Source organism: Schistocerca nitens, chromosome 1 (genome assembly GCF_023898315.1).
Source record: "Schistocerca nitens isolate TAMUIC-IGC-003100 chromosome 1, iqSchNite1.1, whole genome shotgun sequence".
NCBI lineage: Eukaryota > Metazoa > Arthropoda > Insecta > Orthoptera > Acrididae > Schistocerca > Schistocerca nitens.
In genome coordinates, this window is record NC_064614.1 from 1124769276 (window position 1) to 1124912731 (window position 143456).

The following is a 143456-nucleotide window of genomic DNA, read 5'->3' on the forward strand; positions in this document are numbered from 1 at the left end:
AAGAGGTGTAACATATGCATGGAAATTATATCTATGGCTCAGGAGTCAATCCACACGGTGATATTGATATGTCACAGAGAGCTGCACCGTCATGGCGTCTTTGTGATTAAATTACAGAAATTGCCGGAATCCATGATTAGTCCAAGATGAAGCCACTATCTCAATTAATTAAATTCGTCGCCAACCGAATTTCAGTTGCTTCTTTCACGACTGAGTCCCAGAAAAATGAAGTCGAGGCTAATTTTTCGATATTATCGTACACCATAGAGTGGGCAGTGTTAATACAGTGCTCCACTACCACAGATTTATTAGGTTGTAAGAGATAGGTGTACCTGCGCCGTTCTGTGCATCTCTCCTGGACTGAACGTGTAGTTTGTCCAATGTACCAGGAATGCTGCAGTCTTTGGTTGAGGGCGAAAAATCACTTTCACTTTGTGTTTACTGAGGATCCATTCTATTTTTGACGAAAGGCTTCCCACGACTGGCAGGAGAAACATGGATTTATAGCTTTCCGTGTATGATAATGTCGAAGCATTAGCCTTGACTTCAGCTTTATGGGACTCAATAGTGAAAGAAGCAATTGCAATTCGGTTGGCAACCAATTCTGAATAGAGACAGCGGCTCCAACTTGGACAAATCATAGAATCTGGAAATTTCTGTAATTAAATCACAAAGACGTCGCGACGATGCAGAGCTCCGTGACACACCAATATCACTGTGTGGATCGACTGTGCAGCCATAGATTTAATTTCCATGCATATGTTACACCTCTTTGCCGTCTATCAATGTCACTGGCGCCTTGTGTATCTTTGGCCACATACGCAGCGGTTTGGTCCTCCAGTTTAAAAGGACAGAGCTAGTGCTGGAGTGTTAGTCACCTCGGCTCACTCTGAAGATGGCTGGACGGTATTCAGCCGAAATACTAGAAGAAGAAGCTGAACTTATGCGGCTGCACTCCCGAAATTTTATGGAAAAGGCACGTTTATTTGCATATGCAATTAAAGAGGTGCTGTGGCTGTGCTTCTTTCCAAGACATACTTTAGCTGAAGCACCTGCATTAGGCCATATTGGATTTCGTCAGGCACGAAATTGGTGTGTTTTAGAAGATAATCGTATTATAACTAATGTCCTTGAGAATCTCTCGAAAAGGTACAATTTATTGATATTAAATATCAGTGGTGTCTGTCACTGTAGTGTAGTAGGTAATATCATCAGTACTGGACAAAGACAGCAAACTGTAAGTGTGATTGCTTTGGTTCATGCGATATCATCTGTAAAAACTTTATTATTCACCTTCATGCTCTTGAGGGCATCTGGGACTTGTTAATAATTTACAAATTAAACATGAACACATGGAAATGTGAGTGAATATTGAAAAGAACTTTCTTGTCTGGTACAAAAAACTACAATTTATCATCAGAACAAGGAACTGGAAAAGCCTGGGGCTTGTGAGAGAGAATCAAACCGTGACTTAGAGTCACTGTCAGGTGAATGTAAATGTATAAAAGCAAATTTACAGGTTGGTTATTTTAGCAGATTTCTTTTCAAAACAAGAAAACACATTCAACTGAAGCACTTATTCAGACGAAATATATTCTGATAGCAGTGCATATATATTTCTCTTGGCGTTACAATTACTTGCAAAAGCAAAGGAAGAAGTTCAGTTTTCTGGTAATGAATAAAAGTTTTTCACGCAATTTAGAAAATACTGCACACGACCGGCACGTTTATTTAATTGTGAGGGAGCTTCTCCTGAACTACTTTCTACAATACATACTGCTATGTAAAGAACTAGTATATAGAATGAGATTTTCACTCTGCAGCAGAGTGTGCGCTGATATGAAACTTCTTGGCAGATTAAAATTGTGTGCGGACCGAGACTCGAACTCGGGAGTCCTGAGTTCGAGTCTCGGTCCGGCACACAGTTTTAATTTGACACGAAGTTTCAACTGGTATATACACACCTGGAAATGGAAAAAAGAACACATTGACACCGGTGTGTCAGACCCACCGTACTTGGTCCGGACACTGCGAGAGGGCTGTACAAGCAATGATCACACGCACGGCACAGCGGACACACCAGGAACCGCAGTGTTGGCCGTCGAATGGCGCTAGCTGCGCAGCATTTGTGCACCGCCGCCGTCAGTGTCAGCCAGTTTGCCGTGGCATACAGAGCTCCATCGCAGTCTTTAACACTGGTAGCATGCCGCGACAGCATGGACGTGAACCGTATGTGCAGTTGATGGACTTTGAGCGAGGGCGTATAGTGGGCATGCGGGAGGCCGGGTGGATGTACCGCCGAATTGCTCAACACGTGCGGCGTGAGGTCTCCACAGTACATCGATGTTGTCGCCAGTGGTCGGCGGAAGGTGCACGTGCCCGTCAACCTGGGAGCGGACCGCAGCGACGCACGGATGCACGCCAAGACCGTAGGATCCTACGCAGTGCCGTAGGGGACCGCACCGCCACTTCCCAGCAATTTAGGGACACTGTTGCTCCTGGGGTATCGGCGAGGACCATTCGCAACCGTCTCCATGAAGCTGGGCTACGGTCCCGCACACCGTTAGGCCGTCTTCCGCTCACGCCCCAACATCGTGCAGCCCGCCTCCAGTGGTGTCGCGACAGGCGTGAATGGAGGGACGAATGGAGACGTGTCGTCTTCAGCGATGAGAGTCGCTTCTGCCTTGGTGCCAATGATGGTCGTATGCGTGTTTGGCGCCGTGCAGGGGAGCGCCACAATCAGGATTGCATACGACCGAGGCACACAGGGCCAACACCCGGCATCATGGTGTGGGGAGCGATCTCCTACACTGGCCGTACACCACTGGTGATCGTCGAGGGGACACTGAATAGTGCACGGTACATCCAAACCGTCATCGAACCCATCGTTCTACCATTCCTAGACCGGCAAGGGAACGTGCTGTTCCAACAGGACAATGCACGTCCGCATGTATCCCGTGCCACCCAACGTGCTCTAGAAGGTGTAAGTCAACTACCCTGGCCAGCAAGATCTCCGGATCTGTCCCCCATTGAGCATGTTTGGGACTGGATGAAGCGTCGTCTCACGCGGTCTGCACGTCCAGCACAAACGCTGGTCCAACTGAGGCCCCAGGTGGAAATGGCATGGCAAGCCGTTCCACAGGACTACATCCAGCATCTCTACGATCGTCTCCATGGGAGAATAGCAGCCTGCATTGCTGGGAAAGGTGGATATACACTGTACTAGTGCCGACATTGTGCATGCTCTGTTGCCTGTGTCTATGTGCCTGTGGTTCTGTCAGTGTGATCATGTGCCATATCTGACCCCAGGAATGTGTCAATAAAGCACAATTCACGGTGTTCTTATTTCAATTTCCAGGAGTGTAGTTGACTGGTTCTCACTTTCAAAGAAAAAAAAATACAGCAATAGTCTTAATTTTACGCACAAGCTAAACTGCTTTTCATATAAGCAGCCCACAGTATTTCATTGATATTATAGTCATACAAAGAAATTCTGGCCATATGTAAGGGCTGTTAATGACACCAAAGTTAGTGTCCTGTCCCTAGTGCATGAGATAGGAACTGAAATGAAGGGCATTAAAAAGAAACCTGAAACGCTTTGGTTTCCGTTTTCCAATGTTCCTTTACAAAGGAAAACACAGGAGAATTACACCAGTTTAGTCCTTGTACTACTGAAACAATGATTTTAATAAGTTGAGAATCGTTAAAACTGAACAAAGCTCCAGGCCTCAATGGAATCCCTGTCTGATTCTATACTGAATTTGGAGGTCGAGTAGCCCCTCTGTTAACTATAATCTATCGTAGATCCCTTGAACAAAAAACTGTGCCCCATTCTTGGAAAAAGGCACAGGTCACACCTGTCTACACAAAGGTGGTGGTGGTGGTGGTGGTGGTTAGTGTTTAACGTCCCGTCGACAACGAGGTCATTAGAGACGGAGCGCAAGCTCGGGTTAGGGAAGGATTGGGAAGGAAATCGGCCGTGCTCTTTCAAAGGAACCATCCCGGCATTTGCCTGAAACGATTTAGGGAAATCACGGAAAACCTAAATCAGGATGGCTGGAGACGGGATTGAACTGTCGTCCTCCCAAATGCGAGTCCAGTGTGCTAACCACTGCGCCACCTTGCTCGGTCTCTACACAAAGGGTAGTAGAAGTGATCCACAAAACTACTGTCCAGTATCCTTGACATCGATTTGTTGTAGAATCCTAGAATGTATTCTGAGCTCAAACGTCATGAGGCATCATAAACAGAATGAACTCCTCAATGCCAACCAGCATGCATTTCAAAAATATCGAAGTCCAACTTCCAATTTTGTCACATGACATGCGGAAAGCTTTGGATCAAGGCAGCCAGGTAGATGCAGTGTTTCTTGATTTCTGAAAAGCATTGTACTCCGTACTACACCTACACTTATTGTAAAAGTCTGATCATGAGGTCTCAAGTGAAATTCGTGACTAGATTGAGGATTTTTTGGTAGGGAAGATACAGCATGTTATCTTGGATGTAGAGTCATGGTCAGAAGTAGATGTAACTTCGGGTGTGTTCCAGGGAAGTGTGTTGGGACCCTTTCTGTTTGTGTTGTGTATTAATGACATTGCAGACAATATTGATAGTAAAATAAGGCTTTTTGCATATGATGCAGTTACCTCTCTATCTGAGAGAAGCTGCGTAAATATTCAATCAGAATTTGATAAGGTTTCAAAGTAGTGTAGAGATTGGAAACTTGTTCCAAATGTTCAGAAATGTAAAATTTTGCACTTCACAAAACGGAATAATTGAGTATCCTATGACTGCAGTATCAATAAGTCACTGCTGGAATTGGCCAACTAATACGAATGCCGGGTGGAACACTTTGTACAGATAAGAAATGAAATGATCACATAGGTTTAGTTGTGGGTAATGTGTGTGTGGTAGAATTCGGTTTATTGGTAGAATACTGGGAAAGTCCAATCAGTCTACAAAAGAGATTGCTTAAAAATCACTTGTGCAATCCAGCCTAGAATATTGGTCAAGTGTCTGGGACCTGTATCAGATAGTACTAACAGGGGACAGTAAATGTATACAGAGAAGGACAGCACAAATGGTCTCAGATTTGTTTAATCCATGGCAGGGTGTCACAAAGTTACCGAAGGAACTGAACTGCAGACTGTTGGATACAGACATAAACTATCCTGAGAAAGTATATTAACAAAGTTTCAAGAAACAGATTTAAATGATAATTCTAGGTATGTACTACAAACTCCTATCTATCGCTCACATAGGGATCGTGAGGATAAGATTAGAATAATTACTGCTCGCACAGAGGCATTCAAACAATTATTCTTCCCGCCCTCCATATGGGAATGGAACAGGAAGAAAGCCTAATAACTGGTACAATGGGACATACCCTCTGCCATGTACGTCACAGTGGTTTGCAGAGTGTGGTTCTAGATGTAGACTTATTTAGCATTGGGGGGGGGGGCTTCTTAAGTACTTCTCGTACTATATATAGCTACATAAACACACATTTTTGTCGAGGGACATAACCTACTGTACCCACATAATATATTATTTTCAACATTCTATGTGCATGAGTCGTGGGAATTGAACATTGACGGGCTGTGTACTTCCCAACAGCCTTGAAAGTCACAATTGCATTTTTAAATAGAGCATCTGAGGTGAATAATAGTTTCCCAAAGCCATGGGAGGATATTTCCCAATATTTCCATTGACTACCTTGATAAACACAAAAAAGGAACAAGCAGTGTCAGCATGATATCTGTTGGTTTTATTTTGATCATAGATAGCAGACACATTTTGAGGAATCAGAATTTCTCTCTGAGTGATTTGCACTTCGCTCAGTACTTGTACTCTGACTGTATTAATCTCCGATAGTGGAGCTATCGTCTCTGATTGGTAAATGGAACTTCTCTGTCTAAGGGCCAGTTTACAATCTCAGGATAAATCCATGGCTAGCTAACCAAGGAATAGGATAATCGCTGGTGAACTTGGCGTGCGCGTTGTACGTCCCCATTTTATTCCTTGGTTAGTTATTCCTGGAACAGCGTTCATGTCGAGTAAAGTTGGCAACAACTGAAGAGCACTCTGGGTATTTTCGCGTACGTCACTTCATATTTACGTGAGGCCCACGAGAAAGACAGGCCGAGGCACATACGTCACAAAGGTAGTTCTGAGCTCGTTTGCTCACATAACTCAGCAGACAAAATGCGTTTCTAAACCTGTTAACTCGCAACTGGGAGTGTATGTGATAACGAGAATTGCATCTTACACTGGAATCTGGTATTATGAAGTCTTACTGATTACTAATTGTACAACAAAATTTAAGATCAATTCTCAACATAAATGGTATAACGGCTTGATTGTATCATTTAGTCTCTTCTGTGTAACAGTCCTCATTTCATGCAAAATGTGGTGCCTTATGCAAGTGATGATTATTGTGACAGGATTTTAATTTTACTGTACTTTAGTACAGTTGCAATAAATTATTAGTAGGCCTATGCACTTTCTGTTGTTGTACGACTAATAACAGAAACATTCCAGAATAATGGATTCCAGTAGAAGATGCAATTCTCGTTTGCACATACATACCCAGTTACGAGTTAACAGGTGTAGAAACGCAGTTATACTGTTGAGTTGAGCGAGGGAGCGAGCGAGCTCGGCCTACCTTCGTGACGTACGCGCCATGGCCTGTCTTTCTCATAGGCCTCGATATTTTCGTAGTCGTCGTCTGCAGAAATAGCGTGTCAAACATGAGTTATAAACGTTCCAGATCGCAAAACGTCTCGCTTGAGGATACCTTGAAGCTGGTAGATACTGTGAATGAGTTCGAGAGTTTAGCAGAAAACACAAAAACTGTTGCAGTCTCATTTAGTGAAAATATTAGTGCCACACATTGAGCTAAATTGGTAGGGTGCATATATGTATAACTTCCTATCTTGAATTGAGTTAAATGATCAGGTATTTGTTATTTGACCAGTAAAAGATCTTTCTAGATTTCCACATACAGAATTCGCAAAAAATATGCAACAGTTTCCATTCACAAACAACTTCACATAGATCGAATGAGCAGCAACAATTGATGTATAATTATTCTTATCATCACTATTATTATTTAAAGAAAGAGACACGTAAATATTATGCACAGAAAAGGTAGCAGAGTTTGTAGACTGATGGCCCCCCCATATGTGTAATGTACGTTCCAAAAATACACAATTTGATAAAGTTGTCACAGAAGGACGCCACAGTCAGTTAGATTAAGATGCAACATTTCTATACCATCCATCAAATGCAGCTGTAGGGCAGACGATGAATTGAAAAATTCAATTGTAAGCAGGTACATAAATAGAAGCAACTGTGAAATGCGGTCTGCTTCATGAAATAGTTGATCTTTATAGTTTCTCGAACAAACTGTGACAACATAGACATCATGGAGGTTGATTTGACTGAAAATTCAGAAAGGTGTTACTGGCTAGCTTGCTGTTGTACTTATGTCTTAGAATGATTCATTCATTACAACAGCAATGGGTGTTATACAGAAAATTCGTGCATCCACTTTTGCAATTCTTGGGCATGTATAAATCATGTTCCTGTGACGTGATGATTATTAACTGTAGTGATGGTGTATATATAAAGAATGAGATGCCAACATTTACAATACACTTCCATTATCTTTTCTATAATCTTCGGGTGGAAATGACGTAAGTCACATACCAAACTGGAGGCTGCTGTTATTGTGTCTTACCATAAATGGTTGAGAAACTGTTCCATACAGAATTTTGGACTGTGCAATTATCTCTAGCACCTGTATGTAATCTTGTGGGGGGAAGGGGAAGTAACCAGAGGCTTGGCACATTTTTTGGTAGGGAAGATACAGCATGTTATCTGGAATGTAAAGTCATCGTCAGATGTAGAATTAACTTCGGGTGTGCTCCAGGGAACCGTTCACTAAAATAGTTATTGTCCCAATGGAATATAAGAGTGAATAATATTTTCTGCTATAGATTTAGCTGAGTGAACTAGGGATATTAGTGTGCTATCAAACTTTTTGCTACAATAAACAATCACAAAAAGCCATCAATTTCAGAAAAATGGTGCTGCACACAAGTGCAATATAAGATATTTCCGTTTAAGTTACCCCCAACTCGGTACAGCTTGACATAATGGAGAACATTGAAAATAACTTGTTATTCAAGGAAATTAAAAAAATAGCTTTCCTTGCACTTTTTCCACATGCTACGACTATGCAGACAATTAGATTCCTTTTCTGTTCTTATAGTATACAAATACAGCTGTTATTTTATGATAAATATGGGTACGCTTATGTGTCTAATAGTAATAACAAAGAAACAACAGCTATGTCTTATAGCTAGGGACGCATCACTTTTTTGAGGAAAAATCTGCCTTTCCTCTTAATCTTACTGTGTTAAACTTAGCCTGAGTAAGAACAAATAGTTCACTGTCTTCAGTGAATAATGGTAGATGGGAGACAATCTCCTTGCTCTGAAGCATTATCAGTCCTGTAATCCTAATGTTTTCAATAAAATGTGTAAAGTTGTTTTGACACAGCTGTAGTATTTACAAAAAGGGGGCATTTCTAATAGAAAACAAAGTGGAACAATATTTTCTGATATTGATGATATTGTTTCGTCAAAACGTTTAGCTATGCGCAAAATCGATGTTTCGTCAAAAACAGAAAAAGATGCAAACTGCACACATCATTGGTGTGGGTTTTTTTATTTGGTTAAGTCTATTGTGGCACTATCTGCTAAATAAGACGAAATAGTCCTTTTCGCTACCTGCAGCAACTGTAACACAAACCAGCTAAACAAGACTGTTCTACGAATCGTCATCTCCTGCTAAATAAGGCGAAATAGTCCTTTTCACTACTGCAGCAATTTTAACACACACCATATAAAGAAGACTATTTTCTATGAATCGTCATTTTAATGTGCCTGATTTACAAAAATAACATGACGGAATTAACGAAGTTCTGAAATCAAATGCATATTACTATAAACGAACAGTATTATTGAGGAAAACAGATAAATAGTGTCACCTGTCCTTGATATGCTCCAATTTCTCATATACAAGACTGAAAACACGAAGCACGGCTTCCTTTCATAAGCGAAATCTCGATATAAATTTGAAATCGGCGACATCTCATTTTCTTCTCCTTCCTCGTTCTCACGAACAGTTCTGCCAAAATATTGTCATAGCTGTATGCATCTCTCACTATTCCGCCATCTTGAAAAGTTATTCCCCGGTTAAGCTCGCTAACCGGCAAGAAATCGCCGGTTATGTTATACCGAGTTTATTCTCCGGTTAGGCGTTATTCCTGTTTCTTAAAACGCGTTTCTCGCGCTATTTCCAGAATAGCGCTTAACCGGCTGCTAACCGGAGACTGTACAACCGGACCTAAGGCCATTAAGTTAAGGTCATACCTGCCAGTGAACTATTTGTTCTTACTCAGGCTAAGTTTAACACAGTAAGATTAAGAGGAAAGTAAGATTTTTTCCTTACAAAAAAGTGATGCTTCCCCAGCTATAGGAATTAGCTCTTGTAAGGTCATACCTGGGTTGAGTGTTATCTCGTTCGATCCATCGTTTGTTTGTTGAAGATGAGTTGGGACAGACATTCTCTTCTCCCTCAGGTTTTTATTTCGGTCCAGCGTATGTTTTGACGCCAGTCTTGATGTTTGGTCTACTTTCATACTCAAACTAATGAGAGAGCTTCTGCCTCCTGCAGCTCGTGAGAGTGTATTTCAACATTGGGGAAGGGACCTCCTCCCACCCCGAAAGGTCCACTGTCCATGTCTCTTGCACCACCAGCTATCAAAATAATATAAAACTTGTGATCTCGATGAACAAAATAGCTCACACATTAAATGGAATCCTTTGTTAGGATGGACATCAGATACCACAAAACACACGTGAGCGTGAGCCAGATACCATAAACGGCCTGAAGAAACAAATTTAAACAAAAATACAAAAAACACATTTTGTTCCTTACTTTCTCATTTCATACACAACATCAGTCTTCGTAGGTCACCGTCACCACACATTTCTCATTCAGTTATCTTTACTTATTCCTGCGGAACCTCCACTAGTCATCCCCAAACTTCACGAACTATTTGAGATATAGCTTACTTCGAAATATGAAATAAATATTACGGCTCTGAATTGACACTTCTGTTGTCAGTAAATGAAGAGTAATAGCAAGTCGTTGGTTGACTAGATTGCTTGTCAGGGATTTGTGTCTATTTTTTAAATAAATGTTGCTGCCTTACTTGGCAGAATATCAAAATCACTGGTTCACATCGAAGTGAAGTCTGGGAAATCAATGCTTCATTCCATATTTAACTCCTGCTGCAAGTTATTCCCGCCACTTCTTTTAAAGCATGTTTTTGTTCACCACTGACAACGACTCCTATCTGTTCATTTGCTTGAAACTTCGTATCATAGCGAAGCATTGTTCATCAGTTATCGTCCTCGTCACGAGACATATAACGTAGCATATGATGAGACTACTATACAAGAAACACCGCTCATAACGATGCAAATCCACTAAGTGATATGTCAGCCGCCAGTGCTGACAGAGCCGCAATAAACTAAGCTGTAAATACATGGCGAAAATCCGCATGATTGCTATATAAACATGTTTCCAGTGGTAGCGAGTAGGTGGTTAGAAGTATGAAACAATATTTATAGTGTTTGTAGAACATCAGAAATGGTAGGCATTCGTTCATTGCAACAAATATGTGCGTATAACACTCATAGATAGGCGGTTTCGACATAACTAAGGTGTATGTACACGCGAAACAACTTTCGAAATGTGGTGACGTATGCATAGCTCAGTGGACTAAATCTCTTGCGAATTATGGAACTTATACATGTTTTATTCGCCTTAAGTGTGTGGAACCACGGGTTCCAAGGAATGTTTGGCTATATTTGTCCATAATATTCCCCTTTGATGCATACTGGTAACTGATATTCTTCCTCTCGTTGTCGTCTTATTCTTTTATGGAGTATTATTCAGGTCTGATGACTGTAATTAGAGGTTTTTGGTAGTGTCAATTTTCAGTGGCGGTTACCAATCAGTCAATCAATCAATCTCTTTATTCATCCGTTAACAATATGCATTGTTTGGATGTTGTCAATTACAATATAGTTTCTTATCTTTAATTTGTTTCAAAAAATTGGATAATAAATACAAATATTTTATATCAGCATACATAAATAATATTACTTTTCCATATTCAGATATTCTTCAATGCTACAAAAACTATGTGTTAGTAAAAATTGTTTAAGATCTACCTTGAATTTATGAAATTCTCTGTGAAAATCATCCCTGTTACTTGTTTCATGGTTATGAACCTGATTATTTAATGTTGAAAATTCCTGGTGTGCGGCAATCTATAGCTTGTTGTTTTGAAATCTGAAAGATACTCTTTGCCTTCATGACATATTTGTACTTTATGTTGTCTATCAGAGAGATAAGAGTTGAACCATTTGAAGGCAAGTCCCCGGACCCCATAACATTCTAGTTTCATAAGCAATAAGTCATCGCTGATTAAATCAAACATTTTAGATAAATCTACGAGTATTCTGCAGCTTAATTCTTTCTTGTCCAAGACATTTATAACTATTTTCATGAACTGGAAACAGCATTAGTCAGTATTTTAGTTTTATTCAGGAAGTCAGTTAGCCTTTCACACATTACTCTTTCAATTACTTTAGAGAAACCTGACAATAATGACACTGGCCTATAATTATTTATGTCAGTTGTGCTATCCTTTTTGTGAAGTGGCTTTATTATGGAGAGTTTTAGTTTTGATGGGAACATCCCTGTCCTGAAAGAAGTATTAATAATGTCAGTTAGGTGAGTATGTGTACTGGTAGAACTAAGTTTGATACCTTGTCTGGAATTCTGTCAATACCACAAGACATTTTTTTTTTATTTTATTAATATCATTTGTAACTTCACATTCTGTTACTGGGTACAGAAACAGACTTTTAATTAAGTTCGGTGCTATATTCACATAATGTTCATTGAATATATTGGCTACCTGTTGAGCATCTTCTATGACTTTACCCTCACTTTTAATTTTTAAATTATGGGTCTTGGTTTTACATTTTCCTGTGCTATTGTTTATAAGCTTCCAAATCGATTTTGATTTATTGCTTCCCGCATTAATTTATGAATCATTGCTTAGCCTTTTTCCTGCCTGTAAAACTTTCCTATAGACCCTTCTATATTTCCTATAAATGATTTTATTGTTGTATTTATTTTAGCATGTTTGCTTAGGTTTCTAAGGGTGGTAATCTGATTTTTTAATCCCTTGTGTTACCCATGTGTTTGTCTTCTCACTGACTTTAATTCTTTTTAACAGGAATGCTACATCGTAGCAAATTTATAATCAGTGAGAAAACTGTCATACTTTTTGTCTACATCATCAGTTTGTTCTACGCACCATTGCACCCTTTGTAGGATACTATTAAATACCCTTATGTTGTTTGCATTAATAAGTCTTCTTTGTACATATTTTTCAGTGACTGTATTTCTTATTGTTCTCATTCCTTACCATCATTTTTAAAGCTATATGGTCAGAAAAGCCTGCATCTGTTACTTCAACATTGTACTCACAGCTTTGTTTGTTAGTAAATATCTGATCAAGTGTTGTTTCAGACCCATCCACATATTTGGTAATTTCCTGCACTGTAGGTTGCATGTTGTATGTGTTAAACAGATTTAATAATTGTACCTTGTTCTTATTACATTTGTTAATATTAATGTTAAAGTCACCAAGAACTATTGTGCATTTTGACTTGCCTCTCAATTAATTTAAAATATCATCTATATAATATAAGAATTGGGTAAAGTCACCAGATGGGGAACTGTAGATGCAAGCAATGATAGTTTGACAGTCTGTAAGTACTACATTAAAAATCTTTTTCTGCCCACTTCACCTTGCTAAGTTTTATATCCTTAGATTTAACGTTACTTCTAACATAGATGCGTACACCATCACATTTATAAGTTTCCCTGCAAAAGCTACTTATTAAATCAAAGTCTGGTATATTTGCTGCACGAATCTGAGTGTCCCGAAACCAGTGCTCAATGATATACAGCACAGAAACCTCCATAAGATTACAGTTTAAAATAACTTCCAGCTCACACATTTTGTTGCCTAGTCCTTGTAAATTCTGATACGGCAAAGTCAAGCCACCTACATTCGGTGCACAGCTCACATGGAGGTAGAATATTTTTATCTCCATTACAGCTCACCTTACTGTCCCCTTCGCTAAGTCAACGACCATTTAATTATCATTCCCTAGCCATGTTCACCGAACAAACGTTCCAAATAACCCTTATTGTGAATGCTGATGGAATAACAGTATGGAATATCATTCACACACACATACACACACACACACACACACACACACACACACACACACACACACACACATATATATATATATATATATATATATATATATATATATATATATATATATATATATATATATATATTAGTGGTGGGCAGGAAATCGCGTATGTTAGAAATCACAGTGACTGAGAAGTCACTGATATCACAGTAGCAACTTTACAGAATCCCACTGCGATTTTAGTCACAGTTAGCATTCGCAAGTAGTATTTCACATTCAAAGACGTGAGCCATCTATTGGTCGAATTTAGCACTGCTTTCTGCGATTTCAGTGACAAGTCGCAACTAAGAGTCGCAAGTAGCAACTAAAAAGCGCAGTTAACAGTGCCATCTGTTGGCCGAAGTTCGTACTACGTCCATCTCTGCGATACGGTATCGAGTCTAACTGCGATTTCCGTGACAAGTCGCAACTAAGAGTCGCAAGTAGCAACTAGAAAGCGCGGTTAACAGTGCCATCTGTGGGTCAAACTTCGTACTACGCCCATCTCTGCGATACACTATTGAGTCCAACTGCGATTTCCGTGACAAGTCGCAACTAAGAGTCGCAAGTAACAACTAAAAAGCGCAGTTAGCACTGCCATATGTTCAGCAAAGTTCATACTACGCTATTCGCTACCGAGTCAAACTGCGATTTCTGTGGCAAATCGCAACTAAGAGTCGCAAGTAGCAATTAAAAAGCGCAGTTAACATACTTTTCCTAGTGCCATCTTTTGACCGACGGACGTACTTCGTAATGAGAGCCTTGTGCCTCACGAGATCGATGTGCTATGTGTGCATATGAAGGGCTTTTTCAATAGTGGTACAAGTCCATTTTTGTTCATTTTGAGATACAGAGTCGTAAAGGTAAATGAGCGCTGAAAAATCTGCAGTTGAGATACCAGAAATATTCAAGCATATGGCTTCTTGCTAGAGATGAACCTTTATTTATGTTTGCTTGGATCATTAATTTCAGAAGCATTATAGACAGAAAAGTGGAGGTAATGGACTTGTACCACTATTGAAATAAGCCTTTCATATTATATGACGACATGCACATTCAGCATCAGTTATGGTTGGTCAAATACTGCTGTGACTCTGAATGTATTATGTTAATAAGAAGCAACATTGCCTTTTTCTCCTGAAAATATCAAGTAACGTAACAAATGTGTTTGATTCTGCTTCCAATACGACAGTTTTGGTTAATACTCCACATGCCTACAGGACTTTGCAATGTTAACACAGCAGAACTCAGACATCTGTATAAGTGTACTGAAATGAAAACAGTCATATGAATGCCTCACTTTTGTTCCGACACAGTTCAAGACTCGGGAGAAAAGTTTTACGCCTGGTGTTCTACATGGCAACTTCACACACAAGAACTTTTTGCCGACACTACTACCACCTACATAAGTAACCTTTTCCTGTGTTACTTTCAAGTAATGCACTTAAGCTATTCCCGATTTAACTGGAAGATCTGTACTTCCCACTTTCACATCAAAAGCCTCAAAATGCATATTGTAGACTTCGGGTTATGTTACAGGTCAGTGTCACACCAAGATTGTGGAGAAAGGGGGGGGGCGGCATGTCACTCTCCAACAAGTGTTTACCAATAAGTAAGTGGCGGAAAATTACGGGTATTGGACGGCTTAACATGTGGGAAATGAGATTTTTATTATTCACTCACTGTATTTAACATTTATTATGCCTTTAAAATCGCACAACAACTTCAATAAAACACAGTTTAATCTTTCACACACTTATTTCACAATTATTTCACTTTTAAACAGCAAATCCTCTAAGAGCTGTCTTGAATCTTCACGAATCTCTCTCAACAGCCTTGATGTGGATAGGTACGTACAGCAACCAGTAATCAGAGTCAGAACTGCGTCTGCAAAAACACAAGGATTATTAAACAATTTTTGCTGTCACTAATTACTAGCAATATAATTGACAGAGTAGATTGCTAATATTTGCTATAATGAATGTCACATTTGCAAGAACGATCTCACTGAAGTAATTAAGTCCATCGAAACGCTTAGAAACTAACCTCTCGTCTGACGAAAACGGTCTAAAGACGCAGTGGCAAATTTCTTCAGATCTGCTGACAATGATATTTTGAGTTATCACTTTACTGAGTGACTGAAATGTAGTTCAGGTACCTGTGAACATAACAATATGTTAGAATTCATTTTCTAAACACGAACTATTACGGTACTGTACGGCTACTTACATATTAATTACACTATTAATATTTTCACAGTTGTTTCTTTAATACAAAATTAAAGCCAACGGAAGAAAAACGTAAAACATACTTGCCAATGACAGGTTTGTTGCGATGCAATTTTCTGTGTTGACAGATGTAACTTTTTCATATGGTGGTAAGTCGCAGAAATCGCTGGAGTCACAGAAATCGCAGAAGTAGCAGAAGTCACAGAAATCGCAGAAGTAGCAGAAATCGCAGAAGTAGCAGAAATCGCAGAAGTCGCAGAAATCGCGGAAGTAGCAGAAATCGCAGAAATAGCAGTGGCGGAGGGATACACGACCTATGTTCCTTAACTGCGACAAATCGCAGTTAAGAGTAACAGATACTGAAAAGCAGCATTCACTGAAAACACTGATATCGGAAAATCGCAGTTTAGCCCATCACTAATATATATATATATGCAAACCGGCAAGTCGATTTCACTCAACTAATCCGATTTCATCAACCATTACCAACTCTCCTTCGTAAAAACAATATCGCAACACAAAAACCAATTACAAAATTCTTTGATAAATCCAACTTTATTCTGTAAAACTCCGAAACACCGAGAGCTGGATTTATGGCCTTCAGGCCAATAGTCACAATAAATAAATAAATAAAAAGATCACTGAATGTGCATGTCCTAGTTTGCTTGTACCTGCAAGGTTTATTTACATCTTCATTCGAAGTTGTTTGCGTTGTTGACATTTGTCAGTTGTTTCTCGCAGGGTGTCTCGTTTGGAAGCGGTGCGAAAGAATTTGTGATTTTACTATTTGTGTGAAAATTTGGTACAACAGCGACCATGCCGCGAATTATGATAAAGGGTGGTGTATGGAGGAACACTGAGGTAAATACTATTTTGGATAATAGTTTCCCGTTACCAGCTACGTTGTTTTGGAACCGAGTGATGCGAAAATCTATATTATGGTACTGACCGGTCATTACACTGCCATACAGCTACAGATTTGTATTGTGTCATTCATCACTGCAATCCCCCGATATTGAGAAATGTAATTGAGAAATGTCATTTTTTTGTTGTGTGTGTGTGTTTGCTACATTGTGTTTATTATTGGGGAGACATCTAGTAAAATATATGTTATTAATTAGATAAATTTGATTATTACTCATATATAATAAAGAAAACAACATCTATGCGTGCAGAATCCTTATTTCCTGTTATTAAAGCTACATGGAATTATATTTTAGACGTGGCGTTAAGTGGACAACTACTTAGGCCATGGGTTGTGCTTGCTTTGGTAATAACAGCAGCAAGCTCCCATTGCATTACATTTATGTGACGTGTGATCCAATTGATTTGCTAGATCATTGGCCCCACAACCCGTAATGTAATTCTATGCTGGACTACTTGTCGTGAATTTTATCTTTACCTGCAGTATGCCAGTGGCTATACAGTTTGGTGGCTTTGCCTCACACACATCAACTATCACTCCAAAATCTCTTGATAATCAAATTGGGGAGTAGTCGAAAATAATAAGTAGGCCTATAGTTGATGATGGAAAAGTTGTCATCTCAGAATCCAAATAACACCAACTCATTAAAATAGTTTGTTGTATTTAGCCAACACATAACAAGATATTTCTTATTAAAAAAAAAAAATTTCGACATGGCACTTAGCAACCAAACGACAGTGTCATCAAAAAACGTTGACCAATGAATACAATAAAATTAAAAACCATTCGGTAAACAAAGATACCCAACTTCCCACCAATCTCCCCCCGCCCCCCGCCACACACACAAAAAAACCACCTCATATACACAGTAGACATTTTTTCACAGTAAATACCACTAAAACTTGAATCAGTTAAAAAAAAATGGAAACACTTCTTTCAAAATAAACAAAAACAGACAAGAATTAATATTTTAATCCCCCCCCCCCAAATCCACCCTAACCTGTCCCCATCCCAGTAGACCCCTGAAAATACTACATCACCATCCCAATCCAGAAATAGGAGTGGTCGGTTTCCTGACCGATTAAAGTACTCGGTAGTGAAGCCACTTTATAAAAAGCGCGACAGGGATAATATTGACAATTATAGGCCTATTTCTATGCCATCGGTGTTTGCTAAAGATATCGAGAAGGTTGTATATACAAGGTTACTGGATCATTTAAATGTACATAATTTGCTGTCAGATGTTCAGTTTGGTTTTAGAAATGGTTTAACAACTGAAAATGCTGTATTCTCTTTTCTCTGTGAGGTTTTGGACGGATTAAATAAAGGTTGCGAACGCTAGGAGTTTTCTTTGATTTAACGAAGGCTTTTGACTGTGTTGACCACAAAATATTACTGCAGAAGTTGGACCATTATGGAGTAAGGGGAGTAGCTTACAAATGGTTCGCCTCTTACTTTAAGAACAGAAAGCAGAAGGTAATTCTCCGCAATATTGAGAGTGGTAGTGATGTTCAGTCACAATGGGGCACTGTTAAGTGGAGCGTTCCCCCAAGGGTCGGTACTGGGGCCACTGCTGTTTCTTATTTATATAAGTGATATGCCTTCTAGTATTACAGGTGATTCGAAAATATTTCTGTTTACTGATGACACCAGCTTGGTAGTGAAGGATCTTGTGTGTAATATTGAAAGAGTATCAAATAATGTAGTTCATGAAATAAGTTCGTGGCTTGTGGAAAATAATTTGATGTTAAATCACAGTAAGACTCAGTTTTTACAGTTTCTAACTCACAATTCAACAAGAACCGATATCTTGATCAGACAGTATGGGTATATTATAAGCAAGACGGAACAGTTCAAGTTCCTAGGCGTTCGGATAGATAGTAAGCTGTTGTGGAAAGTCCATGTCCATGATCTTGTTCAGAAACTAAATGCTGCTTTATTTTTCATTACAACAGTATCTGAAATAAGTGACACTTCAACACGAAAAGTAGTCTACTTCGCATATTTTCATATGCTTATGTCGTATGGTATTATTTTTTGGGGTAATTCTTCTGATTCGAAAAGGGTATTTTTGGCTCAAAAATGGGCTGTTTGAGCTATATGTGGTGTAAGTTCGAGAACGTCTTGTCGACCCCTATTCAATAGTCTGGGAATTCTGACATTGCCCTCACAGTAGGCCTATATATTTTCTTTAATGTCGTTTGTTGTTTGCAATATTAGCCTCTTCCCAAGAGTTCCTTGACTCTTGTGCAGAAAGGAGTGCAGTATTCTGCTGCATCCATTTTCAATAAGCTACCACAAGAACTCAAAAATCTTAGCAGTAGCCCAAACTCTTTTAAGTCTAAACTGAAGAGTTTCCTCATGGCTCACTCCTTCTATTCTGTCGAGGAGCTCCTGGAAATCTAAAAAATTAAGCAAATTCCAGTGTTACATTGTTGATTTTCTTTATTTAAACTTACTTGTCACCTGAATATTTTTTTTATATTTCATTTTATCTGTTTCTAATATCGTGTTATAATTTCATGTATTGACTTGTTCCATGACCATGGAGACTTCTCCTTAATTTGGCCCCACGGAACAATAAATAATAAAAAAAAATTAAAAAAAAAATAAATAAACTACTTAACCAAACCCATCCCAACAACCCCCACCTCTCAAATTCAACTACTAATCTTTGATCTGTACATTTTCTTAATAAGTTTTTACACATTATGAAATGCACAGCAACTGTCAGACAAACTCTGCTACCAGTAGTACTTATCTCAACGAATCCGCAGGGTAGATGAGTGCATTTTTCCCCTTCTCAAAACAGGTTTAACTGCCACCTCCCCCCACCCCCTCCCCCCCTCTCCCGTGCCCTTCTGTTATATTAGTGCAAGTCCCAGTCTTGCAACTTTTAAAGTCTGGTCTATTATTTGCCATCAAATGTTGTTACACACGTTTCCCCAAATCTGTGTAAAGTACAAAAGAATCACAAATAATATTTGACTCTATCTCATTTCGGCATAGTCCTCCAATCACCCTCATTGTTCTTTTCCTGACTGCCTTAAAAATACTCTGAACTACCTCACTCCCTAGAAAGGATGACGCGCTGCTGCCAGGTCCCCCAAAAAACATTCCCATTCATAGCTTTCTCAGATACTGATTCATCAATTTCAGCAACTTCTGGACTGTAGTCTACACTTATACTTAATGAAGTCAGAACACATTTATATACAAAATAATTAACAGTCAGTAACAAAGCACTCACTAATGTCCTCCTCTTGGGCAAAAAAACACAGTGACAAGTGATGATAAAATCCTCCAGCATAAATTTTCATATCAACTATAACTTAATTCAACCTTCAACTGTTGTGTATTAAAGTAGAATCCATAGTGTCTCATCAAACAGCATAACTTGTTTACTAGTAACAACACAACCAACAACTTTCCAGACATTGAAATGATGTACTAAAGGGTGTCCCCACATGTTACAAAAAACCTTATCACCTATTACATTTGAAATATGTCACTCATAAATGGCGACACACACTTCAGCGTCATTACATTATGAGTAAAAGCTGATGATCAACACTGAAATTTCAGGTGGGGAAAGGTCTCTTCTAAAGAGGAAATAACTTATTTTAGGTTTTATTATTGAGCTTTAAGGACCTACAGGCATAATCCGTGTCACTTCAGGCAGGGGTGGTACCATCATAGTCTTGGATGTTGTTGAATTTAGCGTATGTTAAGTAAGTAATAAACACGTATTTTTTTTTTTTTTTTCCCAGAATGAGATTTTCACTCTGCCAGGAAGTTTCACGTATTTTTTTGTTTTATCCGAAAAAATTCCTGCATTGAGATACAGGCCTCCAAAGATGACACTGCTAACACCATTTTGAAGATGTGAATTATGAAAAAAAATTAAAATGCTTTATCTCTGGAACAGTTCTAGTTATTTTGTTGGTTTTTTTATTTGAAAGATAATTGCTTTGTGCTTACAAAGAAATCCATCATTTTGACTTTCCTGTCAAAGTTTTTTCACTGTAGCGTTCTGAACTTTTTTTTATAATTTACAGAAAAAAATTTGAAAAATGCCAAACCACAGAAATTTGACTTTTTTTTCCCTGTTGATTAGTACCACATAGTTCTACAACTTTTAAGTTGGACACATTCTATTTTTAAAAAATAATTATTTTTTTTAACTTGTCTTCACTGGAGTTGTTTCTTACTAATTTCTTTGTTACAATGTTTATTTCTATTGTCTTTATTGCAGTTATTTCTTATCACTTTCTTTGTTGCAGTTATTTCTTTTCACTTTCATTGTTGCAGATATTTCTTACACTTTGTTGTAGTTTCTTGTCTGTTTGTCGTGATTGTTCATTGCAGGTTTCTGTATTGTAGTTGTTCAGTGATAATTTGTTTACTGAAGAGGCTTCTAAGAAATCTGAGCCAATCCAATGAGTTCTGTGTTTTAATGAGGGTTTTGCCAGTTGACACAGTTGCAGTGCGTTTTGTGAGGACTGTTTGAAATGTCTTCTGATTGGGGCCACAGGAGAGTGAAGTGTGCTGAGTATATGCATATCCATAAAAGAGTGATATATAAGACAAACAAAAAACCAGACATTGTTGAGGTTGGGAATAAGTGTTCTCATTTGAAGACTGTTTCAAAGTGAAGATGTTTGCAGTGACAACTTTTCATGTTCTAAATGTTTTGACAGAATAACATCAATGATAGTATCTAAACAAGGTGAAGCCTCCCATGGTGCAGATAATGCAAATTTTGCATCAATAGAGGAAGAATTAAATAACATAAATCAGTCAACTACAGAGGCAGATATTAGTCCTGTTAAGGAACTGTGGTCAGTGAAGTCGAGTCATAAGCTCTATGAATCAAGAAAGTGCAGTGAAATTGCTAAAGCTATGGATGAATACACTACAGCAAAAATGACCACACTCTTCAAAATAGAAATTCCATCTTCAGAAGAAAATTGCCAGAAAGTTTTCACAAATATCAATTCAGCTGTTGAATATTGTGCATCCTACAGTGAAAAGGTTTAAGTTTTAACTATTATTCCAGAGACATTTTCAAAGAAACCAATTTTGAACCACATTCCATCATATCAAAGTACATGGTAGACAAATCAATAAATGTAAGGTCTGTAAAAGGAGTCTTTGGAAGACCATATCCCAATTATGGTCATCCTGAAGAAGCAGCTGAAGTTGAGATAGTGCATCATTTTATCTGGAAGATAAATGGGACTGTTCTTGCCAGAGTGCCAACATAAAAGACACTATAACTGTAACAATTGAAGGTCAAAAGTTGTGAAAGCAGAGAGGTGCATGCCTCACAGTATTAAAGAAACTTTTGCAATTTATAAGAGCAACTATACAACTTTTCATATTGGAAGGTCAAAATTTTATGCACTATGACCTAAGTGGGTAGTTCCATACCCACCTAGACATGTCTGTTTATGTGTGTCCTGCGCAAATTTTGAACTTTGTGTGGTAACTTTGAAGAACTTATTGGAGCATGTGACATATGACAACTTGGTTGGGCGTGTGAAGTCATTAGTAGTCTGTGACGTAAAGTGAGAGACTTGTCTATTTCAAGAATGTGGTGACTGCCGTGGAAAGGGAGGACTGTCTTTACAGACCCTTGGCCTGGAAGACATAGCAGATAACTCTGCAGAAATTACATATGCGATATGGGAGGAAAATAAACTAATTAAGAAAAGTGTTGCCTTTGACAGTTTCATTGATGAACTTGGTAAATGGTCAGTGAAAGCAGTAACGCACCAGCACCTGAAGAAATTGCGAGAACAGCACATTGCAGAAGTGAAAAAAGTGTATACAGGCTGAAGAACTATGTTTAGTGCTACACTATGATTTTGCTGCGAACTAGTCTGTAGTACAAAGGTATCATTGGAGTAATGACCAGGTTTCAATTTTTACAGGAGTGACATATTTTCAAACCAAGATCACAAGTGCTGCTGTTAGAAGTGATGACATGCCACGTGCTTTGCTAGCAATGCACAAAACTCTTCAACTGCAAACAGGGGTGGAGAAGATCACCATTAGTTATGATGGTGCTCCTAGTCATTTTAAAAATTGTCACCAGCTGTTTGAATTCAGTAAGTCGTTTGTGCCAATTGACTAGGTATAAAGTGCTAGCGGTCTCGGGAAGAGGCATTGTGATGATGTAGGACGCCTGCTGAAACACCATGCTACAAAACATAATCTTTCCATACCAAGTACAGCTAGGATTCAGAATGCCGAAGATTTTACGAGAGTCATGAAATCTTACACATCCACAGCCTTCATTCTTTTGTCCAAAGAGGAAATAGAAGAATTCCGTGAGCAGAAGAAAGAAAAAATGTCCAAACAACCTACTCCTGTGAAAGGACATATTTTTGGACTCAAAGTGATGGGCGAAATCATATTGCACACATTTTAAAGAGGAAGAAAGAAGAAATTTCATTTGTTTGGCCAATGCCTCAGGAACTGCAGGATAATATTCAGTTTCACAACCTGAGAAGGGGGATGTTTGAGGTGTGTGTGTATGACTGTGAGTTTTGGATTCTGGAGATTATAGACACCAGTTATGAATTAAACGAAACTGTAGTGAAGATTATGCTACCACATGGACCAGCTGCCGGACACAAGTTTCCAGCTGAAGGACAGCAACAATGCCATCAGTGCTCAGTTCCTGTTCACATTGTTTTGAAGATTGTAAGTGCTCCAGTTCCTATTGGTTCAACGGAAGGGCATCACTCTGTATCAAAGGAAGATACTGAAGCAGTGGAACACAGTTTTAGTTCATAGACTGGCTAATTTCAATACAAAACAGAGTGCACAGAAGTTGTATGAATTGAAACCTTTTTAAGTCTTTGGACCTTTCACATACATTTTGGAACCATATAAAATGTTTGAAAAATGGGCCTCTTACCCATCTTTCAAAACTAAAATTGTGTTAAAGAAGGCTAGGTTTAGATTTTTTTGAGCCTGTTATGCGATAATGTGGTGATAAAACGTGACGGTTTGCCTACTTTATTTCTTCATTGATCGTCCTTGGTGTCGACTTACTGCGTTGCTACACTGGCTGGAAAATGGGGTGTGGAAGTACAGAACTGACTACTTTAGATGATGTAGCCGACAGGTGCACATTTGGGGTTAACGGAAATGTCCGATTCTGCCCGTCTGCTTTGACCAGTGACGTCACCAATATGGTGGAAATGGCCATTCACAACAACTCCCATATTGTGACTATGATGTCATTACGTAAACATGACAACACAAAAATAAATCGAAATACCATCAAATACATATTCCTCCAAAAATATAATGAAACCAACGGGACAGGTGGGGGAAATTGGAGGTTTTTGGGTGGGTACAAACTAAAAATAAACACACGCCACTAAAGCAAACGACAAAAACAATAAAATAAAACAACCACAACCTTCCCAAAATCAACTAAAAACAACATCCGCTGGAATCGAACACTTCCCGTGACCTCTGTGGGTCAACAGAAACTACCGATACCAAATCACGAAACTCAAAACTAAAACCACGTCCATAATCATCACTACCTCAAAAAACACAACAAACCAACAAAATAGGAATCGAACACTTCCTTCATTTTAACATATGCTAATTTCAATAATATCCGAGATTATGAAAGTAAGATTTTTTCCTAGCTTGCCTGAATTGATATGGACTATGCCTATATAATAAGCCTAGGAAAAACAGTTCGTTGCAGTAGTGATTGAGTCACAGCAACCAGACTCTGAACTGAGTAGTGTCCCTATTACAGTATACAGTGACAGGGGATTAACTGACGTGTTTCAAAGTATGTTGCCAACTCATGTGAAAACTGATGTCTTTCAACTAAGCATAGTCCTCAGGCTGCAATACAGATATGTCTAAATTTTCATATTCACACTTGTTGGCGTCATCAACGCACAACCAAACTGTCAGACCTCAGGCTATGCTACTGATAAGTCTGTCAGCACAACTTACTTTCCAGAAATTAATATAGATGCAAAAGAAATACTGTCATTATTCTGTTGTCTTCCTCATTTTTCATATATGGCATCACACACCATATTATCATTGCATTACAGGATGAAGCCAACATACTGTAGGTTTGCTTGACCCATAAAAGGTGCAGAATCACAAGATAAGAAACAGAGAGAGGGAAATTTTATATAGAAAAAGCATCAGCTGGTTACTCATGGTGGTCCTGTGGTTTTACTTTTACAGAAACAGAACTGGTGTGCCAATTTTTTGATCTTTTACAAATTGGTCTGTTGTTTCTATGAAGAGGAAATGAGTAAACACAAGAGAGCTACTGAAACTGTTAGTGTAGACAGTTATGTGAGAATAGACAGAAAATTAAAATGACAGTGAACAGGATGTAGATAGAAATATTAGTTGTTGACATAAGAGTATAGACTTTTCTCAATAATTTAGTCTGTCCCATATTGACAGGCTAGTTAGTAAAAATTTCTGCGAACGTATTGCAGGTTGAAGAGGGTAGTTTCCAGAAAGAGAGGCAGGGAGCTGAAATGAGTAATGTCATCTCAAGAGCACAAGGGGATTAAGAGCATGGTGGTGGGTTGTTGTAAGCGGTAATTTATGGGAGAAATTGCGTGATAGAAATAAGAAATTTTCAACATTATTTCCTCTTGTTGATTACTAAACTTATATAATAAGGATAAAGTGTTCTCTGAATCAAGTAGATCAGTTGTTGGAAATTTGTTGAAGGCAATCAGTACAAAGCTTGGGTGACAATCATAAGTGAGCCATCTGTATACTTGTAATGTTGATGGAAGCAGAAAGACAAAACACAGATATGCCACCAGATGATAACCATTCTTGATTGTGGGGTTGGAAAATAGTTGTCTACACTCCCAGGTATGATGGCGAGAGAGAGAGAGAGAGAGAGAGAGTGTTATGGTGAAAAGCTATTGCAATGGCCAAGGACATATGACACTTGGTTCCAAAACATATTTTTTTGTGTTTGTTTGACTAAGTCATCCAGGAAGAAGACATTGGGCTCATATTTGAAAGATGTTAGTCAAATCGTCCTCTAGCTATCAAAATTTAAGTTTTCCATTTGTTCCTAAATCTCTTAAGGAAAATGCTAGAGTGGTTTCTTTAAAAAAGGGCACTGCTTATTTACTTCCTCAGTCTCAATTTGTGCTCTGTCTTGAAAGGCTTTAACATCGGTGTGATGTTAAACCTTAATCTTCCTTTGTTCCAGTGCCAAGGAAGAAGGTGAGTGAGAAATGTTTCCTTCTATTGTCAGCGTAGTTGCACTTCAAATTTTCAACAAACTCAGCATGTTAATGAACTCAGACAGTGGTAACTTCAGCACCCTGTGGGCTACATTCACACTGCTATGAAGTGTGTTCAAATGTGAACAAAGTTAAATTTGTTTTTGTATAAATATGATATTGACAGAATAATAAGTGGAGATACATTTATAAATGTTAATAAAATAGTAACACGTCAGTGGGTGGACATATCTTTAGGTAATAAGCAGTACAGTTGCTGTAACTGTTCACTTTACATGTCTTAGAATGAAAGTTAATGAGTAATGGGTTATAAAAATTACATCTTCTGTAGAGCAACTTTTGAACATAATACTGGCGATAAAGCAAATATATTGTTAATGTGATCAGTAATTAGGGATAAATCGTTGAAAATTTGATGTGTTGACACATGCAAAACATGCTGTACGCTGCTTTAGAAAGTGAGCTTGTGATCCTGTAAAGCTTGTAATCCTGTAAACCATTGTTGACTACTACTTTTGGAAACTGTGTTGTTTGTAAAGCTGGGTGAGTATGTTTAACTATGTAGTAGCTTTTAACTATATTAAATGACAAATTAATATTTGCTAATCTTACATTTTTTCTTGTAGGATGAGATTCTGAAAGCAGCGGTTATGAAGTATGGGAAAAACCAGTGGTCTCGTATTGCATCACTGTTGCACAGAAAATCAGCGAAACAGTGTAAGGCTCGGTGGTATGAGTGGCTTGACCCAAGCATAAAGAAGACTGAATGGAGCCGAGAAGAAGATGAAAAGCTGTTACATTTAGCAAAGCTAATGCCCACTCAGTGGAGGACTATTGCACCAATAATTGGGAGAACAGCAGCACAATGCCTCGAAAGATATGAATATCTCTTGTAAGGAAATCTTACTTTAGTTATATGACAGTGTCAAAAAAGAATCAATTTCTCTTTACACTATTCAGTATTATTCATTATGATTTTGTCATGTTAAATAGTGACAAAACAGGAGACTTGGAATATCACCTGTTAGCTTTGTACCATGAGATCATCAGGATGACGCATACTCCTGTGTCAAGCTTATGTAGTGTCAAGCTTATGTAATATGGCGATCATGATGTCACTCATTACACATACAGACAGACACAAATAGTACAAAAAATATTGTACTGCAGAAATAATACATAACTAATGCAACAACCACAGGAATTAGGAGGGGTTTGGATGGGGACAAACTAAATATACGACAACTCCAATAATGAAGATGTACAAAAACAAATTACTGAAGCAAAAATCAAGTCCTCGGCAATGAACTGAAAACGCTGGTATTAGAAATTTCACTGGAGCTATATAGCTCATCTATGAAGGGCATGATACCAAAACACACACAAATAGCTCCAAAACCCAGTACCAGAAATTTCACCTGACCAATGTAGCACAAACGAAATCCATGATAGAAAACCACATTCATCTCAACAATTTTGGTATCTGATACTTTACATATACAACTAAAACAATGTGTGTGATACCACAAAATCAAAACTTGTCATGCAACTGTTATGGAAAACCTAACCTTAGCAGTCTACATATAACTAACTCCATCATATCTACAACCACAATCCAAATGTCATAAAACACTGCATTAACACCAGTTCCAGTATACAAGAATACACAGTTATGCACATATGTACATGCACACATACATACATACATACCATACACACAACAAATATGGACAGCAACAACAAAAAAAGAACAGAAAAATGTTCTTGCAACCAGTCAGCTGACACACAAGTCTAGCAATCTAGTGATAATAAAAATAATCTGTCATCAACACAATCTCTCAAATGGCTAACCTAGATTTCTCAAAAATGAATCTTTTCTGGCTGGAATGCCCTACATTGTACCACAGATAAAACCACATGTTCTGATCCATTATCCGAGATGCAGCAGCTGTGGTCAATGTCATACTTTCTCCACAAATGTAACACTTCACACACTCAACAATTAAACCAAAGAAGTGTAGGAATTAAGTCATGATCGTCATGTTCTCCCCTATTGCGGCGTACCAGGGCCTACTCATTAACTTTGTCATTGTATCTGTAACTAACAAAAACCAATATCATTCACATAAACAAAGCTCAAGAAATCCAATTAATCACTTACAGTACTCACAATAAATTTAAAAACATAAACATCTCACATAATGAGCACCACCGCATACCCTATCATGCTCTTTGCAAACCTAATCCCTTTCAAATATGCAGCGCCACCAAGATGTCACACACCATAACACAATTATGTCATAGGTTAAAGCAGACAAGTGGTTTCATAAATGTAGATTGATCCAAAATACACTCCTGGAAATTGAAATAAGAACACCGTGAATTCATTGTCCCAGGAAGGGGAAACTTTATTGACGCATTCCTGGGGTCAGATACATCACATGATCACACTGACAGAACCACAGGCACATAGACACAGGCAACAGAGCATGCACAATGTCGGCACTAGTACAGTGTATATCCACCTTTCGCAGCAATGCAGGCTGCTATTCTCCCATGGAGACGATCGTAGAGATGCTGGATGTAGTCCTGTGGAACGGCTTGCCATGCCATTTCCACCTGGCGCCTCAGTTGGACCAGCGTTCGTGCTGGACGTGCAGACCGCGTGAGACGACGCTTCATCCAGTCCCAAACATGCTCAATGGGGGACAGATCCGGAGATCTTGCTGGCCAGGGTAGTTGACTTACACCTTCTAGAGCACGTTGGGTGGCACAGGATACATGCGGACGTGCATTGTCCTGTTGGAACAGCAAGTTCCCTTGCCGGTCTAGGAATGGTAGAACGATGGGTTCGATGACGGTTTGGATGTACCGTGCACTATTCAGTGTCCCCTCAACGATCACCAGTGGTGTACGGCCAGTGTAAGAGATCGCTCCCCACACCATGATGCCGGGTGTTGGCCCTGTGTGCCTCGGTCGTATGCAGTCCTGATTGTGGCGCTCACCTGCACGGCGCCAAACACGCATACGACCATCATTGGCACCAAGGCAGAAGCGACTCTCATCGCTGAAGACGACACGTCTCCATTCGTCCCTCCATTCACGCCTGTCGCGACACCACTGGAGGCGGGCTGCACGATGTTGGGGCGTGAGCGGAAGATGGCCTACCGGTGTGCGGGACCGTAGCCCAGCTTCATGGAGACGGTTGCGAATGGTCCTCGCCGATACCCCAGGAGCAACAGTGTCCCTAATTTGCTGGGAAGTGGCGGTGCGGTCCCCTACGGCACTGCGTAGGATCCTACGGTCTTGGCGTGCATCTGTGCGTCGCTGCGGTCCGGTCCCAGGTCGACGGGCACGTGCACCTTCCGCCGACCACTGGCGACAACATCGATGTACTGTGGAGACCTCACGCCGCACGTGTTGAGCAATTCGGCGGTACGTCCACCCGGCCTCCCGCATGCCCACTATACGCCCTCGCTCAAAGTCCGTCAACTGCACATACGGTTCACGTCCACGCTGTTGCGGCATGCTACCAGTGTTAAAGACTGCGATGGAGCTACGTATGCCACGGCACTCTGGCTGACACTGACGGCTGCGGCGCACAAATGCTGCGCAGCTAGCGCCATTCGACGGCCAACACCGCGGTTCCTGGTGTGTCCGCTGTGCCGTGCGTGTGATCATTGCTTGTACAGCCCTCTCGCAGTGTCCGGATCAAGTATGGTGGGTCTGACACACCGGTGTCAATGTGTTCTTTTTTTCCATTTCCAGGAGTGTAGTTACATAACACCATAAAGATTGGTCAGTAGCTTCTTGACACTGAACAGAAATTTTAGTTATCATGTTATTAAATGAGATGTTCCCAATAGAGAGCTGGATATTCATTCCATAAATTAAGCTGTGAGCAATACAGATTTTTAAAAGTTTATAAAATATGCAAGCTGCTACCTAAGACAATAGCTTGATTTCTGAAGTGTGATTTTGTTTGCTCGTTTACGTTTACATATAAAGAGGTAAAAGAATAACCCATTAATGATACAGGTAGAGCAAAGTATTGAATTCTAGCTTGTGAAAGTTATTGAGAATTATTTTGTTTCCTCATCTCCATCTTAGCATAAGTGCTCAAATGGCAGATAATGGGGTAAATAGTAGAAGTAAAGGTAACAGCACACTGTATAATTGAGGCATTGAGTGGTTGATAGGCACGTACTCGAAACAGAAAACAATGCTTAACTTTCACTTGATGTCATACTTAGCTAACACACACACAATTGAACATGTGGCTAGAGTTGTTGGGGTACCTGCATGATTCTATATTGATTGTGTAGAGGAATACACACTGTTTCTGTCAGCAATTACTCACATTTCACCAGAACTAAAAAATAATTGGAGATAGGTCAACTTTCATGAAGGGCCACTAATCAGGTGTGCTAAACTATAGGCTTAGATTGATGACCACATCTCTGTAGAATTATGGAACTAGTTTTATGCTTGCATGTTAGCACTTTTCTCCTCCTTAGACCTCAACATAGATTGTTAATTCAGTGGGACTATGTTTCTTTTCTTCCTTAAGGTGTTTGACATAGTTCTGCTCGGTCACCTATTGAAAAGAATTCAGCCTTATGGAATATCAGAGCAATTGTGTGGCTGTGATTGATGACTTGCTACTTGATGTAACCTGAATGATAATGTCAGAAGCTCTAGAAGACTGTTTGCTGTTAGTGCTATTGAATGTAAGCAGGTTTCAGTGCTAGAAAATTGTAGTGGAGCGTAGGAAGACATGTAGATGTTCAACACTTGATACAGGGCCAAGCAGTTGACATTCAGCACAAAAAATGTAACATATTGTGTGTAAATAATGAAGATGTTGAGTCGCAGACAGGCACAAGAAAAAGACTGCTAAACAAGTAAACTTTCAGCCAAAAGGTTTTCTTCTAAAGTAGGTAACACACACACAAACACACACACACACACACACACACACACACAAACACACAAACACACACACACACACACACACACACACAAACACACTCTTTACGTACTTGATTATCAGTCTTTTTATTGTGCCTGTTTGTGGCTTAACATCTCCACTATATGGTAAGTAGCAGTCTATCCTTTTCATAATAGAAACAGTAACGGGTATTAAATACTTAGAAGTGTGTATCCATGGCATTTTAAAACAGAATACCCCGGAATGAGATTCATTTGAAGAGTCCAAAGAAAATCTAAGCACTTGTGAAGGAGGTAGGAGGTAGCTTAGAAAACTGTCATTTGGAGGATTATAGATGACTGTCTTGTCAGTATTGACCATCACCAGGTGCGATCATTACAGGAGATAGGGATGAGCCTAAAAAGGACAGCGTATTTCTAGCAGTTGATGCATTTTCTGGTACATCTACTACATTATGTGTTATCTAAATTGATGGTAGAAGTATGAGAGAGTTTCAGAAATGTTTCTCCAACTCTTAGGCTTGTGTGCATGTAAGAAGGCAGTTGTGTGATGCTTTCTCTGCAGAGAGAGATGGAGAACACCCTGTGGCATTGCCAGCGTGCTATCTCTCCCTGGTAGCTGGCAGTGCTGGGCTAAGAACCACACTGGGTCACTGTATCTGCTACTGACCTTCCCTAGAAAAATTTATATGCTTGGAAAGCTATCGCTGTCACTTGTTACTGCAATGCTTCACGAGTTTCCTTTATGCCGCCAATTAACGCTACAGTGGTGAAATACCCTCACCATGCTTAGTCTAACAAAAACCAGCGCTAAATATTCTACGCCCGCATCTCATGGTCGTGCGGTAGCGTTCTCGCTTCCCACGCCTGGGTTCCCGGGTTCGATTCCCGGCGGGGTCAGGGATTTTCTCTGCCTCGTGATGGCTGGGTGTTGTGTGCTGTCCTTAGGTTAGTTAGGTTTAAGTAGTTCTAAGTTCTAGGGGACTGATGACCATAGATGTTAAGTCCCATAGTGCTCAGAGCCATTTGAACCATTTTTGAGCTAAATATTCTACAAATGCCATTAAACACATACACAGAAGACATGGCCAGAATACATTATTCTTTGATGCATCATGCAGTACACTTCTTAGTGCACTTTGCGTCGTCAGCAGCCTTCTCATGTGCATGCGAATGTAGTGCAAGATGCTGCAAGAGACACACAGTAGATCAGAAAGAGGTTAACCACTAAGGTTCTGAGAGTAGATATTCCAAGAAGAGTCAGACAACACTTCATTCCTGCTATGCATACCTCATAAAATAACTTACAGTCAAAGTAATGTGAGCACACATGGCTGTTCACGAAGAGTAATTGTTCTTCTGGACCATTTGAGAGGGAAGTGCATGGGAGGATAGAAGTGGTACAAAAACTACAAGGCTATTTTGGCTTGTAGATGGCTTAAAATCAGTGTGCGATTTGCAGGGGGGGATAGGGGGGGATCCCCCCCCCCCCCTCTGCATCAGACCATCCCCTCCTATGGTTTTAGTTTATGCATCCCAACCTGGGATGTTTATTTCCCATGCACTGGAGTAAAACTTTACATATAACTGAAATTTGTGGAGCCAAACACTGAAAGTTTTTAATAAGTGTTACTATTAATGTGTTTCAGTTTTCTGTCATCAGAGTAAGTACAGCTTTTCACAAATGTGCCTCTGCTTTTTGAATTCCCCTCGTATACCTGGATGTAGATGATTTTGTAAATAACCTTTACCTATAATGTACTTTTTAAAGATATAACAAGGGATGGCTTTTCTGATAGTGCATACGTGTGAATAGTGAGTTTCGGCATTAACATCTACTTATAAATAGCTGTTTAACCATGCGTAACGCCACGGTCCAAGCTAGTAACATATATAATTCTACTAACCCCCTAAGACATCCCCCCCACTGGTAAAAGCACAAATCGCACCCTGCTTAAAATTTATTTAGTTTTTTCAGTGATTATGTTGCTGGCCATCCATAAATGCTGCCTGTGTGAGAAAATCAATCAATCAAACACACACACCCACACACACACACACACACACACACACACACACACACACACACACAAACGTACGTGCAACTGACACATGACCACAGTCTCTGGCTGCTGAGGCCAGATTGCAAGCAGCAGCGCATGATGGGTGAAGCAAACTGGGTGGTGGGAGTAAAGAGGAGGCTCGGACGGGGAGGAGTACGGATAGCAGGGTACGGGTGAGGGACGGTAAAATGCTGAATGTGGCAGTGTACAGGGACGAAGTGGGAGAAGGTAGGGCAGCCAGATGCAGTATGAAGTTAGAGGGGGGGGCAGGGGGGGGCAGTGGAAAAGAAGTAAAAAGTCTGTGGGTGTACTGGCGGAATAGAGGGCTGTGTAGTGCTGGAATGGGAACAGGGAAGTGGGTAAAGAACAATGGCTAACAAAGGTTGAGACCAGGAGGATTACGGAAATATAGGATATATTGTAGGGAGAGTTCATACCTGTGCAATTCAGGAAATCTGGTGTTGTTGAGAAGGTTCCAGATGGCACAGGCTGTGAAGCAGTCATTGAAGTGAAGAATGTTGTGTTGGGCAACAGGCTCAGTAACTGGGTTTTCCAGCTCTTTCTTGGTCGCAGTTTGTCGATGGCCATTCATGTGGACAGACAGTGTGTTGGTTGACATGCCCACATAGAATGCAGCACAGTGGTTGCAGCTTAGCTTGTAGGTCACATGTCTAGTTTCACAGGTAGCCCTGCCTTTCATGGGATAGGTGATGATTGTGACCGGACCGGAGTAGGTGATGGTGGGAGGATGTATGGGACAGGTCTTGCATCTAGGGCTATTAGAAGGATAGCGACCATGAGGTAAGAGATTGGGAGCTGGAGTTGTGTAGGGATGGACAAGGATGTTGTGTAGGTTCAGTGGGCAGGAGAATATCACTGTGGAGGGGTGGTAAGGATAGTGGGTAGGACATTATTCATTTCAGGGCACACTGAGAGGTAATTGAAACCCAGGCGGAGAAGGCAGTTCAGTTGCTTCAATCCTGGGTGGTACTGAGTCATGGTGGAATGCTCCTCTGTGACCAGACAGTGGGACTTGGGGAGATGGTGGGTGTCTGGAGAGATAAGGCATGGGAAATCTGTTCCTGTACAAGGTTGTTAGGGCAATTACGGTGTGTGAAGGCTTCAGTGAGACCCTTGGTATGTTTTGAAAGAGACTGTTCGTCACTACAGATAGAACAGCTATGGGTACTGTTGATATGTTTGGTATGGATGGAGATACTGATGCATCCATCTTTGAGGTGGAGGTTAACATTGAGGAATTCGGCTTCATGGGTTGAGGAGAACCAGGTGAAGTGAATAAGGGAGAAGGTGTTGAATTCTGGAGGAATACATATATAGGGTGTCTTCACCCTCGATCCAGATCATGAAGATGTCAACAGTGAATCTGAAACAGTTAAGGGTTTTGGGATTATGGGTAGCTAGTAAGGATTGCTCTAGATGAACCATGAATAGGTTTGCATAGGGTGGCACCATATGGTTGCCCATAGTTATACCCTGGATTTGTTTGTAGGTGATGCCTGCAAAGGAGAAGGTATTGTGGGTGAGGATATAGTTGATCAGGGCGTCTCGGAAGCAGGTTGTAGGTTTGGAATCCGTCAGACATTGGGAGAGGTAGTGTTCAGTAGCAGCAAGGCCATGGACAATAGGGATGTTAGTGTAAAGGTGGCTGGCATTAATAGTGACGAGCAGGGCACCATGTGGTAAAGGAACAGGAAATGTGGGGAGTCGGTGGGGGAAAGGGTTGGTATTTTTAAATAGGAGTTTAGGTTGCAGGTAATAGGCTAAAAAGGTTAGTTTACACTGTCTGAGGTTCTCTCAATGCAGGCACATTAATCAGCCACAATGGGGCGCCGTGGGTTTCTGCACTCCAGGAAGCATGTGGAAGGAAGGGTTGCGAGGGATGGTAGGGTGAGGAGAGAGATGGATTCACGAAGAGGTTCTGGGATGGACCTTATGATTTAAGGAGATACTGGATATCCTGATGGATTTCTGGAATGAGGTCACTGTGGCAGGGTTTGTGGGTGGATGACTCTGACAGCTCTCAGATGCTGCATCTGTTGTGAGTAGCAGTCTCTCTCTAAATATACCAAGGCTGAGGCCTTCACAGACTGTAATACCCCCCCCCCCCCCTTTCCCCCAACCTTGTACAAAAATGGATTTTTCATACTTTCTCTCTACAGTCACCTACCACCTCCCAGAGTCTCACCATCCGGGCACAGAGGAGTGCCGGCCGGGGTGGCTGAGCGGTTCTAGGTGCAACAGTCTGTAACCGTGCGACCGCTACGGTCGCAGGTTCGAATCCTGCCTGCGGCATGGATGTGTGTGATGTCCTTAGTTCTAGGGGACTGACGACCTCAGAAGTTAAGTCCCATTGTGCTCAGAGCCATTTGAACCACAGAGGAGCGTTCCTCTCATAATTCAGCACTACCCAGGACTTGAGCAACTGACTCACATTCTTTGCCTGGGTTTCGACTGCCTCTCATTGTGCCATGAGATACAGAATATCCTACACACTGTCCTTCCCACCCGTCCCACAGTGGTATTCTGCCGCCCACCGAACCTACACAATATCCGTGTCCATCCCTACACAATCCCTTGCTCCCAACCCCTTGCCTCATGGCCCATATCTCTGTAATAGGCCTACATGCTGTCCCAGACATCCTCCTACCGCCACCTACTCCAGTCCAGTCACAACATCACCTGTCCCATGAAACACAGGGCTACATACAAGACCAGCCACGTGATCTACAACCAGATCTGGAACCACTGTGCTGCATTCTATGTGGGCTTAACAACCAACGAGCTGTCTGTACACATGAAAGGCCACGAACAAACTGTGTCCAAGAAACAGCTGGACAATCCAGTTGCTGAGCACGCTGCCCAGCATGATGTTTTTTTCAATGACTGCTTCACAGCCTGTGCCATCTGGATCCTTCCCGCCAACACCAGCTTTTCTGAATTGCATAGATGGGAACCATCCTTACAATATAATCTACATTTCCATAACCCCTCCAGGTCTCAACCTTTGTTAGTCATTGTCCCGTATCCACCTATCCCCTACCCTGTTCCTATTCCAGCCTACACAGCCTTCTATTCCACCAGCGCACCCACAGTCTTTTTACATCCCTCCTTTTTCACAACCCCCTTCTGCCCACCATCTAACCTCCCTACTGCATCTAGCTGCGCTACCCTCTCCCCACCTCGTTCCTGCATGCTCCCACAAGCAGTACTGTACTGTCCTCCACCCCTGTCCTCTTATCCCTTGCCCTCCCTGCCCCAGCCTCCTCCTTACCTCCATCACCCAGTTATTTTGTCCTATCATGCACTGCTGCTTGCAGCCTGGTCTTGGCAGCCAGAGTGTGTGGTCGTGTGTGTGTGTGTGTGTGTGTGTGTGTGTGTGTGTGTGTGTGTGTGTGTGTTTTGTCTAATTCTGATAAAGGCCTGTTTTGCCGAAAGCTTTGTTTGACAGTCTTTTTGTTGTGCCTATCAGCGACTGAGTGTCTTCACTATAAGGTGGGTAGCAACTATCCTTTTCATAACATTTTCATTATTCTGTCCTGGATTTTCCATTGTTTGATTTTACCTTGTGACTTTTCTTCCAACTTGTAACCCAATGCTGTTTCGCTTTGTAACTATTTTTTAATACATGACTATACTCAGTGTCCATCCTTTTTTCTCCTACCACCTACCAAACCGCACTATACGCTCTACTTATGAGCCACAGTGTGTCAACCATCTCGGCTATGTGTAACGGATTGCTACAGGACCACTCTTAATGTTGGTGCAGCATCTCGTGTCCTAGACCATCAAATTGATCACTCTTACTGCGACACACTTTCGTATTTTTGGGTATTATTTTCTGTGCCTTCCTGTGACATATGAAGTTGTATCCCACCCTACGAACCCTTCCCACACACCCACACTCCTTCTCCTCTCTATTCCAGTTTCCACACATACTAACTTCATGTAGTCTGGTCACAGGTGCCAACTCTCTTCTTCACACTCATCCACTAACAGACCAGCAACGCACATTACAATCTTTTTATTTTTTTTCTTTAATTCAAGATGTTTTCATATTAATTTCAGTTGGTTTTTGCCGTTCACTATTGGCTCACTCCCTCAGATTTCATCTGGTTTTCCCATACTTCACCCACTTAACCCTTTTCATAATTTTCACCATGTTTTTGGTGTATTTTTGCGAATTTTTTGGACTTATTTCTATTTTATTTACATATTTTTCGCATTTTTATCCTCCACCAGGAAACCCTACTCCTCCCATCTGCGTCAATACAAAAAGTTTCCATGTTCCTAGCCAGAACCCAGTCCCACATACTGTTCTTGCATTATTGGTTGGCTCATGGAATCCCCCCTCTGCCCCCCTCCCCACCCCCTGCCCCTGCCCAAGATGGTCTTACCATCTTACCCATCACCAGCTGCAACCCCTCCTTCCACAGTGAACTGCGAGTCCTTAATCCTCACCAACATCGTCCTGCAAAACCATATCAGCCAGGGCCAAACTTCCTTGCAGTACCTCCTCTCCATCCATTAAATTCTACTGCTATGCAATTCTAAATTCCTGGATCCCATATCACCCAGTGAAACTCTTGCCCTCCCGGAACTAGAGTTACGTGCACAACGCCACATCAAAAAACTCTCCACCATATTCACTTTCTACTCCCACTTTGGACTACTATTATCCATCACCTCTACAACAACCTCCAAACCTCCCTCACATACCCCATAGCTGACAAACCCTTACTTGCAGACCTACTACATTTGCCCCAACCTCAAAATCTTCCTCCTGCAACAATGCAGAATCCAGAATCTAAAAAGACCTGTAACACAGTCATAAACCTTTCCTCCAAAAGCATCTGTCCCACACAAGTATTAGTCCGTTTCAAAGGCCTCACCTTTTGCCCCGCTCCCAAATTCAGTCATGCAGGACTTGTTAAAGACCTTCTTTCTGTCTCCTAGTCCCTTTAGTGGAAACAGTTTTTCACCACCAACCCTACCATTCTCAACCAAAGACCAATGTTGAACCCTGCCTGACTTACTTCTGCAGTAAGAACCACAGTCCACCACCTAAAAAGTGATCCTGATTTTGTGATCCTACTTGCCAACAAAGCTAGCATCACTGCCATTTTGAATGGCTCCGCCAGCTGCAAGATTCATCCACCTACAAACCCTGCACAGTAACCCCATTCTAGAAATCCAGCAGGATCTCCAGTCTCTCCTCAAAACCTTAGGCCCATCCCAAAACCTCTCCCCAGAGTCTATTTCTCTCCTCACCCCTACCACTCCCTGCACTCCTATATTCTACATACTTCCTAAAAACCATAGACCCAACCATCCAGATGCCCCATTGTTGCTGGTTACTGTGCCTCCCAATGAGAGAATTTCTGCTCCTGTAGACCAATACCTGCAGCCTATTACCTGCAACTTGCCCCCCCCCCCCCCCCCTATATAAAAGATACCAACCATTTCCCCCACCAGCTCTCCACAGTTCCTGTTCCTTTATCATATGGTGGCCTGCTTGTCACTATTAATGCCACCTCCCCTTACACTTACATCCCTAATGCCCATGGCCTTGCTGCTATCGGACACTACTTTTACCAACATCCAATGGATTCCAAACCTACAACCTCCTTCCTAATCTGCCAAAGCCAACTATATCCTCACCCTCAATTATTTCTTCTTTGAAGGCATCACTTACAAACTAATCTTGGGTATGACTATGGGCAACCACATGGCACAATCCTGTGCCACCCTAATTTTGATCCGTCTAGAGGAACCCTTTCTAACCACCCAGTATCCCAAAACCCTCACCTGGTTCTGATTCACTGATGACATCTTTGTTATATGGATATCCACATTCCTCCAGAACCTCAACACTTCCTCCCCCATTCGCTTCATCTGGTCCTCCTCAACCCAACAAATCACCTTCCTCAATGTTAATCTCCACCAAAGAGATGGCTAGATCAGTACCTCCATCCATATAAAACCTACCAACCACCAACAATTCCTCCACTTTGACAGCAGCCACCTATTCCATACCAAGAAGTACCTACCAAACAGCCCAGCCACCTGTGGCCATCACATCTGTGGTGATGAGCAGTCCTTTTCAAAATATACCAATGGTCTCACTGGGGCCTTCACAGACCATAATTGCCCTCCCAGCCTTGTACAAAAACAGATCTTCCATGCCTTATCTTTCCAGTCACCCAAATACACCCAAAGTCCCACTGTCTGACCACAGAGGAGCCCTTGTGACTCAGTACCACCCAGGACATATTCTCCCCCAGAGTTTCGAGTACCTTTCATCATGACCTGAAATGAGGAATGTTCTAATCACTACCCTTCCCACCCCTCCCACAGTGGTACTCATCCCCACATCTCCTGCTACCAACACCTTGCGCCTTGACTCAGATCCCTGTAATAGACCTGTCCCACACATTCTCCTGCTGTCACCTTCTCTAGTCCTGTCACAAACATCACCTATCCCATCAAAGGAAGGGCTATCTGTGAAACCAGTCATGTGATCTATGAGATAAGCTGCAACCACTGTTCTGCATTCTACATGGGCATGACAGCCAACAAGCCGTTTGTCCTTGTGAATGGCCACCGACAAACTGTGTCTGAGAAACATCTGGACAAGCCAGTTGCTGAACACAGTGTGCAACACTGTTTCGTAGCCTGTGCCATCTGAATCCTTCCTACCAACACCAGCTTTCCTGAATTGTGCAGGTGTGAACTCTCCCGACAATATTTGCTACATTCCCATAACCTTCCTGGCCTCCTGTATGCTCCCACAAGTGGTACTTGACTGTCCACCACTCCTATCCTGCTATCTGTCCCCCTCTCTGCCCCACCTCATCGTTACCCACACCACTCAATTTGCTTTTCCTCAGCATCTCCACTATGTTGTGTGTGGCAAGTATCCTTTCCATAGCATTCTCATTATTCCATCATGGATTTTCCATTGTTAAATGAAAATTGAGCAACAGTAATAAATTCTACTATTAACAGTGGTAAATGGAAATTGGGATTTTGTCATGAAATAATGTGCTAATAAACTGAAAATATTTTATTCTGGAAAAATGGGTAGTTATGGAAATACATGCTCTTTAAAGTGTTATTGTGTTTCCTGTACTACCATTTGAGTTGACATTTTTCATGTGCACGAGTCATGGCCTATCTTGTGGTAGCTGTACTGGAAGCACCCTGAGAGTTCACTATTGCCTATATGCTATATGTTAGTCCAACGAGAAAAAAAGCAGTTTTTCACACACTATTTTAGATTTTGATGAAACCTTGCTTATTTATTCTCCCTCTGGATATGATTAACAGTCATATCGAATTTTAACATATCCTCTCTCTCATTTTGCATTTTATGCATACTTCAAAATTTGGTAGCTTTGTTGCTTTTAACATTGTTATGGCACAAAATGACATTTGATGCCTTTTAAAAATAAATTATCTTTTTTTAAAATTTATCATCCAAATAAAGTGAAATTTGCCGGTTGTGTACTGTGCGGTATAAGAAGTGTAGGGAAAAAGCTCATACTTCTAAGTAAAAGCATGGAGACTGGAAAAAAATTTACACTTTACTTTTGTATTTCATTTTGTAAAAAACACAGTTTACCATTATATCAAATATGAAATAAAGAGGAAGGGATATTCCGTAAATTTTTTATTTGTGAAATGATTCTCAAATCATTGTCTACTACATGAGAAAATATAATTAATTTATTCTTGTAATTTTTTTGTTTTTATAGCAAATAATTATATTTAATTTTTTTCTTGAGATCACAAGATAAATAATCAAAATTTCGAGGTTTCTCAGTAATGTACTTTTGACACAATTGAAATTGTAAGTGATTAAACTTATAAAAGAAACAGACTCAACCAACAGTATTTAAACAAAGGCCAAGTTAATTCAGTTTTTAAACAGCACTCCATACGGTGGACATAATTTATAACAGTAACATGTTTTTTCTGAATAGACCACATATGCTTTTCTGTATCATCAAACACATGATGAATGGGAACAGGGCAGAAGTTATCATTTGGGCCAATGGAATGATGGTGAAGGTCCTGAAGATCCATAAATTGTATTTTAACATCATGTTCTGTTTAAATATTTACAAACTACGTATGGTGATGTTAATGTTACAAAACTGAAACAAATCTATGCAGATAATATTTGATTTCCTATGCATCTAAATAAAACTTCCTTTTGAGCTAATCATTGATCTTCCCATTCTGTGACATCACACTTTTTTTTTTCCATACCCAAGTGCAAAAATGGCCACTCAGCACTGAGATTAAAATTGTTTTTACGAAGACGTAGTTTCCTAAAATTAAATTTATTCTTTTTTATTGACCTGATGTGGCATTTTGATTGTATTCTGAAGAAGTTTGTGTTTGCTAATTTGTGCTTGCTCGGAATGATATTTTACACCAGAGTGTAAGCCACATTAATCTTTCCAGTTTTATTATTATGAATACTTTTCTTTTAATTGCAGATTCATTTAGTTGTAATTTGAATCACAGCAGATTTCTGAAAATTTTCTGCAGAAACTTCAGAGTTTACTCTTTTTCTAAGATGACAAATTTTTGTGACATACTGCAAAACTATTAATATATGCCAAGGGTCTCTCTGATACTTTCACAGACTCAAAATTACTCTCCCAACCTTGTCGAGAAACAGATCTCCTTTGCCTTGTCTCTCCAGTCGCTAACCACCTCCCACATACCCACCATCCAGCCACAAAGTAGCAATCGCCCCGTCTCAGTACCACCCAGGACTGGAGCAACTCAATCACATTCTTCACCAAGTTTTGACTATCTCTTATTGTGTGCTGAAATGAGGAATACCTTACCCACTATACTTTCCACCTCTCTCACAGTGGTATTATACCATCCGCCGAACCTACGCAGTATTCTTGTCCTTCCCTGCTCCCAGCCCACTGCCTCATGGCTGATGTTCCTGCTGTAGACCTAGATGAAATACCTGTCCCGTACATCCACGCACCACCACCTACTTCAGACCGATCACAGTCGTCTCCAGTCCCATCAGAGGCTGGGCTACCTGTGAAGGCAGTCAGTCATGTGGTCTGCAAACTAAGCCGCAACCACTGTGATGCTTTCTGCACAGGTGTGGCAAATAACAAGTTGTCTGTCAGCATAAATGGCCACTGACAAACAATGGTCAAGAGACAGCTGGACCACACAGTTGCTGCACATGCTGCACAACACTATGTGATGTGCTTAGGTGACTATTTCACAGTCCATGCCATCTGGATGCTTGCTACCAACACCAGATTTTCTGGATTGTGCAGGTGGGAACTCTCTGTGCAACATGCTGTCCCATAACCTCCCTGCCGGCCAGGTTGGCTGAGCGGTTCTAGGCGCTACAGTCTGGAACTGCGTGACCGCTACGGTCACAGGTTTGAATCCTGCCTCAGGCATGGATGTGTGTGCCTTAGGTTGGTTAGGTTTAAGTAGTTCTAAGTTCTAGGGGACTGATGACCTCTGAAGTTAAGTCCCATAGTACTCAGAGCCATTTGAACCATAACCTCCCTGGCCTCAACCTTCACCTACTTGTTCACTTCTCGCACTCCAGCACTTACACTGCATCCTATTCCATTGACATACCCAGTAGTCTTGTTTCCTCTTCTCTACTTTTCTCTTTTTCCACTTCTTCCCCCCCCCTCCCCCCCTTCCCAATCCTAAATCTCTCAATTGCATCTAGAAGCCTTATCCTGTCCCCACCAATCCTTACATGTTCCAGCAAGCAGCACTACACTCTCTCCACCCTTGCCGTGCTATCCTCCCCCACCCCTCACCCCCTTCCCTGTCTCGCCCTTACATCTACCACCCATGCCAGATGGCTTCTACCATCAGGTGACCAGGTGCAATTGCAGTCTACAGTGTGGCCTCAGTGGCCTGAGACAGCAGGATTTTGTGTGTGTGTGTGTGTGTGTGTGTGTGTGTGTGTGTGTGTGTGTGTGTGTGTGTGTAAAAGTGGGAGAGAGAGAGAGAGAGAGTTAGTTTTGTGCTTGTGTGAATGTGTGCCTATTTTCTACTTCAGAAGACGGCCTTCTGCCCAGAAACTTAAATGTATAACAATCTTTTCCTTGTGCCTGACTGAAACTCAACACCTCCTGCGTATGGTGAGTAGCAGTCTTATCTTTTCATGATCTTATTGTTATTGGTTTTTTTCCTTTTCAGTATTTCATGTTAGCAAGTGAAACACTCAGTTACAGTTTCTTTCAATAGATAAAATTATTTCAATTTTATAAGATGAAAATCACAGTATAAAATGATGTTACCATGTGATGCATGTGTCCTTCGGGACCTCTACAGTTATTTCTGGTGGCCTAAATGAGAGGATATTATCCAGGACCTTCGAAATTTCAATTGATTATTTTATGTTCTCAAGAAAAAATGAAAAACTATTATCTGTTACAAAACCAACAAGTAACGAAGGAACAAAAAGGCATTAATTTTATTTTCTGTTTTAATTATCTGTTACAAAACCAATAAATAATGAAGGAACAAAAAAGCATTAATTTTATTCTCTCAAGTGATAGACTGTGATCTGAGGATCACTTTGCAAGAAAATTGTGGGAATCATCAGTTCCCCATTATGATGTATTCATTGCTGTGGTGAATAATATTTTTTGCAAAATAAAATACAAAAAATGTAAGTCCTTTATACTATAGAGTGCACAACTGCCAAATTTCATGTTAAAAATAAAAAATTGGCCATGTGCAAGTAGGACTCGAGCTCTGATGGTTTCGTACAAACTTGATTATGTTGTAGACAGTTCATTCATCCTTGGAACTGAGAATCTCTATGATTATTGCTCTTATCAGTACTGGTACAGGTAAGATATTGGTCCTGGGGTTTCCAACACTTTCGAGAATGTTTTATTTGTAACTTGGAAGTTGGAGAACAAATGACAAAAGAAATATGTTTTTTGCATGATTTAATAACAAAATAAGAATTTTCTGCTTATTTTTCCTTTTTTGTACTGTGAAACCTTGTTTCTTGCTAAATTTCATGACACTGTGGAACGGGAAGTATCGTATAGGTATTAATCGATGAATTTGCGAGTATGAAAATTTGTTACATAAGTTGCCTTATCCTTTTTTTGCATTGACTTAGAAGCTTATACACTTCAACGGCCAATACACCTTAGTATGTGACATATGTTTCAACTTGATACTTCTACCTGTTCTTGAGGAAAAGTTATCTTAACAGACAGACAGTTGGATGTGATTAGAGAAAAAAATATTTTTTTCTTGTGATATAATTACAAATTAACAATATTTGGATTTTTCTTTACTTTTACAGTAAAAGCTTGCTGCTTGCCAAATTTCTTGATTTTAAGTTAATGGGAAATACTTTACAGATTTTGATGAGTGAGTTTGTGAGTAGCAAAATATGTGACATAAATAGTTGTATCTTTTGATTGCATTGACATGCAGTTTCCATAGTTTTACACTACCAAGTGACCATAGGCCTTGGTATGTGACATGAATTTCAACGTAATACATCCACCTGATACTGAGAAAAAGAGTTTTTAACAGTCAGACAGACAGATGGAAAGTGACCCTAAATGGTTCCATTTTTACCGAATTAGATACAGAACCTCAAACGTAACGCTTTATTGTTTGACACTGTCATTCTGTGCCAACACATTTTGAAATGCCGTAAAATAGAATTAGAGAGATAAAATGGTAAAAATTGTTATGGTTAATCATCTCCAAAGTGAGAACAAATAACCCAGTTTATCCAATTCTAGGATGGTGGGTGAGCTTGTCTGAATGATATTATGTGGAATGACCCATATGCCAAACAAAAATACTCCCTTTACAACTTTTCCCCATCTTTTTTTAAAGGGACCAGGCACAGAAGAAGGAAGAAGGGGAGGATGCTGCAGATGACCCACGTAAATTAAAGCCAGGAGAGATTGACCCAAACCCTGAAACAAAACCAGCAAGACCTGATCCAAAGGATATGGATGAGGATGGTGGGTTCTAGATCCACATTTTTGTTTTCTTTCCTTTTTTTAATGTGTTGATTCCTGTCCATGTATGGGCTGCCACATGATACTTGTTTGGCTCATGCTCCTTATTAGTTGTACTAATCAAAAAGAAATGTAATTGTAAGAAAGACATTTAATAGCTGATATAAGAATTATATTTAGACGTTCACTTGCTGTTATGCTGGCTGTAATTTATGTTAAGCCGTAAAGAAAGGGCTAGAATATTCCAGGTGAAGTGATCAGAAAAATCTTAAAACTGTGCTTTTTGTATAATTTGGTGCTTCAATATGCCCTGGAAAGTAACCTCCTCCATTGACTATAAATATAATACTGAAATTGTAGAAACAAATTTATAAGAAAAATTTTGAATTCACCTTTCAGATTCAAGCATGAATTGCATCTTTTAGTGAGTTGACAAATTTCATCTGCAAAAAGTTCTGCCACCTAAAATGCAATTAACTCTTGACAGCATTTTGAAGCACTTTATTAATCAAGAAGTTTGGAGCCATTTCAGTTTTTCATGTGCATGAAGTGGTGGAAATTATTTGGAACCGAGGTTTAGCTGAGAGGCAGGTCATAGCCTTGAACTGATATAACAATTCCTGGTGGTTGCAGGGTAGAGTGTTGCTGAACATTGCCATGCAGAAACATCACACCTTAATTCGTAAACGACATCACTTGTTTTAGACAGTTTTGTTGTTTTCTTGATCTCCCACAGTAAACTGCTGTTTTGTGTATCCTATCATGTTCTGTAGTATCCACAAACAAAAGTCCATTAGCATCCCAAAAATGGTATCTGTAACTTTTCAGGTTGACTGAATTTAACATGCTTTTTAATTAGCATAGTAAGCATATGCCTTGTCATCCACTACTCACAGTTCTGTTCAGGAATCCAACAAGCACAGAGCTTACAATACTGTCTATCACACTTCCATTTAAAACACTCACAGAAATATGCTGAAAGTTGTCAAACCATTGAAAAGTCGCAAAATGCTTTTTTCAGGATTTTTGATCAATTTACTATATTAGTTTTTGACAGACAGCCACTTTTGTCATCATGTTGATCATCTGTTCTTCACCTCCTAAAGAAATGACACCACTGATGATGCTAAACTACTTCACTTATTGCATTTAGTCTGTATACAGTACAAATGTTGTGACGGTTGTCAGCAGCTTTGTAATCTTCTGCCCCTAAAAACCATATTACATAACAGATTGTATATTTGGCCTTTTTTTGGCAATTCTGCTACACCAACTGAATGAAAGGCAATGTGGCTTTTTGTTACTGTAGCTGCAAGCACACTAATTTACAGTTTGTGTCATTGTAGTGACTTTCACTACTATCCATGCCACATGGAAACGGAGGTTGGATTCCAGGTAGCACTTATATCTTTGTTCATAATGCTAGAATTGCCACCACTGGTGTAATTTATATTTTAGAAGTCAGTACAGTTATTTACCGTGACAGACTACAATAACAGTCCAACATTTTGAAATATAATTGATGTCCTACGCCAAAATTACCAGTATTTGAAGAGACTGAAACTTATTTAAAGCAAATCTGTAATCCATGTTTCATTTAGAACTTAAGACGTTTTGGCATATAGGACTGCAGCTGCATATGTTGGAAGATAAGTCAGTGGATTTTGGCATAGCAAACTTTTGAGTAGCAGGATAAACACTTAACAGAGATGGAAGAACTGTTACAATAAATAAATAAATAAATAAATAAAGATCTGCAGTTAAGATGCTAGTGACAACATTATTAAGAAACTGGTAGATAGTCAAGAAGAGTAGGTAGACCAGTATTCTGTTAGGGATTGTGCATAGATTCAGTCTGTGTTTACAGAAAGTGGAATATGGTAGACAAGGGTTTATAGGAATGGTGATCTTCAGTAAAGGTTGATAGGGTAAGATTCCTTGAAAATGCAAACATCCAAAATTAGGTTTCAATAATTTAAAAGCTGTTATTGACTCAAATGAACTTACAACCATACAAGAAAGAACTTTTAACTTTATTGTAATTGAGTGTGGGTATAAACTGGTGTGAGGATTTGCTCTGTTATCACAGTTTTTTTAAATGTGAGGTAGATCAGTTGCTATACTTAATAACATACAAAAACCAAGTAGAGAAGATAAGCAGAATTGTAATAGTGTATACACGGTCAGTAAACTTGCAACTCCTCTATAATCTGATTTTGTTTTTTCCCTTGATTTACTGACAGAATAAGAACCTGGAAAGAGGAATCCATGGAGGAGGGATAAGGGATTAAAGGAAGACTGAAAGTCAGAGAACAGCTTTCCTTGGAATTACTCTTATCAGATACTGCGTCATCATCATCATCATCATTTAAGACTGATTATGCCTTTCAGCATTCAGTCTGGAGCATAGCCCCCTTATAAAATTCCTCCATGATCCCCTATTCAGTGCCTCTTCTGATGTTAAACCTATTACTTCAAAATCATTCTTAACCGAATCCAGGTACCTTCTCCTTGGTCTGCCCCGACTCCTCCTACCCTCTACTGCTGAACCCATGAGTCTCTTGGGTAACCTTGCTTCTCCCATGCGTGTAACATGACCCCACCATCTAAGCCTGTTCGCCCTGACTGCTACATCTACAGAGTTCATTCCCAGTTTTTCTTTGATTTCCTCATTGTGGACACCCTCCTGCCATTGTTCCCATCTACTAGTACCTGCAATCATCCTAGCTACTTTCATATCCGTAACCTCAACCTTGTTGATAAGGTAACCTGAATCCACCCACCCAGTGAACGGTGCACAGATAACTTAGTCTTGGTACTGACTTCCTTCTTGCAGAAGAGAGAAGATCGTAGCTGAGTGCTCACTGCATTAGCTTTGCTACACCTCGCTTCCAGTTCTTTCACTATGTTGCCATCCTGTGAGAATATGCATCCTAAGTACTTGAAACCGTCCACCTGTTCTAACTTTGTTCCTCCTATTTGGCGCTCAATCTATTTATATTTCTTTTCCACTGACATTACTTTCGTTTTGGAGATGCTAATCTTCATACCATAGTCCTTACATTTCTGATCTAGCTCTGAAATATTACTTTGCAAACTTTCAATCGAAGCTGCCATCACAACTAAGTCATCCGCATATGCAAGACTGCTTATTTTGTGTTCACATATCTTAATCTCACCCAGCCAGTCTATTGTTTTCAACATATGATCCATAAATAATATGAACAACAGTGGAGACAGGTTTCCGCCTTGTCTTACCCCTGAAACTACTCTGAACCATGAACTCAATTTACCGTCAACTCTAACTGCTGCCTGACTATCCATGTAAAGACCTTTAATTGCTTGCAAAAGCTTGCCTCCTATTCCATAATCTCGTAGAACAGACAATAACTTCCTCCTAGGAACCCGGTCATATGCCTTTTCTAGATCTATAAAGCATAGATACAATTCCCCGTTCCACTCATAACACTTCTCCATTATTTGCCGTAAGCTAAAGATCTGTTCCTGACAACCTCTAAGAGGCCTAAACCCACACTGATTTTCATCCAATTGGTCCTCAACTAATACCCACACTTTCCTTTCAACAATACCTGAGAAGATTTTACCCACAACACTGATTAAAGAGATACCTCTGTAGTTGTTACAATCTTTTCTGTTTCCATGTTTAAAGATGTGATTACTGCTTTTGTCCAGTCTGATGGAACCTGTCCCGACTCCCAGGCCATTTCAGTTATCCTGTGTAGCCATTTAAGACCTGACATTCCACTGTATTTGATGAGTTCCAACTTAATTTCATCCATCCCAGCCGCTTTATTGCACTGGAATCTATTGACCATTTTCTCCACTTCCTCAAATGTGATCCTATTTCCATCATCATTCCTATCCCATTCCACCTCAAATTCTGAAACATTACTGATCGTATTTTCACCTACATTGAGCAACTCTTCAAAATATTCCCTCCATCTGCCCAAGGCATCCACAGGATCCACCAGCAGTTTTCCTGACCTGTCCAAAATACTTGTCATTTCCTTCTTACCTCCCTTTCGAAGATTGCTAATTACACTCCAGAATGGTTTTCCAGCAGCTTGACCCATAGTCTCCAACCTGTTTCCAAAGTCTTCCCAAGATTTCTTCTTGGATGCTGCAATCATCTGTTTGGCTTTGTTTCTTTCTTCAACATAACTTTCTCTGTCTACCTGAGTTCTAGTATGTAGCCATTTTAGATACGCCTTCTTTTTCCTTTTACAGGCTGCCTTGACTGTGTCATTCCACCAAGCTGTTTGCTTCATCCTACTTTTACACTCAACTGTTCCAAGACATTCTTTAGCCACTTCTAGTACTGTGTCCCTGTACCTTGTCCATTCCTTTTCCAATGACTGTAATTGACTACATTCAACTAACTGGTACCTTTCTGAGATCACTGTTATGTACTTGTGCCTGATTTCCTTATCCTGAAGTTTCTCCACTCTTATCCTCCTACATATGGACCTGACCTCCTGCACTTTCGGCCTCACAGTCCCAATTTCACTGCAGATTAAATAATGATCAGTGTCATCAAAGAATCCCCTCAATACACGTGTGTCCCTAACAGCCTTCCTGAATTCCTGATCTGTTATTATATAGTCAATGACAGACTGGTTCCCCTGCCTTCCCAAGTATACCGGTGAATGTTCTTATGTATAAAAAAGGAGTTTGTGATTACTAAGCCCATACTGGCACAGAAATCCAAGAGTTGTTTCCCGTTCCTGTTGGCCTCCATATCCTCTCCAAATTTACCCATAACCTTTTCATACCCTTCTGTTCGATTTCCAATCCTGGCATTAAAATCACCCATGAGCAGAACACTGTCCTTGTCCTTTACTCTAACAACTATATCACTGAGCGCCTCATAAAAACTATCCATCTTATCTTGATCTGTCCCTTCACAATGCGAATATACTGACACAATCCTAATATTCTTGCTAGACACTGTCAAATCTATCCACATCAGTCGTTCGTTTACATACCTAATTGCAACTACGCTGGGTTCCATTTCTTTCCTGATGTAAAGCCCTACACCCCATTGTGCTATTCCTGCTTTGACTCCTGACAGGTAGACCTTGTATTCTCCCACTTCCTCTTCTTTCTCACCCCTTACCCCAATGTCACTAACAGCTAAAACGTCCAGCCCCATCTTACTTGCAGCCTCTGCCAGCTCTACCTTCTTCCCAGAGTAGCCCCCATTGATATTAATAGCTCCCCATCTCATTACCATTTGTTTGCCAAGTCGTATCTTAGGAGTCCCTGGTTTGTCAGTTAGAGGTGGGACTCCGTCACCTCCAAAGGTCCGAGGCATTTTGCTCTGATTGTTGCCAGCTTCATATTTAAAGTACCAGGGAAGCAGGTTGCTAGCCTCACTTGCCCCGAGTCCCATTGGGTTTTACCCCTAACGGCTGAGGGACTAACCGGTGGATTTGGTAGTCTTTGCCGTATGAGCACAAAGGTGACCACGACTCAGAATATGTCCGAGATGCCCAGCCTTATTCCAAAGTAACTGGTATCCCGACTGTCGGGACCACTTACTTGGCCACTCATACGTTGCCCATGGTTCATGAACTAGGACATGACTACAGGAACCCACACCATGAACCACAGATACTGCATTGCAGATTAAAAAATGAACCTCACAGAATTGAAGTTTTAAGGTTCAGGAAGGGTGAAATGCAAGAACCTGCTTGAAGAATAACACTCTGAAGTCATTGAAATCTAGTGAGAAGTTGGGTTATAACAGTTTAGACTAGTATTTTAATATGGTGTAAGATGCAAACTACACGAGTGACTAATTTCTCTTTCAAGTCTTGTAATCAATATCACATTGCTGACTAGCACTTGAGGGATAATGTGTATCTGTATTGAGACTTCAGTTGCAGAAATATTTATCATTATACTATATAACGAAAAATTTGGCAACAAGTTATTTGGTTTAAAGGCAAGTTACCAGACTGATAAATTACAAGGTTGAAATTATAGTTTTTTGTTTCTGAAATTCCAGATGAACATGACCACACTTTACAAAGCCATTAATTCAGACTCCAAAATTGAATCTTATGTTTGATTATTTTGTTAAAGAACTGCTTTCACGATACAATGAAATGTATTGAAGTTTGTAAATCTGGAGTTCGTTGTAATAGGATACCTTTAAAAGGATATATATCGCAATTTTATCTGAAATTCATAATTGATACGAGAGATGTTTCAAAAATTGAGAGGAGGAAGGAGTGATACGAGCATATAAAAAAATTTTAAGCAATGAAGAAAAAAGTAGTGTGTATAATAATACAATACCAATATGGAGAGAGATGTCATTGCCACTGGCAAACAAAGAAGCAGCAAGTGATAGAAATAATCAGTTATTTTTTGGTTGTAATGTATATTTCTGAAAGTTCAGCAAGATGCAGTATGGATATATGAAGTTCTTTGTATAGTGTCTGGTTAAAATAATGAACAATAGTAGCCTAGAAATGTTGAAGGTAGCTGACTACTGATTATGCCGGCAAAAGACTATTTACATGTTCTATCAACCATGAGTAATCAGCTTCAGTTGCTATATTGGTTCATTACCATTATGAAGCACCATGTGTTTGTCAGGTGTAGTGGCTCATCAATGGCATGTTAAAAACCCGTCTTTTTCTTCATAATACACTGGTTATTTATTAAGGCATGCTGTGATTCACCTCCATGTTTGACAGCAATAAACAAGTGTTCTGAAGTAATAAGTCTTATAAAATTCTCTGTATGTAAATCCACTTTTGTTGGTTGGTTGATTTGGAGGAGCAGACCAAACAGTGAGGTCATGCGTCCCATCAGATTAGGGAAGGATGGGAAGGAAGTCATCCATGCCCGTTTGAAGGAACCGTCTTGGCATTTCCATGAAGTAATTTAGGGGAATCATGGAAAACTTAAATTTGGACAGCCAGACACGGATTTGAACCGTTGTTCTCCCGAATGTGTCCAGTGTGCTAACCACTGTGCCACCTCACTCGGTCTCCACTTTTGTTTTCAGAAAGTGTCTAATAGTTGACTCCAAAAACAATATTACATGTTATGAGTTATCGGTAGCCCATACTGCTGGGAAATTGCAAATTACAGTACAGCACACAAGAAATCAAAAACATGCTGCTTACAATTCCGTGGTGCATCACCTCATATCTGTTCCATTATCTGAATCAGAATGTCAAACAGTATTTTGAACAATCAAACTTTTCACTTTCAGTAATGGCTATAGATCTGATGTGACTGATAACATATGAATTCATGGTTTTGTGGCGATATATACTGATAACATACTCTCGAGCTTCCAGCTGCATCAAGTCATTTAAAATCCATGAGCTTTTGGTTGGTAAAATTTCAGATAGCCTTGCAGAAAAGGGAAAAATCTTATAAGAATGAACCAACATTTTACATTGACAATAACATTGGATGGTAGTATTCAATATTAGAGACACAATGTAACTTTTGGTACAAACTGCTATATGTAAGATTTTGTGTGAGAACGGGAATGTATGTGTGTGTCAGCCAGACAGAGTTGTGGCAGTTAGGTTGTCATGGCAGGAAAATGACAGGAAAGACTAGGAAACAAAGGTGCAATGTTTGCGGAACATGTTTTAACAGACAACCATCCATATAATGTGCATTTAGTTGGTCTTCTATATACCTTTAAAAAAAGCATAAATGTGCCATTACTGGACGTACTTGAAACCAATAAACATATGGCACTGAATGCTAGCTTAGTTTTAAATTAACAAACACAGTATCCTTTTTCCTCACTGTTCAATAAAATTTTAATTATGTATGTTTCAGAAAACAGATAACAAATCAAAATAAACTTTACTAATAACCTTAAAATGTAATAATATACTGTGTATTTTCCAAATGTAATGCTTTCCTTTATAAGAAATCTGTATCTGTGTCACCAGTATCTCAGTATGTCGTGCATTATTTTACTGTGGTTGTAACTTTCAGTTATTCCTTTAATCCAAGAACTAGTTTGTGAGTAAATAAGTAACAGTTGCAGAAGTCTATTCCTTTTCCCTATTATTCTTCACCAAATTTGTATGAATTTTAGGTGGTAATATTTGATTGAAAATAAAAAAAAAGACAGAATTTTAATTTATCCATTTGTCTGAAATACATACAAGCCATCTAATAATCTAACACAGCAGAGAGAGAGAGAGAGAGAGAGAGAGAGAGAGAGAGAGAGAGAGAGAGAGAACATAAAGGAATACTTTTCTAAATAATAATCAGTTGTGATGATGCTTGTGTCCAGGCAAATGTGGACTTTGGACAGTTACGCTAACAAATAAATTATGCTGGTGCCTGTTACACTGGAGCTGATGAATAATACATTTTTAAGCATTTCTCTATTGATGGGCAAACCTATTTGAGTAGTAGTTAGTTACAAATAAATTCTGTGAATTTAGGAAAGTTCGTTAACTATGGATTTCCAGTCCAGTGAAGTTTTGCCATTACAAAAGATACAGCATTTTTAATTATAGAATGCTCATTTAACTTAACTGTACCAATGAAATAATGGAAATTGTAGAAACATTCATGTGATTTGCGGTAGCAAAGCAACTTTGTTTCTAAGTACGACAAAGAATGGTGGATATTAAAAGCTGTTTGTAGATTTGAGAATTTATTTATGGGCGTCATCGGTGTATGTAGAAGGGCATCCTGAACGAAGATCATCTTTAACTTATGTCTGACCATTTTTAAACCATGTGAACCATTCCTAACACTGAGTATGGCTTAAGAACTCATCACTGTAGGCTCCCTGCATCATTTGGTGTGTCTCTGTAAAGGTTTTCTTGAGTTTCACGCAAAATTTAATGCAGACACATTGTTCCTCTAACTCCGGCTTTCAAAATTTTCAAGTTATGCAACACAATGTTCTACTCAGTACAGTACTAAACAATAGATAACAGACATACAACATTGAAACTTCTGGCAGTTACACATTTAACACAGGTATGTGCAAGGTGTGCAAGGGTGCCAACCGCATTTTGCTCCAACACACCATTGATATGAAATTATGAACATACATCATACACAGGCAAAGCTGCTTTTTTTTTTTTTTTTTTGTTATTTTATCTTTACGTTACCAATATCAGGCTACATGCTCAACTTCAGCAGTCAGATAATTTACTGTTTTACTGCCACAGAATTGTCAAAGGTATCTTTTTTTTTTTTTTACTTTAAATTGGTTATCAGCACATCCTGATAACAGACTAAGGATGTGCCAAAAAGCAGTAAAAAGTTGAAGTAAAATTTGAAAAAAAAAGTATAAAAATTCTTCAAGGAAACAATAGTGAATCATTTGTCATCTGAAGATGGGCATGTAGCCAGACACCAGTCCAGTGAAAATAAAAATAAATATTAAAATTAGCAGCCTTTTCTGTTATATACATATAATGTTGTTCATCAACTTCAAATGTTTAGACCATTTCTAATGATCTTCTTGCGAACTGGGTGTTGAAGCCTAGCATCCTTTTTTTCCTTCCAATGGCCCTTGATAAAACTGTCAAATTGTCCTGGTGAAACAATACATTTTTTGCGTATTTATTGCAGGTTTTCCCACTTCAGTTCATTATGGAAATTGTCTAGTAAATATATATAATAACAGTGAGTCACTGTTTTATTATTTTACAGCCTGTCACTGTCTTATCCTTTTCCAAATTATGTTAATTGTGAGCACCAGTAATGACATTGTCATCACTTTGTTTACAGATTTCTTGCTATATTTTCTATTTCATCAAACTACTGTTTTGATGCGAATTTGTGTACAAGGTGTAATGGAGAACCCTTTTTTTCCCCCCATAGCTATGCCAGAACTCGTTCAAAATTTTGTTTCAGCTCTTCCAGACTTGATTTTGCAACACATTTCCTTGAGTATTTTTTGCTACTGAGTGGACATACAGCACACTCATTGTCCATTCAGTCTACATATGTAATACTTCATTCAGGTTATTAAATAAATATTTATATGAGACACTCGTCATCTCATGAGTCTCACAAATCTGAATGCAATGATATACGTTGAGAACATGAATTTTATCAACTATTTCTTGAGAAGCAAGCTCAACAATGCATCCTGAATGTGTCTGATCTACGGTTCTCACATTAAATTAATTTATTTAGCAGTACATAGTATTGAGTGCAGGTAAGAGTTCACATGAGTTTCTTGTAATACACTTTATAGTCAGGCAGCAGTCTGTTTTTCTTGGATGAAAATATTTATTAATGCACAATTCTGATTTCAGGGAAATGTATAAAACCAGTAGATTAAAACAGCTGCCATTTCATTTGTTTCAAAGTTTGAACAGAACTGTTACAAAAAACCACACCTATCTTCAGTTGTGCCACTTAACAAAATTTCACGGTGCTTCACAGAAATTTATCTGTTTTCAATCCAATCTTATATTTTATTTAAAATGATTTAAAAGTTTGTAAGGAAATCAGTATGTGAGGAGGGGATGTGCGTGTAATACCTGTCTGTGAAGGCCTTAATAAGACCTTCAGGATACTGGGCAAGGGGTTATACGTTACTGCAGGTGTGCTGTTCATGGGTAACAAGACTATAATGGATAGACTTTTTAGTTTGGAAGGCATGCAAGTTATCAAAATGCTGCTATGATGCTGAGTGGATTTGATATGGATAGAGATTTTAATGGAGCAATCAGAGAAGTGGAGGTCAACCGCCAAAAAGATGACATTCTGGGCTGAGGAGGATCAAGTGAAGTGGATAGCAGAGTTGTTGAGGCTGTGGAGGAAAGAAGTGTCTTGGCCCTAGGTCCTTATCATAAAAGAATCATAAATAAACAGGAACTATACAAGATGTGTGGGCCTTTAAGTGGCTAGGAACATTTATTCGAGATAGCCTATAAACAAACTGGCATAAGAGAGTGCCCAAGGCTGCGCTGTGAAATTTTTTTATATGTCTTCCCCTCAAGGGAGATGTACAGGGTGTCTCACAAAAGATGCCCTGGTGGGGTCTGCGGTCGTGTGGCATGTTTGCTGGCTGTTGCTGCCGCATCTGCTGGTTGTCGCGAAGCATAGTTCTCAGACACCATTACTTCGTGCGTGCCCTCTGCACTGTGCGACTGAGTGTACTGGTGGTTTCTTTTGAGTTTTTTTGTCAAGTTTAATTGCTTTAAATATTGTTGATAGACATCATTATTGCAAGTGCGCCGAGTCTGGGGCTTTCCTTCCCTTTATGTCGCTGGGCCCAGTCATCGGACAGGAACGTCATTGTGAGTGTTGTGTATACTGTGCAACTGAGTGTACAGGTGTTTTGTTTTGAGTTTCCTGTCGAGTTTCCATCCAGTATGGTATACATTAAGGATCAACAAGTGTTTCTTGTGTTGAACTATGCAAAAACAGAATTGTATGTGGAATGTCGGCTTAAATTCATATGAAAATTTACCGGTGTGCATGTTCCCAATGATTTGACAACATGCAGGTTAGTGAAGAAATTCCAAGGGGCTGGATCTGTGTTACACACACTAAGTCCTAGAGAATCTAGTGTTTAACTGAAAATAAGTTAGATGAGATAGTAGAGGCCTTAGAAAGAAGCAAGAAAATCTCTGCACCATTTGGTACTTCAGACCGGTATGTCAATAGCATGTGCTCAGAGCTGTGCACAAACTGAAATTGAAGCCATACAAAATAAAGGTAGTGCATCAACTGAGGAATTCGCATACTGTTGCTCGACGTCCTTATTGCAGCTGGCTATTACAGTCTGTGCACAATGGGGAACTTCATCCTGAGATGCTTCTTTTCTGGTTAAGCATGACTGCATTTGTCAGGGTACATAAATTTTCAGAACAGTTGACGTTGGAGCTCCAAAAATCTGCATGATGTGAAAATGGGCGTGTTGCGCAATTAGTGCAAGACAAATTAAACAATATGCTCTGACAGGTATGTGAACAGTATACTGCATCCTTTTTTTTTTTTTTTTTTTGAGACCTATTGCCTAACAAAATGATGTATGGTTATTTCATATGTGACAGTGCAAGACCACACATCTCCAATGCTTCTATGACAGCAGTATAAAGTGTTTCTGATTATAGGATAGTTGACTAGCCTCCTCATTCTCCAGATCTAAATCAGTGTTATTTTTATCTTGAGGGAATGTTAAAAAGGTAAGGTGTATGCAACCAATCACCACATGCTCGAAGAGATGGAAGACAAGGTTCGGCCAGTCATTTCCCAGATTTCGGCAGCCAAAATTTGTTGATTGTTTGCTAATGTGTTCAGGATATGTTAGAGGGACAAATTTTGAGCATCTGCTGTAAATAAATGTAAGTTTAAGTTAATCAGATGGCAACATTGTTTATGCGTAACTCAGGGAAAGCAAGCATGCAGCTGCATATGGCAGATAAGTGTCTGAGAGCCAGGCATGGCGGTGGCCTGCGGATGCGGTGGCAGTGACCGGTGGCTGTGCCACGCGACCTGCGGACCCCTGCTGTGCATCTTTTGTGAGACACCATGTAGTTTTGCATAAGGATGTAGTTTGTCAGGTGTTTAAGTGAGTAGTGGGGTGGTGGGTTTGGGATCGGCAGGATGTTCGGAGAGGTAGTGTTCTGTAGCAGCAAGCCCATGGACATGGGGAATGTTAGTCTGTATTTGGAGATGCCATCGCCAGAGACAAGAAGCAATCCAATTGGTAATGGGGATGGTTTCAGAGGCAGTGAAGGGAGTGGTTTATAACTCTGATATAGCAAGCTTGGGCTGTGAACAATGGGGAGACATAACTGGTCAACAAGGACCAAGATTCTTTCAGCATGAGTGCAATAACCAGCTGCAGCGAGTTTCTGGAATGCCCAGGCTTGGATCTAAGAGGGGGAAAACTGCAGTATCTGTCCTGGTCACAACAGCAGGGGGTGCCAAATTCATGCCTAAAATCCAGTGCATGTTGGTCTATCGTTTATTCATATGATTTTGAAATGCAACCCTGTTGGTTTTTGAACACATTCTAAATTGTTTTCTGAGTGAATCATAAGTTGATTTTGGAATGCGTGCATAGTGTATGTAATGTCTCTGCCAGGGAAATCCGTGACACATCTAGAAATAAAAAAACCTTTCCCGTAGACAAAAGGTGACCAGGCTATACAAGTTCAGCCGAATAAACCCGAACTGGCAAATGCCAGTCGCTGTTTGTTTGTGTACAAATGACCAGCGTTGTTACAATTATTAGCGAAATCCATAAATTCAGGCTACCAGAGTGGAAATAAACGATTAACATTAATAACAGGCAAGGAAGATTACATATTAATCTTCTCGGTTTACCCAAGAAAATGAAATTTTGACAAAAAGTTTTTGCCACATCGCTACACAATCAAGCGCCAGCTGTACAGTCCCCGGTCAGCGACTGCTTAAGTTCTATTCCCAGAACCGCGCAGAAAATGTGTTGTATGTACACTTAATAATGCCCAAGCAGATAATAAATGTGGGATAACTAACCTGGTGTTTCTGGCAGAGTTAGTGAAGTTAACTGGAGAATAAGTTTTGACAATGGCAGGAATAGTTACAGAATTAGTAATGACAAGATTGTTTGTCAGAAGGAGGAAAAAGGAGAAACAGGAACACCACACAAATTATGTGGAAGAATATGACGATTCCGAATTTGTATAAAAATTTTGTATTATTGCTTTTTGATATCATGTTTGAGAAACTGGAGTGTATTAATGAAATGTGAAACAATTTCCTAACATAAAACTTTTTAATTGTAGCAGGTATAATAGGCATTTGGTATTGGTACTTCATGAATTATATCTTGTTGTGTTATTTATGTAAATGAGGTAGATAAAAATAACAATTTGTGTCAAAACAGTCTCACTGCTATAACTGCTGCAATATTAGAAAGACCTGTTTCATTTTACTCAGCAGACAGTGACAAAATAGATGTAATCAAATTGAGAAGCCACACCAGTTGTGGGTACTACTCATATTAGCAGCTTTTTAGTATTAGACAATGACATTTTGGTTTTTCAGTAGCAAAACGTTTGATGAACTTTAATGAGGTAATAGATTCTTTCACAGAAAGGAAAGCACTCGTATAAAGCTGTAGGAAGATTAGAGAGAAACAAATTCCATGACCTTAGGATTGAAGAAATGTGTACTATCTTGCTTGTCTTTTGTCTGTACTGATTTTATGTCTCCTATATTTAATTTTATGTCACACAGAAGAGAAAGCTATTAGCTAATAGGCAAGAAAGAGATCAAATTTTCATATTACATGTGAGTGTTTTTATTTAAGGGATGGGATGTCAAACCAGCCAACTAGGAGTAGGAGAGGCACCACAGGACATTTTAATTTCCACTGTTGTGAATATAGGTTTGATGGCTTCCATTACAAAATATACACATTTGAATTTCATGGAGCAAACTTTAGTGATGTGTGATAGAAGAATGCTGTGTGAAGAGATGTGACACTGCACTTTGGCACCCATAAGACCAGATAACATCTTACATGTCCTCAAACATATATGTTTTATACATCAAACTCTTCTGAAAGAAGAACATACAAAATGATCATATTTTTGAAAAATTGATTTTTTATAAAATTTTGGTGTCCTATCTCAAATGCTTGATGAGGTGGGGGGTGCCACTATTAAGTTTTTGCCGCCATTCAGAAATATCGTAGATCTGGGAATTCCTAGGTTTATGGATTTTGGGGAAGACAAAGAAGATGGATGTGTTGGTAGCAATTAGTGCAAGAAGGCAGATAGGGGGAGAGATTATGTGATAGGCGTAAGAATTCCAAACGAGTTTGGAGATTGTGTTGAGCTTATGGGATGGGATCCCTGTGTAGCATTTGTAGGCAGTGTTGGACAATTAGTCCTGCCATCTGGTAATCACTGCACATCATCATAAGAGTGGCGGATCCTTTCTCTGCTGATAGGATGAGAAAACCAGGGTCTGCCGGAAAGATTTGGATGCCCGTTGCTGCATGTGTCATATCACTATAAAATACCCAGGTACAAGACCTGTCCAACTCAAACAACCAGCACATTCTTCTCTATTGTGGTCACAGGCTGGGCCATCTCTGCAAACAGTCATACCATACAAGATCTGTTCAAAAATTTTGGATCATTGCCCACAAAATTTTCCTGTGCTTATCTTTTACTTATTGTGTGTGCTCTCCTTTGAAATACTCTCCTCCACAATTGATACGCCACTCCCAATGCCGTTTCCACTTCCAGAAGCAGTCCTGGTACACCTCTTGCTGGATCATGTGAAGTGCAGTCTGCAAATCTTTTTTATTTCGTCCTTTCAGTGAGGTTTTCAATTATGGACATAAAAAGGTCCGCAAAGGCCAGGTCTGGAGGGCACAGAGGATGAGGCAGCACAGTGGTTTCATTTTTTGTGCAGTCAGTCACGCACCAACAGAAATGAATATGTGGATGCATTATCATGATGAGAGAACCATGAATTGTCTCGTTACATTTCAGGCTGCTTCCTTCTCACATTTTCTTGCAGTCATCGTAACATGTCCCAATAGTACCATTAATTAACAGTTATTTCCCTGTGGCACGAATTCATGATGAACTAATCCTTCAAAGTTAAAGAAAACTGTCAGCATGGCTTTAACATTTGACCTGCTGTAATGAGCTTTTTTTGGGTTTGGATAATTTTTCCTGGTCCATTCTGAAATTAAACACTAGTCTCAACATCATAATCGTAGACCCACATTTCATCACCAGTTATGATTCCCTTAAGGAATAGCTCATTCTCATTTGCATGATCCAAAAGCTCTTCACAGAATGCAAGGTGAAAGTCTTTCTTGTCTCGACTCATTAGCCGTGGGCCAAACTTGGCGGCAACATGATGCATACGAAGATGCTGAGTCAGGATTTCACGACATGTTCCAACCGAAATGTTATTTTCTTCTGCTATCTCTTGGACTGTCAGTCTTTGCCTGGCACACACAATATCATTGGTGTTCCTGAAATGAGTGCAATAGGTAGGCGTGTGTGCTGAATGAGGGTTGTGTTTAACTTCAGTTTGGCCTTTTTAAACTGTGTGAACCGCTTGTAACACTCGTCACCGTAGGCTTTCTGCATCATTTGGTGTGTCTCTGTAAAGGTTTTCTTGAGTTTCACGCAAAATTTAATGTAGATGTGTTGGACCTTTAAGTCTGCCATGTCAAAATCCGCAAACTGTGCAACACAACGTTCTAGTCAATACAGCACTGAACAACAGCTAACAGACATACAGCAGTGAAACTTCCAGCAGTTACACATTAAACACAGGCACGTGCAGGTGTATCAACTGCATTTCTCTCCAACATACCATTGTTACAAAATTACAAATGTTCTGAAGTTTTTTAAACAGACCTGGTATGCTCTGCTGTAACATCTGTGCAGCATTTTGTGTGGACTTAACCACCAATCTGTAGTCCATTGACAAACTGTGGCCAATAGCATTACTGACCATCCAGTGATGGGACATGCTGCTGAACACAGCATGCTCAATTTTAGTGGCTGCTTTACAACCTGTGCCATCTGCATTCTTTCCCCCAACACCAACCACCCTCTCTTAATTTTATAGATCGGACAGATCATTCAACGTCGACTGTGGCCAGAATGAGCTCACCAATGGTACATTTGTATTCTGTGCACTTACTGCTCTTCCTACCCAGTGTTCATGTCTCACCCTCACTTCCTTTCTGCACTTTCCCACTATACTTGCAGTGCCAGCCCAATGTGGTCTGCCAGGACAATGTAATTGTGCATGTGTATATGTATGTATTAGTAATCTGTTTGCTGTGAAGAAGAATTTTTGTTAAAGTTTGGTAATGTTGGCATTCGTATGTATTCACATATTGTTGACTCAGTGTGTCAACTATACAGTAGTTACTACCTTTACCCCTTGCCCCCACTCGCCCTATCCCATTATTTTATCATCTGCTAATTGTGGTTTTTCTTATGTTCTTCTATCCATGTTCATTCAGATGTAACACTTGGTTCAACTTTAAGCCGATGGTCATCAATTAAAGTTGTGAATGCAGCTCTGCCCTGTAAAATATTGTTTGTAGTTCCTATTTCCTGAAGATTTTTTCCAGTTTTAAGCATCCAGTTGTTTTTAGCTTTCATTGAAAGGACAAGGTTGAGAATCCTTTTCACTGGCCTGTTATTGTTCATTCTGACAACTTGCCATAAAATTTAATCTTCTTTTCCTCAAATTGTTCGAGATTTTCTCCAAATTTTGATATAACTCATTATACTTTAGTCAACAATCTGTCTGCCGGCCGGTGTGGCTGAGCGGGTCTAGGCGCTTCAGTCTGGAATCGTGCGACCGCTACGGTCGCAGGTTCGAATCCTGCCTCGGGCATGGATGTGTGTGACGCCCTTAGGTTAGTTACGTTTAAGTAGTTCTAAGTTCTAGGGGACTGATGACCTCAGATGTTAAATCCCATAGTGCTCACAGCCAATCAACAATCTGTCTCCAGTATTTACAGTGTGCAATGCATATGACACTTCAGCTTCCTTAAGAGCCATGAACACTTGTACATCTTCAACACTGTGAAACGAATATCTTCTATTACAAGCTCTTTGCTCGCTGTACATTGTGAGGTGATAGTATGAACCAAAACAAGAAAAAATGTCCAGTCAACATATGCTTCAAATTGCATACCCAAGAGCTGTGAGCACCTGTTCATCTTCACTACTGTAAAACATATTTCCTCTACTTAGCAAGTGCTCTTAGCTCTTAAACTATGAATTGTAGAGTCTTCAAATGATTATTCCTCTTGTACGCCTGAATATTTACCATTTTTCTGCCCCCCCCCCCTCTCCCGATAAGCTTTTTTTGATTTAATGCTTCTCTCTCTGTTTGCTTCATGTTTTAATCCAGAAAGTGGGTGATTTCTCCTAGGTTTTTAAATTTGAATACTTGAGATATTTTGCCAAACTGTGTGAACATGGGTTGTCCATTTATGTATTGAGAAGAACCTTCCATGTACTGGGATTTTTCATAAGACATTTTCAATCTACTTTTAGCTGCTATTTCATGCAGTTTTTCAAGGAAATTAATAGCTTCTTCTGTGTTGTCTGAAAAGATCACCAGATCATAAATATGTTTTAGTTTTACGTAGTCTGCCTATGGTTATTCATTTTACTTTTCTTTCCCATGTCCTTATTACTTTTTCTAATACAAGGCTGAACAGTAAATGGGATAATACATCTTCCTGTTCCCCTATGTTTTTGTATCAAAAGATTCAAACAAATTGCCTTGGAATTTAACTTTTGAGCTGGTAGCAGCTAATGTTTGTTTAATTGACTGTCTTGTATTTCTCCTTCTTTCTGTGAAACTTTAGTGCTTTGAAGTTTACATGTTGCTTTTTCAACTTCTTTTATTGCTGGGGGTTCTGTGTTTAACTCAGGCATTTCAAATGTGAATTCGATTATGGGAGATTCACCGTTTAAAAGAATTTTAAAGTAGTTTGCTAAGAGTATACAATTCTCTTTATTTTGGCTGTCTAAAACGAAGGCTGGATGCCTAATATGCTGATATTTCTTTTCTAAAGATTCTATGGAAATACTACGATATTTTTCGTGAATTCTTGTTCTGTTTCTGATAGTCTGGTTTTATCCTAATGGCATTTTGCAGATTGAATGATATTATAAGTCTGTTTCTGAATTTTAATGAATGTCATTTTATGTGGTTTTATGTGCATTCCAATCTTTCCAGGCTCTGTGGCCTTGTCACAGATGTAATTCCAGCACTTATGTTTATGTCTCCTTGGGGTGAAGCAGTACTAATTTGGGAAGCTTGTGAGAGAGTAAGTTTTAACTTACGGCCAACTGAAAGAATCTTGGCTGAACATGTTTATTTGGAAGATGTTTGAATTTTGTTTATTCTGGATTAATTCTTGGATTTCTACTAATACTTGGTTTGTTACTATTTGGTTGGAATTTAAACTTAATTAACAAGAGTTGGCAATCAGAATTGAAGACTCATTTTTTTTTACTTTTATGTTCAAAATTTCTTTTTGATTTCTCTTTGAGTTGACTATATGGTCTATTTGAAATTCTCCAAGATAAAAATTTGAAGATCTCTAAGTTTTCTTCTTCTTCTTCTTCTTCTTCTTCTTCTTCTTCTTCTTAAGACATACCACAAAATGTGTTGACAGCAATTTCAGTTCAAAGGCTTTACATATGTTGATTAGTCTCTCCTTTCTCTATTTAACAAAACATTAGTTTTGCAAGAAATAAATTATTTAATAACTCTGATACTGTTTATAAAATAACAGTTGTAATAATAGTTTTATATGTAATGTTTTATATGAAATGTAATTCTATGTACTTGTGTGTTTGTCATTGTGAATTGTATCTTATCAAAATAAGTCTTATTGCTATTACTGTGTTATTTTTTTGCAGAACTGGAAATGTATCTTATCAAAATAAGTCTTATTGCTATTACTATGTTATTTTTTTTGCAGAACTGGAAATGTTATCTGAAGCTAGAGCACGTCTTGCAAACACTCAAGGAAAGAAAGCTAAAAGGAAAGCAAGAGAAAAGCAGTTGGAGGAAGCAAGAAGGTTAGCCGCTTTACAGGTAAGATAAATACTGTTGTATCCCTCTCTCTCTTCTGTTACTATAGTCTTTTTAACGACTGTGGCATAGGAGTTTTTGTACATTTTCCATCCATTTATGTGTAATACATAATTCTTTTGTATTGTACTAGAATTTTTTGATTACTGTGTTGTTTTTGACTTACTCTTCATTATAACACAGTACTTCATATGTTATTGCTGAAGAAAAGCAAATTTTATCTGGTTCAGGTTTCAGAAAGGGGGTTAACTAGTATTGCCAGACATCCCATATTCCGGCATAATTTTAGGTGTCCCACTGGGACAGGCTATGTCCCATATTTCAACGTTGTTCGATTATTGTTACAAAAACTTTCATGCTACAGCTGGCAAGTACCTGTTATCTACGCAGATGTCGCACGAAGAGACGACTAGCTCGGTGGCTATGTCTATGAAAACGCCAGACAAGGGCCGTTATTCACTGCTTCCCACCCTCTCGCGGGCCATGGTGGCGCATTGGTTAGCACACTGGACTCGCATTCGGGAGGACGACGGTTCAATCCCGTCTCCGGCCATCCTGATTTAGGTTTTCCGTGATTTCCCTAAATCGCTTCAGGCAAATGCCGCGATGGTTCCTTTGAAAGGGCACGGCTGATTTCCTTCCCCATCCTTCCCTCACCCGAGCTTGCGCTCTGTCTCTAATGACCTCGTTATCGACGGGACGTTAAACACTAGTATCCTCCTCCTCTCGCGGACCATGCAACTCTGTTCCCATGTGTCTGTTTATTTTACATTCTTATATTTGTTAATTATCTTTCTCACTTTCTTTCTACAATCTTGTGTTTAACATTTTCATTCATTCGATAACTCGTTTAAATGCTATGTTGAGGTGTGTTAACAAATACTGGAAAGATTTTTTAGTTCCAATCTTGATTGTTTTGAATGTCATTTATTGTTTTTCAAGAACTGCTGAATGTTGAATGTGTTACACTTCTGATTTATTTCTAAAACTATAGACAAAATGAGTGATTTAAGTGACAGTGACACTGATAATTCACCTAGAAGTGGTGGAATACCTTCTAAGAAACTCAAAAGGCTTCTTCAGTATATTCTGAACTGGGAAAGCAGTCCTGGTTAAGACAAGTAAAAGAAAACTTATAGAAGGTGTACTGTCTCCAGTGCAGTATAGATTTCTCGTGTTCTCGTGGAGGCTTTGCTGATTTAAAACAACATGCATTTACTAAATCTCACATGTCTGTTGTTAGCAGTACAGCATCAAGTACCTTCTCCAAATATTTCTTGAAGCCTGAACCATCTGGCTCGGAGAAATATAAGATTAATGCTGGAGAACTCACATCTGTTTATCACATGATAAAGCATTCTCTTAGTTACAATAGTAGGGATTGTTTACACATTCTATACCACATATCTGCATTTATTAAAAAATTCCTCAAAGTGTCAGCTGAAGAAAAACAAAAGTGGAAGCCACTGTATGCAAAGTATTGGTTAAAAAATTTGCTAAAAATATTTTACAGATCATCCAAGGAAAAAATCTATACTTTTCTGTAGTGACTGATGCAAGTAATTAAAAAAAATAAATAAAAAAGTTACCATTCTTCTTATGATTATTTGAGTATGATACTGGGTTTGTAAACCATCTGCTGGGATTTGTGGAATGTAGCAATGGATGTGCATATCAAGTTTTGAAGTTATTAATAGACGTATTGGAGAAGAATGGATTGTATTTAAATAAAGTTCCAGCATTCGCTACTTACGACACTAATGAAAACTTCGGCAGAAACCATTCCATTTATACGCTTTTTTTAGCTGAAAGTGATGCTGCAAAATACAGTACTAATAAACTGGATGCGGATGTAGAAAGTTTGATACTGAAAATATACAGTCACTTCAGTAGAGCTGTGAAACGAAGAGTGGACTTGCAACTTTAATTTGAAGTGAATGAGATGCATGGGAAGAAATAATAAAAGATTATGAAATTTTTATCTCTTGGTTCTGCTGTCAAAAGAGTATTAATATGGCCTGCACTAAAATCTCATTTTCTGGAATTCCGCAGTGAATGTCCTCATCTATTAGATAAGATAATCACATGTGAAGCAGAAGAAGAAGAAGAAGAAGAAGAAGAGAGAAAAAACTTTGGCATATTTGTCACTTGTGCATAATGTAATCTGTTCAGTAGATACGGCAATGAAGAAGATTGAATCAGATTCTCTGTCAGTTGAGATTCATGCTGAAATGCACAGGATTTGCCAAAAGATTGAGCAAAGACGAAAAGACAGCTTTTTTGGAAGTAAAAGAAGAGAAATATTGGACGAATTAAGCACTAAAGCAAAACAATGTATTCAGAATGATTTTCTGCTGTTCTACACCAATTTTGTAGGATATTTGTTACCAAGATATGATTTTTGAGAAGACAACATCCTTTCCAAGATGTTGTTTTCAAACTTAAAATCACAAGTAAGATATGTCCATTTTCAAAGAGCTGCGGAACTTTTTAAAGATTAGTCCTCTGAATGTGAACTCCTTATATGAAGAATTTCAAATAATTGAAAAATCTTGGACATGGCCTGGTCTATTGATGACAAAAATAAAGGTGCGATTAGGAAATGGAAGAAAATCATGGAAGGCTTTTCCAAGAATGAAACCTGTAACAATTTTCACATCTTACCATTTTCTTCAGTATCGCTAGATCCAATACTTCATAGAAAGGTATTTTTCACAGATGGCGTTAAAATGGACTGATGTACAAAATAAGTGTACCCTGAATTTGATAAAAAGTGACTTCATGACTTTTTTCAACTATTATTATAACAGCATTGATTTTTTTTAATATGTAAAATCAAACAAAAGCATTTTAAAACTTACACATGCTTCATTAAAATATAATAAAGACAAATAAATTACAAAAAATAATTTTGTTTACCCAATTGAAGATTTGTTTCTTACAGTGTAAAAAACAATTTGGCCACACTAGCGATAACACTAAAATTTTGTACACAAAGTTTCTTAAAACATCTATAACTTAAAAGATATGGTAAGTACCTGACGAACACATTATATAAGCTTATGATCTAGACAAGAAAATTATGTGCAAACACAGTCACATCTCAGGTTGTTGAAAACTAATTTTCTATTTGAAACATTGCTTAATGATAAAGAAACTGGAGTTCTTGGGTAAAATGTTGTCTCACTCACAGCAGGAAAGCTTGTCACCAAAGAAAAAAGTGTTACATTTGTATAGTTTTGAGTAGGTCATTCAAAATTTTTTATTTTGTGCATTTTTTCCTTTATCTATGAGCGTGTGCTGAAAAGTAATGTCTCTAGATTTTTTATTCTGCTCTGTTGAAATATCACTTGCAATGCATATTACTCGGGCGACTTTCCTGCTGACACAAGTTGCCACCCTCTGCTGCTAGAGGGCTCCGAATTGTAGTATCTAACATGGCAGTGTGTAACATAACTATGTCAGTGCATGAGAAACAACAAATTGTAAATCGATTGCCTCCAATTGAAATCAATATAACAATGAAAACTGTAGACAGTGATGACAACAGAAATGTATGACATTGGGTTGTACATGCTCATTATGATGAAAACAGTGGTGCTAATCTCAGTGTGTGTGACAGAGAGGAAGATCACCTACTTTAGCTGACGAGACTTATCAGACTCTTTTTGATCAAATCGTCACAGAAAATCTTTGGATAACACACACACTGGTAAATGTGACATATCGTGAGAGAATGTGCAAGCCATCATTGCAGAACTGCGGTTCAGAAAATGGTATGCATGGTGGGTGTCTTAAATGCTCACTCCTGACATGAAACGGAGGAGACTTTGACATCTGTCAACAAATTCTTTTGAATTGTGAGTGTGAGGGTGGTAGGTCCCTTAGCAACATGTGACAGATGATGAAAGCTGGGTTCACCATTTTGACCTTGAAAACAACAGAGCATGAATGGAATTCCGCCACAAAGATCACCAGCATGCCACCAGTAAGCAAATTCACGCACACAGTATTCTTGGATGTTCAAGGTTTGGTAGCACTATCAACTCCGCAAGGTACTGTAACACTCTCAGAAAACTGAAAGAACAATTCAAAGATTTTGTCCACACATGGAGCACTCTATCCTTCAATGTGACAATGGCAGACCACACACGAGCACTGCGGCATCTGCAACAATCCGATGTCTTGGGTTCACTGTCATTGAGCATCCTCCATACTGCCCCAACTTGGCCCCATCTGATTTTCATCTGTTTCCCAAACTTCAAGAACAACCTCATGAAGCAATGCAAGCAGAGGTGAGGTTATGGCTCTGTCAACAAAACCAAACATTCCATAGTGGTGGTATCAACAAACTGGTCTGTTGTTGGAGGAAATACGTTCGTCATTTGGGTGACTGTTCAGAACTAAATATGTTGACATGAAGATGAAGAATGTTAATAAAGTTTCTTTTATTTTAAAAGTTTTGAGTTTTCACATAAAAAGTTTGGAGGCATTACTTTTCGGCACACCCTTGTACTACGAATATAAATATGACAAAACAGTGAAAAGAGAGAGAATAATTTGCCAAAATGCTCTGACCTGCTAAAAAATTGAAAGCTATATTGGGAGTGTGGAAAACTGCTACTGACAACTGAAACTAGTGTTGTATTATAAGCAAACAAGTATCACAAGCAACAAAGAAATGAAAGGGAATATGTGCTTCATTGAATGAAAACAGTGAAACTTTATTTAACAAGCAGCAAATAATGAGTATATTATGTGTTGGTACTTCCATCTTTTATTTTGTTTTGCCTTTTAGTAATTTTGACGTTATCTTGTGTTGAGTTTTCATGGTATGTTATTTGTGTGCAGAAAAGGAGGGAACTGAGAGCAGCAGGCATTGAACTGGCTGCAAGGAAGAAGAAAAAGCGTGGTGTTGATTACAATGCAGAAATACCTTTTGAAAAGCGCCCAGCTCCGGGCTTTTATGACACAAGTAAAGAAGAAATAGATCCAGCAGCTCCAGACTTTTCACGATTACGACAGCAGCACTTGGACGGGGAACTACGAACAGAAAAGGAAGAGGTAAAGATTTATCACATTAAATATCTGGTTTCACTTTTTTGTGGATGATATGACTTTACTTATTTCTTTATGCATTTTCAGAGAGAAAGGCGAAAGGACAAGCAGAAGTTAAAACAGCGTAAAGAGAATGACATACCAGTGGCCATGCTACAAAATCAGGAGCCAGCAAAGAAGAGAAGCAAGCTTGTCTTGCCAGAGCCCCAGATATCTGACCAGGTATGTGTGTTTTGATTTTGATTGAATGATCCCTCCATTGAAGATATTTTTGGGTCTTTTGCTAAATTAGAGACAGTTTTAATTGGCTGCTTGTTGTCAGTTTTATACTAATTTCATGGCAGTTTAATCATTTTCCTATTTGGTTTTCCATATAAGAAAACTGAAACATGCAATGTGAAAAATATAAAAGTGTCATACATCAAATTAAAAAGCAAGACAGTCTTCTCATTGGGTGCTGTAACTGTGAACATAGTGTGCGATATAATTGTTGACTGCAACTTGTATGACTTTTGAATAATACACACAGTGTTAGTGATTCTCTTGCAGAATTTTGTTGGTGTGAGTTAGTGCAATACGTAAATCAATTGCAAAATGTGGTGCTTTGAGGCAGTGGTTCATTAAAAATCTGTTTAAAAATAATTAATTTTTAACAACAATGACTTTCCATTGATTAACTATTTTTAGGCTGATTTGTTGAATTGAAGTGTCATGTAATGTAATTTTGCTGTTTAACAGGGTTACCAACAGCAAATATGGTATTCATGATACAAATTATCTCAGTAGTGTATAGAATAATAACTGCTTCCAGTCACACCCTAGAAAGGAACAGTTGTGGAGTTAAGCTGCATCTGTTGTGGATAAAATACTTTTAAATTATCTCTGTTTAAGTGCTGGATGTAAACTACTTTCTAATGCTGCACAACATTAAGGTGAGACAAAGTGGTGCAAGAAGTCTATGCCTGCACGAACATACAAATAACCACATATACTATAATAGTCAGATAATAGCTATAGGAAACAATGAAGAAAAGGACCACATTTTAAATGGCTGGAACAGTGTTCAAGAGTTTATCTGTTTCTGCACAGAGTCAAGTTGAAATTGATCTACTGCCTCATTAAACACCATTATTGTTGCAGGGTGCAAATAAATTTCCACTTTGCTACTGCTGGTCTCAAGTGAGCAGCAGTGTCAGTAGCAAAGTGAAAGCTATTAGTGTGTCTTGTAATGTTTCTCCATTCATTTACTGGTATACTCTAACAAAACCAAAGAAGTGGTGAAGTGAGTAAATGCGAAAAAAACTGTTTACAAAATAATATACACAACACATCAGTGAAGGACTTTTAAGAAATGCACAGGAAATTGTTCGGGAATTTAGATCATGTTAGAAATTCATGTGCTCATTGACTAGCAAATTCCAAAACAAAAATAAACACAAAGACAGAATAACTCAGACCAAATGTAGATTATGAGAATTTATTTAGGAATAGGGAGGTGTATTAGATAAAATCAAACAAGAAGTTCAGCAACTTAGATAATGAAGATTGTGCCAGCATAGATGAAAGGGGTAATTATTTAACAAAGGTGCTTGGAACGCTGCAAAAGATACTGCAGTTATGAAGAGGGAAAAATTTTTAATAAATGAAAAGCACCAGTTTGCTTTTGTTCTACAATATTACTTTTATTTTTAACCAGTTTTCAGCTTATAAGGCCATCTTCAGACATTTACTGAGTATTATCACCAAAGAAATTACAAGGTTTGCAAAACATTGTAACTTCTTTGGTGATAATACTCAGTAAGTGTCTGAAGATGCCCTTGTAAGCCAAAAACCGGTTAACAATAAAAGTAATATTGCAGAACAAAAGCAGACTGGTGTTTTTCATTTATTATAATGCTGTGCTACCAAGAACTGACGGAAGATTCTGTTAACATGGAAAATTTTTTAAAAATGTGAAAGGAGCAAGACAACTATTGAAGAGAAAGTGAAAGTTTCAAACCAGTAATAATAGGAACAAAGAGAAGTAAGAGCTTAGGAAGGAGATAATAGCAATATTATAGAATATACAGAATTAAACAGAGCTGTTCAGAAATGCTATCAGAGAGACAGAAGAAAATACACAAAAAAATTTGATTAGAGATATAATTAAATGCAGTAAGAGTAACAGAAAAACAAAAGATACTTACTTTGAGAAGATCAAAGAGTGGAAAATCCAGGATGGAATGTAACAGGATTATGAAGAGGAAAGTTGCTAGACACCATATGGTGGAGATGCTGAGTCGCAGATAGGCACAACAAAGAGACTCTCACAAATAAAGCTTTCAGCAATTAAGGCCTTTATCAACAATAGATGTGTAGACACACACACACACACACACACACACACACACACACACACACACATGCACTCGACTGCAGTCTCAGCCAACTGAAATCACACTGTGTGTGTGTGTGTGTGTGTGTGTGTGTGTGTGTGTGTGTTTATGGTGAGCAGAAACTTTCCTTTACATGATATTGTTATGTTGAGAAGATGATACTTATCAGTTGTTAAGAAGATGGCACAGATGTTAACTTCACATAAGAGGGACAAGAATTTGAAGACGTCTTTAAATATTTGAGTAGGTCAAGGGATGACTAAAAAACAGATTTTATTTAATGAGGAAAAAAAATAATTCTCTTGAAATAATGCCAAGTGAAATGTGTTAGGAATGGAGAAAGGAAAAACACCTGGAGGTAATGATATTCTGATTGAAATGATTAAAGCTAAAGGAAAAAATGATACAGGGCTAACTTTGAAAATTAGTTAACTTGATGTCTGTGATAAAAGGAGAATCTCCCAAAACTGAAACAACACTATACTTTCATTATTTTAATGTCTTTTAGTATATTGAAGAAAATATACATTACTGCTACAGCTCTCATTATACTTTGTGTGTGTGAAATTCAGAACCTGAAGGCCTGTCAGGCACAGAGATTCCATATTACCAAAACTAACCTCTGTAGCCCCAGAGGAAGTTATAAGAACTCAAGCTGCAAAAGCAAGAAAGGAATACATGTTCAAGGAAAATATTTGAACCACCTCGATTTTGAGTCATTTCCATGTCCTGCTGCCTAGGTGGGTGCTGTAGTTGCTGGTCCTACACTCCCATCTGTTTGCGTGTCATAGATGTGATCGTCAGTGACTGGCCTGACTGCCACACATTTATTATTTCATAATTATTTGGTGGCACCTGAAGATGAGAAGCCTTAAGATTTGAAACCAGCATGGAATAAATTTAGAAAATTACTAGCAGCTGACGTGGATTTTCGTTCTGTAAGTTGATTTTATTGTTGACATTGTGTTGTTCATCATAACTGAGGATAAACTTCAACAGCAACTAGAAGAAGTTGATAGAACAACTTGGAAAGTAGACCTGCGAATCAGTTATAATAAAACTGAAATAGTATATAATCATAAAATTGAAAGAAACAAACAAATATTAAGAATGAAGTATAAAGAAACCAAACAACATGGTGTGCAGTAAGACACTAGACTGAGAAGAGTTGTTCTTCAAATCACTGTTTGTCCATCCGGATTCAGGTATTCTATGTTGCTGTAAATTGCTTAAGGTGACTGCCGAGATGGTTCCTTTGAAAGGACATTACCAGTTTCCATCCTCAACCAGCCGTAACCTGAGCTTCCTTCCATAGAAAAAGAGATCAACATTCCTTCCATAGAAAAGGAGATCAACATGAGATAGAGGACTTCAAAGTTCTGGGAAGTGCAAGTCTCAAGACTGTCAGGGCCTAGTAGAAAAAAATAACTGATTTGATTCAGATAAGGTCAGATCTACTAGAAAATTCATCTAGACCCTGGAGCTACAAGTTCCAGATAAATGGAAACAACTGCAGAAAGCATTAAAAAAAACAACAGATATAACTCACTGGGTGAAATGTGCTTTTGACCAAGATTGCCTAGAACAGATTGAAAATAGAATGTAATTGGATGTATAGAAAATGAACTCGTCAAGCACTGGTGGAAGAACACACATATAAAGGTATTGAAATTTGCATTCTTTCGGAGCCATTGTATGTTTCTTCTGGCAGAAGGGTTGAAGGGGAGGAAAAGACACGAGGGAAAAGGAATGGTGTGATTGAGGAAAGTTGCCCAGAATCCTGGGTCAGGGGAGACTTATTGGATGGGATGAGAAGGAAAGACTGGGAAAGGTTTATCCTAGGCTCCAGTAAGACTTTAAAATGAAAGCTCAGTGAGCACATTCCTCCCACTCTACACTTCACCCCAGTCTTTGTGATGCTTACAGTAAGAAATGCATGTGACATGTCCTGTATTGAATTCCTCCTCAGTTGTAAGAGTCCAAAACACAGTTTCAATTTCAAACAAACTTCACTTTCCCATCTTAATTTATCTAGTGGCACAAGAGAGAAACATATATCACATGTAAACTAAAGATCAACAAGGCACAAGAGGAAGGTTAAGTAATTGGCAACATGTGGATGCAGGTAACAAGGTGACTGATAACCTAACTTAGAAAACCCATAACATCTGTGAAACGAATTTCCATGTTGTTAGTCCTCCACACTGATCTTTACACTTCATAGGAAATGTGGCAATGGACATGAATGACTCTCATGACTCTGCTCTTCTCTTAATAACTCACACAGTTCTTTTGAAAAACCTGTAGGATTAGGCAGAAAAACAGTTAGATTCATAGCTGGATGGGTACCAAGAAGGGTTCAGGGAAGGACATTCAAGTGCTGAACAAATCACAAATCTTAAATGTATTCCTACATAAAACAGAAGTAAAAAAAAAAGCTTTGACCTTTGCAGGTTTCAAACATACTTACGGTTCAGTTGACCACACAACTCTTCTCAAAATCATTTAAAAAAACTGGCTTAAGTAACAAAACAAGGGCTATTATCTGACAGACTCTTACTGACACTACCGCCAGACTGAAAACCCTCATTTCCTCCTCTTCCTGAAACAGTTCCAGAATTCAAAATATGCATTTTTAATGCAGTCGCCTCGCACTTCAGAATGTATAGCATGAAATGGGTTACTCTTAAATGTTGTATGTGTGATGAAGGGGAGTAAAAATTGAACTGTCTTTTACATTCTCTGTAATTGTTATCAGTGTACCACCATAGGCATTTGGAATCATTATATTCATTTTGAATTGCTATGTAATGGCTGGGGACCCACAAGCAATGGAATTGAAGGACCTAAATTAATCCATTCATACTAACATTGACAGTTGAAAAGGCAAGTTATACACTGAAGCGCCAAAGAAAGTGGTATAGGCATGCATATTCAAAAACAGAGATATGTAAACAGGCAGAATATGGGACAGCAGTCAGCAATGCCTATATAAGACAAGTGTCTGGCACAGTTGTAAGATTGGTTACTGCTGCTACAGTGGCAAGTTTCAAGATTTAAATGAGTTTGAATGTGGTATTATAGTTGGTGCATCTCAGAAGTAACGATGAAGTGGGGATTTTCCCATACGACCATTTCATTAGTGTACTGAGAATATCAGGAACCTGGTAAAACATCAAATCTCCGACATCGCTGTGGCTGGAAAAAGATCCTCTATTATCTGGACCAACAACGTCTGACGAGAATCATTCAACATGACAGAAGAGCAACCTTTCTGCAAATTGCCTTCAAATTTCTATGCAGGGCCATCAACAAGTGTCAGTGTGTAAACCATTCAATGAAACATCATCGATATGTTTTTAGACAACATAATTGTATGGAGATAATAGCGATTAATTTACTTATAATCAATTGTCCAAAATGATAGCCACAATCGCATTATTTATTTTGCCACCAACTGGTTTCAGTCCGCGATGGGGTCATCTTCAGGGCAATTTACACTGTTTGGTCACTCGCTGGAGTTGTCATCCTGCCTGTGCATGGTTGGTAACTATGCACAGTTACCAACTGTGCACAGTCAGGGTGACGACCCCAGCGAGTGACCAAATGGTGTAAATTTCCCTGAAGATGACCCCATCTTGGGTTGAAACCGGTTAGCGGCAAAATAAATAATGCGATTGTGACTGTCATTTTGGATAACTGACCATCAATATGGGCTTTCAGAGCCAAAAGCGCACCCATGTATCTCGATGACTGCACAACAAAAAGCGTTACACCTCCCTTGGGCCCGTTAACACCGACATTGGACTGTTGATGACTGGAAACATGTTGCCTGTCAGATGAGTCTTGTTTTAAATTGTGTAGAGTGGATGGATGTGTACGGGTATGGAGACAATCTCATGATCCATGGACCCTGCATGTCGTCAGGGGACTGTTCAAGCTGGTGGAGACTCTGTAATGGTGTGGAGTGATAAGGGACTCCTGGTCTGTCTAGATATGATTCTGACAGGTGACACGTAAGTAAGCATCCTGTCTGATCTCCTGCATCCATTTATGTCCATTGTGCATTCCAACAGACTTGGACAATTGCAGCAGGACAATTCGACACCTGACATGTTCAAAATTGCTACAGAGTGGCTCCAATAACACTCTCTGGAGTTCAAACATTTCCACTGGCCACCAAACTCCACAGACATGAACATTATTGAGCATATCTGGGATGCCTTGCAACGTGCGTTCAGAAGAGCTATCTCTATCTCCTCCCCCCCCCCCCCCCCCCTCGTACTCTTTTGGATTTATGGTGGACAATCCTGCAGGATTCATGACATGACATTTCCCTCCAGCACTACTTCAGGTATTAGTTGAGTCCATGCCACATAGTGTTGCGGCACTTCTGTGTGCTCGCAGGGGCCCTATGCGATATTATGTGGGTGTACCAATTTCTTGGCTCTTCAGTGTATAACTGTTGCATCATTGCCAGTGTTATGTTTTCTTTGGATTTCTTTGCAGCTGTCTTTCTTTCTATGCCGTTATTTGCTCACATAATTAATGAGGTAATTGAGGTAATCAGAATGAATTTCTAATGATTTGTGTTTGAAGCAGTGTAAAATAAATGATGATTCTTGACCATATTGGAAATATTTGTTCAGAATTTACTTTGTTTTCCAGATAACACTTTCCAGTTTAGTAATGAACTGCATATTGTGTTCTTTTCTGTAGGAGCTGCAGCAAGTTGTGAAATTAGGCCGAGCAAGTGAGACGGCACGTGAAGTGGCGACAGAAAGTGGGCAGCAGCCATCTGATGCCCTGCTGGCCGACTACTCACTGACACCTGCAGGTGCAGCTCGGACTCCGCGCACACCGGCACCTGCCACAGACAGAGTCCTGCAGGAAGCACAGAATATGATGGCTCTCACACATGTCGATACGCCGCTGAAGGGTGGCCTCAACACCCCACTCCACAGTTCTGACTTCAGTGGTATCACTCCCCAGAGGGAAGTTGTTCAGACACCTAACACTGTTCTAGCCACTCCATTTCGTAGCCAGCGTAGTGATGGTAAGGAAATAAATGTCTGTTACTTGTTTGAGAGGTAGCATTATTTTGATTTACAATGAAGCAGACTATCTTAAGCATTATTTGTCATAACTTATTTAGTCTCACCAATTTGTAATTTAGTATTTGTGCAGCTCCTAAAAATTTATGATATCTCAGTGGATAACAGTGTCATTTTTTAATTTGAATGTCTTTGAGAGATAATTGTCTTGTTGGGGTTCATAGCTCCTGTTAATGTCTTTTTGTATTTGTGAATTTAAAAAAAATTCTTGAAAGAAGTTCAGTGGTGCCAGATCATTCTTAAGCAGTCAAAGCTCTATTTTTAGAATGAATCTCATATCCTGCAGAATACTGTATATTGTTGTGAAACTCACTTATATATTAAAACTCACTGTTACAAGTGAGTGTCCAGGTTTGCATTTACGCTGAGCACAATATTTTAATATGTTACCAAGTTTTGAAGTTTTGCTACTTTTATGTACCTGTGATGGAGAGCATTTTTTACAAATTGAGGTTTCACTACATATCCACAGCATCAGTTAATGTTTTGTGACAGTCATAATAGCTCCTGTTCCCCTTGAATTTGATTTAATCATCGAGATTCTCTGAGTCAGTTGCTGATTTCATTACCACATTACCAGGTATAAAATAAAGAGCTATTGTTATTCACATAGAACACCTTGAATTCTTTACATTTGTTACTGGTTATAGAGAAGCCAATTTTTCACTGTTTTTATTGCAATTATGGCATCAAGGGTACTTCAGTGAAAGCATGCAATCCACTTTATACAGATGATGCTGTATTCTAGAAATTCTATAAATGCTGTTTCTTGTTACGTTTCTCCGTGCACCACACATCAGTCTGCTATAGGTGACTGGTTGCCTTAACCTTATTTTATGGAGATGCACTTAGAACTGAAAACTTGTAATCGCAACAAAATCAAAGCTTTAAAAAGTGTTTAAGGCTGATTGCACTCTCTGTCAACAATCGTTAATGAAAAATAGACACAGAATTCAACAAAATTCATCATGAATAAAATACTAATGAAAAGAATGCTGACTGATCTCTTTTGCACTGCTTGAAATGTTATTACATTGAACTGTACAGTATATTGTATTGCCCCTTGACTCAATATAATGTTTTGCCATCTAATATGTTGCAACATTATTTGAGTCTTTATGACATGCTATCATGGTTGTGGAGTGGTAGCAGCTGTATCAAAGTCAGTAGCGGAGGTGAGGCAGGTTCCTCCACTTGTGCACTTTCACTCTCAGAATTTCTCAGGAATTCACAATTCAGTTCACCTCTGCAGCCATTGCCAACCATTCCACGCATGTTCTACATGCAGTGTAGACAAGGTGGTTAGGAAGCCATATGTAGTGCCCATTGTCATCCTGAAGTATGAAATATTGACTGACATGTCACTGAAGAGCTGGAGGATGCAGTCAAGGTACTGCTGAACATGAAGGGTCCTTCAAATGGCTCTTAGTCCCGTGTGGCACTCCACATTATACTGCTCAAAATGTGACATATATGCCATAGGGATGGACATGATGGAGAATCACAGGCCTGAGGTGCACTACTTGATCTCACTATTTACAAAGGTCTATTTGCTGATGTCTGATTGGTGTAGGTATTGTTCACATCACCTACACTCATTGGTAAGTTTGCAGTTTGGACAGCAAAATTGCTGACAATGGCCGAAATAGAGAGGATATAAAATTCAAACTGGCAATAGCAAGAAAAGATTTTCTGAAAGAGAAAAGTATGTTTCATTGAATACCACTGTAAATGTTAAGAAACATTTGCTGAAAGTTACCTTGTGGAGTGTGGGAGTATATTATAATGAAATGTGGACAATTAACAGTACAGTACAGACAATATGAGAGCAGAAGTTTTTGAAATGTTCTGATATGCTGTCAAAGAGGTACCGGATAGAATTGGGGACAAGAGAACTTTATAGCACACCTTGATTAAATTAAATGATAGGTTGGTAAGACACATCTAGAGGCAATGAATAGTAGTTCACATGGTAATGTAAGAAAGTGTAAGGGGGTAAAAATTATGGAAGGAGGCCAAGGATTGACTAAAGTAAGCAGGTTCAACTACATGTAACATTCAGTAGTTTTGACAATAGCAAAGGAATTGCACAAGATAACCAGCATAGGTAGCTGCATCAAACCTGTCTTTTGGCTGCTGACTACAGCACCAACAACAGGACAATGTAGGACTAAAGATTCCTTTTTAACTTTACTGAATCGGTGTTGTTCTCCTTTGTGATGTCACAATTCACTAATTTAGAAATATTGTGTGTCAATACACCCCAGCAAAGTGCTCTCAGGAAATCATTACAGAGCTTTATTGCATTGTTTTTGAAGTTCCTCCAAGAAAAATGAAATGCTTTATTAGCATTGGTCAGCTTTGGGAAGAAAATTGTGCAAATGCTTTAGTCAGTTAGCTGATCCAATCAGGAGATACCAGCATTTTAGATGTCCACCTGTTGAGCAACATGATGTTATTTCAACAGTGTAGTAACTACTTGGGGCATCATGACACACTGACTCTGACAAACTGATGTTTGCCCCTCAGAACTGCACACATGTGAAAGTGACATTTTGTTGTAATCAATGCATCACAGGCATTTAAAAAGCATTATTCATTTATTGTTTTAAGTTTGGATCTACATTAGCTTCTCTTTTCCAGTTCCTGCATTATTGCTTGGCTTGTGGAGTCCCTCCAAATGGCCTTACCATCAAATAACTCATGTCTGGCTGCAACCCCTCCTTCCATAATAAGCTTCAGGTATTTAGATTCCACCAGTCCTTAGCTCTCACCAAATGACTGCTTCATAGCCTGTGTGATCTGGATCCTGTAAAACCATACAAATTATCCCCAAGCATCCATACAATGTCTCCACTCTGTCTGTAAATTTCTCCTGCACTGCAATCTCAAATTCCTGTATCCTGTCTGTCACATTGAAACTTTTGCTCTCCAGGAACTAGAACAACGTGAACAACACAATATAAAAAAACTCTCCAATCTGTTCACCTACTCTCTATCTCCTCTACAGCAGCCTCCAAACCTCCCACACATCCCCTCATAGCTTATAAACACTGCCCCACAAATGTACTACATTTACCGCATCCTCCCACCACCATAGAGAATCCAAAAACTGAACATACCCAAAAAACAATCATGAAATTTTAGTCCAAAAGCCTTAGTCCCACAGAAGTATTGGTCCTCATCAAGGGCCATACTATTCGCCCCACTCAGAATTCAGTATGCTGGACTTAACTACAGATGTTCTCTCCTTCTCCTGGTTCCTATTGTGGAAACACTTTTTCGTCATCAAATCTACCAATCAGACTCAACCCAAAGCCAATGTTGAACCCTGCCAGACTCATCTCACTCCTCCATCCAACTGTGATTTACCCCCACTGCCACCTATTCATCCCTGCTAACTTACCGGAATTTCTTAACCTTGTACCTTGCCTCACCATCATTCCCCAAATCTCTCAACATGCCCCCCCCCCCCCCCCCCAAGAGAATCTCTGCTCTGGTAGACCAAAGCCTTCAGCTTATTACCAGCAACATTTCCTCTTATATGAAAAGACACTAAACATTTTCTCTACCAACTCTCAACAGTTCCCGTTCCTTTACCACATGGTGCCTTGCTCATACCAGTTGATGCAACCTCCCATTACACCGACATTCCCAATGCCCATGGCCTTGCCACTGCTGAACACTACCTTTCCCAACACCCATGGATTTCAAACCTACAACCTCCTTCCTGGTCACCATGACCAACTATATCGGCACACACAATTACATCTGGCACCATCCATGCCAACATGCTTGTGGGCCATCCTAAAGGAATCCTTCTTAACCATCCAAAATCCCAAATCCCTCACCTGGTTCAGATTCATTAGTGACCTCTTCATGATCCATATCAAGGGTGAGGGTACCCTATCCATATTCCTCCAGAACCTCAACACCTCCCTCTCTCACTTCACCTAGTCCTCCTCAACCCAACAAGCCACCTTCTTTGGTGTTGACCTCCACCTCAAAGATGGCTCTGCCACCATTTTCATACCAAGAAGTCACTTCCGTACAACCTAGCCGCCTGTGTACATTGCATCTGTAATAACGAGCAGTCCCTGTTGAAATATACCAGGGGTCTCACTGAGGTCTTCTAAGACCTCCCAACCCCATACAGAAACAAATCTCACATGCCTTATCTCTCATCACCCACCAACTCTCAAAGACCTACTGTCTGGCCACAGAGGAGTATTCCACTCATGACTCAGTACCAACCAGAACTGGAGCAGTTGAATCACATTCTCCGCCAGGGTTTCAGCTACCTCTCATTGTGGCCTGAAATGAGGAATGTCCTAAACACTGTCATTCCCACCTCTTCCACAGTGGTAATCTGCGGCCCTCTGAGCCTACACAGTATCCTTGCCCATCTCCACACAAAGCTTACTCCAAAATGCCATAAGTCATGGTTCGTAGTGCTGTAATAGACCAAGATGCAATACCTGTCCCATACATCTCCCACCAACACCTACTCCAGTCTGATCACAAGCATCACCTATACCATCAAAGGTACGGCTACTTGTGAAAGCAGTCATGTGGTATACAAACTAAGCAGCAACCACTGTACTGCATTCTACATGGGCATGACAAACGACGCGCTGCCTACCTGCATGAATGGCTACGTACAAACTGTGGCCAAGAAACACCTGACTGCTCAGATGCTGAACACACTAGCCAACATGGCATTCTTCACTTCAATGACTGATTCACATCCTGTACCATCTGGGTCCTTCCTACTAACACCAACTTTTCAGAGTTGTGCAAGTGGGAACTCTCCTTACAAAATATCCCTATGTTCTCATAATACCCCTGATCTCAGTGTTTGTTAGTCACTATCCTTCACCAAGTTATCCCCTTTCCCTGTTCCCACTCCAGCACTACACAGCTTTCTATTCCACCAACATGCCCACAGTCGTTTTACTTCTTTACTTTTCCACTCCCCCCCCCCCCTCTTACCTCCCACCCAACTACCCCCCATGACCCCTCCCCCCCTTCCTCTGCCATCCGTCTAACCTCCTGAGAGCACCTAGCTGCCCTGCCACCATGGCCCTGTATGCTCCCACAAGCATCCCTTGCCCTTTACTGTTTCTCACACCCTACACTGCCATCCCTCCCTCTCACTGTCCCAGCCTCCAACATAGCCCCACCACCCAGATTGCTTCTCTGGTCATGCATAGTTGCTCACAGTCTGTTTTTGGTGGCCAGAGACAGTGGTTATGTGTGTGTTGCGTTATATTTGTGTGAATGTGTTTTGTGTGTGTGTGTGTGTGTGTGTGTGTGTGTGTTGTCTACTTCAGGAGGAGGCCTTCTGACCGAAAGCTTACTTGTTCTGCAGTCTTTATCTTTTGCCTGTGTGCAAGTCAGCATCTCCTCTATAGATTGAGCAGCAATCTATCCTTTTCACAATATTGTCTCCTCTTTTTCTAGATATTCTAACTCTGAGTAACTTACTCATTCTATACTTTTTTGGTGCATGATGCAAGCTGATCTCTTATGGAATTAATAGCACAAGTGGTTTCTGGTGTGTTTAATCTAAAAGAAAAACTTCCAGCTTGGGTCAAATTTTTGTACATCAGTAGAATTGTAGGGGAATTCAAAAGGATGTGGTGTAACACCATGTAGTATGAGCCTTTCCATGACACAACTAGATGCAGAGACACACCTGTGGGCATTCGCAAACAAAGTAAGAGGTGAGTGGGATTTATTTTCACTCAGTCAGGCGACAGGTTCAGTACCCTTTGCTAAAGAACAACCCTCTGATGTATGCATAATTTCCTTATCAACTTATTTCAAGTTACCTAAAAATTCAGTTGTGATTTAAACCATTAACAAAACTTCGAAGAGAAAAGTAACTTTATGATAATGATTACTAACGGATTGAGGAACTGAAATTTGGAAAGTTTCTGGCTGCTGTCATTTTGAGAGGACGTACTCAAATGATAGCAGCTGTTAGAAACTGCTCATGTTGTCAGCAGTCATATTCTTCTTCATATGGGGCATGATACAGTGTAAACACACACTTCAATGGTTGGGTCTGTACCAGTGTAGGAAACTTATACCTGAAAAAGGATGTGATCAATTGCCATGTCTCAGGATGCAGGGTTGGCCCGTTGGCCTTCATGCAGTTCGCAGGCTCTATTTATTTATTTATTTATTTATTTATTTTTTCCCATTTAAGGCTGCCAGACTGTGGTGCCAGTCGGCTCATAAAAGGACTGACTGTTGTCATGTTTGCCTTAATCAATTTGAGCTTTAAGAAGGACGAGTAGCTACAGCCTTGTCACTGTTCGTGACCGTGTCTTGCTATAGGCACTTACCACCAAGCAGTAGTAGCAGGTTAGCAGGTCATTACATTCAACAAATCACAGCAATGTTGTTGGAGTTCACTTGCTGATTCAATCGCTTGCCAAGCTCGAGTGGCTCACACTACAATTTCAAACCTACAGTACCAACCCTGTGGTAAGATTGTCCTTTGTCAACTTGGTCTGCTTTTCATAGTTCAGCATTTCCTCTGATTTGATTGTCGACCTGTGTATCTAACTATGATATGATTCAATACATCTTCTCTACTGCTTATCATTGTGTAACAGCAGTGAAGGCTGCCCTTGGCTCAATAATGTACGAGATGTGTTAAAAAAATTCCAGAACTCTGTCCAAAAATTTTTTCTGTGCTTAACTCTTACTTATTGTGCATGGTCTCCTTCAAAATATCTCCATAATTGATACTCCACTCCCAATGCCATCTCAGCTTGTGGAAGCAGTCTCGGTACACCTCTTACTGGATTGTGTGAAGCACTGTCTGCGAATGTTCTTCTATCCCATTTATCATTGCAAATCTTTGTCCTTTCAAAGGGATTTTCATCTTTGTAAATAAATAAAAGTCTGCAGGGACCAGGTCTGGAGAGCATGGCGAGTGAGACAGTACGAGCTCTTTACATATTGCAAGGTGACGGTCTTTCTGGTCTTGACTCGTGAGCCGTGGGACGAACTAGATGGCAACAAGGTGCGTTCAGAGATGCTGTGTTAGGATTTCATGACGTGATCCAACTGAAACATTACATTCTTCTGCAGTCTCTCGGTCAGTCTGTCCTCGATTGGCATGCACAATTTTGTTGACATTCCTGACATGAACCCCTTCAGTAAATGTCGAAGAGTGTCCTTAATGAGGATCATCTTTAACTTCTGTCTGGCCATTCTTAAACTGTGTGAACCATTTGTAACACTGAGTATGGTGTAAGCATTCGTAACTGTAGGCTTCCTATGACATTTGATGTGTGTGTCTGTAAAGGTTATCTCGACTGCCAGGCAAATTTAACGCAGACGCATTGCTCCTCCGACCCTGCCATCTCAAAATTCGCAAACTGTGTGACACAATGTTCTACTCAATACAGCACTCTACAATAACTAAAAAACATACAACAATGAAACTTAATGACAGTTGTACATTAAACACAGGCATGTGCATGGATGCCAGCTGCATTTCTCTCCGACACACCATTGGTGCAAAATTGCGAATGTTCTGAAAATTTTTGAACAGGCCTCATATGCTACTCAATTCTGATTTCAGAATGTATCTTATGTTTTATTACTCCTTACCTCTGTCTTAGCATTGTGTCATCCTCCCACTGTTCCCAGTACCCAAGCAAATCAGGGACCCACCCACAAGTAGGAACATTGCTGACACTTTTTGCAGTCAGAAACTGGATAGAAAATGAGTTTTAAAGACTGCAGGCCCATTGACATTAACTGCACCTGCAAACTGGAGTAAGTTTTTTTCATTTTTACTGCCTTGGATTGCAGGTGCTTTGGAAGGTAGCTGGGTGAGGTAGTGTGATAGTCATAGGGCATCTGCTTTTCCTGTTTGAATGTGAATATCATACTTTTATTGAGGAACAAAGTAGTAATTTTTATGAAGTATGAAAAACTATTATTGTTTTTAAACAGATATATCAACACACAAAACTGTACAAAATGCTGTCGTAAGTAATTTTCTTTTATAAGTCTTTCCATTCACACATAAAGAAGGTAGCATTGACAAATATTAAACACAGATATTTCCTGCAGATAGTAACATTGGAAGAAAATTCTGTTTTATGGAACTATGTTCTTATCTTGACTTTGAGGTAAGGAAATCATGGTAAAGGGAAATAAAAGAAGTGACTTAGCATAGCAACATCTGCAGTACCTATTATTACAAGTATTGAAGAGAAGCAGGAAACTATTTTGTTGAGTTTGCTTGTTTTATTTCATAAAATACTAAAATATTAACGAGTAATGCATGAAGAAAGAAAAAAAGACCTCCTCCCCCCCCCCCCACACACACAATATTTTTATCAACTAATAATTAGTAAGCAAGCTTGTGTTTAATGCAGAGTATCTTTGTAACAGTTCATACTCCAGGATCTGTAACTGGGGGTTTCAACACACCACGTTCAGAAGTTGCTCTCTTAGGAAGTTCACGAACCAACCCTACACCAGTTCGTGACAAACTCAGTATTAACCCAGAGGATGGTTTGGATGTTGGGGATACACCACAGGCCTTCCGTGACTATCAAAGGCAGGTATGTCAATTGAGAAAGTTCTGTTGCCCGCAGCGTGCATTACAGTTTGCTCTCGTATGCAAGTGTCAACAACTTTGACACTTGCATGCGAGAGCAAACTGTAATGTACTATGCTTGTCGGATTGTAAAGTAAAATTGCTTTATGTTAAGCTTCTTTAACCTCAGTGAAAATTTGTGTAAGGAGCTGGTGAAATGCCTTGTCTAAAGTTCTTGTGCTTACACTGATAAAATAGTACGCTCTGCCATCATGTGAGGCAGATGTCCTTGAGAAAAAAACAACAGATTACTTCTTTAACCTACAAAGATTTGAGAGATGAATGTGTAGGACAAATGAGGAACGATGACATTCAGCTACATGCTAGAATAGTATATTTAAGTATTGTGGTAGTTTGAACATTTATGCAAAGAACAGAGATCAGGAATATGCAACTTACTTGTGAGGCAACTGCTTCAATACTGTAAAAAATGATAGTCTCACAGTTGTTCACCCCCCCCCCCCCCAATCTCTCCCTCCCTCCCCCTTCCCCGTGCCCAACTCGCTCCCCTTCACTGATTGTATGCTTTCATCTCAAACCATTTAGTAGAGATATGCACAAGGGGTAACTAAATATGTTTAGTTTGCAGATGGGTTTTGGAGCATTTTTGCTCCATTTTAAATGCAGACAATTCATTTGGGATTTTACAACGAAAAATGTCACATAATGATTGAATTACTTAGATAACTAGAGATTAGAAATGGGTTCCATATACTAACTTTAAGCTCGCCAATGGGTACTTTCACATCATCTGCAAAATAGCCATCTCCGATTGCATGGGGTAACTCATGAGTCTCCGCCATTATCCCATTTAACCGAAAAATTGTCACTTGAGTCTGTTGTTGTCAGTTGCAAGAGGACTATACCAGCACAGAAAGGAGAGTGGGTACTCGAGTTACAAGTATGTGTGAGGACTCATGTGTATGCATACTATTAAACCTGGCAAGCTTTGCAATTGCTAAATATGTATTGGAACTGGATATACATCCTAATCCCCCTCTTCTCTGTGTTCATCTCTTCCTCCCCCCCTCCCCCCTCTGTCCATCTACTCTTCCCCCCTCTCTCTGACCTTGGGCTGTGTTTATTGTTATTGAAAATGAAACCTGGATTGGGAATTAAAATTGCTTGAAATAAATGGGTAAGTTGGTTGGGATCATTGGTGTATGGGGTATGAGAGAGACTTCTTGAGTTGCTGGATCTGTGAGAATAGTAGCTTCAATGACAGTATTTCACACAGTTTTAATCAGTGAATAGGTAGGATCACAAAGATTCAGACAATTCATAGTCCATAGTAATATTCTAATCATAAGTCATTTCGTGTTTTCCGTTAAAACTGAATGTGAGGAAGAAAACAAAACAGCACATTTATGTACACTGCTGGCCACCGTAAATGCAACACCAAGAAAGACAAGAGGTAGCTCAACAAAATTTAATTTGTAGATAACATGTTGACCAAGTATCAAATGATTACGTTTACAGAAGTCTGTGACATGTGGTTCATGCCAGAATCAGTAGCCAGAGTAGCCGCCATTGTTGGAGATCACAGCTGCCACACGTCTCGGCATTGAGTCAAAGAGACGTTGGATGTGTTCCTGGGGTACAGCAGCCCAAGCAGCTTCCACACGTTGCCAAAGATCATCTGGTGTGGCAGCTGGGGATGTAATCTGGGTCACACGTTGAGCAACCATGGACCACATGTTTTCTATCGGCGAAAGATCCGGAGAGCGAGATGGCCAGGGAAGCAATTCAATCTGGTTATTGACGAAGAACCTTTGGACAATGCGTGCCACGTGTGGTCGCGCATTATCCTGTTGAAATATGGCTGTGGCCGAGCCCTGAAGGTAAGGAAGGACAACTGGCTCCAGCACCTCGGATATGTAGCGCCGGCTATTTAAAGTACCGGCAATGCGTACTAGAGGCGTGCGAGAGTAATATCCAATACCGCCCCATACCATAATACCCGGTGCAAGACCAGTGTGGTGGTGCATAATGCAGCTGTCCAGCATCCTCTCTCCACGGTGTCTCCACACTCGAATCCGACCATCGTGGTGCTGCAGACAGAAGCGTGCCTCGACAGTAAAGTCAACGTCATTCCATTCTGCCGTCCACATCCGTCTGTCATCACACCATTGGCGACAGAGACGTCTGTGGTTCTGCGTCAATGGTAGACGAAGCAATGGACGTCTTGCGGACAGACCACTCTGCTGTAAACGGCGTCGAATGGTACGTGCAGACACTGGATGATGCGTTACAGACGCAATGTGCTGTGCTATGGTTCGGGATTCACTGAGCGATCCGTCACTGCCATGCGCACAATTGTCCTATCAGTACGTGCAGTGGTGCACCGAGGTGAATGCGATCGACCGCGTCGGTCTGTCGTACCCTCCTGCATCCAACTGTCACATATCCGCATTACAGTTGTTTGGTTTCGTCCAACTCGACTAGCGATTTCTCTGTATGATAATCCACAATCTCGGTAAGCCACTATCCTTCCTCTGTCGAACTCGGATACTTGATCAAAAGATGTTCGCTGTTGTCTACGAGGCATAACTGATCGTCTTGTGAAACAACCACAAGGTAAACACACGTGCCGAACGTACACTCGTCGAAATCGCCAAGCCTTAAATGGCGCTATGAGGTGGCGCCACAGGCGCGCGTGATGTGCGTCTGTGCTGAAATTCTAATCAATTGCATATCTCATCGCTGCAAACTCATAGTGTAATTTTCACTTGATTAGGATGCTTCGTTCAGGGTGTTGCATTTACGGTGGCCAGCAGTGTATATAAAATTTTATTTATATTAAAATTTTATTTAATATGATATAATGAGAAAAAATGCTCTAATAGTTTAATGGCGTGGTATCGTAGTTATAACTTACTGTATCAAAGAAATCAAAACTGTATATTTTCACAGGACGGCAGAGCACAGCATTTTCTTTCTCACAGTCATTGTTAACAGAAAACCTGTACAGTATTTTTTTTTAATATATAGCCTACACTTGTGACTGAACGTTTTTTGGAATATGTTGTAAAAATTTAAAGTAAATCAGTCAAGAACTTTTACAGATTTTTGCTAACAATGTCTTGGCTTCATACGAAGATGAGCCATGGCGCCTTTGAGTTAGTAGACTGTTCTGTCTGGCGCCACTGGCTCAGGTGTGGTATCGACTATCCCTCTTGTGGCCCCATTGCCAATATCTGTGAGGAAGAGTTGGTATCTGTGGATTGTGTCCTTAGAAAGTCTTTGCTTGCCGATATACATACGGGGTTCGCTGGCCCAAGATGGAAGCACAAGGTTTGGGGATTGGTGGTAGCGTTGCAAACAAGAGTTGGTCACGAGGTCTGAGCGGCCAAAGCCATCAGCTGCCCAAGGAGGGCCTGCGCAGAGCAAAGATACTGGTGTACTTCACCGTGGTCAGTGTCGACTACAAGCAGCAGACCAACATACCGCCGATTGACTGGACACATTTGTGTTGGACGACCGCTCATGGCCTGGCTGTCCTTTCTACATGGGTTTCATCGGCACCACTAGTAACCACTGTGACGCACCATGGATCCATGGAACTGCTTGCTGACAAAGGGGAGTTACATTTTGTAATCCTCATGGTGATTTGTGTCATTGTCTGCCTGCCCTCCTTATTATTTTCTGGTTTGTATCCGACCCTCAGAGTTTTACTCGGTCGGCTCTTTGGTCATAAATATAGGCCTTAGTATTGCACTAAGACACTAATTATCATTTGAAAATTTGTCCCACTATTACATTGCCTTTCCTTTCTGGTTTGTACCCAATCATTATGTTCTAATGATTCAGCTCCTGGTCATAAATACAGCCGGAACAGTTGTACTAAGGCACAGGTTGCTGTTAAACAAAAGAGAGATCTTTTGGTTAGATTTAGATGTTAACTGGTTCAATTCTTTGATTGTAATTGCATTTCTCAGTCATTAGCTATAATCTGAACAACCTGTTGTACTAAGCTGTACGTTGCTGTGTTTGAAAGACCGGGTCATTATTGGTGTATTTTAGCTGGATCTTGTGGTTCCGCCGAGTGAGTTCTCTTGTAATAAGTGTTCACAAGTAATGTTTTAAGATGTGAATTTTAAAATTTTCCCGGCAAATTGACTGTTCAAACAAATTTCGGGCTTGCAGCCGGTCGTCGTTCAATACTTAGAAATCTGTAGAAATACGACTGGCAGAAAATCTGTTAAACCATGACAGCGGCTACCAGTTGGACAGTGCATGGAATCCCATCATCTCCACGATTTGCTAAAATCGAAGATGACAGAGTGCGTCGACGGCCGTGGCAAACAGCAACGCAGAGGGCGACTGAGTTCCACTATTCCACCAGCGAGGGCGCTGCCGGCGGGCAGTGTGCTTCAACTATCAAGTTTTCGACGCATGTGCAGAATAGTTACAGTACGCTATATATTGCGGAACAGAGGACGTTTTGGCCAGTCTGCGACGGCTCACCTGAAGATGACTGGCAGGTGCCCAGTTGAAATATCGTGCAAAGTATTGAACGACGACCGGCTGCAAGCCTGAAATTTGTTTGAACAATGTTTTAAGATGTTCCTTGAGAGCAGCCTTAATAACTGACAATCAGATTTAACTTTGAAAATATCAACAGCCAACTGTCACCAGGGCTTTAGTCAAAATGAAATTGTCAGAGGGAATCAGTTGGGATCCAGTCACACCATGGTTGCCAATTGAAATTAAGAGGTTGGTTGCTTTGAAGTAAGCCTTATCATTGTCATATTGTTTCCTAATCTATTTAACCTTTAAGCACAGGTGTGCATCTTAACTCTGACCCTTTCGACATACAGCTTTTAAATTAAAAGCTACATCATCTGTTGAATCACTCTTCTCATCAATGGTGCTTATATGGTTTTCATGTGTTGCAGAAGGGCATTTAATAAGACAGATTGTGTTCAGCGCGGTAGTAAACACCACTGTTGTTTGCTGTTTTGCTATACAGCACTCCAGATTTCTTTTGCAAAAGCTTGTCCAACTTAAGGTTTAAGGTCAAAAGAATTTTGTAAATTTGTTCATTTTGTTAAAGAAAATTTTATGGTTCTGTATTGTTAAATAAATTGGTTGTGTGAAAAGAATTTTATATTGGTGGGTCCTCCCGTCCACGTTTTCCTTAATTCCAGTAAGTACCATGTATCAGAGGTGTGTTCAAAAAGTATCAAGAATTTTCATTTTTTTGAAATAATTTTATCTGCTCATCTACATCAATGTTATCTCCTTCAAAGCAGTCCCCCCTTAGATATTATAGCCCCCACCTCTTTCAGCGATGTGGTTTTAACCTCTTCCAAGCTTGTAAAATGATGGCTCTTTAAGGTTCTCTTTATTTTTGGAAACAGAAGGAAGTCACATGGGACCATATCTGGTGAATATGGAGGTTGGGGCATCATAACAGTGTTGTTTTTCACCAAACATTCACAAACAAGAAATGAACTGTAAGCAGATGCACTATCATGAGACAAAAGCCATGAATTGTTTGTCACAAATCCTGGCATATTTTTGGATTGCTTCCCTCAGACAGCATTAAACTTTCAGGTAGAACTCGTGATTGATTGTCTGACCTTTTACTCATGATGCATTGTGCTGTTAAAGTGAAAGAAATCATTGAGCAGAACCTTCACATTGAATCACACTTGCTGAACTTTTTTCGGTCTTGATGATCCAGAATGCCTTCACTGGGACGATTGAGTCTTTAATTTCGACGTCATACGCCTACACCCATGTTTTGTCAACCTGTTATGACACATTTCAGTAGTTTTGCATCATTGTTGGCTTGATTTCACTAATGAAAAACCAAACCTTGTCTGCTGCTAATATTTCGCCTATAAATAATTTTGCCATCTTCAGAGCAGTTCAGAAACATTGTCATTCCAGTGCACCCTGAAGATGATCAAATGGTTTACAGCGAAAATATTACACCGGTGAGCAGACTAAAGTTTGGTTATGGCTGATATTGAGCAATTTTACGGATTGTGCACTACAATGTGAGAATGTAAAACATTCATTCTGATATGATGTCTGTATATTACGTGTACAGCTTCAAATGAATTGTTTGTATTGAAACCTGTGTGCAAACTAATGCAGCTGTGGACACAGCCCATGGCATCACAATGTGGAAAGACCTCAAGCTTTTGTAAAGGTTGTGGAATAAGTTTCCTTGGGAGCATATTTACAATACACTTAATAAGGCAACATTCTGCTGCAGGTGCCTCAAAACAATACTGACATTTTTGGGAAGAGACAAACCATATAAAACCAGATCTGGGTTTAAGCTGAATATGTAAATGCCTGAATTCAGTACTTTTCTAGAAACATTAATGTTTTTTGTGTGGTACGGCACATTCACATTATGCTACAATAGCTGATACAGACAATCAATGAGCCACTTTCTTCAGGGTGCTCAGTATAGCATAATCCTTTGTTAGTTTACAGCTACTGTTCCTACCTTCTTCAAGAGTGATTGTGTATTCATGTGCAGTGAACAGCGTGCACACTTTATTTCCAAGTGCTGAGCCTTCTGGGTTAGATAGAAGGGTGTCCAATGCCTGTGAGCACCTTGAGATGAAGGTTCTCAACTTTACTAAATAACTACAGATCGTACCAAAAGTTCACTTAATGTTGCGGTAGGAGATGAAGACATCCTCGATGTTCATTGGATTGTGCAAAGTATATGGTGGAAATTACTCCAGATCCTGACGTTTATTCAGTCACTTTGAAAATTTTGAAAATTTAATAAAGCTCACATGGAAATTCACCTACTTAAGCTGCATGGGCAACAGTGACTGAATACCTCATAAAGTGCAGTAGTGTAAGTTCTTCCACCACGTTGAATAGTCACACATTGTTGAAACTTGCTAGAATGGAATTGATTGAATACTGTTATTGCACCTCTGTTTTGGAAATGCGTGAACAGATGAGAATCAAGAATTAAAGCCTAAAATCAAGTGTTGTATTAATTGATGGTGATAAAAATTTAATTTGTGATACAAGGAATTAAAGCCACATTCAAAAATAAACTGTACAAGAAGAGAAGAGGAAAAATGTCCTAGTTTTTTATTACGAGTCAATGGGATAGTCTTTGTCTCAGAAATCATTAAAAATCCAGTACCAAAACTACATGTAAATATTGTGGTAGGAGATATATATTTATTATAAGAATTTGTGTTTTTGTCGAAGCTGGACTTGTTTCTGCTCATAGTTTAGTAAAAGTTTTGTTTGCACTAGATATGTAAAAGCATCCTGTAGGTGAAATTACACTGCTTGTTCAGCTGAAGGAGCAACTTCGGCAGAGTTTGGGGTCACTCCCTGCACCACGCAATGACTATGAAATTGTTGTGCCTGAAGAAGAGGAGCATGAAGTTGCACCAGAAGCAACAAATTCCATAGAAGATCAGGCAGATGTTGATGCTCGGTATGCAGCTGAGTTGCAGGCCAAACGTAAGTTCAGAATTAATTTTTTATCTAAGGATAACTAATGAATATTTCCTGATATTAATGCATTCGCTAATGAAGTTAAAGCCAATGCTCTATCTTGTGTGGTAGGTGAGGAAGAAATGCGTGCACGATCTCAGGCTGTACAGAGGGACTTACCTCGTCCTCAAGAAATAAACACAGCGGTGTTAAGACCGCCTCACACTGACCCACCTCTCACAGAGTTACAAAAGGTGAGTGGAACTGTGCTATGTCTCACCAGATGTGTGTGTGTGTGTGTGTGTGTGTGTGTGTGTGTGTGTGTGTAACAACAGTATGAAAAGGATAACAGCAATGTTCCTAGATGGAAAAGTATGTGAAATGAGGGACAGGCCACCACTTACCTGTGAAGACTAGTGTGTGGTGTACAGCAACATGTAATAGAAAACAGTTAACACTAGCTTTCAAGCTCTTGCTCACACACACACACACACACACACACACAAATGTACATGCTTGCTTTAGTGAGATGAGTCTCTGCTTTTCCCTTATTTTACTTATGAGAAGAATAGGTTGCTACTCACTGTCATGTATCTGTCTGTAACCTATAATGTGTTTGTTTTCTTTATTTTATTTTATTTAGTTTGTATTGATATTATTAATTTGATTTTGGGTTCCACAGCAAAGATATGCAAAGGCACTGACTGTTCTTAGATTTTACTGACACTATAATGTTGTGTGGGATCCTGAATAATTATTGAAATCATTTAGACAAATCCATGCTCAAAAACAGATAATTATTATAGGCTATAGACACATACCAAAAAAGTATTTCACCGTTTTCAATACGTAAGGACCTATGTGTGATTTAATTACATCTTAATGCAGGCCAAGTCTGTGTATCATAAATTGTGTGAATAAATCGTTGTTGTTGTTGTTGTTGTTGTTGTGGTCTTCAGTCCTGAGACTGGTTTGATGCAGCTCTCCATGCTACTCTATCCTGTGCAAGCTTCTTCATCTCCCAGTACCTACTGCAACCTACATCCTTCTGAATCTGCTTAGTGTATTGATCTCTTGGTCTCCCTCTACGATTTTTACCCTCCACGCTGCCCTCCAATGCTAAATTTGTGATCCCTTGATGCCTCAAAACATGTCCTACCAACTGATCCCTTCTTCTAGTCAAGTTGTGCCACAAACTTCTCTTCTCCCCAATCCTATTCAATACCTCCTCATTAGTTACGTGATCTACCCACCTTATCTTCAGCATTCTTCTGTAGCACCACATTTCGAAAGCTTCTATTCTCTTCTTGTCCAAACTGGTTATCGTCCATGTTTCACTTCCATACATGGCTACACTCCATACAAATACTTTCAGAAACGACTTCCTGACACTTAAATCTATACTCGATGTTAACAAATTTGTCTTCTTCAGAAACGATTTCCTTGCCATTGCCAGTCTACATTTTATATCCTCTCTACTTCGACCATCATCAGTTATTTTGCTCCCTAAATAGCAAAACTCCTTTACTACTTTAAGTGTCTCATTTCGTAATCTAATTCCCTCAGCATCACCCAATTTAATTCGACTACATTCCATTATCCTCGTTTTGCTTTTGTTGATGTTCATCTTATATCCTCCTTTCAAGACACTGTCCATTCCGTTCAACTGCTCTTCCAAGTCCTTTGCTGTCTCTGACAGAATTACAATGTCATCGGCGAACCTCAAAGTTTTTACTTCTTCTCCATGAATTTTAATACCTACTCCGAATTTTTCTTTTGTTTCCTTTACTGCTTGCTCAATATACAGATTGAATAACATCGGGGAGAGGCTACAACCCTGTCTCACTCCTTTCCCAACCACTGCTTCCCTTTCATGCCCCTCGACTCTTATAACTGCCATCTGGTTTCTGTACAAATTCTAAATAGCCTTTCGCTCCCTGTATTTTACCCCTGCCACCTTCAGAATTTGAAAGAGAGTATTCCAGTTAATGTTGTCAAAAGCTTTCTCTAAGTCTACAAATGCTAGAAACGTAGGTTTGCCTTTTCTTAATCTTTCTTCTAAGATAAGTCGTAAGGTTAGTATTGCCTTACGTGTTCCAACATTTCTACGGAATCCAAACTGATCTTCCCCGAGGTCCGCATCTACCAGTTTTTCCATTCGTCTGTAAAGAATTCGCGTTAGTATTTTGCAGCTGTGACTTATTAAGCTGATAGTTCGGTAATTTTCACATCTGTCAACACCTGCTTTCTTTGGGATTGGAATTATTATATTCTTCTTGAAGTCTGTGGGTATTTCGCCTGTCTCATACATCTTGCTCACCAGATGGTAGAGTTTTGTCATGACTGGCTCTCCCAAGGCCATCAGTAGTTCTAATGGAACGTTGTCTACTCCCGGGGCCTTGTTTCGACTCAGGTCTTTCAGTGCTCTGTCAAACTCTTCACGCAGTATCTTATCTCCCATTTCATCTTCATCTACATCCTCTTCCATTTCCATAATATTGTCCTCAAGTACATCACCCTTGTATAAACCCTCTATATACTCCTTCCACCTTTCTGCCTTCCCTTCTTTGCTTAGAACTGGGTTGCCATCTGAGCTCTTGATATTCATACAAGTGGTTCTCTTCTCTCCAAAGGTCTCTTTAATTTTCCTGTAGGCAGTATCTATCTAAACCCTAGTGAGATAAGCGTCTACATCCTTACATTTGTCCTTTAGCCATCCCTGCTTAGCCATTTTGCACTTCCTGTCGATCTCATTTTTGAGACGTTTGTATTCCTTTTTGCCTGCTTCATTTACTGCATTTTTATATTTTCTCCTTTCATCAATTAAATTCAATATTTCTTCTGTTACCCAAGGATTTCTATTAGCCCTCGTCTTTTTACCTACTTGATCCTCTGCTGCCTTCACTTCTTCATCGCTCAGAGCTACCCATTCTTCTTCTACTGTATTTCTTTCCCCCATTCCTGTCAATTGTTGCCTTATGCTCCCCCTGAAACTCTCTACAACCTCTGGTTCTTTCAGTTTATCCAGGTCCCATCTCCTTAAATTCCCACCTTTACCGAGCGAGGTGGCGCAGTGGTTAGCACACTGGACTCGCATTCGGGAGGACGACGGTTCAATCCCGTCTCCGGCCATCCTGATTTAGGTTTTCCGTGATTTCCCTAAATCGCTTCAGGCAAATGCCGGGATGGTTCCTTTGAAAGGGCACGGCCGATTTCCTTCCCCATCCTTCCCTCCCCCGAGCTTGCGCTCCGTCTCTAATGACCTCGTTGTCGACGGGACGTTAAACACTAATCTCCTCCTCCTCCTTCCCACCTTTTTGCAGTTTCTTCAGCTTCAATCTGCAGTTCATAACCAATAGATTGTGGTCAGAATCCACATCTGCCCCTGGAAATGTCTTACAATTTAAAACCTGGTTCCTAAATCTCTGTCTTACCATTATATAATCTATCTGATACCTTTTAGTATCTCCAGGATTTTTCCAGGTATACAACCTTCTTTTATTATTCTTGAACCAAGTGTTAGCTATGATTAAGTTATGCTCTGTGCAAAATTCTACCAGACAGCTTCCTCTTTCATTTCTTCCCCCCAATCCGTATTCACCTACTATGTTTCCTTCTCTCCCGTTTCCTACTGACGAATTCCAGTCACCCATGACTATTAAATTTTCGTCTCCCTTCACTACCTGAATAATTTCTTTTATCTCGTCATACATTTCATCAATTTCTTCATCAATTGCAGAGCTAGTTGGTATATAAACTTGTACTACTGTAGTAGGCATGGGCTTTGTGTCTATCTTGGCCACAGTAATGCGTTCACTATGCTGTATGTAGTAGCTAACCCGCACTCCTATTTTTTTATTCATTATTAAACCTACTCCTGCATTACCCCTATTTGATTTTGTATTTATAACCCTGTAATCACCTGACCAAAAGTCTTGTTCCTCCTGCCACCGAACTTCACTAATTCCCAATATATCTAACTTTAACCTATCCATTTCCCTTTTTAAATTTTCTAACCTACCTGCCCGATTAAGGGATCTGACATTCCACGCTCCGATCCGTAGAATGCCAGTTTTCTTTCTCCTGATAACGACGTCCTCTTGAGTAGTCCCCACCCGGAGATCCAAATGGGGGACTATTTTACCTCCGGAATATTTTACCCAAGAGGACGCCATCATCATTTAATCATACAGTAAAGCTGCATGTCCTCTGGAAAAATTACGGCTGTAGTTTCCCCTTGCTTTCAGCCGTTCGCAGTACCAGCACAGCAAGGCCGTTTTGGTTAATGTTACAAGGCCATATCAGTCAATCATCCAGACTGTTGCCCCTGCAACTACTGAAAAGGCTGCTGCCCCTCTTCAGGAACCACATGTTTGTCTGGCCTCTCAACAGATACCCCTCCGTTGTGGTTGCACCTACGGTACGGCCATCTGTATCTCTGAGGCACGCAAGCCTCCCCACCAACGGCAAGGTCCATGGTTCATGGGGGGGAATAAATCGTTAAGTAGTTTGAAAATGCCAGTTTCCTAAATATCATAGATGGAATAAATAATATCGCCGATCTCCAGCATCACCTGTGGAAAGAACAGGATAATAATTACAATAATTTGAAATTGCCGCTTAATGGTGGCCAGTTGTCGCCGCCTAGCAATGTTCAGCTTGCTACTGGCGCAGAGTCTGAAATTCTTTTAAAAACGATGGAATAAGCAAATGAGATATGTGGTGCAGGTTACGGTTAAAATTAACAACTATATTTTATACATATATTGGAGCTCACTGCTCAAATAATAAAACATGTACACACCTTATTATGTTGATTGCACACAATGGCATCCTATCCAAACAAGAACAAGCAAGAGTGTGTCGTGCTTCCACCTCCCCCCCCCCCCCCCCCAATACCAAAAAGAACAAAGACAATAATAATACCTATGTTACAGATAATAGTTTTTCTTTATAATAGCATTATTCCTTCAAAGACAATAATAATACCTATGTTACAGATAATAGTTTTTCTTTGTAATAGCATTATTCCTTGACTTAATAATTTTGTACATATGACAAATACAATTGCTCAGTATTGTGGAATAATATTTAAGAATTTATAGTTTGCCTAATCTGGACCATGGGATGTCATATCACCATATAGGTTAGCACTTTATACTTGTTCATATTCTTCCAGATTTTCCTCATGTGTTCCTAAACAAAAGGATTCGGTACCCAAGCTCATTCTAACATGGATGTCACAACATTCTCAGTAGGGATCATATCTTTTTTTAATTTTTGTAGCCCCTTAACATTTCATACTGTCAGAATTGTGTGATAAGTAATACAATTTTAGTATAGAGCAGACAAATTAAATATGATACCTTCAGTATGAATAACAACATGTTATTTCTGTTCCATAAAATTTTGGGCGTGCAGCCACATAAATTCAGCTTCTTCTTCTAATACTTCGGCTGAATACCATCCAGCCATCTTCAGAGTGAGCCGAGGTGACTAAACCACTCCAGAAGAAGAAGCTGATTTTATGCGGTTGCACACCGAAATTTTATGGAACAGTCTTTATGCTGCAAAAACATGACGATGTACAACATGTCATTTCTCTGTAATACCTCACCATCATACCTATTGCTCAAGGGCCAAGATGGTTTATCATATGATTTCCTATCTTGCCGCACCATCTCTGTTTCTTTATTCCATTCATCTCCAAGCACCATAGCGTGAGGATCTGCAAGCTTCGGTATGTTTTTCTGCCACCTGTGCTCCAGTGTTAGGGCTGTTTCATTAATGAAGTTTTTCTTCTGTAAGTTGTGTTGAAATGTATCTTTAAAATATCTTAAGTTATAGATGATTGTAAATAATGACAGAAAAGGAACTGAAATACTTTGCCAAATTCAGGTATGGAACTGCAGCTGCATTTGTTTTCTCCAAAATATGGATGGTTCGGCAGACACTGATTACTTTATGATATCCAAGTATAGGAATTGCTGTGCCATTCCTGCTTTCAGTCTTTCTGTACGGTGTCAGATTGATTTAGTGGTACTTGTTCCAGTGTTTTGCGTGTGTGTGTGTGTGTGTGTGTGTGTGTGTGTGTGTGTGTGTGTGTGTGTGTGTGTGTGTATTTGCTTGAACATTAAAAGTAGTCCTTCCTCTACCAAAGCTCATTTATAAACTTCATTATCTATACAAAGAGATAACATTATGAATGAATTCACATTTCTAAAATCTGTGGGTAATTCACTTAACTTGTTTTTGAGGTGCATTATTTAATTTCTTTTAAAAGAATTATTCAAGTGAAATTTGAATGCATTTCCTGTTTTTACTCAGTATTTAAGACTATTTTTGCAGCAGCATATTCATGTTTGGTGGTCTTTAATCTTTGTTTCACATTCAACTGGTGTTTCTGCTCCCAGATTTTCTGGGACATGTGTAAGAACTAAAATTTTTTTCAGAGATTTCAACTGAATACTTAAATTTAACTTCACAGAATTTGACAGTGAGTTGATTTATTACATATTCATTTTGATAATTTTGGAAGTTCTTCACAAGTGTTGCACATTATGGGATTATCAGCTGAATACCTTATTGTATTTTGGAGGGAGACATTAAGTTTTTTTTAAAAAAAAATGGCATTTCGAGATGGTCTGTTGATTATTGTCCAAGTAGAAGTTGAACAATAGGAGTGACATGATTTAACTTTGGTATATGGTGGCTGCACCATCTATCAGACATAGTTTGAGTTGACTGTGGCATGTTTTCTCTTCCAGTGGTGCCCTCTGTACTGCTATTCTCATTGAATTTGATTTCAGAGAAGCATGTTTTTGTAGCCTATGAACCAGACAAAGAGATCTTTTTTGATTTGTAATATTTCTGGGGAAGAATGGTTATATCAAAAATTGCCTTTTGTATTTCAGACACATTTTTGAACTTGACACATTCTGGCAGGGATCATCCCTAGAAATATTTTTAAGTAGTTCATTAAATAAACCTATCTGTAGCCATATGTCTCCTGGAGCAAATATCTTTCAGGTCATAAGCAAATGTCAGCTTTTTACTATCATACAGTAGGTGAAAGTTCTGTGAATTATGAAGTCTCATCACACATGTGGACTCAGTGTTGTAATAAAATTTGTGGTTATGCATCATCTTTTAGAGTTTTGTGGGGTAAGTTGTTTATCTTAAAATTATTCCTGGTAATAGGCTTGACACTCATCTGTTGTTATTTCCTATGCAATAATGCAGTTATTTAGTGAGAAACAGACTGGGTTGTTTTCCTTCCAATGTTCATTCTTTTTATTATCTACTTTCACAGTTTTCTGTAAACTTTTGCTCATTGTTTTCTGACTTTCATCTTTTCTTCATCAGTCATAAGATTTGATTTCTGATCTTTGTTTCCTATTTCAGTTTTACTGTTGGTCATAGGTTATGAGAGCAGACTTTCTCTTACACATCACTTAGCTCTTCCATATTAGCTCCTCTTTAAAGCTTACAGGTGCAGTTAGCAAACAGAAGTATTACTATCGCAAGTGACAGTCAGTCTGTCAGACTTAAAAAGTTAAAAGACCGGGTTGTTTGGAATTTGTTGAAGTCTGAAGTTTCTTTTTGTTTGTGATGATGACCACTGTTACTAGCAAACCATAAACTAAACGTGTTTCGCTTACACTGTATTTGATTATCGATTGAGTGTAACTGTAAAACCATTTATGGCGAGGTTATAACATGTTATAACTATGTTGTTTCCAATTCTGGCAGTACACCATGTCTACAAAATTAAAGCTTCTGACCTCATCCAAGTGAAAACCTTCCATAAAACTATGTTGTGTCAAATGACTATCTCCTTGTTAAAATTGTTTCAGCAAGGCGTATGTAATAGTTTAAGGAATCAAGTTTCTTCAAGATGATTGTATAATTGCATAAATTTTCAGGCTGAAGAGCTGATCAAAAGTGAAATGATAACAATGCTTCACTATGATGCTGTGTACTCCCCTGTCGCCAGCCAGCAGGAAGCCAAGAAGAGAGGACAAATTATGACACAGGCACAACATCTTGCATACCTTGAGCAACACCCATATTCAAATTATTCTCAGGACCAAGTAGCACAGGTAGTAATACTTCCTTAATTTATGGAAATTTAAATTTTAGTTATTCTTGTGTCTTTTATCTGAGTTAACTACAGAATGTATGGGTCAGTCAACAAGTTAGATGGGGGAATCCTTTGCCTCCTGAAGTGCAACTTATAGTATTGGATTTTGTCTCAGAATCAGCTGTGCAGAATTAATGAAAAGCAACAGCCATACAGAGTCACTGTGATGAACATTATTAGAATTCAGCAAAAACTGTTTTAGCCAATTGTGTTGGTTTGGTGACCGAGTGCTTAACAGTAAGATGACAAATACAGAAGTTGGGATTCGATCACCAATCACTCCATGTATTTTTTCTGTCACTTGTAACACCTGCTGTCCTCAGCAGTGATTTGTAAATGAGAAAAATTCCAAATTGTACCAGATCCTAGACTCAACATTTCAATTAAGATCATTCTATAACCAGATGGTTATGTCAGTTCGAGGACAATATCCATCCTTGTGTAGTAAAGCACGGCAATGTTCAACCCAATCTTCCAATTGAGATTAGTTTTTCTTATAGTTGTAGCAGGATAACCGTTACTGTCTGCTTTATCTTTAGTACACCCCATGCTTCCCTGTACAATTTTGATTGGAACTCGTTCACGGTCATTTAAGATGCCTAACATCAGAAGTATTTCCATCTATATGTGCCACAGTTACTGAAATCATCATAGAGATATTGGATATATCTCTTTGTTTTTGAGAAAAGTAGGTAGATATACTGTTTTGTGTAGTTACAGGTGCATGTGTTATACTACCGTCTAGAAACTGCAAACTGGAACAAAACTGCATGCTTCTGAAGGAATGGTCAGTGCATGAGATGGTGATATTGACCTACCATATACATTTCTTTGCATACCTATTAGATGAAAATGTGTGAAGGTATTCAGTGTATTCTGAACCAAAACAGTTCATCATCGAATAGTTTTGTTAAATGTTAACTACATCTGTCACATTTTCTGGATATGATCCTTACTGTGACACTATACTGAAGAGCCAAAGAAACTGGTACACCTGCCTAATTTCGTGTAGAGCAGCTCCCAAGGGCACACAAAAGTGCTGCAACATGACGTGACATGGACTCAAGTAATGTCTGAAGTAGTGCTGGAAGGAACTGAAACCTTGAATCCTGCAGGGCTGTCCATAAATCCCTAAGACTATGAAGGGTGGTTATCCTTCTGAACAGCACGTTCCATGGCATCCCAGATATGTTCAGTAATATTCACATCTGGGTAATTTGGTGGCCAGCAGAAGTGTTTGAACTCAGAAGAGTATTCCTAGAGCCACTCTAGCAATTGTGGACATGTGGGGTGTCGCATTGTCCTGCTGGTATTGCCCAGTCCGTCGGAATGCACAATGGATGTGGATGGATACAGGATGCTTACATATGTGTCACCTATCAGAGTCGTATCTAGACATATCAGGGGTCCCATATCACTCCAACTGCACATGCCCCACATCACTACAGAGTCTCTACCAGCTTGAACAGCCCCTGCTGACATGCAGGGTTCGTGGATTCTTAAGGTTGTCTCCATACCCATACATGTCCATCTGCTCCAAACAATTTGAAACGAGACTCATCTGAGCAGGAAACATGTTTCCAGTCATTAACAGTCCAATGTTGGTGTTGACGGGCCCAGGCGAGGAATAAAGCTTTGTGTCGTGCAGCCATCATGGGTAGTGCCTTTGGCTTCAAAAGCCCATATCAATGATGTTTTGTTGAATGGTTCGCACGCTGACACTTGTTGTTGGACTGACTTGACTGACTGACGTAGTTCCTGTTGTTCCCTCTGGAAGAAAGGGCCGTGACAAAATTCCTCCACCTGGTACGATTTCTAGCAAGTCTCTTCGCTTCACTCCAGGTTTTCCCATCTTCTGCAGCTTTTCTCTTGATTGTCCATATACACACTTGTGCGGATGGATATGTGTGTGTGCGCGTGAGGGTATACCTGTCCTTTTTCTCCCTAAGGTAAGTCTTTCCGCTCCCGGGATTGGGATGACTCCTTACCCTCTCCCTTAAAACCCACATCCTTTCGTCTTTCCCTCTCCTTCCCTATTTCCTGATGAAGCAACCTTGGGTTGCGAAAACTTGAAATTTGTGTGTGTGTTTGTGTATTTTTTTATTGTCTCTATCAACATACCAACACTTTCGTTTGGTAAGTTAAAGCTTTTTTTTTTTTTTTTTTTTTTTTTTTTTTTTTTTTTTTTTTTTTTGCCTCACCGCCAAGGTCTCTATTTAAAACTTTGTTAATGTGTTCCTTCCAGCTACGTGATTGTGCTTCATGTGTAGTTAGTATCTCTCCTTTCTTGTTCCGTACTGGTCGGTTTCTTTGAGTGCGTCTTAGTGATATCATATAGTTCTTTCACATCCCCCCTCCGTGCTGCCTGTTCTGCTCTATCAGTGTGTTCATCTATCCATCTTCTGTGGTCTCTTCTCACACACCTTATCTGCTGGTTAATAACCAGCTTGTGGCTGTGCTTTTTGTTGCCTGCTCCTGCTCTGGTTCACTCTTCCCTTGGCCTCCTTTCTGTGGGTGACCTTCCTCCAGGTATGATCGGACATCCAATCTCTCTGCAGGTGATTTTTAAAGCCAAGTTGTCTCTCACTCACTTGCACAAAAGTATTCTTAACTTCTGTCTACATTTCCTCCATGTCCTTATCCTCAGTCATCTCCAGTTCCAGCAGCCGGAATCTATTCCGGAGTTCAGCTGGAACCCCTCAGGTATCTGTGGATCTTTCAGTTTACCTACGTTAAATCTTCTATTCCTTGGCTCGAATTTCTTTCTGGAAGCAACAGTCTTCATTTGGAAACTGGCAGTAACAAGATGATGGTCGCTACTTGTGTCTGCTCCTCTTCTATTCCGCACATCTTCCAGGCTCCTCCTGAACTTCCTGGATACTGCAATGTGGTAAATTTGATTTTCTGTAATATGATCTGGGGATACCCATGTTATCTTACGACATCTCCCATGAGGAAACAAGGTCCCTCCTATTACAAGGTTGCACAGACTTCACTAATTCTTTCCCCATTATCATTCATTTCACCCAAGCCATGTACCCCCATTATTTGCTCCATTCCATCATTGTTATCTCCCACCTTGGCATTTATGTCTTTCATAACAATGAGGATATCTTTCTTGCTCACTATCCTTACTGTATCTCTATTCCATTCAATGTCTCTTCTCACCAGACTCTGTGCACCTCACTTCACTCAATCCCAGGATATCAAGCTTACAGCACTTATTTCAGCTTGCTACTCTCCCTCTAGGTTCATATATTCCAAAAGCCAATTTTCATTTTCCTTTTCATGCCAAAGGTCATCACCAGTTTATCCACCCGGTTTTGTATTTTCGTCTCGGTTTCAGTAATCAGGTTATTTAAGAAGGGCGGGCGATAGGCCCACTGCTTCCTTCTTCTTTCTTCTGTGAATCTTTCATGAATTCATAAGACTGGCATGCGTGAAGGGTGACAAGTCACCCCACCCTCTTGAAAGACAGCATTCGTACATTTGTTTGGGTCAACTGTGCATAAAATCCCTCAATGATTTGAGTATACACAGCAGTATTTACTATTGTTTAAAAAAAAATGGAATCCACTATCTGACAGGCTGACACAACACACCACACACTAATTTTTTCACTGTGAAGAGATTCCTCATTAATCATTGTTTGTTGACCAGTATCTTGTGTCCTGGGAGGTCACATGTCCCGTCAGGTGGAACTAGGCTTCATCAGTCATGAAATACAACAGCAGATCCAACATTCCACATTAAATTTTTTGACATAGCCATGTTTTGCCTTACCTTCCTCCTTCAGTTCTTGGACGTCTAGGGCATCATCCCTATACAGTGTAAAACACAGTGAGAAGACCTATGTGAAATATTCACATGTTGTAGCAGTTTGTGTGTCGACTTCTTTGGACTTTGGATCATTCGTGCTCAGTTATCCATGATTACAGCTGGTATATGACCAGACAGGGCCTGATTCTGTTTTGCACTTGCAACTGACCCTGCAGTATGCCACTTTAATACCAAATCCTGTGTACTGCACTTTTCTGGTATGGAAACACCAGGAAGGTTCTTCAAAAAATGTCCTCTGTTTCCTTAAATGAACTGCCACAAACGTGTGCCTCCACACGCTCTGTCTTACAGAGAATACATCTTACTGAGATATTTACTTCACACTTCTTGATCAAGGTCACAGTGGATTTCATATTGACAGTACAAAATGTAGTTGCAACACCTTCAAAACAATAGATGACAGTTCACAGATGACAATGAGCAGGCTAGTACTCGGGCTCAGTGTTTTGTGTGCCACCTGTACAACCTACATAATGAATGATGCTGGTCACCCCTGAAAATACAGTGATTATTACTACCATTACACAATACTAGAAAAAGAACACCTTATCGTTAAACCTGATGCTGATTTAGTAGCATTCAAGAAGAGTAAGCAGTTTTGTGAGTAACAGTATTCAGTAACAGTGTTAAGGCTACATCAGAAAACTGCATTGCAACCAAACATTCCAAATTAGTGAAAAGATCTAGGAGATGCCGCTAGTCTGATAACTTCAACGTTGCTGTCTCCAATAACATCATTGTTTTGGAGGTACACTAGTATTTGAGTACTGGCATGTAAGGGAGGTGCAAATATATGAATTGTTTCGCAGTGTGTGGCTGGTAGATACTTTCTCCAGCCACATTTCATGCATCTAAGTTCGCACCTCCTTAGTCTCTCGCTACAATTACTACTGAAACAGTCTAATTTGATGAATAATTTACTCTCCTTTGAACAGAGTGATATTAACCTCTCCTTTCTTGAAGAAAGGGAAGCACCGTCCACCGCTGTCACCAAGAATGCAGCGGCTGCACAGAATAACATGCACACCACAGCAAGTGCTGACTTCCGTTCACCACTAATGCCCACGGGAGGTGCAACACCTGCGTACATTCTTAGCTTTGCATAAATGGGAGCCTAATGACAATGTTTTGCTCTACTCTATTTCAGTCAAATACAAAAATAGTCTTTCTTTTTACATTCATGTAAGTATCTTCCATTTCCCTAAGAGCCGAAGAGTGTGCCATGGCATTTCTGAACAAAATGTAATGTTACAATGCAATGTTTGCTTATGGCACAATCATACTAATCAGGACTCTTTCAAAGAGCCGAATCATACAGCTTTCAAGCAAATAGTAATTACCTGTTTGCTCTAGGTTATGGTCATAAATTAAATAAAACACAGTTTGTAAAATTCGTTGGGGTCCAACTGGATATAAACACATAAAACGGAATCAATAAGCCCAGTTCAGCATGTTTTGCCTTTAGAAGCCTCTCTCATTGCACTGGCCTAAAGACGAGAGCATTGCCTCATTTTGCATATTTTCACTTAATATTCAGGGATTGATAAGTTCTGTAAGTGATTTCTCGGGTAGTAGTGTTCCTTCTAAAGCTACATGACAGATAGTAATTTACTGTTAATAGACTCAGTATTTACAGATGCAGGTAAATATTTTCTTTGAAAAATACTTTTGTAGTCTTGTAAATATTAAGCGATGAATAGCAGATAAAAAGCAGCTATTTAATATACCTGAGAAGGGAGCAACTTTTTTAAAAGATTGTAGCTTTCCATCTAATTACTAGATCAGATTAAGCTGTCATCAGAATGAATAGCCTCAAGCAGTAGAGTGATAGTTTATTGTTAACACAGTATATGTGTTAAGTGTCTGTGAATGTCTTTTATTAATGTATAACATGACTCATTCCACATCTTTGAAGGTTCTCCTTCTTGATGATAGCTACATAATGTGGTATTATGTCTTCCATAGACTTACTCACTCCACCTGAGCCCCGTACTCCTACCTTCTACCTATTACCCAAAATCCACAAAGAGAACCATCCTGGCCGTCCCATTGTAGCAGGCTTCAAAGCCCCAACAGAACGTATCTCAGCTCTGGTAGACCAACACCTCCAACCTATCACCCGCACACTCCCATCCTACATCAAAGACACAAACCACTTCCTAGAACGCCTCAAATCCATTCCGACTCCTCTCCCACCTGGAACCTTTCTTGTCACCATAGATGCTACATCCCTTTACACAAACATCCCACATACCCATGGTCTCTCTGCCCTTGAGCACTACCTCTCCCAACGCCCACCCGAAGATCTTCCAAAAACCTCGTTCCTTATCACACTTACCAACTTCACCCTAACCCATAATTACTTCACTTTTGAAGGCCAGACCTACAAACAAATCAGGGGAACGGCCATGGGAACCAGGATGGCTCCGTCCTATGCTAACCTCTTCATGGGCCACATGGAGGAGGCTTTCCTGAAGACCCAACAGCTGCTTCCCCTGGCCTGGTATAGGTTTATAGATGACATCTTTGTGGTCTGGACTCATGGTGAAGAAACACTCCTTAATTTCCTCCATAACCTCAACTCCTTTTCGAATCTGAATTTCACCTGGTCCTTCTCCAAAACCCAAGCCACCTTCCTGGATGTTGACCTTCATCTTGTTGAAGCTCACATCCACACCTCTGTCCATATCAAACCCACAAACAAACAACAGTACCTTCACTTTGATAGCTGCCATCCATTCCACATCAAACGTTCCCTTCCCTAAAGCCTAGGTATTCGTGGCAAACGTATCTGCTCCAGTGATGAATCCCTCAACAATTACACCAATAACCTGACCAGTGCTTTCCTCTCCCGCAACTATCCTGCAGACCTTGTCCACAAACAGATCTCCCAAGCAATACATTCCTCCCCGTCCAACAACAATGTTCCTACCCCCAGACCACACAGAAGCATCCCCCTTGTCACCCAATATTATCCTGGCCTCAAATACATCAACAAATTACTCCGCCAGGGATATGACTTTCTCAAGTCAACCCCTGAAATGAGATCATCCCTTGATAAAATTCTCCCCACACCACCCAGAGTTTCCTTTTGTCGCCCCCCTAACCTCCGTAACATCCTTGTTAAACCCTACAATATTCCCAGACTACCTTCTCTACCCAGCGGTTCCTACCCCTGTAACCGACCCCACTGCAAAACCTGCCCCATGCATCCCCCCACAACCACCTACTCCAGCCCCGCTACTGGTAAAACATACACAGTTCAAGGCAGGGCCACGTGTGAAACTACACATGTCATTTATCAGCTGACATGCCTGCACTGCACAGCCTTTTACATCGGTATGACAACAACTAAACTGGCTGAGCGCATGAACGGACACAGACGAACTGTCCGCCTAGGAGATGTCCAATACCCAGTAGCGGAGCATGCCCTCCAGCATAATTCTAGGGACCTAGGAACCTGCTACACCGTATGTGCCATTTGGCTTCTTCCACCCAACACCAGTCCCTCTGAACTGCGGAGATGGGAACTTGCACTCCAACACATCCTTTCATCCCGCCATCCCCCTGGACTGAACCTACGTTAAACAACCTCACTCCTATTTACTCTTCAGTCTTCTCCTCTTTCCCTTTCCTCTTTAGCCATTCACGCATCTTTTCATCCTACATAGCTGTGTTTATCTTTATACTGTATACCTCTTTACTTCTGTATGCATCCTTTTTGGTTTGAAGCTGGCACAGTACTTACAGTAGAATATCTTTGGCTTCCCTCTGACAACCATGCCTCCATCCTTGCTACTCTTCCTGTTTTCCTTTCCCTGTTGCTTCATGACCTGGGTTATGAGTAACTGAATCCACTTTCCCTTCTTCCCTTTCTTTCCCCTCTCCCCTCCCTGATGAAGGAACATTTGTTCCAAAAGCTAGGAACGTAAATTTTCGGTTCTGTTTTTTGCGTATCTATCGGCTGTACTGAGCTGAGGTAAGTACTGGCCAGCCCCTCTCTCTCTTTGTTAGTAATTATGCAATTTTGTTTGGCCTAGTTGTAAGAGAAAAAATCCTGTCAGGTAGAAGTACCACTGTACAGACCTACTTACCATGGATAACAAACTGTAAGCTACTGATCTGACTGGAAGAATAGAGATGAAGTATGTTATCTCAGATTGTGAAAACTGGGAGGGACAAAGTAGAGTGAAATCTATGTATTTAATTAGAACAGGAACATAATGCAGTAAATTGCAAATTACCAACGAGATCATCCACATTGCATACCAAAATGTTATGAGTTTAAGGGATTGATAAGCAAATAAAACAGATTAATTAAAGGGTTTAAACATGGAATGTTTACATTTATTGCAATATCTTTTATACAAATACAATTCTCAGGTTCAATTTGACTGGGCATGGACACGACTCGTTTATTGAGAGGTAGGACGTAGTCAGTTGCATGACAGTATGTGTGCTAGATGCAAAGCAGGCACGATGCGCAGAGCAGCTCGTAGTAGTGCGGCAGTGAGTTGGCAATCAGCGGCTTTCATCTTCTGTGTTTAGCAGCTATGTGATGAGGGGTGGTACAGTTCCAATGTTGATTGGCTGTGGTAGTTGTCACAGAAACAACTTTATCACAGCTTTGGGAGGCAGATGTCAGACAAGGAAATTAAAATGTTCAGTTGAATGATTAAGTGTCCCAAGCAGTGGACCACATTGATTCATCCACTCAACATGAAACATGAAAAGAATAAGTTACAAAATGACAAACAGTTAGATGGGCTTAAGGATTGGAGTGAAAGTTAGCAGACTGAGTAGGTAATGCATTGACATGCCTCCATGTTCCCTTGCTTTTCAGCTGTCCAACCGTCTGGGCTCTTCACATCTCCTGGCTTTTCTGTTAGCTCACAGCTGCCTGAATTTTTCATCGGCTCAGTGTTCTCATTGGCAGATCAAATTTCCAATGCCATCCAATGACTGACCACCATTTTGTGATTATGGCTCTCAATACAGGGTTAAATTTTCTGATCATTTGTGGGCTGGTATGTGATTCGAGAACTTCAGTTTTGTCACATGTTCTCTGCCATGGTTGTTCCCAGTGTTTGGCTGTAATCAATCCAGTACATTGTTGATTGTGTTCCAAGTTATTGTGAAAGCAGCCACACAACAACAGACTCACTTGTTTCTAGCAGCCATCTCTGCTTGAGGCCTGGACAGTCTTATGTCTGTGCTTTGTTTACTAGTCTGCTAGTGTTCATGATTTTGTAACCCTATTTCTTACTGCCAAACTTTTTTGTGGAGGTCAACAGTCCTCAAGCAGTTCCAAAGTTTCACATGCCATCTCTGCGTGTGTTCTGGGGGTTCTTGTGCATATCTCTCACCCCAGTGCCTGCTAGGTCTATGATAATGGTGTTATCCTCATTGTCTGCCAGGATTCATGGCAAGGTAGCCTTTCTCAAGAGAGCCAAACTCATTCGCTAGTTGTTCCCCGAGCGGGGTGCAGATGTCCTCATGCCCTTTCCTCTGGCAGCCATAGTCAAATGTCCAAAACTCTCCCCCCTTGGTGCACCTGGGGCAAAGTACTACATTACATTACTGGAAGTATCATGTTTTAAACAGTTTGGATATGACATTATAGTGTCATTAATAAGGGCATTGAAGTCTGCTTTGAAGTTTATGCACTGAAAGCAGTCATTGTTTTGACCAATGACCTCATCAGCAGGATAGTAAATTATAGGGAATGAAATGAATTTGGGAATTACCATCAATTGATAAATATATGTTAAAGTAAGTGAATTGCAGTCAATAAATGAACCATGGCTGTTGCTGGGGTGGGGAGGCTTTCTTGCCTCTACAACACAGGTAGTTATACCGTAGCTATCACCACACCGGAGGGATATCTGTGGAGAGGCCAGAAAACATATACGAAAGAGAGACAGCAGCCTTTACTGTAGTTGCTGGGCCATCATGGCCATGCTGTGATGAAAACAAGGGGAAACTATAAAAATTATTTTTTCCCAAGGGCGTACAGCTGTACTGTATGGCTTAATGATGATGACATTTTCATGGGTGAAATATTCTGGAGGTAAAATAGTCCCCCGATTGTATCTCCAGGCAGGGTCTACTCAAGAGGATTTTGTCATCAGGAGAAACAAAAACTGGTGTTGTATGGGTCAGAGCATGGAGTAATAGATCACTAATTCGGTAGATATCTTAGAAAATTTAAAAAAGAAAATGAATAGGATGAAGTTAATCATAATAGGAATTAGTGAAGTGTGGTGGAAGGAATAAGAGGGCTTCTGTTGAGGTCATCACAGTGTTATCAACACAAAATAAATTAGAGTTAATGCAGGAGTAGGTCTGATAATGATCAAGAAAAGAGAGTATGGTAAGCTACTATCAAAAGCATAGTGAACGCACAGTAGTAGCCAAGATAGACATGAAGCCAACACCCACCATAGTAGTGCAAGTTTTAGCTCTGCAGATGATAAGAAGATTGAAAGAATGGATGAGGAGATCAAAGAAATTGTTCAAGTATTTAAGTGAAACCAGAATATAATTGTGATAGGGGACTGGAATTCAGCAGTAAACAAGTAGGAAACACAGACTAGAGGAGAAGAATGAAAGGGGAAGTTGCATGGTAGAATTTTTCTCTGAGCACATTTTAATCATTGGTAATACCTGTTCAAAAATGGTGGAAGAAGAATTTCTGTGGTAGAGACCTGGAGATTATATAGTAAGACAGAAGTTTCGATAGCGGGTTTTGAACTGTAACACATTTCCAGGGACAGGTGTGGACTCTTGTATATATTTGTTATAAATGCACATTAAATCTAAAGAAATTGCTGAAATGTAGGAAGTTAAGGAGATAGGATCTGGATAAGTTGAAAGAATCAGTGGTTGTTGAGAGAGTCAGACAGAGCATTAGCCAACAATTAATTGATACAGGGGTAAGGAACACAATAGAATACGGGTTGTCCTGAGAGATGAAATAGTGAAAGCAGCAGAGGATCAAATAGGAAAAAATAGAAAGCCAAGTAGGAATCACTAGATAATGCACAAGATATTGAACCTAATTGATGAAAGACAAAAATGCAGCAAATGAACCATGGGGAAGATTGGCATGGCTTTTGGATTATATTTTTCGAAATTCTGAAAGTAATGGGGGGAAATACGAGAAGTAAAATTAAGAAGTCTAAGAAATGAGATTGACAGGAAGTGCACAGTGGAAAAAAACTAGACAATAAAGGATAGGCTGTAGAAGCGTGCATGACTGTGGGGAAGATAGATGCTGAGTACAGGAAAATTAAAGAGACCTCTGGAGAAAAGAAAAGCAGCTATATGCATATTAAGAGCTGAGTTGGCAAGCCTGTACAGAGTAAAGGAGAGAAGGTGAAAGGCTAACTTAAAACAATATTAGAGAAAGGGAAGATTTGTAATTGAAGATGAAATAGGAGATATGATACTGCAAGAATAATTTGAGAAGGCTCTGACACACCTAAGTTGAGACAAGGTGTCTGGAGTAGACAACATTTCCAGAGAATTATTAGGTTCTTTTGGAGAGCCAGCCATGACAAAACTGTTTCACGTCATGTGCAGGAAAATATTGTCGTCTTGTGAGGCAAAATATTTTCATCTTCAAGAAGATGTAATAATTCCAGTTCCAAAGAATGTTGATGTTTGTAGGTGAGAATATCATTAAACCACCAATTTAATAATTAGTTGCAAAGTAGTGACATGAATTACTTACAGAAGAATGGATAAACTGGTAGAAGCTGACCTCAGGAAAGATCAGTTTGGGTTCTTGAGGAATGTACAACTTGCATAGAGGATATGTTAAAGGAATGCAAAACTATGTTAATAGTATTTGTAGATATAGAGAGAGCTTTTGACAGTTTTGACTGGTATACATTTTTTGAAATTTTGAAGGTAACAGGGGTAAAATACAGGGAGTGAAAGGTTTTTCTACATTTCATGCAGAAACCAGACCGCAGTCATAAGAGTCAGAGGGCAAGAAAGAGAAGAGTAATTGAGAAGGGTGTGAGATAGTGTTGCATCCTTACTGTGGTGTTATTCAGTCTGTACATTGAGCGGACACTAAAGAAAACCAAGAAGAAATTTGGAAAAGAAGTAATAATTCAGGAGGTGAAATAAAATCTTTGTAATTTGTTGGTGCCATTGTGAGTATCAGGGACAGCAAAGGACCTGCAAAAGCAGTTTAATGCAGTGGATAGTGTCTTCAAAAGAGGTTATAAGATGAATATCAACAAAAGTAAAATGGAGGTAATGGTAAGTAGTCTACTGTAGGTAAAGATAGAGATCGTCAGTGAGTTGAACTATTTTGGCTCCAAAATAACGACTATGAGAGAGGGTGTAAAATGCATACTGAGAGCATTTCTGAAAAAGAAGAATTTGTTAACATTGATTGTAAATTTAAATGTTAGGCAGTTTTTTCTTATGTGTAGCCTGGCACAGAACCGAAATTTGGGATTAGAAGCTTTTGAACTGTGGTGCTACAGAAGAATGTTGTAAATTAGATGGGTAGATTGAGTAATGAGGGCCGGCCGCGGTGGTCTCGCGGTTCTAGGCGCGCAGTCCGGAACCGCGCGACTGCTACGGTCGCAGGTTCGAATCCTGCCTCGGGCATGGATGTGTGTGATGTCCTTAGGTTAGTTAGGTTTAAGTAGTTCTAAGTTCTAGGGGACTGATGACCACTGCTGTTAAGTCCCATAGTGCTCAGAGCCATTTGAACCATTTTTTTTTGAGTAATGAGGAGATACTGCACCAAATGTTGGACTGAAAGGGGGAAGGAATACGTAGAGGAGGTTGTAAATTAAGAAGAAATATGGTGATATGATATTGTGAGAAGAACTTGATAAAGCACTGAAAGTATTTTGTCTGGAATGTCACCTTGTATGGAAGTGAAATGTTGATGAGATGCAGTTCAGGGAAGAAGAGAACAGAAGCTTTTGAAATGCAATGCTACAGACGAATGCTGAAGATTAGGTAGGTAAGCCAGATAACTAATGAGGAGGTGCTAAATTGAATTGGAGAAAAAAAATTATGGTACATGTCACAAAAAAGAAGGGATCATCAGTTGATTGGACACGTTCTGAGGCATCAAGGAATTGTCAATTTGGAAAGAAACGTGTGTATTGTGTACTATAGACAAATGGTATTAGTGTCCATCAGTGAGGAAGAGGTGGTGTAGTGTATGAAATATTTGGATTCACCTTTGCCCATTTATATAAGTTAATACTTTTTTATTCTTGTATCAGTGATATTATTATTGCATGATATAGGTGATGGTGCTCATTAATAGCTATTTTTATTTTCAGGCACGTGAGATTCTTAAGAGAGAAATGGAAGTGGTCAAACAAGGTATGGGCCATGGAGAACTATCACTAGAATCATATACCCAAGTGTGGGAAGAATGTCTTGCTCAGGTAAATACCAGAAATATTTTCCTAATGGTTTTCAGTGTGACATTCTGTAATAATGAAATGGTTATTTGCAGGTATTATTCTTGCCCACACAAAACAGATATACACGAGCAAATCTTGCAAGTAAAAAGGATCGTCTTGAATCTTTGGAAAAGAGACTTGAACAAAATCGAGGTCATATGACAAGAGAAGCAAAACGAGCTGCCAAAATGGAGAAGAAATTGAAAATACTTACTGGTGGATATCAGGTATTTAACAGAGATGTGTACTATCTATTGGTATATCAGAATTCTGATTCCTATTTAACATGGTTGTACGTGTGTTTTGCTGAATGTTTTCATGTTACATTTTTACATAAATTGAACATCAGTCCATCCGCCTGCAAGTTTCAGTGAATTTATGTTTGCCTCATAGTTCCACAATTACTGTTAATTACTAATTTTACTGCAGAGTGAACAGCTTCTAATTTTGCTGGTTTAATGTTCAGATATTCATTGTAATTTTTTTAGTGTAATGATTATATTGACAAGAAGGCAATGTGAGGTCATTTTCTTACATGATTATTGTAGGCCTGCACAGTAAATCACGCTGTTGCCAACATTCTGGAATAAAGATGACCCTCGCTCTACTGTGAATTAGCCAACTTCCGGAATTAAAATGCAGCAACTTCATTCTCATATTTGAAATTAACAGCAAAATTTAACTACCATGAACATCTACTGCACTCTTTAAGCAATAAAAAAGTATTCATACTGAAAGAAAGACGTATATTGTACAGAAAATTTTGCTAGCAGTTTTAAAATGAAAGAGATGTTACTGCACATGAGAAAACAAGGGCAGCACTGTTATCCTATTTGATGAGAGAGGACAGTTGAGTAATATATTGCAGAGCTTAGACAACTGCCATGTGATCAGTAATGTCACTTTGAGAATTGTGTGGTTAATTGTCAGTATACTATACATCTGCATACAGAGAGAACGTATGAAAGTGTGCAGTTTAGTTAGAATGCTAACACAATACATAAGCATTGTCTTTAATTATTGTATTTCAGTCTCGTGCACAAGCTCTTATAAAGCAGCTGCATGACCTGTACGATCAAATGGAACAGTCGTATCTCGAGCTTTCAACTTTCAAATTCCTGCAGCAGCAAGAAATGGCTGCTATACCACGAAGATTAGAGGTATGTTGACAGAAGTTTTGCTCCATTTTATTTTGCACTAATTTAATTTTTATTTAAAGAAAGGACCCTCTTGTTTTATTCAGTTAATGTCTGCACCTTGATTTACTGTTTCTTCCCTTTATTATTAGGTCTACAACTGTACTTCTGCCATTTTTTCTCAAAGATTGAAGTTTTATTCTGAAAAACTTAACAAAAAAATTTATGATTCAAAATATTGTCTATCGCTGGCCAATACTTCCTCCCACCATTCGGATAGCATACAAATCCCGCAGCAGAGGAACTGAGTATCTTTTGGTCCAAGAATCAATCCGATTTTGCACTTGTTCATATGACCAGAAGTGCTGGTCAGCCAGGCTGTGTGTCGTTGATCAAAAAAGGTGGTAGTCAGAGGGAATAATGTTACAAGAATACAGCGGGTGGGGTATGCGAGCTAACATCCCAAAGATGTTCGGGCTCACTTGTGGTTCCTCTTTGTTGAAATGTCTTGGCTCAAACTCGTCTAGGGGTTTAACCACGTGTCGCATTATACACCCTAAATTAGACATTTGTGACCTTTTGGTTAAATTGTGCTGCTGATGGTAAGTTTGTGAAATTGTATAAACATACAATGTTAATATAACATATAACAACAGTAATAATAATATCAGGAGCTAAATTAACGACCCATAAATGATGTAGGCCTCACAGTTGCAATTTGGTTAGAATAATGATTATTCAGAAAGCAAAAAATAGTGAAAGTGGTCGTATTTAGAATTACTGTTACACTCGAGTGTATATCCATTTGACACAGTTCAATCATTCACAAGCTCATGGTGAATTACAGGTCCAATACTCCACCTCGTTAACTACGCGAAAATTTAAGAGTTCACATGAGGCGTGTGGCTGCTCACTGCTCAGAGACTAGTCCCACAATACCACACAACACGAAATTTTCTAAGTTGTTTCAGTTCCTAGCTACCTAAAGACTGACCGTCCACTTTCTCGTCTCCACCAGCATTGTTTCAGATCAGAACTGTCTCTCTGCCCGTCTCCGGCTGCATCCGCCGCGTGCCGAACATCGTTGTTCGACTCACTAATGCAGTTCCCTTCCCTGAAGCCATGCATCTGATTGGCTACAGCTTATTCTACATTATTTTACATTTTAACATATTTAAGTAATGAAAGCTTGACCACTTTCACATTCTAAATAAAGTAACAATAATATCCGTTACATAATAAATGGTAAATTCTTTTCCATAAAACAATACAATTTCCTTCTTAACTTTGTATGTCACGGCCAGTAGCCTTGCACCAATGTGCTTTCTAATAAATAAATAAATAAATAAATAAATAAATAAAGAACAGAAGTAACTATTATGCACTAAACTTTACAAGAAATATTCTATAACCTAATGATGCAATAAGGTGTCATGCTGTCATCGTTCAATGTGTTTTGTGTAGAGGAAATGATGATCTGATGCTTAACTGAAAATACTGATAATTTAAATTTACTATATCTTTTAAACAAATAAAGTTACAGAGTTGATATTTCCAAACTTTGTCATTTTAATGATGCGTCTATATGAAATGTTGATCATTAAGATCCAATCACAAAGAAAGCAGATGTTGACAGATGTGAAAATTACCGAACTATCAGTTTAATAAGCCACGACTGCAAAATACTAACACGAATGCCTTACAGATGAATGGAAAACTGGTAGAAGCCAACCTCGGGGAAGATCAGTTTGGATTCTGTAGAAATGTTGGAACACGTGAGGCAATACTGACCATACGACTTATCTTAGAAAACAGATTAAGGAAAGGCAAACCTACGTTTCCAGCATTTGTAGACTCAGAGAAAGCTTTTGACAATGTTGACTGGAATACGCTCTTTCAAATTCTGAAGGTGGCAGGGGTAAAATACAGGGAGCAAAAGTCTATTTACAATTTGTACAGAAACCAGATGGTAGTTATAAAAGTTGAGGGGCTTGAAAGGGAAGCAGTGGTTGGGAAGGGAGTGAGACAGGGTTGTAGCCTATCCCCAGTGTTATTCAATCTGTATATTGAGCAAGCAGTAAAGGAAACAAAAGAAAAATTTGGACTAGGAATTAAAATCCATGGACAAGAAATAAAAACTTTGAGGTTCGCTGACGACATTGTAATTCTGTCAGAGACAGCAAAGGACCTGGAAGAGCAGCTGAACGGAATGGACAGTGTCTTGAAAGGAGGATATAAGATGAATATCAACAGAAGCAAAATGAGGATAATGGATTGTAGTCGAATTAAATCGGGTGATGCGGGAATTAGATTAGGAAATGAGAGGCCTAAAGTAGTAAAGGAGTTTTGCTATTTGGGGAGCAAAATAACTGATGATGGTCGAAGTAGAGAGTATATAAAATGTAGACTGGCAATGGCAAGGAAAGTGTTTCTGAGGAAGAGAAATTTGTTAACATCGAGTATAGATTTAAGTGTCAGGAAGTCATTTCTGAAAGTATTTGTATGGAGTGTAGCCATGTATGGAAGTGAAACATGGACGGTAAATAGTTTGGACAAGAAGAGAATAGAAGCTTTCGAAATGTGGTGCTACAGAAGAATGCTGAAGATTAGATGGGTAGATCACATAACTAATGAGGAGGTATTGAATAGAATTGGAGAGAAGAGAAATTTGTGGCATAACTTGACTAGAAGAAGGGATCGGTTGGTAGGGCATATTCTGAGGCATCAAGGGATCTCCAATTTAGTATTGGAGGGCAGCGTGGAGGGTAAAAATTGTAGAGGGAGACCAAGAGATGAGTACACTAAACAGATTCAGAAGGATGTAGGTTGCAGTAGGTACTGGGAGATGAAGACCCTTGCACAGGATAGAGTAGCATGGAGAGCTGCATCAAACCAGTCTCTGGACTGAAGACCACAACAACAAACAAGATCGACCAAAGCTTTCAGATTTTAGCATTCATGTCTTTGTTACAAAACTTTAACAGTAAATCCTAAACTACTATAGATATGATCAATATTCAAGTTTTATTAGGATCACCATGAAAATTTATGAAGAATGGTAGGTTAAAATTACTGTGGCTTCATTCCCTGTATTGCTACAGAATTTAAATAGTTTTCATGTATGTTTCCCTTTGCGGCAGATCTTAGGTCCACCATCCACCATATTTAACACTGCTACGTCTCCCTGGTCACAAACGGCTCCTTAAGGGGTTTTTCCTACGATGTAGGTTCTCGTCTGTCTCACTTGCACACACAGCTCTTAGGCTCATTCAGCACAATAGATGCCTTTGAATTTCCCATCTTGTGGTGAATCTGCGCTCTTTGTGGCACATAGTCCTGGACGACGGGGTTCGTTTCACAATTCCTGAAGGCTGAATTCTTCGGCCATATACTTAAATGAGAGTGAAATGCTCGTTAACTCACAGGTAGGACTATCCAGTTCAACATTTCCAAGTATGTTTTGATGGGTTTTGCAATATGGGGTAGAGCAGTGTCATGCTGCAGAATCACCTTTTCATGTCTATCACTGTGTTGTGACCATTTGTCTTTCAGTGCTTGGCTCAGACACATCAGTTGCTTTTGATACCAATCTGTGATTGTTTCCATCAGTGCCAATAGCTTCAAAAATGTCTCTTCTAATGCTGTGCCAATCTTCGACCAAAATCACCATTCTTGAAGCATTGAAGCCATCCTTTGCACATTCTTTCACTAATTGACGGTTCGTCATAGGTCTAACCCAGCATTTTAGCTGTTGAAATTGATTGGTTAGTTATTTATGCAGTGTTTAGAATTTATTTATGTTTTTTGTTTTTTGTAAATTTTATATTTTATGATTTTTTTCAGTCTCTTACGGAGGATGTGAACAGGCAAACAGAAAGAGAGAAGGCACTACAAAAAAAGTATGGTGAACTTCAAGAAACTCTTGAACAGCTACGTTCAGCTCAAGGCTAAGTCAATGTATTTTTGTATTCAAATTATGATTTTCGTTAAAGGTAGAGTTACTTTTTCATTGCCAGACAATAAGGAAAAATAGGTTCTTCCACGAAGTCATGTATATAAGAAAATCCTTATAATATGCTTATTCTATGACCTGATGTTAATTACTCAGCTAGAGGTGAAGTGCACAATATATTACTGAAGTCTTGGCTTTCAGATCATGTAGAAAAGGAAGAGATAAACACAGAGGTTAAAAGTCATCAGTTTAATCTCAGCAGTTTGAATAAATCACGTCTTGCATCAGCCAGTAGTTAACTAACAACTTACCTAAACATGTAGTACACTTCCTTTCTAAATTTCCCAAAAAATATTTCTGCCAGATGTGCCACATTGTATCTTACATGTAAGAATATTTTCTTAATTCGAATTGTATTTGCACTATCATTGACGATCATGTGTAATAAAATGACATTGATGCGGAAAGCATTGATTTGTTGTAAATATCTTAATACACTGCTCATTGTATTCTAGTTTGATTAAATTATGATAAGTAAAAAATAAAAACCTACTATAATTCCTTGTTGTGACTGGACCAGAGAATAAGAACCAGTGGACATTGCCCTTCGTCATACATTTCAGTGTCAGATGGTGACTTCTTTGTTGGTACACTGAGGTGACAGAAATCATGGGATAGTGATACATACCTATGTGGATGGCAGTAATATTGCATATACAAGGTATAAAAGAGCAGTGCATTGGAAGAGTTGTTATTTGTACTCAGGTGATTCACGTGAAAAGATTTCTGGTGTGATTATAGCCACAAGACAGGAATTAACAAACTTCGAACATGGAATTGTAGTTGGAGCTAGATGCATGGGGTATTCCATTTTGGAAATTGTGAGGGAATTCAATATTCTGAGGTCCATAGTGTCAAGAATAACAAATTTGAGGCATTTCCTCTCATCATGGACATTGCTGTGTCTGACGGCCGTCACTTAATGACAGAGAGCAGTGGCATTTGTGTAGAGTTGTTGGTGCTAACAATAAGCAACACTGTGGGGAAAAAAACCATAGAAAACAATGCCAGATGTATGATGAATGTATCCATGTGGAGGTTGTGGCGACATTTGGTGTTAATTGACTGTGGCAGCAAATAACCAATGCGAGTGCCTTTGCTAACAGCAACGTATTGCCTGCAATGGCTCTCCTGGGCTCACGACCTTATCTGTTGGACCCTAGATGACTGGAAAACTGTGGTCTGGTCAGGTGAGTCCCAATTTCAGTTGGTAAGAGCTAACGGTAGGGTTCAACTATGGTACAGACCCCGTGGAGCCATTTGATTACGGGGATTGGTCTGGGTCCTCTGGTCCAAGTGAACTGGTCATTGACTGGAAATAGCTATGTTTAGCTACTTGGAGACCATTTGCATCCATTCATGGACTTCATGTTCCCAAACAACGATGGCAAAGGACAGCTGAATTGCAGACAGTATGTAGCAGAGTGCTTTTGTCAAGTATCTATATCATCTTGTGTTCTAAGGGCTTCCACAACCCTGCATCTGATGCTCATTCTACAGGATGAAGTGCACCATGTCTCTGAGCCACAATTGTTTGCGATTGGTTTGAAGAACACTCTTGACAGTTTGAACGAATGATTTTGCCACCCAGATTGCTCAATATGAATCCCATCAAACATTTATGGGACATAATGGAGAAGTCATCCGTGCACAAAATCCTGTACCGACAACACTTTTGGCATTATGAACAGCTGTAGAGACAGCATGGTTCAATAGTTCTCCAGTGACTTGTTGAGTCCATGCCAAGTCGAGTTGCTGCACTGTGCTGGGAAAAAGATGATCTGACATGATATTAGGAGATATCCCATGACTTTTGTCACCTCAGTGTAAATATTAATTATTTTTCAGTGCTTTTGCATCTGAAAGGCGTGAGTTTTACTAGAGTGTGTGTGATGCCCATTGGTGGATTTTCTTCCTGTACTCAACTAAAAATATTGATAAATATCCAAAATGATCACCTGTTGTGAGTCATTAACAATAGACATCAAGTTTATACTCATTCTGTGCACCTGATGTTTTGTATTCTCTGACAGCTTATGAGAGTTTGGTAGTGTTCACAGCACTTCACTGTGAACCTCATAGCCATTGCAATCTTAAACATGATCCTAGTGAGTTATTCAGTGAATTTCTATTCCATTTATTGTGTAGTGTCATGGCTGATAGTGGTAAGTGACATATTCTATGTAAGGAAACAAGAGACATAATATGCGGTACACATGCCTTCTTCAGGCGCAGAGTCCCTGTATTCCCATATTGCAGCTGTGGCATGGATCTGTCATCACTGACATCCTCGTCCTTGTCTTGATCTGTGTGTTTGTGATTCAGACTATAATTGGCAAAGGACAGCTGAGTTACAGACACTGTGTAGCAGATTGCTTTTGTCAGGTATCTGATATTATCTAGTGTTTGAATGGCTTCCACAACCCCGCATCTGATGCTCATTCTATGACCAGTGGACTTATAAGTTTTGAAATCATTTTGTGCTTTGTCGTCTGTCCCTTTCGCCCCCTCATCCAGAAAACACAATCCTATTCGTTATGGAAGTCACCGCTGAATGCATTTTTGTCTTTGACTTGACAGACTTACAACATAATCACTATAATCTTTGATAAGCTTTGAAAGATGCTATGGAACCAGATTTTATCTCACCCTGATCACTTTCACTACAGACAAAACTGTGGGATGCTGCTGGGAAACTCAATATAAGCAAAAGAGGAAGTGACACTTCCCACTGTAACTCACAGGACATACGGCATATGATTAGTGGACAAGTTGGAGAAAGCATCTTCTGCAACTATCCAAGAAAATGTGTGCAATAAACAGTGTAAAACATGGTGAAAACAGTTGCTCTCAACCAATTGATTTAAGACAGTCAGTACTGAAAGAATGGAGAGAAGTGTCTGAAATAGATATATATTGATGCCAGGGTGAAGTGAATCTTGAAACCTTGCAAAGGTAATGCTTGACAATCATTTTGTGCCTCATTAGCTGGCAGTTCTAACAGGATGGGTATACAGTAGAATGGCAAGAGACTAAGAAACAGAAAGGATGCTGACAACATTAGAGGTAGCCTCATGCTGGATAAAAAACTTTGCACACAAAATAATCACACCATCTCTTAACCTTCAAGAAATTCCCATGATCTCACAGTGAAGGGTCATTCCCTCCCCCTCTCTGTTTTCTTTTCTCTATACATCAACATTACAGTAAGAGGACTTCAACATGAAGTGAAGCAAACTCCCTAACACTTCCCTCAGGTTTGATGACATTTACCACATAGGCATTACAACATCTGTTATGCGTCTTTGGTGAAATATGGATTACAGATTTACCCCCCAATGGTATGGATCATGTAAATTACTGTGCCTATACTTGTTATATCCTTGGTCATCAGATATCAGTGTTCACACTGGCAAATGCAGAAACAGAGGAAGCTGCCTACAGAATAGTAACCCAAACCAACGGTACGGAGAACGAAATGTAACAGACAGACTACAGACAAGACAACAGATCAGGACAAGGACAAACCACCCTATGACAACTAGGTTCTACGCAAAGCAGTTGCTACAACAATGACAAGATCATGAGCAGTGGAGGCACAATTCCAAGATGCAACTAAAGAGAATAACTGGGTGACTGCCGGCCGCGGTGGTCTCGCGGTTCTAGGCGCGCAGTCCGGAACCGTGCGACTGCTACGGTCGCAGATTCGAATCCTGCCTCGGGCATGGATGTGTGTGATGTCCTTAGGTTAGTTAGGTTTAAGTAGTTCTAAGTTCTAGGGGACTGATGACCACAGCAGTTGAGTCCCATAGTGCTCAGAGCCATTTGAACCATGTGACTTGCAAGGTATTTATCCAACAGGTCTAGTAAAGCAAAGATTGATCCATAGGTATTGAGCGCAAACAATAAATTGACTGGCTGTGTTCTGTACAGCTGCCTAAGTCCCGTGTGGAACGATATTAGCTGGCACACTCATGTGGCGAGATGGTGGCGCACTCACCTTGTGAGCCCAGTGCGGCCGCAGTATTCTCTATCAGCTATCGAGGTCCATGTCCTCAAACAGGCATTCAACATCTGTGGTACTCAATACTATTCCCTCTCCCCCACCTGAAACAGGCGTGTGCAGGCAGAAGCACTCCCTCTGGTGATATGGCACCATGGGTGGTGGAAAGAAAGTATTGGTGATGACTAGACCTCGGATTTTAGGTAAAAACCTATTTTATTCCTCATTAAAGGCAGTAAAAGTCATATATACATGAATTGCGCCAATTTATGATCAAATGCTTATTTTATAGCACCAAAAAATACATAATTTCAGGTTATTAAATGATTGTACCTAAATTTAAAAGTCCAATTAAATAAAAATTTTATGACTCACATTCTCTCGTGGTTCTTCCCAGCTAAGAATTATTCAAATATTTTATCAAAAATTGTAATTTTATAGTGCCTAAAATACCTCATTTAATGTTAGAACCTCACTGTACCTCATTTTTAAAAATCCTAAAAACACCTAATTTCATGTTAGAACCTGACTGTATCTAATTTTTAAAAATCCAGTCAAATAAACTTCGTATGACCAAAACTACTCTTCTGGTTTTCCCGGCTACTTAGAAAACAGTAATTGAATGATAACCGGTTTGTTTGCATGTGTGAACGCCAGTTGTGAGTCAGACGACGACAGCATAAGCCAGGTTGTTCCAGCCTTTCCTGCTCCGCAGAGCGTTGTCACTCGCTGTGAACCATCAAATGGACCATCAGGGCACGGAGGTACCTTGTGATCTGCCTACAGTGCCTTCCTGCCCTGTCTTCATTCAGTCGGTCAGCATGCTGCTTGGATGAGGTGAAATATTTTGAAGCAACAGTGTATTTGTGGAAAGTCAAACGTGCCGAAAGTAACAAGCTCCAAATCATCTCTGATTCATCAGTGGTTACAAGAGTTTCCTTTTTGTCTACAGACAGAAGAGTTTTTCACTGCAAAGTGTGCAACAAAGATGTAAATAAGATGATAACCTTTTATCGGCTATGCCAAACTCAGAGAACTGCCACTGTTTTTCCCAAGTTAACTTGGACCAGACACATGCGATGGCAAAAATATTGTTTCTGAACCCTTAATGTGTAGGTTAATTTTGCTAAGTAGATCTCATACGTAAATTCTTCCACAAAGTATTTCTCATTTCTTTTTGTTTTTAGGTACGTTCTGAACAGAGGTCACATTTAAGTCAGTGTGTTGCAGGGATTAAACACCAGGCAAATTTAAAAAAATAAATCAAATTTGAAACAAACGTTTGTGACTAAACCAAATGCAACAAACAAAAACAAATTTTATCTTGACCTGTGTCGAGCCATTGTTGCAGCAAACATACCATTCAGTGCAGTTGAAAATAGTCAGTTCAAAATTTTTCTGGAGAAATACTGTCGCTGCAGCATACCATCAGAATCCACACTGAGAAAGAATGATTTAGATACTTTATATGAAAATACATTGAGCAGGATAAGGTAAGATAAACGTCGATCTCTGCCGTGAGACAACTGAAAGACAAGGTTGATATGTGGCTAATGTGATTGTTAGAAAGTTAGATCCTGACACTCGCTCTGAACATCATCTAATCTGCAGCAAGGAGCTAAAAAATACTAACGAGGAAACAATTGCTCACTTTGTTAATAAAGCCCACAAAATACTTTTCCCCAACAGTCTTGATGAAAATAAAGTACTTGTAATCTACACTGATGCAGCTGCAAACATGATAGCTGCTGTTAAATTTTTGAAAGTATTTTACCCAGCCTTGCCCCATGTCACATGTCTTGCCCATGCCATGAAAGGTGTAGCTGAGACAATACGTCTCAAATTTCCACATGTAAATAAGCTTGTTTCAACCATCAAAGAGCACCTGCAGGGATCCAGTTATTTCAAGAGGAACTTCCCCGTACCACTTCCACCAGAAGTGCTGTTAAATTTTTGAAAGTATTTTACCCAGCCTTGCCCCATGTCACATGTCTTGCCCATGCCATGAAAGGTGTAGCTGAGACAATACGTCTCAAATTTTCACATGTAAATAAGCTAGTTTCAACCATCAAAGAGCACCTGCAGGAATCCAGTTATTTCAAGAGGAACTTCCCCGTACCACTTCCACCAGAACCCATACTTACTTTCTTGGCAATGTGACTAGAGGCCATGGAATATTACAGCGAGCATTTGGAAGACATTAAGAACATTGTTCTTAAATTGCGGGGAGAGGCAATTAGCATTACTTCAGCTGAAGATCTTCTAAAGGACCCAGCAGTTTCCAATGCCATTGCACACACAAAATCTCATTATGCATTTTTGGTCCCTATTATTTAAGCTCGAAGGTGCACAGGGAAACCAGTGTACATGCAACTGCGATTGATAGAAGAGGAAATCAACTTGGTCCCAGGCTCTATTGGTATGAAAGTTAGTGAGAAACTGAGGACAGTGCTACAGCGGTTCCATTACACCTAATATCGTCATTTAAATATGCTCCGGTGACATCTGTTGATGCTGCATGCTCATTCTCGGCGTATAACTGCCGTCCGCTTCACGTTTGCTGTGCAGCAAGCTACATTAATTTAAGTATTAACTGTATTTTTCTTACTTGTCACTTCTTCCGTGTGTTTTTGCTTTTAGGAAGCTTTAATTGTCGAGTGCTAGTAATAGTATTCCATAGATTTCGTGTTTGTTTTGAATACAGTCAGAGAGAGTCCCTTTAGTCAACCATAGTGCCAGTAGTGCTAGTGTTTGTTTTCAATACAGTCCATAGACAGGTAGTGCTATTTTCATTGTTTTCTACAAGAAGTGGCTAGCAACCACAGTTTAGTCAGTATAGTCAGCCGCCTTTAGTGAATTAGCAGTCTAGTTAAAAGTTGATTAACTCTTTACAGTAAATTGATTTCTTAGGATGGATAGGAAGTGTGACTGCTGTGTACGGACGCAGGAGGAGCTGGCCACTGTTCGCGAACAGCTGAACGTGTTGATGGCCGCGGTCAGCCATCTTCAGGCTGCTGCCTCGGAGTGTAGCGGCAGTGGGGAGTCTGGTGCATCGCATGGTACACCCGGGTGTTACATGCTTCACCCACTGTCCCTGCTGTCGAGACATCTTCGCGGGTACCAGGCGTGGTTGGGCCACCCTCTCCCCAAGGGGAGTGGTGGGTTCAGCGGTGTTCACGGCGCACGAGGCGGAGGGTCAATGTGGAGGCTGGCCGTGTGGCATCGCCCTCTCTGCCGGTGAGTGGACATGTGGCCGCTCCTTCAGCAAGATCCGAGCAGGCACACGGGGAGAGGGGTTTATTAGTTATTGGGTGCTCCAACGTTAGGCGGGTGATGGAGCCCCTTAGGGAAATAGCGGAGAGGTTGGGGAAGAAGGCTAGTGTTCACTCTGTCTGCTTGCCGGGGAGTCTCATCCGAGATGTGGAGGAGGCCCTGCCTGCGGCGATAGAGAGCACTGGGTGCACCCGACTGCAAATTGTTGCTCGTGTCGGCACCAATGACTCCTGCCGTCTGGGTTCAGAGGTCATCCTCAGTTCATACAGGCGGTTGGCGGAATTGGTGAAGGCGGAAAGCCTTGCTCGCAGGGTGGAATCAGATATAACTATTTGTATTATCGTTCCCAGAACCGATCGCGGTCCTCTGGCTTGGAGCCAAGTGGAAGGCTTAAACCAGAGGCTCAGACGATTCTGCGGAGAAATGTAGGGTGGAGAAATGTAGGGTCCCCCTGAATAGGTCAGGCGTGCACTACATGCCGGAAGCGGCTACAAGGGTAGCGGAGTATGTGTGGAGTGCACATGTGGGTTTTTTAGGTTAGAGAATTCCCTCCCTAGGCCCGACAAGACGCCTCCTGAGACGCGGCAACGTAGGAGTAGGCACAATGCAACAGGGAATAACAATATTAATGTGCTAATAGTAAACTGCAGGAGCGTCTATAGAAAGGTCCCAGAACTGCTCTCATTAATAAACGGTCACAACGCCCATATAGTACTAGGGACAAAAAGTTGGCTGAAACCAGACGTAAACAGTAATGAAATCCTAAACTCATATTGGAATGTATACCGCAGGGACAGGCTGGACAGTGAAGGGGGAGACGTGTTTATAGCGATAAGAAGTGCAATATTATCGAAGGAAATTGATGGAGATCCGAAATGTGAAATAATTTGGGTGAAGGTCACGGTTAAAGCAGGCCCAGACATGGTAATTGGATGTCTCTATAGGCCCCCTGGCTCAGCACCTGAAGGATAATTTAGATAATATTTCGAGTAGATTCCCCCACCATGTTATAGTTCTGGGTGGAGATTTTAATTTGCCAGATATAGACTGGGTGACTCAAACGTTCATAACGGGTGGCAGGGACAAAGAATCCAGTGAAATTTTTTTAAGTGCTTTATCTGAAAACTACCTTGAGCAGTTAAACAGAGAACCGACTCGTGGCGATAACATATTAGACCTTCTGGTGACAAACAGACCTGAACTATTTGAAACTGTTAATGCAGAACAGGGAATCAGCGATCATAAAGCGGTTACTGCATCGATGATTTCAGCCGTGAATAGAAATATTAAAAAAGGTAGGAAGATTTTTCTATTTAGCAAAAGTGACAAAAGGCAGATTACAGAATACCTGACGGCTCAACACAAAAGTTTTGTCTCAAGTACAGATAGTGTTGAGGATCAGTGGACAAAGTTCAAAACCATCGTACAATATGCGTTAGATGAGTATGTGCCAAGCAAGATCGTAAGAGATGGAAAAGAGCCACCGTGGTACAACAACCGAGTTAGGAAACTGCTGTGGAAGCAAAGGGAACTTCACAGCAAACATAAACATAGACAAAGCCTTGCAGACAAGCAAAAATTACGCGAAGCGAAATGTAGTGTGAGGAGGGCAATGCGAGAGGTGTTCAATGAATTCGAAAGTAAAGTTCTATGTACTGACTTGGTAGAAAATCCTAAGAAATTTTGGTCTTATGTAAAAGCGGTAGGTGGCTCAAAACAAAATGTCCAGACACTCTGTGACCAAAATGGTACTGAAACAGAGGATGACAGACTAAAGGCCGAAATACTAAATGTCTTTTTCCAAAGCTGTTTCACAGAGGAAGACTGCACTGTAGTTACTTCTCTAGATTGTCGCACAGATGACAAAAGGGTAGATATCGAAAGAGACGACAGAGGGATAGAGAAACAATTAAATCGCTCAAAAGAGGAAAGGCTGCTGGACCTGATGTTATACCAGTTCGATTTTACACAGAGTACGTGAAGGAACTTGCCCCTCTTCTTGCAGCGGTGTACCGTAGGTCTCTAGAAGAGCGTAGCGTTCCAAAGGATTGGAAAAGGGCACAAGTCATCCCCGTTTTCAAGAAGGGACGTCCAACAGATGTGCAGAACTATAGACCTATATCTCTTAACGTCGATCAGTTGTAGAATTTTGGAACACGTATTATGTTCGAGTATAATGACTTTTCTGGAGACTAGAAATCTACTCTGTAGGAATCAGCATGGGTTTCGAAAAAGACGATCGTTTGAAACCCAGCTCGCGCTATTCGTCCACGAGACTCAGAGACCCATAGACACGGGTTCACAGGTAGATGCCGTCTTTCTTGACTTCCGCAAGGCGTTCGATACAGTTCCCCACAGTCGTTTAATGAACAAAGTAGGAGCATATGGACTATCAGACCAATTGTGTGATTGGATTGAAGAGTTCCTAGATAACAGAACGCAGCATGTCATTCTCAATGGAGAAAAGTCTTCCGAAGTAAGAGTGATTTCAGGTGTGCCGCAGGGGAGCGTCGTAGGACCGTTGGTATTCACAATATACATAAATGACCTTGTGGATGACATCGGAAGTTCACTGAGGCTTTTTGCAGATGATGCTGTGGTGGAAAATTGTACTGAAATGCAGGAGGATCTGCAGCGAATAGACACATGGTGCAGGGAATGGCAATTGAATCTCAATATAGACAAGTGTAATGTGCTGCGAATACATCGAAAGATAGTTCCCTTATCATTTAACTACAAAATAGCAGGTCAGCAACTGGAAGCAGTTAATTCCGTAAATTATCTGGGAGTACGCATTAGGAGTGATTTAAAATGGAATGATCATATAAAGTTGTTCGTCGGTAAAGCAGATGCCAGACTGGGATGCATTGGAAGAATCCTAAGGAAATGCAATACGAAAACCAAGGAAGTAGGTTACAGTACGCTTGTTTGTCCACTGCTTGAATACTGCTCAACAGTGGGGGACCCGTACCAGATAGGGTTGATAGAAGAGTTAGAGAAGATCGAACGGAGAGCAGCGCGCTTTGTTACAGGATCATTTTGTAATCGCGAAAGCGTTACGGAGATGATAGATAAACTCCAGTGGAAGACTCTGCAGGAGAGACGCTCAGTAGCTCGGTACGGGCTTTTGTTAAAGTTTCGAGAACATACCTTCACCGAAGAGTCAAGCAGTATATTGCTCCCTCCTACGTATATCTCGCGAAGAGACCATGAGGATAAAATCAGAGAGATTAGAGCCCACACAGAAGCATACCGACAGTCCTTCTTTCCACGAACAATACGAGACTGAAATAGAAGGGAGAACCGATAGAGGTACTCAGGGTACCCTCCGCCACACACCGTCAGGTGGCTTGCGGAGTATGGATGTAGATGTAGATGTAGATATAGATATAAGATGCTATTAACAGACAAGAGATGCAGTTTCTCAATGGAAAATCTGAGGAAAGTGTTAGTTATTTACTGTGACTGTAATTATGGACATGGACAATTATGTAATGTGGATTTTTGTCAATGTATTTATATTTCTAGGCAATTAAATGTCAGATTTTGGTCACCTATTTTCTGATTTTTATAACCTATTTTTGTAAGTGATAGAACTTATTTTAGGTACCTAATTTAAGGTTTTTAGAACCTAAAAATCCAAGGTCTAGTGATGATGCAGATCAGTTGACTAATGCATGGGAAAAGGGATGGGGGTTGGTAGCATCTATCGCGGTGTTGCTGCAGACGAGGGTGCTGGAGGGTTCCTCTGATTCCCACAGAAGCAGAAGGCAGTGCTGGAGAGTGTGTGGGGCGTTGCCTGCAGACGATAGCGGTGGTGGTCACTGGAAGGCAGTGCTGAAGGGGAGGGGGGTGGTGATGGGTGCTTCATCTGTTCTTGTGGCCAAGCTGGTTGTGGTACTTGCCTCCCATGCTTGAATAGATGTAACTCTACACACTACTGTTGCCGGTGTCCAAGCTGCAAGACTCGTTTAGGAGCAGACCCACACAGCCGCACTAGGTGCATAATCCCGGGATGGCCGGGAGCAGGGTACAAGAGGGGTTAGCGACAGAAGTGTCCATCGTTGCTGCCCATGAAGCAGCTCAATTGTGCTATGACTGCCAGTCAGTGTGGTGTGGCAGGTGCCGAAAAATAGGGTGAAGACTTGACAACCTTTGCATAAAGGTCCAAACTAGAAATTCTGCTTCACCATTTGAGGAAGTATGGAACGCAGGGCTGAGAACATGTTTTATGCCACTGGCCACGCAGAACTTCTTGAAAGCAGATGCTGTGAAGTTGGGGTTGTTATCAGAAACCAAGGTGTGAGGTAAACCTTTTATGGCCTTACCGTGGGACAAGGCAGTGGTCATGATAGTGAAAGCTATGTGTACCATATATGGCTATTTGGAGTACGCATTCACAGTGAGCAACCACATCAACCCCAAAGATGACCCTGTGAAATTGAGGTGAATGCAGTTCTAGGAGGGAGGAGGAGGGATTGTTGGCCACAGTGCAAATGACGGTGGGAGTGCTGTTGGGTGCACACTCAGCAGCCACAGACCATTCACTCCACATTACTAATGATACCCATCCAGTACACATGTTGGCGAGCCAAAGCCTGTGTGCGGGACATCCCCCAATATCACTAGTGGAGCAGGCACAGGACTTGTTGCCACAATTCGGCAGAAATGACAATGCGATGTGTGTCAGTCTCAGTATCCAAGAGAAGAACATCATCGACAACTGAGAGTGTGTGAGAAATTAGTTTCCAGGGTTGGAATTCGGTCGCCACTTGGCGGGCAAGGTAGGTTGGCCAGCCATGGGTCACATATCAGAGGCCAGCCATGGGTGACATATCAGAGGACCTGCTGGAGGCTGGGTTTGTGGCACAAGGTGGCAGGGACACTTGCAGCCATTATTGGGAAAGCATCCAATGTTTGTGATAATGTAATATCAGTATGGAAGCAGAGGACACCCTGTTGGTGAAAATCAGGATCCGGTCCAGCATGTAGACCCAACAAGGTGTTGGTGTTAGAATGTATCATACGCCCCAACTGGATGGTATATTTGTAACATTATAAGCATTCAGAAACAGTGGCCAGCACTGTAAGCATTGAGCCGTTAACTCTGGGACGTTTGAACGAGGCCCGAATAAGGTAACCAAGGGATTGTGATCCATAATGGGAGACAACTTTGCCTCAAAAAGATAGGCACAAAATTTTTTAACGGCAAACACTATCGCCTCCTTTTGGTTCTGTGAGTAGTTGCATTGTCCAGGGGTCAGTGCCGTGAATGCATAAACGATTGGCTGTTCAGAGCCATTCTCAGTCCGGCTTACCAGAACAGCCCCAATGCCAGAGGCAGATGTGTTGGCTATCACAAATAGCGGACGTCCGGGAGAAAAAGGCACGAGACAAGGGGTGGAGTTCAGCATGGTCTTTAATTGGTTAAAAGCCCAGCCAAAGGAGGGGTCCAGTTGTAGGGTACTCTTTCCTTACGCAAATGATTGAGGGGTTGTGTAATGTGGGCTGCCTGTTGGAGGATCTTCGAATAATAATTGCCGCTGTCCACAAACACCTGCAGTTTGATTAGGTTCTTCGAGTGGGCAAGAGAATCAATAGTGGTGATATTTCAATAAGTAGGCCTGATTCCATCTTTGAAAAAAATTGACACTTCTTCAAATGACAACTCAGACCTTGATCCTGCAGGATGACAGAGGGTGTGGAGATTTTGCAAATTCTCCTGACGAGAGGGTCCTGTAACCATGAGATCATACAGTTAATTCACACAAGCTGAAATGTGCTGCATCAGTTGTTCCAAATACCTCTGGAAAATTGCTGGGTCTGAGGGAATGCCAAATGGGAGTCTCTTGACGGCAACAGTGTTTTGAGATTCCTCATCTAAAGGCAACTGAAGGTATGGATCAGCCATCCAATCTTGAGTAGTATTTCCCACGAGCAAGTTTTGTAAGGAGCTCATCTGTCCAGGGTATAAGATAAGTTGATACCAACAATTGAGTATTGATGGTAGCCTTGAAATTTCCACATAATCAATGAGAACCATACAGTATACAAAATATGTCATAGTATATCTGAAACAACACAGTTCTGGTTGAGAATAACAAATTTTTTAGGACTGAAGAAGACAACTCACCTAAAGGCAGAAGTGCTGCACTGTCAACAGATACGCACACAGAAAAGGTACAGAGTCTTACTTTGTTAGCTTTCGGGATGGAATCCCTTTCTCAAGCTGTAGGAAAAACACATGCACCCATCCCCCCCCCCCCCCCACCCCACTCCCACCACACACACACACACACACACACACACACACACACACACCTGTGCTCATTCGGCTGTCAGCTCCTTCCTGGCTCACAGTGAGGTGAGGTGGGGGTGAAGTGTGGTGTGGGGTGAGGGATGGAGAGAGGCAGGAGGCAGGAACAGGCTTGGGAGGAAGCATCTAGCCACTCGTGGGAGAGTGAGGTGATGTCTGTGGGCTAGCTAGGGGAGCAGGTAGAGAGGCCATGTAGCAGATTGCTGAGCACTTGATTTCACAGATTAGGGCATGAGATGGCAGCATACAGCTAGCTGACACTTATGGGGCGGGGGGTAATGGGAAAGGTGTTGTACACACACACACACACACACACACACACTCACTCACTCACTCACTCACTCACATGCACATGCCTGTGCTCATTCGGCTGTCAGCTCCTTCCTGGCTCACAGTGAGGTGAGGTGGGGGTGAAGTGTGGTGTGGGGTGAGGGATGGAGAGAGGCAGGAGGCAGGAACAGGCTTGGGAGGAAGCATCTAGCCGCTCGTGGGAGAGTGAGGAGATGTCTGTGGCCTAGCTAGGGGTGCAGGTAGAGGGGCCATGTGGCAGATTGCTGAGCACTTGATTTCACATATTAGGGCATGAGATGGCAGCATACAGCTAGCTGACACTTATTGGGCAGGGGTAATGGGAAAAGTGTTGTACACACACACACACACACACACACACACACACACACATTCACTATTTGCTATTTGGTGTGGGTGGGGGGGACAGCAAGTTACCTTAGGTTTAAGCAGGGAGGTTACGGGAGCAAAGGATGTGCTGTAAGGATAGCTCCCATCTGTGCAGCTCAGAAAAGCTGGTGATAGTGGGGAGAGTCCAGATGGCACAGGTTGTAAAGCAGCCATTGAAATATTGCATGTTCTGCTCTGCTGCTTGTGGTGCCATTGGGTAGTCAACCTTGTTTTTAGCAACAGTTTGACAGTGGCCATTCATTCTGTTTGACAGCTGGTTGGTTGTCATACCAATGTAAAATGCTGTACAGTGGTTGCAGCAGAGTTGGTATATAACATGGCTGCTTTCACAGGTGGCCCGGCCTCTGATGGGATAGGATAAGGCTGTGATGGGACTGAAGTAGGAGGTGCTTGGTGGTTGGATAGGGTAGGTCTCGCATTTGGGTCTTCCAGAAGGGTATGATCCCTGTGGCAGGGGATTTGGGTTGGGTGTGCCATAGCAATGGATTAGGATGTTGTGGAGGTTGGGTGGGTGGTGGAACATCACTTTGGGAGGGGATGGGGGTAACTTGGGTCAGATATCCTTCATTTCAGGGCATGAGGATAGATAATCAAAGCCCTGATGAAGGATGTAGTTCAGTCGTTCCAGTCCCGGGTGGTATTGGATGAAAAGGGGGGGGGGGGGGGCTTCTTTGTACTTGGTTCTTTAAATGGATGTGAGGATGAGGTGTGTGTGTGTGTGTGTGGGTATATGGCACGGGAGGTCTGTTTGTGTATTAAGTCTGGGGGTTTCACTTGTCTGTAAAGGTCTTTGTGAGGCCTTCAGCATACTGGGTGAGGGAGTTCTCATCAATGCAGATATGTCTGCCATGGGTGGCCAGGCTGTATGGGAGGGATTTTTTGATGTGGAAGGGAGCGCAGCTGTCAAAGTGCATGTACTGTTGGTGATTGGTGGGTTTGATGTGGACTGAGTTGTGGATGGAGCCATCTGAGAGGAGAAGATTGGCATGTAGGAAGGTGGCATGATGTATGGAGGAAGACCAGGTGAAGTGGACGGGAGAGAAAGTTTTGAAATTGTGGAGGAATGAGGATAAGGTGTTTTTATCATTGGGTCTAGATTATAAATATGTTGTCAATAAGCCTGAACCAGACCAGGGGTTTGGGGTTTTGGGAAGCTAGGAATGTTACTTCTAGGTGAGACATGAAGAGGTTGGCATAGCACAGTGCCATGCAGGTGCCCATGGCTGTGTCACGAACTTGTTTGTATACCTTCCCTTCAAAGGTGAAGTAGTTATGGGTTAGGATGTAATTGGATAGGTGTATGAGGAATGAAGTGGTGGCTTTGAAATCTACAAGGTGTTGGGAGAGATAGTTTTCAATAATGGCAAGGCTGTGGGCATAAGGGACGCTGTTGTATAAGGAGGTTGCATCTACAGTGATGAATAGGGACACGAGAGGCAAGGTGTGGGAATGGTGGAGAGCTGGTGCAGGAAGTGGTTGGTATCTTCAGTGTGGGAGGCTAGGTTTTGGACAATTTGTTGCAACTGGTGGTCAACAAGGACCGAGATTCTTTCGGTGGGGGCACTGTAACCAGCCACAGGATTGTTAGATTTGTGGATTTTGGGGAGTATGTAGAAGGTGGGCTGTTGTTGGGTTGAGCAGGGAAATGGATTCAGGGGAGAGGTTCTGGGAATGGCCTAAGAATATCTGCAGGGACTGGAGATTATGTTGGACTTCCAGGATGGGGTCACTTTGACAGAGTCTGTAGGTGAAGGAATTGGGTAGCTGATGGAGGCCCTCTGCCAGGTAGTCATTCCATTACATCACGTCAGTGGTGCAACCTTTGTCTGCCGTGAGAATGAGCAGGTCAGGATCCATTTTTAGGTTGTGTGGGCAGTCCTTCTTCTGCTGGAAGGTCGTTATTCTTAGGGAGGGACCTGGAGAAAGATGGTGAGGCCAGATTGTAAGATAGGAATTCTTGGAAGGTGACTAGGGGATGGATAGGCGGGAGTGTGGGAGGATCACTGTTGGATGATGGTTCAAATTGGGACAGGGAGGGTTCGATGTTAGGATTGGACTGGCTTTGGTTGGAGGGGTTTGTGGCAAAGAAGTGTTCACACTGTAGGGAGTGGGAGAAGGAGAGTAGGTCTTTCACAAGTCCAACCTTGTTAAACTTGGGAGTAGTGCTGAGTCCGCAGCTCGTGGTCGCGCGGTAGCGTTCTCGCTTCCCGCGCCCGGGTTCCCGGGTTCGATTCCCGGCGGGGTCAGGGATTTTCTCTGCCTCGTGATGACTAGGTGTTGTGTGATGTCCTTAGGTTAGTTAGGTTTAAGTAGTTCTAAGTTCTAGGGGACTGATAACCATAGATGTTAAGTCCCATAGTGCTCAGAGCCATTTGAACCAACCAGTAGTGCTGAAAGTGAGGCCTTTGGATAGGACTCAAACTTCATTGGGCTGAGGATTTTGGTGGAGAGGTTAAGAACAGTGTTCTGGGATTATTTTGGATTTGGATTTTGTTGTGCGCTGGTAGGTGATTTTGGAGGATATGGTAGGTTGAAAAGATCAGCTAGGCAGGGTCTAGGTTCTGTGAGGCGTTGACAAGGAGCACTGGGAGAAGGGTTGGGGTTGGATAGTGGTACCTCAATGCAGGAACTCAGCAGGCTGGGTAGTTTGTGGAGGTGGTATTTGGAATGTTTTTCTAAATGTTTGAGTGTCAGGATTACAATTAAGGTGATGAGGTGTAGGTAGTGGGGATTGCATAGTAGCAGTACTTTCTGCAGGGAGTGGAGGTGGTTCAGGGATGCCTGTGCCATGGAAATGTGCAGATATTTTCAACCTACCACATCATCCAAAAACCCCTACCAGCACTCCACGAAATCCAGAACTGAAACAATCCCAGAACACTGTTGTGCCAAAATCCTCAGCCCCACAGAATTTCAGTCCTATTCAAAGGCCTCACATTGAGCCCCTACTCCCAGGTTTAACTATGTTGGACTTGTGAAAGACATACTCTCTATCTCCTGCTCCCTACAGTGGAAACACTTCTTTGCCACCAACACCTCCAACCAAAACCAGTCCATTCCTAACACTGAACCCTTCCTGTCCCAATTCATACTACCACCCAACTGTGACGCTCCCACACTCCTGCCTAACCATACCCTAGTCACACCACACACTGTAGATCATAAAGATTAGCAGCAGTGATAGAGAGCATGAAGCAAAACTGTAGCACCTGAGATTTTCTTTCAAATTTACATTTTACACAATGTACATAAATTCACTGAGCCGACTACTAATAAGTTTGTAATGTCAGTTGAGGAAGTAAACTCATTTTTCATGTGTATGTTTCTCTAGTAAATCCTAAAATAACTATTTTAATAGTGGTGAGCGTATGATGTGCAGCTCATGCAAATAGCATTAAACAATAACTGCAATAGTGACAAAGTACATAATTAAGGAGATGTCGGCATTTATGATGATGGTTTAACCACTTGGCTGCTGTGATGTTTTTGATTTAATTCAGCAAGTTCACCAGTTTTTGCTTTTTTCTGGATGAGCACAGAGGATGATCTCTCAAAAATGTGTGGGTTGAACATATAATTTGCAGTTGTAGCATGTTGGAAGACAGCTCAATTACCTTGTGCCCAAATACCAATTGAAGACATGCACAGAAAAATGAGCTAACCCTCAAATGTAAAAACTTATCTCTAAGTGTTGCCATCTGTTGCTGGGTATGAGAACCATCAAAATTGACATTTGTCTCAGCCCTAAATATTCTAATGTTATATTTCGGGATGAGACCAATGTTAATTTTGATAGTTCCTGTTCTCAGTAACAGATGGCAACAATTATCTCAAACCTTTTACATTTTAGGGTTAGCTTGTTTTTCTGCAAATGTCTCCAACCTAAATTTTTTGATGAGTTTTTCTTAGCTGTTACACATCTGTAATTTTTAAGAACTGATGAAATTCATTACCACAAATTATTGTATAAACATTGTATTGTACATTTGATTTCCTTCACTTAGACAGATTTTATAAAAAGTATTGGAGAGGATTGCAATTTTTAATCATATACGCCAATTAAATGTGATTTTGCCCATATTTTGGGGGTTTTAACATTTTCCTCAGTTCTGCATTTTTTAGGTCTGGACGGCATGAAAATATAAAATACTGGTTTAATTGTATACCTCTTCCTCTTGTGATTCTTGAACAGAGTATTCACTATTATTAGTTATTGTAGAACTCAATTAGTCTTTCTCCTCTCTCATTCCTAGTGCCAAGCCCATATTCTCCTGTTCCTTCTGCTACAACCGCATTTCAGTCCCCCATGACTATTACATTTTCATCTCCCTTTTGTATTAAGTTACCCATTCAGTGTTTTCTCTCTCTCTCTTTATATTCTGCTTGCAACATCGGCTTATATACCTGAACTATTGTTATTGGAGTTGACCATGTTCGCTTTGTGCAGGTTCCTTCGTGCACTTTTCTTTGATATCCTGTTATAAATAATCACCACAAGCTGCTAAAAGATATTATTTTTGTTGTTCTGCAGTTAGATTTAACCTTGCTGTCATGGCACAACTTTGTAAAATTTTTCAGGAGAGTTCTGCCTCAAGGTTGAAGCTAGTTGCAAAATAACAGAAATAAACATTTATAGCAGCTTGGTGATTATTTACAATAGAATTTCTTTTATGAAAGCTGCTGTGCAGAAGTAGTGGAACCCATATATTAGGAAAGGGTGGAAACAATTGGGTGACAGATACATTATTACATAAAACAGATTTATTAAAAAATTCACAGCTCAGCAAATTATAATTTTGTGTTCCATGGCATGACTGCCTTTTACCATTAAACATCTCAAAAGAACAATTTATTATGATAAAAATAATTATTCTAACCAGCAGTACCTCAAGATTATTAAATTTCTCTTAAAACACTTACTGATTCAACAGCAAAGATGCTAACCAAATTAAATATCAATTGAACTCAATAAACAATTATTCACAAGAGCATCAAGTTGTCTAAATTGATATTACACTATAAACACCCTAATATTTACAAGTCACAATCTTTGGGTAATGTAACTGTACACTGGTAATTGAACTAAGACTGCAATTTTAAAAGAAAAACTCCACCGCAAGTAGATTTAACCATCAGGATATTCAGTGGTTTTATTCAGAACACCAAACAGCAATGAGCATATTCATATATTGAGAAAATTCTGCTTACTTCATCTGGCAGCCAGATCAACATTAGAAATTACTATCATCAACAAAAATTATCAGAAACGATTCGTTCCCTTTTGTAAGGCTCGTTCAATTTCCAGGTTCTGTTTGTTACATGTAAACACTTGTCTGATTGGTTTCCAAGTCCTTCATACAGTATACAAAATATCTCATAGCACTCCTGAAACAACACCATATTAGAAAAGGAACTGTAATGTTTCACTACTGTATGTATTCAGGGCAAGCCTAACAAAGGAACAGAATCAGGTAAATACATTGTACATGTTTCTAATGCAATACTGACAATGGCTACACTGAATAAATGTGGGGGGGGGGGGATGCCAGAGTAATGAAGGTGAGCCTAATGGCACGCACACTAATAGTAGTTAACACAGTGTATATCAGTTATACTCAGATTAGCAACATACACTGGTGGCAGTTATGACTAGAGCACAACAAGTAAAAGAATGTGCGTGCAATCATGTCTAATGTATGATGCGAAGTGTAGCAATTGCTTCAAGAACAATTACAATACTTGACAGCAGGTAGCTATAACCTGAGACACAGTGATCATTACACTGTACCAGAAAACACTGAGTCTCCAACACCATTAAGGTAGACAATTTGTACATGCCTTATTCATTCAAGAACTTCAATGCTCATGACGAATATACACAATGACAACAAGCAGTAAAACAGTACACACACCAAGTGACAAGTACAATATTGCTGTCGCTGTAACAATATTAGAGAAGGAAAGTTGCTACTCACCATATAGTGGAGATGCTGAGTAGCAGTAGGTGCAACAAAAAGATTCACACAGTTATAGCTTTTGGCCATTAAGACCTGTGTCAACAATAGACACACACACACACAAACGCAACTTGCACACACACAGTCTCAGGCAACTGAAACCACACTGCGAGCAGCAGCACTAGTGCATGATGGGAGTGGCAATTGGGTGGGGGTAAGGAGGAGCCTGGGGCGGGGAGGGGAGGGATAGTATGCTGGGGGTTGCAGACAGTGAAGTGCTGCAGTTTAGACGGAGGGCAGGAGAGAAGGTGGGGAGGGGGTGTAAGTAGCACAAAGGAGAGAAATAAAAAGAAATTAAAAGACTGGGTGTGGCAGTGGCAGTGAATGTGAACAGGGAGGGGGCTGGATGGGTGAGGACAGTGATTAACGAAGGTTGAGGCCAGGAAGGTTACAGGAACGTAGGATGTATTACAGGGAAAGTTCCCACCTGCGCAATTCAGAAAAGCTGGTGTTGGTGAGAAGGCACATGCTGTGAAGTAGTCATTGAGATGAGGGATATAATGTTTGGCAGTGTGTTCAGCAACAAGGTGGTCTACTTGTTTTTTGGCCACAGTTTGTCGGTGGCCATTCATTCGTACAGACAGCTTGTTGGTTGTTATGCCTACATAGAATGCAGCTTAGCTTGTAAATCACATGACTGGTTTCACAGGTAGCCGTGCCTTTGATGGGTTAGGTGATGGTAAGAGGATGTATAGGACAGGTCTTGCACCTAGGTCCATTACAGGGGTATGAGCAGTGAGATAAAGGATTGGGAGCAGGGGTTGTGTAAGGATGGACAAGTATATTGTGTAGGTTCGGTGGATGGTGGAATACCACTGTAGGAGAGGTGGGAAGGATAGTGGGCAGGACATTTCTCATTTCAGGGCACGACGAGAGGTAATCGAAACCCTGGCAGAGGATGTAATGCAGTTGCTCCAGTGCTAGATGGTACTGAGTTACGAGGGGAATCTTTCTCTGTGACTGGACTGTGGGACTTTGGGAGGTGGTGGGAGACTGGAAAGATAAGGCAAGGGAGATTTGTTTTTCTACAAGGTTGGGAGGATAGTTACGATCAGTGAAGGCTTCAGTTAGACCGTTGGTATATTTTGAGAAGGACTGCTCGTCACTGTAGGTGCGACGACCATGAGCGGCTAGGCTGTATGGAAGGGACTTCATGGTATGGAACGGGTGGCAACTGTCAAAGTGGAGGTATTGCTGGTGGTTAGTAGGTTTGATATGGATGGAGGTACTGATGTAGGCCACCTCTGAGGTGGAGGTCAACATCGAGGAAGGTGGAGGTCGTTGTGGAAGGAGGGATTGCAACCAGAGATGAGTAATTTGATGGCAAGGCCATTGGGGGGATTTCATGAGCCAAGCAACGATGCAGGAACGGTATGTGGGGCTGGGCTCTGGCTAGGGAAAAGGAAACTTTTCTGTATTGGCGCAGATGGAAGGAGCAAGGATCTATGGTGGTGCAAAAAATGAGAAAAATTACGTAAAAAAGTAGAATCATGTGTGAAATATCACAAAAAGGATGAAATGGATGCACAAGGGGGAAAAACGAAATAAAATCTGAGGAATATGATGATAGCGGGAGGTGAAAACTCCCTAAAATTGGCGAGAAGTCTCAAGGATCAAAGTAGAGAACAACTAATAATTAATAAATATATGTATATTACTGTGGATAGCAGGTTTGTGGGCAGGTAAAGGGGATGGTAGATGTGACTGGATGAGGTGGATTTAGTGGGTGTGAACAGGGATAGAACGGAGAAAGTGTGGGGGGTGGGGTTCATAGGTAGAGATACAAGATCGTGTGGCACCAGAAAGGTGTGGGAGATAACATACAAAAATAAACCCAAATACGTGTGAGTCGATGATAGATAAAGGCCTTAATGGCTGAAAGTTGTAATTGTGTGAATCTTTTTGTTGTGCCTAACGTGACTCTTCATCTCTGCTGTATGGTGAGTAGCAAGTTTCCTTCTCTAATATTGTTACATTCCATCTTGGATTTTCCATTGTTTGATTGCAGTGCCTATCTTATTCCAAAGTACTATGCAAAGTTTCTCTGGTCATGCATATCATATTTATCTGCTCGCGATAAGCGGGAAATCTATGTTGAACTCCCAGTACGGCACAGATTAACATTGTTGCCAATCTCTTGTACAGCTGATGGTTGTCCATTTTTCCAACTGAAAATACATTTCTTGTAAGTAAACAAGTTGTCTGCACTGACCTTCCATACATCTACATGAACACTTCTTGCTTGCTTAAGATCACTGTCCTGAGTTGCTCTCATCCTTCTTCTGCTACACTGGCACAGATAAAGCCTCACTCCCGTCAGAGAGGTCATCTCAGCGTCAATAGAGAATATAGGCAACACAAATAAAGTGCCAAACACATTGCACTGTGCCGTATGGTTTTCAGAAGACCCCTCGATACCTCAGCTGCACACGACAATGAACAGGGTGCGTCAGAACGATTTAAGCAGTTTTGAGGAATTATAAAAAAGAAATTTGGGCATACAGAGAAAAAAAAATGTTTTTGTTATCAAAATTGGTAGTTCCTACCACTTTATATTAATTCAGTGGTGAAAATAATGTCCTCAAGATGATGGCTGTTAGAAGCAATACTGATGTGGAGGTAATCCCTGAAGTTTTGAGCAGCTCACATTTACACATATCGTGGGATGTGGGATTTGCTTCCTCAATAATTTGCTCCCTTAGCTATGTTAGGCTATGGTGGCAACTTTTTAACACCTTTTCTTGCAGATATCCCCAGAGAAAGTTGTCACAAATACTCAAATCGGGTGACAGCGTGATGCACCCCACATCACCCCTCAAAGAGACCAGACGTTTCAGAAACATTTCTCTCAAAACATTAAATTAGTTTCAGGCCATGTGAGCTCTAGCCTTCTTGCAACAAAGGTAAGCTTAGCTCTTCTATAGTAAAGTATCGCCACCTCGTATCTTGTACCATTCAAATCTGAAGATATGAAACCTATTATCTCAGAAGAATGTTTCTGCTGGGAAATTTACTGCACTCTTTTCATTTTTGTGCCAATGAAAAATGATTGTATGACATTACTGGTTGGGAGATCCCATCTGTCTGGTGCAACTCTTTCTGATTGATGCCATATTGGCAACTTGTAGTTTATTAGTAACATTTGTAACATTCTCTGTGTAATTTAACGGTGTTGTAGCATAGTGATTAATATGAACTAAGTTATTAATTGTTCAAGTGATTAGTGAATGTGTGCAAAAGCTTAAATAGACCGTTAAAATATGGGAAGTACACAAATAATTAAGTACGCTATTTTCAGTAATAAAACAAAATAAGATTACCTTTCATTCCAGTTGTGTGACTCTTTCTCCACCTACTTTTATGTTCCTGTATCAAAGCTTAACTTTCATTTTGTAGATACATCTCTATATATGTAGATAGTGATATCATGTTATAATAATTATACAGAGT

The 143456-nt window shown here is 40.2% G+C and overlaps 1 protein-coding gene and 1 long non-coding RNA gene across 2 annotated transcripts; one reads left to right on the forward strand and one right to left on the reverse strand.

Moving 5' to 3' along the window:
- Window positions 1–15182: 15182 nt before the first annotated feature.
- On the reverse strand, window positions 15183–15820 carry LOC126238575 (uncharacterized). The gene is made up of 3 exons (XR_007545342.1): window positions 15739–15820; window positions 15474–15585; window positions 15183–15314 (listed from the first exon to the last, which is right to left on the reverse strand). It is a non-coding gene; the product is annotated as an uncharacterized LOC126238575 (long non-coding RNA).
- A 539-nt stretch (window positions 15821–16359) lies between these two features.
- LOC126199270 (cell division cycle 5-like protein) lies at window positions 16360–120121 on the forward strand. The gene is made up of 15 exons (XM_049936082.1): window positions 16360–16516; window positions 26485–26750; window positions 44782–44912; window positions 64393–64508; window positions 69357–69569; window positions 69651–69785; window positions 76658–76994; window positions 85477–85649; window positions 92977–93145; window positions 93251–93372; window positions 101044–101220; window positions 114425–114532; window positions 114604–114777; window positions 115582–115710; window positions 119530–120121. The coding sequence occupies exons 1-15, from the start codon at window positions 16472–16474 to the stop codon at window positions 119635–119637; spliced, it is 2403 nt and encodes an 800-aa protein (XP_049792039.1). The 5' UTR covers window positions 16360–16471; the 3' UTR covers window positions 119638–120121.
- The last annotated feature ends 23335 nt before the right edge of the window (window positions 120122–143456 follow it).

What these genes read in the sequence shown, in the direction of transcription:
- LOC126199270 (XM_049936082.1), top strand. Translation starts at nt 16,472, where the DNA reads ATGCCGCGAATTATGATAAAGGGTGGTGTATGGAGGAACACTGAG. An exon ending in GTGTATGGAGGAACACTGAG is followed by an intron (nt 16,517 to 26,484) that starts GTAAATACTATT and finishes TTTTTCTTGTAG; the next exon opens with GATGAGATTCTGAAAGCAGC. An exon ending in AGCTGAGTTGCAGGCCAAAC is followed by an intron (nt 93,146 to 93,250) that starts GTAAGTTCAGAA and finishes CTTGTGTGGTAG; the next exon opens with GTGAGGAAGAAATGCGTGCA.